Genomic DNA, 118,986 nt, shown 5'->3' on the forward strand with positions numbered 1-118,986 from the left:
AACATGCGGTCAAAGGAGCTCTCCATGCATGTGAAAGAAGCCATCCTTAAGCTGCGAAAACAGAAAAAACCCATCCGTGAAATTGCTACAATATTACGAGTGGCAAAATCTACAGTTTGGTACATCCTGAGAAAGAAAGCAAGCACTGGTGAACTCAGCAACGCAAAAAGACCTGGACATCCACGGAAGACAACAGTGGTGGATGATCACAGAATCATTTCCATGGTGAAGAGAAACCCTTTCACAACAGCCAACCTAGTGAACAACAATCTCCAGGGGATAGGCGTATCGATATCCAAGTCTACCATGAAGAGAAGACTGCATGAAAGTAAATACAGAGGGTGCACTGCAAGGTGCAAGCCACTCATAAGCCTCAAGAATAGAAAGGCTAGATTGGACTTTGCTAAAGAACATCTAAAAAAGCCAGCACAGTTCTGGAAAAACATTCTTTGGACAGATGAAACCAAGATCAACATCTACCAGAATGATGGCAAGAAAAAAGTATGGAGAAGGCGTGGAACAGCTCATTATCCAAAGCGTACCACATCATCTGTAAAACACGATGGAGGCAGTGTGATGGCTTGGGAGTGCATGGCTGCCAGTGGCACTGGGACACTAGTGTTTATTGATGATGTGACACAGGACAGAAGCAACCGAATGAATTCTGAGGTGTTCAGAGACATACTGTCTGCTCAAATCCAGCTAAATGCAGTCAAATTGATTGGGCGGCGTTTCATGATACAGATGGACAATGACCCAAAACATACAGCCAAAGCAACCCAGGAGTTTATTAAAGCAAAGAAGTGGAAACTTCTTGAATGGCCAAGTCAGTCACCTGATCTTAACCCAATTGAGCATGCATTTCACTTATTGAAGACTAAACTTCGGACAGAAAGGCCCACAAACAAACAGCAACTGAAAGCTGCTGCAGTAAAGGCCTGGCAGAGCATTAAAAAGGAGGACACCCAGCATCTGGTGATGTCCATGAGTTCAGGACTTGAGGCTGCCATTACCAGCAAAGAGTTTTCAACCAAGTATTAGAAATGAACATTTTACTTCCAGTTATTTAATTTGTCCAATTACTTCTGAGCCCCTGAAATGAAAGGATTCTGTTCAAAAAATACTTTAGTTGCCTCACATTTTTATGCAATTGTTTTGTTCACCCCACTGAATTAAAGCTGAAAGTCTGCACTTCAACTGCATCTGAGTTGTTTCATTTAAAATTCATTGTGGTAATGCACAGAACCAAAATTAGAAAAAAGTTGTCTCAGTCCAAATATTTATGGACCTAACTGTATATATTGGCTTGTTAAATGCACACACAGCAGCAGCAGAACCAGGAGTCACTGCTGGCACAGCATAAAGATTAGTGGCACGTCCTCCAAAAGAGGTGCAAATCAGCAGCAGCCAAAAAGGGAGATGGTGTGAACAAATAGCAATGAAAGTGAATATGCAAAACAGTTCAGGGGTTAAAATCGTGTAAACATTACGCAGTGTGGTCACTGGGGGCACAGCAGCTTCCCAAACTCCCGACACAAAGGCTCAGACATAAGTTCCAATGACAACAAAAAGGTATTTTTTTTGTGTGAAACTCTTCTCACAAGTGTTTCCCACACCACAAACGCAACTCTGATTCTATTTATCTCTCTCTCTCTCCTCTGCTCCTTCAGGCAAGCTTTGTTTTCCTCCTCCTGACTCTGGCTCCCTGAGTTGATGCAGGCAGCCCCTTTTATGTAAAATCTGTGAGCACTTCTGGTGTCCTGAAACTGTGCCTCGGGGTGAGGCTGGAGCCCCACAATGTAGGACTCGCTAGTTTCCTCAGTGCCCCGTGGCAGCACCCATGGAACCTAGCAGGGCTGAGCCATTGAAGTACAGTTCCCAAAGTGCCTTGTGGGATTCCGCGGTGGTAACATAACTAGGTGGGGCTGCCACCTAGCGTTTTGTGTGAGACAATACTCTGAGTGAATTTTGTTCCCCTGCTTTTCCACGCCATTGGGGCAATGTTCCCAGCTCTGGCCAGGATATCAGACCTTGCGTGGTATCCCTCACAGTGGTAAATTACCATATGTTCTGTGAAATGAACCGCTGACAATACCTGAAATGTATATGCATTCAAGTAAGCACTACATTTCGTTTTTGAAATATAAATGAAATCAAAGTGTAAGGCTTATGAAGTTACCCGTTCAGCATGCATGAATTGGTCGTTACTGTTAAGAGATATTGAAGGTTATCTTCCTGCATTGGACTGTAAGTTTATGACAAAAGAGATCAGAAACAAAATCTGTAACTTGGAGTCATGTGCACATCCCGGGATTTTGGCCTCAGCATTTATAATTATGTGCGTGGCAGCACATTTTATTTTAAGAACAGACTGACATTTGCACCGAGTAGTTGACGTACATACTTGGACTATTGTCTGTGCCTGCATACTGATACAGTACTGTGAAAAGATTTCCAATCCACGTAGCTGTAATGGTATTTGAATTTTCCGACTACAAACTGCAGTGATTGGCTAAGCAGCGAAGTATATATTGTACTACAGAGTTTGTAGGGTAATAATTATAAGATAATCGCAGTAAAAGAATGTTATACACGTTGTCAGTCTCATCGTGATTCTGTTTGTGCTTTATAAAAGAGCTGAACAACGCAAGTGTCCCCATTATTCACGCTTGTTGTTTTGACACAAATAATGTGTCTCATCAATGCTGCATATCTGTTTGGGAAATCCCGTAATAAAAATGTATCCATTTAGCAAAGGCTTTTATCCGAAGCGACGTACGAGTAGTAAAGTACAGATAAGTAAACATCTGCTGAGTATATAGGTACAGGTAAGTGCAACACATCAATGTAAAAATGAATGAACACAATCGGGGGAATAGCAACTAAGCTACCAGTCACAAGCGCTATAGACAATAAAAAAGAAATTAATTGCAATAAAAATACAAAAGTAGTATCGGTCCCTTATTGCATTAAATTACCCCAAATCGAAACTGCATTATTAAGCCTACATGTACACGTTTGGCGGCGGTTACTAGCTGTCTCTGTCCCAGGAAGTCGACCTGTCTGTGCAGGCACCACTTCAAAGACGGGCACGCTTTTCAGATCGCCCTGTATACCATCGCTTTGCTGAAATGTCATGTCATCTCGGAGAACCTGCCGTCCAGCAAAAAAAAAAAAAAAAAACAATGAATAATTATCAGGATTTGTATGGATGACAGCGCCCAACCGTAATGTGTTGAAATGGAGATGCCATGTTTCAGAATGTAGCGGTTTCCGATGTAAAAAGGCTAACGTTCATGCAGGTACTGCAAGCCTGAATGTTTGTTCGTGGTCTGATCTCCCTCTGCTCTGGATAGTTTTAGCCAGAGTTGTCCCTCTATGTCGATTGGTCGTTGGACATTTTCAACATTTTGTCGGCTTTCTATACCTCTTAAACAGTGCAGCTCGGACCAGCATTTCTGACACCACAATTTTGACTTTTTGTCCTTTGATTTGATTCTCAGCTCATTAATTAATTCGTGGGCTGCATCAGGAGTGGGCAGGAGGAGGAGTATAGAAACCTCATCAAGGACTTTGTTAAATGGTGCGACTTAAACCACCTACAACTGAACACCAGCAAAACCAAGGAACTGGTGGTGGATTTTAGGAGACCCAGGCCCCTCATGGCCCCCGTGATCATCAGAGGTGACTGTGTGCAGAGGGTACAGACCTATAAATACCTGGGAGTGCAGCTGGACGATAAATTGGACTGGACTGCCAATACTGATTCTCTGTGCAAGAAAGGACAGAGCCGCCTGTACTTCCTTAGAAGACTGGCATCCTTCAACATCTGCAGTAAGATGCTGCAGATGTTCTATCAGATGGTTGTGGCGAGTGCCCTCTTCTACGCAGTGGTGTGCTGGGGAGGCAGCATTAAGGAGAAGGATGCCTCACGCCTGGACAATGGTGAGGAAGGCAGGCTCTATTGTTGGCATAGAGCTGGACGGTTTGACATCCGTAGCAGAGCAACGGGCACTCAGCAGGCTCCTATCAATTATGGATAATCCACTACATCCATTAAACAGTGTCATCTCCAGACAGAGGAGCAGTTTCAGCGACAGACTGCTGTCACTGTCCTGCTCCACTGACAGACTGAGAAGATCATTCCTCCCCCAAACTATGCGACTCTTCAATTCCACCAGAGGGGGTAAACGTTGAACATTATTCAAGTTATTGTCTGTTTTTTACCTGCATTTTTTTATTACTCTTTAATTTAATATTTTTTGCTGCTGGAGTATGTGAATTTCCCCCTGGGATTAATAAAGTATCTATCTATCTATCTATCTATCTATCTATCTATCTATCTATCTATCTATCTATCTATCTATCTATCTATCTATCTATCTATCTATCTATCTAATTATTACGACTTCAAAACATCAGTCCTTCACGTTACACTACTTACTTTGCTGGTTAGTCTCAGGGCATTGGTTAACTAATTACCTAAGTTGGATTTTGCCAATGATTTGTTTCTGAAACCAAAGAAGCCTGATACTGTTCAAGAAACAAGGATATGTTAGTTATCCACAAATTTATTTTTTTAACTTTAATTAAAGGCAAATAACAATCCATACAATCAAATCAAACATAACAAAACCAGATTTATCCCGTTCTCCGTGAACACCTATTTACGTTATCTTGATTTTAACGGTAATCCACCCTTCTGGAATGTTCCGCTAAATGAACATTAGATTGCCGCCACCGAAAACCATCTCGCACGTTCTTTTGCGACTCGCGCCAATCTGTCGTGTTGCCCCGCCTCCTCTACCTTAGCGGCTTTCTTTGTTCTGCGTCTGATAGGCTCCTTTCCCGGTTGCCCCACCCCTCTTCTGTAGAGCGTATTTCCGAAATTGTTATTTCACGTTTATTTGTTTGATTGTCTGTCTTCTTGTTTATCACTTTTTTTGTCGTAATGGGATGCGCAGCCAACTACTTACATCTTAAACGACCTCCGGAAGTGTCACGTAAACCACTATCAGAAACGCGGGCGTGTTTTTTTTCTTTGGAGTTTTTCTTTTTTAGTTTAGCTTATTTTTAAGGACGATAAGTAGTACTAGGGTGTTATACCGTGTTAGCCATTGTGAATGTAGTGAAAAGTCAAGCAAAATGACACTTTTTATTGGCTAATTAAAAATATTACAATATGCAAGCCTTCGAGGCAACTCAAGCATTACATCTTGCCTGAAGAAGGGGCCTGAGTTGCATCGAAGGCTTGCATATTGTAATCTTTTTAGTTAGCCAATAAAATGTGTCATTTTGCTTGACTTTTCACTAAGGACGATGAGGTAATGTTCCGAGCACGAAGAAAATATCAGTCTCGTCCGGGCTACAACATATTGACTCCAATTTTGTGTGTCTCAGAGCAGGGGAACGAGGACGAAAGTGGTCATTACGAAAGAAAGAGAGGAGGCAGTGGGGCCACACACCCTTACACATATTCACCGAGGTTAACGGCGATTTTGGTAAGCGGAGATTTTTCATTTACTGAGAAGTGTTTGGTCGGTAGCATTTCCCACCAGTAAGTACAGTGAGCTGTTAACATTACGCCACGATAAAATACATTCATTCAGACCGCCTTTGTGTGTTGTGTGTGACTGTGGCACTTTTCACATCGCACATGCAATAATTATTCGTTGTCATAATATGTTTAAATTTTACACCCTTTTTATTTAAGGAAGAAAGATTTTGTTGTTAAAGTTGGCGGAAAATACTGAAGACGCATTGAGTAACACATATATGTTCTTACCTGGGCTTAATGAGGTAGTGGGCAATATTTGAACTCTGTTACAATATCAATTGGGATTCGTTAAACACAAAATTGTAATTCTGCACTCTGCTCTTGTGCAACCTGATTACTTGTTGAAAAAGACGTGACTAGCAGCGTTTTCTAAAAAGTTCATATTTAAGTGAATTTCTGTCGATATTTACGCTTTAACGAGGTGGGGAGTTAGGGATACATTTAGACAGAAGGCATGTGCAGTTTGCTAATCACAGAATCTGTCGGCCTTCTTTCATGGCAGCTTTCATGTTTGCTTAGTTTATCCTAAAATGCTGGTCATTATCGCGCGACAATATGGCTACTGAGGTCTCGAATCATATACAATACAGACATGGGGGAAGAATTAGTAAAAATGTAGCTTAAGCATGTAGGACAAGTCCTAAACCATTCTTTTTTGAACTCAGTGCCCTCGAGTTCTGCTGTTATTTCTTGTGCTTGTGGTCTGATTCCCGATCTGAAACGTTTTTGACGTCTTCACCATTTATAAAGGTGTTCTGTGACATTTCAGGATGCTGCACACCAATTGTTCCCTAAGCCCTATTCACAGTTGAGTGTTGTAAATTCCCAGCGATCATTTGGGGCTTTTTCAAGCATATCAGTGTCTTTTTACAAGCATTTTTATAGCGTTTTCTAGGAAGCGTTTTGCAGGAAAAATATATTTGACATCATTTTCTTTTACTGTTGTGTGAGGTGATTGCTGTGTATTCAGAATGTCTTCTGTGACTTTTAGCGCTTTAAATCCTGACGATCACAATACTGAAGAGCAGGTATATAGAGCGAGATCGCTATCAAAAATAATAATTTACGACACATTTACATGTAACACGTATTAATTAAGCTTGCGCATCTCAAAGTTACACTTGCTTCTGAAAATTACAACTACAGTTCTCAAGCGCGAACAAACTGTCAGGTTTTCGCTGCGGTGTGCAGACGGTGCTCTCGGGGGCAGCACCGAAGGGCGGAGAAGCATCCACTTGCAGAGCCACAGCACCATACGTCATCGCTGTTCTAGACCCGCAGTTACAGACCCGGAAGTGACGTCTCCGTCGTTTTAGGACTGACTTCGTAAAATAACTTTTGGAAGGTTTCGGCAGGTCTCGGCAAAGCCCGGAATGTAACGTCGGGTGAAGGACCCATTGAGAAATTAAGCGATAAAAATGAGAAGGAGGAAAAGTACATCAAACCAAATAATACGCATCATTGTGAAGTCGTGTCACACATCAAACTAAATAATGCGGATCGTTTCTGTGAAATACACTATTAACATTTATGTTGTGTTCAGGTCTGTGGGAACCAATTAACATGTTGACAAAATTAAAATCGAGATCTGTGTTAACTGAAAATAGTTTTTCGTTTGCATTCATGAAATGAAGTATACAATATAATTATAATGTTTACACCACGTTAGAGTTAAGTAAAACGTTAATAATAAAAGTGATTACGTTTTTTAAAATGTACTATGCATGTGTGGAATATTGTTCTAAACCAATTTAGAATAAACGTTTAAGCCAATCTAATATTTTTAAACATGTATGTGAAGAAAACGGCAATACATATTCTACACTGAATTATGCTATATGTTAATTGCCTTATATAGAACTACTCTAGTTTTTGTCACTTACACTGTATTATTATAAACAATGGGCCATCAAAAGAAAAAAAATAAAAATACTAATAACACAATTTATTTATATAGCACCCTGCCCAAAATTCAGAAAGAACAACAGGACCTATATAAGATTGGCTACAAATAATATCTTAACTAAATGAAGATAAGTACAGGATATACAAAATATTCAAGCAGAATAAAAGACAATAATTCTACTAAAATACAACACTACTATAATACTATAATACTACAAAAAAATCTTGAACAAATAGCATCAATTGTGATAAAAATGCAAATCCTGAGTACCTGGACAGATAGAGGGGATAAACTGAAAGAAGGGGCAGAATGTCAGGTCTGTTTAATGTCTTCCTAAACGAATGAGTTAAAAAAAATAAATGGAGTCAGCTGATCTCATTACTTTCGGGAGGTCATTCCAAAGTCTGGGTGCAATACAGCTGAAGGCCCTGCTGTCACCCACAGAGTGCAGGTAAGTGGGGGGCACAGAGTCGGAGGACCTTAGTGGGCAGGTTAATAACAGAATTTTATATTTAATCCTGTAAGACGCAGTAAGAGCAGTGAAGGTGCAGCCATGTTAATGGTGTATATTTGACAGAAACGATCCGTATTGTTTAGTTTGATGCATGACATGACGTGATGGCAGAAACCCTGTGAACTTCACAACAATACGTATTATTTGGTTTGATGTGCTGTTTTTCCTTCTCATTTTTATTGCTTAATTTCTGAACGGATCCTTCACCCAATGTTACTTTCCGGATTTTGCCGAGACCTGCGGAAACCTTCCAAAAGTAATTTTACGAAGTCAGTCCTGAAACAAAGGTGACATCACTTCAGGGTCTGTAACTGCGGGTCTTCAACTGCGGTGGCGTATGGTGCTGTGGCTCTGCAAATGGATATTAGATAGATAGATATTGGAGACGTGGGCAGGTTGAGGCTGGGTTTATACTTAATGCGATGCAACACGTGTGCCTGTGTACTGCTACACAAGCTTTGTATTGTTTATACTTGTGTGCGTGCTTGAGAAGGGTCTAGCTTCAGCTTATAATACCTATGACATAAATCAGGTAATGCCCATAATGTCAGTCACAAAACACCCCTTGACTCGGATAACCGTCATACAACCCTAATCTTAACCATAGTGTAACGGATCCCTAATGTTAATCATAGTCTAATGCGATGGGTGTTACGTGACTGACATTAAGGGCGTTTCGTGATGTTGGGGCATTACCTGACTGACCTCATAGGTACTGCAGTCTGCAATTACACTCTGTTGGCGTGCTTTACGTAAATCTGGAAGATTCCACCAGGTGGCAGTGCGAGATATCATCGTGGTGAGAAAACGTTCGGCTTCGCTGTGTTGTGAATTGCCTGAAACACCCATTAAAGTCTGAGGACACCTTGCCACAATATCTCTGAAAAGGATGGATGTTTAATGATTAAATCCAACAATCCAGGGATGCTCCCATTCCAGCTAGCATTGGACATGAGGCAGAAACAATCCCTGGACAGGGCATCAGCTCATCACAAGGTGAATACAAGCACACACATACACTAGTGTCATTTTAGCATCACCAAATCCCCAAACCTGCATATCTTTGGAAGGAAACCAGAGCACACTGTGGAAACCCACCAAGAAAACATGCAAACGTGACTCCCTTCGAGGCTGCAGCGCTACCCCCACAATTGTAATTATTAACAGTATTCATTATATAAATTAAGTTAAAAATTTAACAGCAAAATGTAATATACATAGTTTGATGCATTTCATCATGAAAATGATACCAAGTTTAAATCTAAGGATTCTAAATGTGCAGAGAGCTGGAATATCATAAATTTAATATGTTCTGTGTGGTCATTGCTGCTTGCCGCTGCTGTCAATGCAGGAGAAGCACGTAGTGATTAACAACTGGGTTGGTTTTAAGATGACATTTATGACGGTCTACTTCAATGATAAAATAAACTATGGGATTAAAGTGGATATTTTGAGAATTAAGCCGAAATTTCCACTTTATTCACAAAACACACCTTTTCATTGTGTCCCTAACTTTTTTTTCTCTGTGGCTCGAGTATGTCACCATACATTCTGATGCTGTTGTGAAGGTGCAAAAAAAAAGAAAAAGAAAGGCGGCACAGAAGATGGTACAGTATGTGAGACTTTTAAAATGTATCGTGTCATTACGATAGGCAGTATGCAATGCTTGAATATAAAAGCACCACGAATGCATTTGTGTGTCAGCATTTTGATTCACCACATTTAACCATTCATCAAACATCAAAGCACGCACATCAATCCTGTAGGATCCACAAAGCGGCTTTCTGTCACGTGTAGGCAGTAAACAGAGACTCTGACATCACGTTCCAACTTGATCACATTGTGCCCCCCGACTTTTTGCTGGTACTGTAACTCATGCACGCGTCACATTAATTTCTGAGGACGTGTCAAATGGACACTGGGAAGCCATGATGTGTGTGCATACGTGTTCTGAGCGTGAAGTATAAACTGGTCCTTACCCTGGTTTAAAGCCCACAAACTGCAATGATGTTAATAGTCCATTTAAAGATAAGATAGCAGAAAGAAACACATTCTAAAACATGTAATAACTTTATATTTTGGAGCTTACTCGTAATTTTCAGAAGTAAGCATAATTTTCAGAAGCACAAGCGTATTCACATGTGAAATATAAATTTGTCGTAAATTATTAAGAGTTATTCTTGACGGCGATTTTAGTCCATACAGGTGTCGTCAGCATAGTGAGCACAGATGTTGGGTTTAAAAACCTGGATGGCATTCTGAAAAATTCCAGGATTGCACAAAGGTGTCGATAATCACTTTAAGTACAATGATATGTGATATTGTCTTTATGATATTTAAGAAACCGATTCCTAACACCCCCCATCCCCCAAAAAATCTTAGCATTATTTTGCAAAAAAAAAATTTGCCTGCTGCTGTCAATGTAACATTGTTCATGTGAATTACTTGGCCATCTAGTGATAGTCAGTGAGTAAGAGGTTCAGCATGTGCATAGCCTGTAATCGAGTGAAAAGTAAGGAATAAACATAATGTTTTTATAGATTTAATCCTGCATGTGCTAAGGGTTACATCTATTGTGTCTCGTTTAGGGTGACTGGGAGCAATTGAATATTCTAGCAGCACTGGCTGTAAGGCCTGAAGTAAACCTGGTGGACAGTCACTTGCAGGGCTCAGCACATAGGAGTGCGTTGTGTACAATCCAGCAACATAAGCTCTACAATAAAATATCTTTTTAGTTTTAATTCAGCTATTTACTATAGAATTTTTTGAAACAGTATGAGCTTTTAGAGCAGCGGACAATGTTCATACCCAGGGGCTGGGTTTGCCGATTGAAAAAAGGAATGGTTGTTAGTTATTTCACAGCACAGGGAGGATTACACATATTGTCTTAATTCATAAGTACTGTATTAGTGATGCATTTCTAGTATTCAGTTTTAAAGCAGGTAGTCCTCTAATACTGATCAATCCGGACATGCACTGGGATAACATGCAGACTCCTTATATTTGGCATTGTGAGGCAAGAATGACAGTTCTGCACTATCACTCTTTATGTTAAAACATCTGGACTAAACTTACAAAGCTTAAACTCGAATAAAACTAAATGTATACTTATAATGTCTGTTCAGTTCTTGTCACTTGATTGCTACAAGTATGCATTATTGTTCCCTCAATACCTGTCAGTAGACGCACGTGCACAATGACACTGAGATTTTTTTTCTATTTTTGCTGAGATGCTTCACATCTGGCTCATTCAGGAAGAGGCAGTGATTTCCTGTAAAAACGCTCTTTGTCATTTTTAACCAACATTTTGGAAGCATTAGTTTATTTCAGTTCAACAAGTGATTGGCAGAAAACACTGAAAAACTGCTGTAGGGTGGACTTTTCTAAACTACTCATTGCTGAACCACTTAAATAGCGTCATTGAAAATAATGGCAAATAAATTTACAAGCGGTTTAGGAGCGTTTTGGTCTAGCATTAAAACACTAGAAACACGGGTGTGAATGGGTCCTAAGTGTGGTATGCCATAGCCTCAGAGGGTCATGTGAAGATTTGTAAAATAATTGACGTATATTTTATCAATATAGCATGCTCTGTCTATTCAGTCATTATTTTTCTTGTGCGGAGTACCACATATGTCCATAGATTGTAAGGAATACTACTATTACTCAGAACAATGATTTTATTTTAACTGTTCCAATGAAAAAAATTTGAGCATGAATGATTACATGTGAAATCCAAAGGAAATATCTGCCAGACTAGATAGGTTATGTCTACTCCACAAGTAAACCACCTCGTTTAAATTAAAAAAAAAAAAATCTAAGTTCTGAAACAGAAGTGGCTAATGTTGGCTAAGTCCACATTTTCAGGTGAAGTTACCTGGACCAAAACTAAACCAGCAGCTGAGACCAGGAGTTTGTCTGGGACTGAGTAGACCTTCCACACAGCTTCTGTGGACATCACAAACCAATGAAGGTCACCAAACAAGTGACCCAAATGAAAAATGAACTATGACAAACATGTAAATATGATGACCAGTATGAGCTGGGCTTGACCTTTATCTGAACGAGTGATTGCCCGTGTTTTCACAATAAAGTTCGTTGACTTTCATGAGAGAAACTGTTAAGCTGTTTGTTGATAGGTTTTATAGGACATTCTTGTCGTGTGTACAGAGTACAATGAAATTCTACTTCCATCTTCCTTACCTGAAAAATCTCAGAACATATTTATCATTCTCAAAAATATTATTAAACTAAAAATTCCATATTTTTCTCTTCATTATTATAAAGCTGATGTTCACTCATCTGTGCCACATATGTTTATTTTTGAGCAGTTGTTTAGCTTACATTGTTAGTATTCTATACATTTCTGTGTCTGGACTATAAGATAAGACTGCACAACATCAATTGGCTATTGCAGCTAAGCTACTTTTTTGGTATTTCTTTATCATTCCAAGAACTCCAATATATTTAAAGAGCATGATCAAATAGAGGCAGTAATTAAAAAGTATGAACTTTGGCTTATGTTCAAAGTAGAACAATATGCAGTGGTTTTACCCTCCCTGATCAAATTCTTGTCTGAAAAAACATTTTGACCAGGCCGAATATGAGAACAAGACATCAAAGAGCATCTCACACAGCTGGATGTCCAGTACTTTTGTGCAAATGTCTGTGCAAATAGCTCACATGCTGAATATCCAGAGCTTTCAAATGTGGCTGTGAAGGTCCTTTTGCCATTACCAACCATTTATGTCTATGATTGTGCTTTTTCTGTCCATATTGATGTATTGACATAGACTTTCAAATGAAAACAGCTTAAGCCTAAAACTGCCATGCATTTCACTAAACTTGCAGAAATTGTGCTTGAAGAAGCCAGCCCATGCATTGAATTATTAGCAGTCGGAATACATTTAAAAAATAATTCATGCTTTGTGTTATTGTATAAAAGCTATATACTGCATTCCAATTATTGGTAGTATAGTGTGTACATTGCATTTTTTTCTGAAAAGACTAGGGGGCTCTGCCCCCTGCTCGATTCGCTCACCCACCCCCGGGTTTAGTTAACCAGATATACAATTTTAAGAGATTGTTATTTTCATGGGAATTGTTACATATGCATTATTTTCACTTTTACTTTAAAACTTCAGTAAAAACAATACTTGGAATTCATTTTTCTTCAAGATCGCATTGAATTTGTATTCCGTGTTTGGACTTACATCGTGACAATGCAATGTATAACTGCCTGTGAGTGAATATCTTTTCTTTCTCTCTAATAAATGAAATGACTTTTTCGAATGTTTGTCCATGCTCTTTCTTCTTTGCTTAGTCGTTGACATGTCATCTAGAATATATAAAATTATTGTCCTAATAAAATTTATAAGAGCTGAGAGCACAGGAAGTGAGTCTGACAAAAGCATTCACACGACTGAGGTTAGATGACTGTGGTCATGTTTGAAGTGGTCTTCTTAATAGTAAGAAGGGCGTGACTTGAAAGAATCTCATGTTAAAAGTCTCTGTCTTACGGGACTTCATACTGCAGCAATGTTTTAGGAATCTTTTGATTCTCGCTGGCAACACGAATTAGACGATCTACAAGTCTCCGACTTAAATTTTAAATCCGAACAATATATTCGATCTCTTTTCACTGTTCCGTTATTTCACCGAGTAATAATTTCCGTTTGTGTTAAAGCGATCTTTGAGACATTCTAATTTTCGTACTTTCCTTACAGTGAACCCTCGTTTATCACGGTTAATCCATTCCAGACTCTACCGCGGTAAATGAATTTTCGCGAAGTAGGATTCTTTATTTATAAATCGAATATTTTCACAGTTAGAGTATAGAAAACCTGTTTATGACCTTCTAAATAAGTTTTTTAACATTATTAGAGCCCTCTAGACATGAAATAACACCCTTTAGTCACCATTACACTCGTATTACCCAATATATTAGACAAAATAAGAGAAAAGACATATTAGACGTTACAAATATATTATTATTATTGTACTGTACATTTAATTACACACACACACACAGTTCTTACACACAACCACTAACCTATGAAGGCACGAGCTCAGTAGGAGAGTCTTCAGGTTGTAAACTGGAGCGCTGATCGCACCCTCAGAGGACACAGATGCCCCTGGGAAAACCCCTGAAACAGGTGACAGTCAACCTTCACATTGCTCCTTACCCTTCTTACTTGCGCTATAACGCGCGATAAACCTCTCATGCGGTACTCCGCTTACTTAAAAGTATTGTGCAGCGCCTCTCAGCTTTGGAATTGGTTGTTTTGTTTCTCTCTCTCTCTTTCAGACATTCTCTGTTCCTGGCCGAACTGTCATCCCTGACTTGTCATGGAGCACGTTTAAACTTTTGAAAAGAGACAAATGTTTGTTTGCAGTGCTTTGAATAAAGTTCTTTTTTTTTCTACAACCTCCTGTGTCTCTGTACAAATCTGCGACCCAAGCGTGACAAGGTGGTGCAGTATCTTCAGCAGGTGCATCGTTGTCTTCTTCCGCTGAAGGAGTACTAGGAGTAGGCAGTGGGTGTCTGGGTGCGCGGCTGAAGAACATCTTGATAGGCAGTTGCTGGTGTCTTTTCATATGCGTGAGGAGGCTTTTGTAGGGTATTGCCATCTTTGATCATATCCAAGAGTTTCACCTTCTCCTGGATGGTAAGCATCTTCCTCCGGCGCTTAGTTTCATTGTCAGAAGGCTTAGAAAAAGCAGCACGTTTAGGAGCCATCGCGGGGCTTAGATAAAAGTTCTCAGAAAGCGCATGCGTAGTGACTTATCGCGATTTTTTCTCATATACGCTTACGAGTGAAGCCGCGAAAGTCGAAGCGTGATATAGCGAGGGATCACTGTATCTCTAACCTGCTCTGCATATGTACCGCAGCAACATTTTTGAATTCTTTACGACATTCTACTTTGTCATCTGCTTTTTGTCCTTTATTTCCAGCCTCGGGCATGGACTCATCACACGGTACGTATAACTGTCTCTCCGAGAAAATCACGTCTCGTCTCCTTCCAAGATTTTTTTTTTTGTAATAGAGAGACAACATATTTACTTAAGGGGTACACACAGAGTCTGAGGAATGGAAAAGGAGTATCAAAACTTGAAAAACTTGGGAATCACTGCCAAAGAGACTAGATGGGAGTAAACAAATGTGAGAGCAAGAGGGCTGCTATAGGATCTGGTCCTCTTGGCTATCCACTCATTTAACATTACAGAACATTCTACTTCAAAAAATATCAGTTTATTCAGTATGCTATAAGGTACACCAACAGCTTGGGAGCTTTCCTCTCAAGTTATTACTACATTTCATTCCTAAAATAATATATTTTCTACTGCTTTGGTGTGACAATTTTTAAGAGCGGTACCATTTAAAGACTTTACTAATAGCTGATCTAGCTGTTCATCTGTTCATTACTCATAATAAGAGCTAGATGTCTGCACTCCTGTGGAAATCCTGCTGTTCCTGATGTAAGACTTTGATGTCACAGAACTAAATTCAAGAGTTTTAAGCAGATGTGGACAGTTAGACTATTCATGTGGCCAAGAGGTGGCCTCCACAGCATAGATGAACCTGTGAGAATATTTATTTTTGTAAAGTAAATAAACTGAACAGTATTGTAATTGATAATGTTTCACTGTAAAACTACATGCAGTAGGAAAAGAAGAAAAGGATACCATGCAAATGTCAATGACACAGTGGAATTTTAGTTTTTTAAAGCAAGCTTTCAAATGAATTATTACAGGCATTCTGGTGCATACACATAGCAGCTTGTAAAGGTAGATGCACAATACTGATTATTGGTTGTAGTGTTTTATCATCCCTCATTGATTCTGTCGTTTTAATAATTCACCTAGGCTATTCTGTTGTTTTAATAATCCATGTAGGTTATGTGCCCAATATATGTGCATTTTGGAGGGGGTAAGTAGGAATGCATTGGTAAGGTATGAAATTGTTGTAGGAGCTAAAGAAATGGAGTTTGTCAGGAGTGTCTGCATCAAAGAAATCAATAACATGTGGACATATAGTAAGCACTACCACTGTTTTACAACATTACTACATCACAGTTTTAAGGATTTGTACTGCTGTGTACTGGACTAAGTGGGTATAAATAATGAATGACTGCCTTCCTATCAAAGCTGTCATTTTCTCTCTTTTCGAAAGGTTTCCTATCCTTACAACTACTAACCCATTATTGATCCATCACACCTGGTAATGATGCATCTAACTGTCCACAAAATACCATTTGGGCATATTCTGGAAGACTTTGCTAAGATGCATAGGACTCAGCCCCTTCGTATACATGGAAAGATTCATGATTATTTTCAATACATTAAGCAGCAGAAATAAAACAGATTTGGGTGATGATGTATTGTTATTTTAAAGGTTCAAGTCTACATCTTAGTACCAATAATACTCTTCATCAGCCATTAAGTGCTAAAGGTTTGCAGCGTAAAATACATGTAATTTATACAGTATATTATGTTATTTACAAATTTTTCAAGAGTGCAGGTCCATTTGGGTCAGACTACAAACACTTCAATACATTTCTGAAATTGCTCTGTCCATTACAAAATTATGGGGAGACTGCGCCAATTAAAGCAGTATCAGGCTCATGGCAGGAACCAAATCAGGATGACATCCATCACACAACACACTCACACTTACTCATACTGACCAATTTGAATTGGGCAATCTGATAACATGCCTTCAGATGGTGGGAGGAAATTGGAGCACAAAGAAGGCACTACAAAGAGGAATCAAACTGGAGTCAGACGTCCCGTGCTGACCACACAGTTAGTATCTAGATTATAAATTCAACCTACAAATCAGTAAATAAAAAGCAGTTTGCAATTCAAAATGATTTTTTCAGTTTATGTTTTTATCACACTATGTGGTTCCTTTTCATGTCTCCATTCAAGTTTGTTTCAGATTTTAAAATATATTTTATACAGGCAAAAGAAACAGAATAAAAAGTGCAGTGTCTTAATAAAAATACTTTGCACAAATTTTCCAAGAAGAATTTAAATATCCATGTATCAATAAATACTTCAGTGTTTATTCTGTCGCAGTTTGTACCATAGTTTAGCCCTTTTTTCTCTGTTGTTGAGCAGCGGTTTTTTGGGTCTGCAGGACTCTCCACTTTATGTGTGGCTGTTAAAAAGAAGAACTGCCAGTGGCAGAGCAGCTTGTTGAGTTGCTGCTTGAGATGGCATTAGCTATTTAGCATGCAATGATGAGTTAATTTTCAGTAGCTGAGTATCAGTGATTTATCCAGATTGGTTAAAAGTATTCAGAAAAAAAAATTGAAACTGGAAAATTAGGGTTTCACATCACACTTTTGATTATTTTCCATGGTGGAATGCTCTCTGTTCCAATAGGAGGCAGTAAAAAGCACCTCACTGGTAAAAGTATAGACAGAAAGAAGGAAAGAAAAAATAAACTTCTGAAGCACATGTCCTGTCCTGTTACAGGAACGTTAGTGGAGATGGCACCTGCTTTTGCAACACCAGGAAAGCACACCTCGAAATATCCAGGCTAAACATGATTGGCAAGCAGCAGCCACCAACTTTGGACATGCATGCTCTGCCGTGGCCCTCTTTGCAAACTGGGCCTGCCTTTTGAAGCCGAGAAGTCGTCACACTCCCTAGTTGAAAGTTTTCCTCCTTTTCTCTTAAAAAAATGCACTGTCCAAGTGTGGATATACTGTTGTGTAGAAAATTTCATCTCTGGTCTTCTGATTTTCCTCATGATACCACTGGCGTCATATCCCAAAGCTGCAAAGGAAACAGAGAATAATGTGAGATAAATGCACTGACAGGAGACTAAACACATTGATCTGTACCATGGTGCTCTCTCACATACCAGTCACCAACTATCACATTAGAAACTTTCTGAAGTTCTGAGGCTTCAACTAGAGGCCTACTTGCCAATCTCCATTTATTAATAACAGCAAGACTGTTGAGGAAAAGCTTAATGGATGTCACTGCATTTATTGAAACTGAATGGCTTTAAAGAGACATTTAAGAGTTCCACTTCATTTCATTTTCACTGATGTTCATCTGCTCACCATTCCACTTCCATTGTTTAGGATTATGACTTCCTGCCTTATTCACTGCCGATGTTATACAGCTACAATGGATAAGCCTTAAATTCATGAACATCCGAACACTGGCTGAAATCCTGCCACTGCCAGTTAGCTGACAGACTGTCAGTGCACTGTAACTCCTGAAAAGACGGAGGTGAAACCAAACAGGTGTGGGATCCAAATCCCAGTGTTGCCTCACTGTCTGACACACTTTAACGGGGCCTCACTCCTTTTTTATTTGATCCACATTATGTTCTGTTGTAGACAGACACTTACTGCCTCACAGTTCCAGGAATCTTAGTTTAAATCCTGGAACTTAATCATTGTGTTTGTGGAGTTTGCATTTTTTTGAAAAAAATATTCCACATCTCAAAGATGTGCATGTTAGGTTGTGATGTCCTGGGTGCTCGCCGCCTTGTCATATTCTGTCTCCTGGGACATTGATATTCATGAACCATGATGGACTTGGATAATGAAGACACAAATCAGTTACTGGTGCAAAGTGCTTTGTGTGTTTATTAAAACCAAATGGAGTGTCCAAAATGCAGTGCCAAAATCTTCCAATAAATAATTCATAAAAGCAGTGTTTTGGTGAAGATTGAAACCACACATTAGTCCAATAAATATGTTGAAACCAGGTATAAAAATTAGAGTCAGAATCATTACTTTCCTCTCCAGTGCTTCTCTCTCTCACACATTGGGTGTCCTTACCTGGGCTGAGGCACTGACAAATGTGGCCCCCCATCCAGCTTTCGTCCCAGCCACCTCAGCCAGAGACTGCTGACAATTTCAGAGCCCAAGTCCGTCACCATACCACCAACCTTCAGCATCTGTAGGTGACCCTTGGAGCAGTCGGCCACTGTTGCGCCTCCTATTGCTCAACAGGAATGTCCTGTCCCTGGAGTACTATTCTTCTCACAAGCCCACCAGACCTCCTTGCCTCCTCTTCTCTACACTGGCATGATCACACGCTTCTGCACTTTCTCTTTTGGGCTTTCTCATCTCTGATTTTCATTATTCTTCTCCTCATTCTATACTCAAGATTATTTTTATTCTTGTGAGTATAGGTGCTTTTGTTAACAACCCATGGAGTGTCAATAAGGAGCAATCAGCCAGTTTCACCGTTAAACAATCACATGGATTTCCATCGTCAGTATCTACACCCACAAAGCCTTAGCCACATAATTAAAAAAAAATCTTGCACTGCCATAGACCCTGACATGTTGCATCACATAGGTTAATTGCCAGATCCAAGCGGTATGTCTGTGTTTTTGGGAGTCATATGATGGACTGATTCCCTGCCTAGAGCATGGCATTGATATATATTTCAGCTGTCCACCACTCCATAATAAAAAAATATGAGTGGAGAACATGGACAAGATGTTCATAGGTATTACATGCAGTCAACAGTGCTGTAGAAAACCCATGCTTTGTATGATTAGTTAGTAATACAAAAATAATTAAAATTTTTTTTGCATATAGTGAACCTTCTACCTAAATTTTTGTTATCCAGACCATGTTAAAATGGAGTGGATGTGTTATTACATAAGAAGAACCAATTTTCGGACATTTTCTACTCATTAATTAAATCCTTTTCAGAATGTGGCTGACTTGGGGTAGTTGAAATTTGGATTTAACACCAACCTGAAAATATCATATGTACTGTATATTATGTTGTGTGATGTTAATTTTTATGCTATAATTGTAATTGCTATATAGAATGCTATGGTCATAAGTGAAAGAGTATTTAATAGGAACAAATTGATTTTGTTGTGGAATTACAAAAACAATTCATCCCAAGCTGGACATTTTCACTATGGTAACTGCCCAGGGACAGTCACGAAACCCATGACATTGGATTAGAAAGGCCTTCTGAAGCTCCTTTTACACCATGAGCAATAGGAGAACTCCTACACTCGTTCATCCATCCATTATCCAACCCACTATATCCTAACTACAGGGTCATGGGGGTGTGCTGGAGCCAGTCCCAGCCAACACAGGGCGCAAGGCAGGAAACAAACAACGGGCAGGGCGCCAGCCCACCGCAGTACACTCATTCATACAGGGAGTAACTCTAAGCACTGCAAGCAGAGTGCTTCCTGGTGATATCAACTGAGCTTTCTCTCACTTGGCTCCCACTTTTTGCATAGCACCACCCCTACACCCTATACATCCACAGTGCAGATGCTGCCAACTTCACCAAGTGTTTTGTTGGGGAATCGCACCATGATCCATCCCAGTCCTGATATTGTGCTCTTCCACCTGGTCGCTGCCAGTTGAAAGCCACGAAATGACAAGATTTGAATTACATAGAGCCTCAGAAGCAGCTCCTTTACACTGCTTCCAGAAGAGATCCAGCTTCCACAATCCCAAATTGAACTAATCAAATTGGGGAAATGGATGGACCGATGGAGCATTTTTGAACTGCTGTTTTTACCATAAACCTTTGCAATCATTCAGTGTGGCCTAGCCGCAAAACATTGGGAGTGCAACATAAAAGACTACAGACTGAATTGCTTTGAACTGACTTTGTGTGTCAACCAAGGAAGCCGATTCACATGGTCTAGTTGCAAACAAAGAAATATATTAACAATTGTAATGTGCTATATATTACTTGGTTTTGATGAATAAGTGTTTAATTTAAAAATAAATTAGAATATCAGTAACTATTTTCACAGAAGCTACATTATAGCATGTCATGCTAGTGAAACCAAAGTAGGGTTTTACAGTGAATACATCCTAAACACTTATGCAGAATCTACTTAGGTTAGAGACACAAAAGGCTTATAAGAACATTGTTTGTTCCTCACCTTCAGAATCTTATCGGCTCCAGATGTTAACAACCATCCCCTTGTTGCTTCAAAGTGAACATGGACAATGCTGTGCTTGCTATCATGAAAAGTAGCCGTTGGTGCACGCCTGAAAAAAGAAACAATGAAAAACACTGACAAAGAAATACTGTATGCTGCCCACAGAGACATTTCAGTTTGTTTTCTAGTAGAAACAACATTTAAACAAAGGATAACTAAGACATTAACAGACTTTACAATTCACTAAACAGTGATCTTGTTTGAAAATTTCAAGTTTGGTAAACTTATGTGACGGACAACACACATGGGCGGGTATCCCGGCCAGGATGTAGCATGGTTCCTTAAGTGGATGGGAGGCTAGCCCTATGCCACCAGAGAACATAGGGCAAAGATGCCTATGCCACAGTGGGTACACTGGCACTCTAGCTGGGATGGACCCTGGGATAATGCCATGCTGGGGGGACAACATTATGGAAGGACTTCAGGTCCCCCGGCACATCTGGAGACAATTTCCTTGGGCGATGTTACCTCTGTGGATGTTCCAAAAGGCACTCTGGATATTGCAGTTCCCTAGAACAGGTTTGTCGGATTCCTTATCCCTGCTTTCTGGGACTTCTGTGTGACCTGGAAGTACTTCCATGTGGATATGCCTTAGCAGCAGAAGTACTCCCAGGTCCCAGATAAAAGAAGCCGCTCGACGTCATCCAGCCGACTAAGAGTCGGGTGGAAGTAGATAAAGCTTACCTGGGAGGTGTACAGGGGGAGAAACGAAGGAGAACAAGTAAAGAGAATTGTGTTTATTTGCACTATTGGAACTTTTGTGGAAGGTACTTGTATGAATAAATCGGTTTTATTTAAATAGGACTTGTGTCTGTGGGCACTCTCTGGTGCCCTCTACTGTCCACACTAAACATTCTACCATAAAAAAAGTCCATCCATCCAGCCTGCTAATTTCAATTCATGGTTAAGTAGTTTAAGTGAATGATTTGAACTGCCTGGCCATAAAGTGGTAACTTTAATTCTTCAGTGTATGAAGTCTCCTCAATTTTGCAATATTTCTAACATGGAGATACTAGTTTTTAGTAGGAGAGGAGTGTGACAACTGAAGGCTAAATCCCCATCAAAGATAAAATCAGTGTTTTGTGTGGATTCATCCAAGTAAAGTACAGGCCTTCTCTGAGTTGTCAGAATCCCTTTACGGTTTGCAATATTTGTTTACTTATCCACCCATCTATGTATTTATTTACTTTAAAGAGCTTCTGTAAAAAGCCCAATTTTCCCCCGGGGACAAATAACGTTCTGTCTGTCTGTCTGTCTATCTACTAAGTAAGACTACTTCATTACTTAATTACATTTTTCATCTATTTGTGCTTTACTTGAATACATTTCATTTTGGGCCCCTTTTCCAGGCAAGTTGTAGTCTGGAGCCTGAGTGGCCTTGAAAGCTTGCCTATTGTAATCTGTTGAGTTGGCCTATAAAATGTGTAATTTTGCTTCACTTCTCACTGCATCCATAATGGGTAATACGGTACAACACCCTACTACTACAGATGTAAAGAACAAAACTGTACTGATGGTTTGTGGTGCAGAAATCGCAACAGGATTATTTCTACAAGCAAATGCACTGAAAGTACCAGTAACACAACCAGTAACTATTTACAAGACTCTCATTGTTGTAGCCTGTTGTAGCCTCTTGCTTCAAAGTCATAGCAGTCTGCAGGAGCTTCATGTGTCGCAGTCCCACAGGTTCAATTCAGCAGTGGCACAGCAGACAAATTCAATGTCCCGCACACAGCCTAGCTTGTGACTTTATCACCATCCAACTGAAAAACGCACCAGATACCCCTGGCAACCTGTTTTCATCCCCAGTTTGTATCCCAAGCATCTAAGTTGCTGCTTTGCGTAGAGAGTGGGCTGATGTAGCTCCTCTGTGCTTGTCCCCCAAACAGTGCTCTGAGTCCTGTCTGCATGCCTACTGTCAGGACTTGGCTGTTGAGGACACCCTGCATCATGGAGATTTTTGGTCAGATTTTGCAATATGTTTAACTGTATACATGTGACAAGCTGATTGAAATAAGTGTTCACTTAAATGTTTCGCTGTACTTTCTTCTTCTTCATTTTTCACATTTCTTTGTGGGGCTGATGTGCTTGAGCAACCTTCTCCAAACAGCTCAGCCCTGCATCTCCTCACCAGTCACATCCTTTTCCTTCAGATCTCCCTTTATTTTATCCATCCACCTCCACGTTGGCCTCCCTGTTTCTCTTCCCTTATTCTTTCATTCCCATCACTATTTTGCCCTCATATTCATTGTCTCTCTCCATCACATTTCCATACCACTTTAGCCTAATTTCCTGTACTTTCTTAGCTATCTCTCCCACTTTTGTTGTACCTCTGATTGTCTCATTTCTTCTTCTGTCCTTTTTTGTAATGCCACACATCCATCTCAAAATTCTCATATCTGCCACATTAAACATCTTCTTTTGCATTCCCTTTACTCACCATGTCTCAGATCCATATATCATTGCTGGTCTTAAAAACCTTACCTTTAACCTTTATCTTAATTTTTCAATCACACAATACTCCTAATACCTTCTTCCAGTTGTTCTATCCACACAGCACTCTACAGAGTATCTCTGCATCTACTTTTCTATTTTGGATTACCACTGATCCTAGATATTTATATTTATCCAGTCTTTTCAGTACCTTTCCCTGCAGGCTAACTTCTGAATCCTGACTCATTAAACCTCATATATTCTGTCTCGTTCTTATCTTCAACGCTCTATCTTCCAAAGCCCTCCTTCCATTCTCCCAACTTCGTCTCCACTCCCTCTTTTCTGGTGCTATACAACACAATGGCATCAGCAAAAAGCATTCACCCAGGGGTCTTTAATCCCATGACTCAACACATCCCTAACCAAATCAAAGAGGTAAGGATTTAAGATCCTTGGTGCAGACCTACTACAGCTGGAATCTTGTTTATTACCCCAACACTGCTTTTAACCCAAGAAATCACACACTCATACATATTGTGGACAATTCTCACATACTTCTTTGGAACTCATTTCTCCCTCATGCACCTCCAGACCTCTTGACTTGGCACTCTAATCTAGCCACCAAGGGATAAACCAGCTGAACTTGGTGCCAGTCCCAAGCTCGGATAAGCACAGAAAGGCTTAGTATCAGGAAGGGCATCTGGCTATAAACTTTAGCCAAAACTTTAATGATGGAATCAATTCAATCAGAATTGAGAAAAAAAATCACAATTTTCATGTTTGAATATCGTTTTAAAACATTATGATTGAATAAAATAATTTAAACAAAAAAAACGCCCAGCCATAGACCTGAGAGGTCTTTATCACATTCATCACAATTAATTAAACTGTCTAACAACACTTTGTAGACTATCCACTGAGCATATGGATGTCCAGTTTGTCATATAGAGATTGACTTTACTTCTTTCTAAAAGCCTAAAGCTTTCCATAAATGCAAGTAGCCTTAGTGTAATGTATTTTATCTTAGTATCCAATTCTGTATACAAAGTCAGATTAGACACACAGTTTATTGTATGGTCTTTTGTGTTTATGCAGGTCTCTTTTGTCTTTTATTTTAATATTTGTAAATGTGTACAGCATGTTAAACGTGTTACTAGGAAAGACAAAATATCTATCTATCTATCTATCTATATGTGAGATTTTCGAATTCTTTTGACTCCCTCTCCAACTGGGCAACATCTGGAAACATGATTCATGCATCTGTTGAGGGCTGCTTGTCCGTCGCTGAGGCAATCACAGGTCCACAGTGCCACAGAGGCAACTGCAAGTTCACTGCCCCCGGGTCTGCTGCCTGATTGGTGATGCAGGGAACAATACAACTTGGCCACTGACCTGGCCTCGACCCTGCCTGTTTGGTGTGTCTGTGTGTAGTAGAGTGGTAGCTTCCACTGCAATAAATGAGCTTGTTCCTGTTTCAAGTTGAATAAAGTTCACCTAACTGTGAGGCAGCAGTGTTACCAGTACGCCACAGTACCTCAAACTTGATCCATACTCAACGTATGTGTACCGTTGCCTTTTTGTTTACAAAAAAAGCACTAGTCAATTGTATGTAGCATATTCAAAAGTAAGGAGCTCTAGTCAACTCGCAATATTAGCCCCTGGTTTAAAAAAAACAAAACAACAACATGTTGTATACTCAGTACTCTGTTACATATTACATATATTTCTTCTGATAGATTTGATTAACTGACAGCACTATGACTGAGTCCATTTGTCTTAGGAAATTTCCCAGGCAGAGCTGGGTAACACAGTTATTATAAAAATAAACTGAAAAAAATACCCACTATATTCATAAATGCTAGAAGTGGAGCTATTGATTTCGTGAAATAGTAATCAAATATTAATTCCTCAGAATTAGCAAGTCACCGTTTGGCAAATACCATATCACCAACGTTCAGCACATCAATATCAAAACAATCTGTCCTACCCCAGTTTGTATTTTGTAAGAAAATTAAAAGGGTCACTTACTCCTCATCAGTTATTGATTCGTAGCAGCTGTCACAGACCCGCACTTCAAACTCAAAACCCATCAAAGGGATTGTCGAGCGTTTGGAGCTGCACTTTCCACACACCGCTTTTCCACACTTTCGACAGTGATGCTGTGGAATCAGAACAAATGAAAAACTTACTATATAACTAAAAAAATGTATGTTTGAATATTACAAGGTGCCAAAAAATAACAACAAACAAATAAATGGATTCAGTAATACAAAAATTAGATCTTTATGATTTTTGTTAAACTTGACAAAATCCATTGTTTTGATAGGAGTGTGAAAAATGATTTATATAACACTTTGACAAAGGTTTTGTATTAATTGAGGGAGTAGTAAGTAGTAATAGAAATATAAGTAGATAGATGGATTGTAAATTATTTGTCTTAAGGAAAAAGTCAGGAAATATAAATATAACAAATAACAACACCACGCTCCACCTTCTCCCTAACACACACAAAAATTGCAAAAAAGAAAACATTTTTGAGTTGACTAAAGTTAAGAGAGCAGTTCAAGTGAAGCATTATAAAGGCATTTTTTTGCTGTTGTTATATGTGTGTTTTTTGTCCAGGTTAGCTTTTTTCTGTTTGATATGTAGATTTAATTTCTAACTAGGTGTCATTTTTGTTTTAGTTTTAAGGAAGTTGTGTTGCTAGCTTACTTTCTGCGTGTCATCACTTTCCTGTTTGTGCTGTCATGAGATTCTGGATCGGTGGCGTCCTCTTTACCTTAGCAATAAATACAATGGTGCATGGCAGATTTGATATCTCTTGGGTGTATGTCTTATAAAAACTGAAAACGTAACCGGGAGTTAGCATTTTTAACAAGTAGGCCCAAGTGTAAGCATTTTGGTTTTGACTGCAGCTGCGTTTGTGACATCTAATTTTATTTTTGACTTTTGATTTTATTAGTTTGGTTTTGACTGTCTTCCTGGCTTGCCTCTGACCTTGTCTTTCAGTCTCTTTATCGTCTCCTGGATTGCTTTTGCTCAAAATAATTCTTGGGCACACTATTGAGACTATAACAGACATATTGCTATAGGTATGAAGGAGCATCAGTAGCATTTACTGACACACTTCTGTTGAATAATTTGTTGGCTAAAAGTAGTTAATGATAGTACATCAGAGAGGATGTGCAACATTGTTCACAATGGGTGTCAGTTTTGTCTTCATTCTCTCCTTTGTTACTAGTAGTGGCTTGATGTAGATGCTCTTTGGTGCTGAAAAAATCAATAACCAGCTCTTTGGTTTTGCTGATGACACCAAGAAACAAAGTTCTTTACCAGATTCATAAACTCTGTCTTCATAAGGCTCATACCAGACTAATTGAGTGTTGTCAGTCAACTTGACTTCCATGTATTTGGGATATGAAAGTGCTGGAGACGAGACAAAGCAGACATAAGGACAGAAAACTAGCCTCATAGAGACAGTGATTGGGCCAACTCTTAAGAGAGCTGCTGGGCAGCACAGCTAACCACACAATCACAGTATCTAAATCCCCGACAAAACAATGTCACTTTTTTCATCATGTAACCTAAACTGTATTAAGATTGTAATATTTTCTAAAAAAAAAAAAAAAAAAAAAATTTAAAAATGAAAGCAAACCATTAATAGTATAATATATTTTTAAAATAGTGATAAAATAAAACACTGCCTTTGTGATGCTGGACAACTCTACGGAGTTTTTGTTTTTATTTTAATATGCAGAAAGTTATGCCCGTGTTGTTATTTCATGAAAATTTTCAACAGCACCAATGTATAACATTTAACTATTTAAAATCCTTTCTATAAGATTTTGTAGGTGGGAAAAATATCATTGTTAGTGCCATCACCTGAAAAACTGTAAACAGCAGTTACCTTTCTGTTGTTTCTTTTGTTTTTTTTTATCCAGTGACATAAATAATATGCTACTGTGTATCATTTAAAATCTTTTAAAGATTGGTGCTCTGGGTAGTACTGCAGCCTAGAGGTTTTAGAGTCCTAGGTTGAAATCCCAGTGTAGCCATTGTCTTATGTGAAGTTTGCACATTCTCCCCTTACCTATACACTGTGGAGGATGGCCGGGATGCCTCTTTTATATACAGTGGAACCTCGGTTCACGACCATAATTCTTTCCAAAACTCTGGTCATAAACAGATTTGGTCGTGAACCGAAACAATTTCCCCCATAGGATTGTATGTAAATACAATTAATCCATTCCAGACCATATGAACTGTATGTAAATATATATTTTTTTTAAAGTTTTTAAGCACAAATATAGTTAATTAAACCATAGAATGCACAGCGTAATAGAAAACTAAATGTAAAAACATTGAATAACACTGAGAAAACCTTGAATATCAGAGAAAACTAACACTGCAATAGTTTGCGCTATAGCGCTACCAACAGCTGGCTAAAAACACTTTTTTTTTAATGAGTTTTAAGCACAGGAAAAAAAATGAACACTTGAAAAAATCCGTAATTTAATAAACCACCAAGAAAAGTAACATTGCAACAATGCACGCTACGAACTGATGGCTGTAAACAGAAGTGAAAACAAAATCAAGCCCAATGCATTCTTTAACTGCCTTCCTACCTTATGTGTCCAGCCCCCTCTCTCTCGTGCTGCCTGTGTGTGTGCGTCTGTCTCTTTCTGCCTGTGTGTGTGCTCTCTCTCTCTCGCTGCCTGTGTGTGTCACGCTCTCTTGCTCTCTCTCTCTTGCTCGCTGCACAGGAGATGCACAGGGAGAGACTGAACATGTACAAACCGAAAGGGAAACTGGCTTGTTCGTATACCGAGTGTGTGGTCTTGAACCGAGGCAAAAGTTTGGCGAACTTTTTGGTCGTAAACCGATTTGTACGTGTACCGAGACATTTGTGAACCGAGGTTCCACTGTATGGTCTGGGGAAACAACTATGGACTGAAGAGTACCTCCCCTGGGACGCTAGATGGCAGCCCCCCTGGGTGGCAGTGGTGCCTCGGATTCCCGGCAGTACTCCATGGGAGATGGAGTTCTCTACAACCCTGTTAGGATCTGGGGGTGCCGCCAGGGGGTGCTGCAGTTGTTCCTGAGCCATTGTGGGTGGCTTTTCTGCCACACCCGGAAGTGCAGCCGGAAATAGGTCATCAAACACCTGGAGCACTTCCGGGTGGGCTATAAAAGGAGCCAGCAGCCACCACTCCAAGAGCCAGAGTCGGGAGGAGGGAGACAAAGCTTGCCGGAGAGGAGTGGTGGAGAAAAAGAGAAAGAAGAAGAATTGTGTGGTACTGTGCTTATTTGGACTGTGTCGTGCCTGTGGGAAACGGGGAAGGCATTGCCCACAGGCAAAGAAAAAGAAAATAAAAACATTTATTTGTTTCACCAGTGTGCCTCCTACGTCTCTCTGTGTCGGGTTGAGCGTTGATATAGCACCTTTTGTCACAACACATTTTCTCTGTTACTGGTGATATTAAATTGGGATCATGTGAGTGAGTGTGGGTTAGTTTGTGTGTTTGCCCAGAATACAGTAGACTGGCAGGACCTGAACCCAGGATGTGCTGTGGTCTCAAAACAAAGAACTGGAGTAACTGAGTTTGCTAAAGTTTTTTGGTAGTTGGTTAGGGTCCCTCAAAGTCTTGTTTTTGCTTCTTCATGTGCACCATCAATAGGTAGAGTATGTGCTTTGTGTTAGCGGCAATAACATGCATTTCTTGAAAAGTAAGCGTCAAATTTTCATGTATTGTGGACCTTTTTTACTAACTGAATATAAGCATAGAATTTATGTTGTTGGATATTTAAGTTAAATGTTACAGTGTAGTCATTATGCCAATTTTCAATCAAATGCACCATATTGAATGAATTGTGTGTGTTTGTGGTGTTCTTTTTTGTGGTTTACAGTGTTAACAAATACTAAATAATACCTATTTATTTGCCTAAGTGCATTTAGTACTACTGTATATGAACACAGCACTGAATAGCCAAGTTTTTAAATTCTTGGATCGTTATTCTCTTTAAGGATAAGACACTTATTGCCTTAACTTTTGATTTATTGTTTTTAATGATTGAACAGCAACGTTGCAAGTAGGTAAAATTGCAAAGAGTGATAATTGCTATTAATTATTCCAAGAACACAGCTGTTACAGTTGTGGCTCAGTGGTGAGAATCACCATACAAGTGGAGTTGAAGCATTACCAATAAGGCTGGAGTTATACTTCATGTAACGCAACGCATGCTGCAGTGGACGCTCCTGCTATGCAAGCGTTGAAGTGTTTATACTTGCGCGCGTACTTTACGTAAATCTGGAGGAATCCGCCAGGTGCAAGTGCGAGATATTATCACGGTGAGAACATGTTCGGCTTCTCTGTGTTGTGAATTGCCTAGAACACCCATTAAATTTCGATGACACCTTACCGCAATATCTCTGAAAAGGATGTTTATTGATTAAATCCAGGGATGTATCCATTCCAGCAAGCATTGGGCACGAGTGAGAAACAATCCCTGGACGATGCCTCGACTCATCGCAAGGTGAATACAAGCACACACATACACTAGCGTCATTTTAGCGGCAACAAATCCCCAAATCTGCATATCTTTGGAAGGAAACTGGAGCACACTGAGGAAACCCAGCAGGAAAACATGCAAACTCCAGGCAGGGAATATCAGCGACGTGACTCCCTGCAAGACAGCAGTGCTAACGCTCCGCCACTGTGTCACCTCATGTGTGTAATTATTAACAGTATTCATTATTTAAACGAAATTACAGATTTATCAGTAACATGTAATATACATACTTTAATGCTTTTCATCATGAAAGTGATATCAAGTATAAATCTAAGGATTCTAAATGTGCAGAGAGTTGGAATATCATACATTTAATGTGCTCAGTGTGGCGCTCTATTGCTGGTGATTCGCTGCTGTCAGGAGCAGAGGAAGCCCTAGAAAAAAAGATGGCACAGAAGACGGTATGTGAGACTTTTAAAATGTATCGTGTCATTACGATCGGGAATATGCGACACTTGAATATAAAAGCACCATGAATACATCTGTATGTCAGCATTTTGCTTCACCACATCGAACCATTTATCAAATATCGAAGCGCACGCACCGATCTCGTAGGATCCGCAAAGCGGCTTTCTGTCACATGTAGATAGTAAACAGAGAGGCTGACGTCACATTCAAACTTTTAGCACACTGCGCCCCCCGACTTTTTGCTGGTACTGCAACTCGCGCACGCATCGCGTTAATTTATGAGGACCTGCTCAGAGGACGCATCAAATGAACGCTCAGAATGCGTGGCGGCCATGATGCGGGCACGTACACGTTCTGAGCGTGAATTATAAATGAGCCCTAAGAAGGCAAAATTAGGCCTTTACATTATACTTGGTAATTACAGTTACATATCCACAAAACAGTAATTTCTAGTTCTCTAAATGGAACAACATAAGCTAAATGCATTGCTTGATCATTTCAATATGGTAACTGTATGTTTTCCTTGTATCTTTCTAACTTTTCCTCCAGGTACTCCAGTTTTCTTTCCATATTCCCAAAGATATGTAGCCTAGGTTAACTGGCAATTTCATATTGGCAACATGTCAGTGTGAGGATCTGAGTAGGCACAAGTGGGTCCTGAGATGGACTGGGTTGCTTCATGCCTTGCACCTCTTGCTGCCAGAATGGGCTCTTCTTCAAGCGAATGTAAAATGAATTGCATGCATTTTAGAGTGTTGTGTTTTTACATGTGATCATTACCTATTTACATCACACACCATCTTATGAAACACGGAAAAGCATTCGAGTGTGATGGGCCTTCTTCAAAATCCAGCATTTGTTTTCACTTTGTTAATAGCAGAATAGCAGAGTAACTTTATAACTGTTCACAGCCTATTTCAAAGCAAACTCATTTATATGTGTATTTTTATTTTATCTTGTATAAAATAATCAGCTACCATGGTTAATTTTATACAAGAGTGATAAAACACAAACAAATTGGCATTAAAGTTTAAGAGAAAAAAAATAAAAACACTAGTACTTTTGTTAGAAATCATAGGTGGTCACATAGATTGTTTACATAATGACAGCCTGAATTGGTTACAAATAAAAAAATCAGTATACAGAACAACAAAAACAAATTTCACTGTTATATATAGGAAATATTCTGTACAAAAACAAGAATTGTTGAAGATGGGAAAAGGACCTCTATTACAAACCACAGACTGTTTAAACCATTAAAACACTAAACAGTGCATCAGCAAATGACAATACGCACATCTTCTTTTTGGTACAAATAAGTAAATTAAATACTGAAAAGTAAAGAATACGAGTCACTTGAATTGTCTCCAGTGGACATGAGTTTTAATAAAAGAAGTTGATAAAGAGAGTATGAGAACTCCCCAGAACTGTCTTTGGATAATGCTAAGAAATTGCTGCTGCTTTGGCTGCTTATATCAAATAAAACATATAAACAGAAAACAGATTACTAAAGACCCTGCTTTGAGGAATGTTCAATGAATCAGAATTTACAAGAAACTTTGGAAGGAGGTTTACTGTTTTGTAAAAAGAAGCAAAGTGTATTAACTTTGTTCTTTGTCAGGGGTTCCTAAATGGAAAGGTCATCAGAAAGGTGGAAAAAGGCAGGAGTTTGGTGGTTTCCCCAATTCAGAGATATACAGTATGTTGCAACAGGGAGACTCTTTTTAGATAAACGACAGAAACTGTCCAAGGTCAGGACACACTGTTGACAGACGGACATAGTCTGATTAAAAAAAAACCATGTAGTGTAATGTCACTAAAAATGTTTAGGAAACAGATAAACTCACAGTATTATGGAGCTTCCAGATGGTCTAGAAAATGTAGCTGCTTTATATTCGGGGTCAGAATAGGGCTTTCAGGTATAATCAGCAGACATTCAAGGACTCAGAGAATATAAACACAAACCAGAGCAAACATTTTCTCTTTCTTTAGTACTGCTTAGCAACATTCTGCCAGTAACTGTACTTACTATGTATTGTTGTTTACACAATGGATACCTCTTTTTTTCCAAAGAGAATTCAACAAGCAAATTAAACCTAAAACTACACTCATCAGTCGCTTCATTAGGTACACCTTGCTAGTACCGGGTTGGAACCCCTTTTGCCTTCAGAACTGCCATAATTCTTCAATGCATAGATTTAACAAGGTGCTAGAAACATTCCTCTGGGATTTTGGTCCATATTGACATGATAGCATCATGCTATTGCTACAGATTTGTCGGCTACACATTCGTGATGCAAATCTCCCGTTCCACCACATTCCAAAGGTGCTGTATTGGATTGTGATCTGATGACTGTGGAAGCCATTTGAGTACAGTGAAGTCATTGGCATGTTCAAAAAACCAGTCTAAGATTATTTAAGCTTTGTGACAAGGTGCATTATCCTGCTGGAAGTAGCCTTCAGAAGATGGGTACACTGTGGTCATAAAGGGATGGACATGGTCAGCAACAATCAGGTAGGCTGTCGTATTTAAACAATGCTCAGTTGGTACTAAGGGTCCAAAAATATGCCAAGAAAATATCCCCCACGCCTTTACACCACCACCACCAGCCTGAAGTACTAATACAAGGCATGATGGATCCATGCTTTCATGTTGTTGACACCAAATTCTGACCCTGCCATCCAAATGTTGCAGCAGAAATCGAGACTCATCAGACCAGGAAACATTTTCCAATCTTCTGTTGTCCAATTTTGGTGAGCCCATGCGAATTGTAGCCTCAGTTACTAAGGAAATTTAACTTGCTCTCATTAAGCCTTGGGTTTTTGCAAAGCTAAATCAACTCGGTTCAGTTCATTTCATTCTTTTATGATGAACTTCCATTAAAAAGCCCAGGGCACTGCACACATTTTCAAATAAACTGAATGGTAATTAGCAAAAACACTGAATGCAATAAAACGGAAATGTCAATAATGAACAAATAAAGTCACCCAACAGGATTACTTTTTTAATTTGATTAGATTTTAACATCTCGACTGCCATGTTTTTTGTGTTGCATGATTATATTATTTTAGATAATCTAAAACTGTAGCATAGTTTTTTTTTTTTACTAGGGATAGTTTTATTTTCATTCTCTTTTTCTTATACAGTAAGTATCCTGCTGTAGAGCTTGGCATTGCTGCTATTGAAACCAGTATCTCCTAGCTTTGGATCAAGACCTCAAACTAGAAGGAAGAAAATTATGTAAGTGTCAGAGAAACACACTGTAGTGGTCACCACCATATCATAGAAGTTTGAAAGCTCATTATGATTTGCATAAGATTATTTTTAGCACCACAATTTTTTTAGCAGTGCTGAAATACCAGGATTAAACCATGTACTAGTACAGTAATCCCTCCTCCATCGCGGGGGTTGCGTTCCAGAGCCACCCGCGAAATAAGAAAATCCGCGAAGTAGAAACCATATGTTTATATGGTTATTTTTATATTGTCATGCTTGGGTCACAGATTTGCGCAGAAACACAGGAGGTTGTAGAGAGACAGAAACGTTATTCAAACACTGCAAACAAACATTTGTCTCTTTTTCAAAAGTTTAAACTGTGCTCCATGACAAGACAGAGATGACAGTTCAGTCTCACAATTAAAAGAATGCAAACATATCTTCCTCTTCAAAGGAGTGCGAGTCAGGAGCAGAGCATGTCAGAGAGAGAGAGAGAGAGACAAAAGCAAACAAATCAATAGGGCTGTTTGGCTTTTAAGTATGCGAAGCACCGCGGCACAAAGCTGTTGAAGGCGGCAGCTCACACCCCCTCTGTCAGGAGCAGAGAGAGAGAGACAGATAAAAACAAACAGTGAAAAATCAATCTGTGCCCTTTGAGCTTTTAAGTATGTGAAGCACCGTGCAGCATGTCGCTTCAGGAAGCAGCTTGCACAGAAGGTAGCAACGTGAAGATAATCTTTCAGCATTTTTAGACGAGCGTCCGTATCATCTAGGTTTGCGAACAGCCCCCCTGCTCAATCCCCCTACGTCAGGATCAGAGAAACTCAGCGCAAGAGAGGGAGAAAAGTAAGTTGGGTAGCTTCTCAGCCATCTGCCAATAGCGTCCCTCGTATGAAATCAACTGGGCAAACCAACTGAGGAAGCATGTACAAGAAATTAAAAGATCCATTGTCCGCAGAAATCCGCGAACCAGCAAAAAATCCGCGATATATATTTAAATATGCTTACATATAAAATCCGCGATGGAGTGAAGCCACGAAAGGCGAAGCGCGATATAGCGAGGGATTACTGTATTCAGTTTTCATGTTCAGAAATGATCATGATAACATTATAACTTGAAAAAAATGGTATGAACTATGATTGGAGTGTGTAAAGTACAAATAAGACAACATTGATTCTTGGGATTTTAATTCTTCCACCAACTCAATATTAGACCAGTGATGTCACTGACTTGCTGCATTCTGGTGATTTATCTGAAAAATGGCTGCACCATTTCGTGCCATTATTATTATTATTATTTCAAAGTGCCCACATAGAAGAGAACTTTTAGCTATTAAAAGATAAAGGTTACTCTTCCTTGTTAGAAACAGAACGAATATAACAAATTTTAAAAGAATATGTTGAGTTTTGGTTTATACAATTGAGTCACTTTAATATATTTAAAAGTGTCCATTACAATGGGCTTGGTAATTTGTGTATTTTGCTTCTAGGATCTTTTTTCTCCATATTTATGTAACATAAGATTTATCTGCTTGTCTGTCTATGTTTGGCATATGTACAGTGAAATTCTTACTTGCTCATCTGCCACAGACTAGTGACAGTAATAAAATATTAACAACAGACAAAAAAGAATCATCATAAGCTGAATGAAAACTCATGCAGTTGTCATTATTAGTAGCTGCTGAGTAGCCTTTTGAGTTTTGAATAAAAACTCCCTGAATGTTTTGGAACAGAAGACAGAGAAAGTGACTGTGCAGGTTGACTGAAATTTTTAATAATGCTGTTTGCCTTTCTAAGGCAGCATGTATTATACTGTATATACCCTGAATAATATTTAAGTGGTATGGATTGATTCAAGAGCTTTTTTTATTAGGTAAAATGGTTTTTGCCTATAGGAATATGATCAAAAACATAATATATATACTACAGAATGCATTCACCCTACTTATATTTTTGGTTTGCAGTACATTTTCATCCAGTGACCTAGGCTTCATGATAATATTTTGTAGTGCCCCTGATAATTCCAAACGATAACAGCAAGATCTTGAGAAAGACTTTCAAGGTGGTCTTGGTACTTCCAAACATGCAAAGAGAACAAAGCCATATATTTACTATGTATACATTAATTAAATAATGTTCTTGGCAAACATACGTCCTGAACCCTAAATGAAATGAATTGATTTACTGCTCTGCAATTGGCCACACTGTCCTCTGTTGGTGCTTTCCTTATGTTGAGCACATACTATAGAGCCATTAGTAACCTTTACATCTGTTTATAATGCTAAAATGTCCCACTCTTTCATGGACATATATTGGCAGAGCTTTACCATTCCCAAACCATGTGTGCATTTGAGTTTGAGAGTCAAAGAAAGAAATTAAGAAAATAACCAAATAAAATTTCGAGTTTAGTAAATGCTGCTGAAAACATCGTACGAATGACTGTTCATCACATTATTATTACACACACAGTACTATTTGCAGTTTTCTAACTAGACGGAAAATTAATCTTTTTATGTTTTGGTACCAACTGGAGAAACCCCAAATGCCTTTACTGACTTCAAAATAACATGATTGAAACTAAATCAGTAAATTTATTGAAGATGTTGCACAATAGCCACCCTTTCCACTGAAAACTGAAAGTCACCTCTCATAAATACACAAGGCTTCTTTTGTTTCCTGCCTGGCTGTATTCACTGATTTGGTCAGGACAGTCAGCACTCTTTTGTTCCATTCAGAACAAACTGTCAACGCAGCATTTATAAAGAAAACAAGTAAAAATGCATCATCTGCAAATCATATCCTCAGTCAAACTCCTTTAATAAGCAGACCAGCAGGGAGTGTAAACTCAGAAATTTTGTTACTTTTACGATTTTAATAAAGAAGGCAGCCTTCACATCTGCTACATTGAACTGAATGCATAGCATTTCTGTTTAATACTTCAAAAAACCAGGCCACTTTATTGAGCAGATAAAACAGGATTAACCAAGTCCTTTATGCAACACTGTACACATTCCATATCCAAAGATGTATGTATACATGGAAGGAAAATAAAATAACTCGCATACTGTCAGAGTCCCAATATAAAAAAATCCATGTTTAAGGAAAACTGAGGTTGATTAAATATTAGGTATGAAAGAAGGAAAGAAAGAATTTATGAAGTTATATCACAGGCTTTTGGATAGTTTTCTTTGCTTCAAGTGTAGTATTTTTCAGGACTAACAATTATAACTAAGGAAAAAAACATACTATTTGATTTTTAATTTTTAATCACCATTTTTTTCTTTTCATTTAAATATATTAATATCCCAAGAAGATTGCTGGTGCCAGATATCTCCATATAACTAATATAACTATTCCACTCACGTTCATTCATGCAATATATCATGCCGTTTTCTTTACTGTATAATACTCAGATCCTGTGGCTATACTTTTCAGCCACTGAGTTAGTACCATCCCCAGGTACTTACTTGATGGATACAGTATAGAACAATGTTTCCATATTTTTACAAATGAAGCCTTAGTACCTTAAGGGATTTGTGCAAGATGAGTCAGTAGAAGAGGCTGATAAGTAGCTGTATGTTTTATTTCTGTTAGTCATTTTGTAATTATTCATTATTTTTAGAATTCTTTTTATTAGATTATTTCATCCCTTGTGTCTTCTGTTAATCATTTTTTTAAAAGTTTTTTTATTTAGTAGTTTTTTTACTGGCATTTAGGGAATATGTGGTGTTCTTTCTGCCACTGCATTCTGTCACTAGTTAGTTTCCTACTTTTGTTTACTTCTTTCACTTGATGGAGTCTAAAGTGATCTTTGATAATCAGATTAGGCTTTTGTGGATTTGAGGAATATTTGCTTTGTTATTACTAGTCTGAATTTTGGATTTGGTAATCATGAGCTTTTTTCTGTTTTGTACTTACTTATGCATTTTGTGTTTTTTTTTATTTAGAATTTAGTATTTGACTTTTTAAATTTTGATATTTTGGGATGATACATTTTGTATGTTTCATGTTTTTTTGGTTCTTAAATTGTCTTTTTAAATGACCAGTTTGCTTAATACGTTTATTTATTATTGCAATTAAATTATATTTGGTCATGGCCAGGATTTTTGATGGTATTGGTCTTATGCACATTATAACTAGCAAGGCAGAATAGCATTGCCATGTATGCAGTTTTTTGGTTTACATTTCCTTTATGTGATTGGCATGGTGGTTCAGTTTTTAGCGCTTATTCCTCATAGGTCCAGCACTCTGAGTTGCAAGACATACTTACATGCAAAAGACAGATTATCTGTAGTGGTCCTGGAGTTACCATAATATCACATTTTATTTATACTTCTTTACTTACAGTTTTAATTAGTAGGAAAAATCAAATTATCTTTCTTTATGTCCATATTATTATGCATAAATCCATGTACATGTGGTTGGATTTGGTTGTGAGCCCTCAAAACAAAAAGTGGTCCTGTGCATTATATACTGTGTGTGTATGTGTACCAGAAAGCATTACAATGTAATCTTTTTCATTAAAAGTCAAGGATGGCTAAACATTAACAGAGAGCAGATCTGTCAGATCAAACATTACTCTTTTCTGTGAAAAAATTGTTATTCGAAGGCAAACAATGACATTTTATTGTAAAAGAACACTTAACTTCGGCATTGTGTTACTCCAGACACCAAGCTGCATTACTTCATTTTTTGTGTTCATTTTACACATTACTTCCACAATCAACACTTTTATTATTTGTAATTGATAGTGTGATCATTATTTATGAAATGTACAGATTTTTCTACTGCACTGCTCCGTTTTTTACCTTATGGGCATACTAGCAACAGATTTTAAACACTTCTTTAGTACCCTAAAAATCTTTTGCTGTTGATCTTGTTTATATTAAAATCATCAAGCATTCATCATAGCAAAACATGAACTGGTTTCTTTTCCTTACTAAAACTAATGGGAAAAAATAATAAAAAGAAAAATGGGAAAAATGGCATAATGGCTTTTAAAACGGCTGTTTTAAAGAACATTTTCAGTTTCAGGAAAGCTAATCCAACACTGTTCCGTGACCAGAACGAAAACCACACTGTTCCTCCTGAATCCGAGGTTCGACTATCCGACGGACCCTCCTCTCCAGCAGTAAGCTGAACCCGTTTCCAGTGAGAGTTGGACTCTGCCAGGGCTGCCCTTTGTCACCGATTCTGTTCATAACTTTTATGGACAGAATTTCTAGGTGCAGCCATGGTGTTGAGGGGGTCTGGCCTGGTGGACTCAGGATTGGGTCACTGCTTTTTGCAGATGATGTTGTCCTGTTTGCTTCATCAGGCCGTGATCTTCAGCTCTCTCTGGATCGGTTCGCAGCTGAGTGTGAAGCGGCTGGGATGGGACTCAGCACCTCCAAATCCAAGACCATGGTCCTCAGCCGGAAAAGGGTGGAGTGCCCTCTCAGGGTTGGGAGCGAGATCCTGCCTCAAGTGGAGGAGTTCAAGTATCTCGGGGTCTTGTTCACGAGTGAGGGAAGAATGGAGCGTGAGATCGACAGGCGGATCGGTGCGGCATCCGCATTGATGCGGGCTCTGCATCGGTCTGTCGTGGTGAAAAAGGAGCAGAGCCGCAAGGCAAAGCTCTCAATTTACCAGTCGATCTACATTCCTATCCTCACCTATGGTCATGAGCTATGGGTAGTGACCGAAAGAACGAGATCACGAATACAAGCGACTGAAATGAGTTTCCTCCGCAGGGTGTCTGAGCTTTCCCTTAAAGATAGGGTGAGAAGCTCAGTCATCTGGGAGGGGCTCAGAGTAGAGCCGCTGCTTCTCCGCATCGAGAGGAATCAGATGAGGTGGCTTGGGCATCTGATCAGGATGCCTCCTGGACGCCTCCCTGGTGAAGTGTTCTGGGCACGTCCAACCGGGAAGAGGCCCCGGGGAAGACCCAGGACACGCTGGAGGGACTATGTCTCCCGGCTGGCCTGGGAACACCTTGGGATTCTCCCGGAAGAGCTAGAAGAAGTGGCTGGGGAGAGGGAAGTCTGGGCATCTCTGCTCAAGCTGCTGCCCCCGTGACCCGACCTCAGATAAGCGGAAGAGGATGGATGGATGGAAGATCCAACACATGTCTTTTGGAGGCTGCTTGCTTGACACGTAATACCTAAAAGAAAGTCATAATGAAATTTAAGTAGTAAGGTTACATGTGTTTTATTTTTGTTGAATCTGTAAAAGGGGAAAAATCCCATTTATTTCAATCATATGTTATTCTTTGACCATTTGATTCAGTTACAGTACTCGACTGGCACCTTGCTCTGCAAACCCATCAAACTGAGCTGCTCCACACACTTGATCTGCCTCTTTTTTAATCTATCACCAATGCTTTTTGTGATTCGTTTCAAAATTTTGCTGTATATAAATTTTTATTTAGTAGCGTAATTTTTACTGCAAGTGTTTGTCGATTAGGACATATAATGAGGAGGAAATATTTAGCCTCCTTAGCATTACGTTTAGCCCCAGAAAAATCATCCAAAAACATTGAACTTTTTTCAACAAGAAAAAAATATTATTACATGTTACAGAAACATGTAAATATCAAAACAAAACATCAACATACAATACAGTAGGAAAGGTACAGTATGTGTAGTATCCACTGCTGTACTGATGCAGATTTAGTACATGTCCTTTGTGTGATATGTTTTGAAAGAGTTATCAACACACAGTCTGAAGTTGCAATTGAGAAAGTAAAAGCATGTTTCATTGTACACTGTTCTTATAAAATTTTTTCTGTTGCTTGCTCGTGAAATGGTAGAATATCATTGCACGATCTGCATGATCGATATGCCCATTGTGTTGTTATAGGCTACCACAGCACAAAGCTTAGTGACTAACATTTACCCTGACATAAACTTTGGCACTTGCTGCATTCTGAAAGGCGTGGAAGGGGGCTAAAGTCTTTCTTGTCCTTGCACTTAATTGTAAGTGTTTGACCTTTTTGCCATGCAAACTATTGTCATACCACAACGAAGGTTTATGCAAATGAAGTCACCAGGCATATCAGTGTGGTTCAGTTGTACAGTACTGTATGCATCAGTTTCACTATCCATTTGAACATTTGATGACCAATTCACATTGTCATCATCATCACTATTCGAGCAATGGTTCAGTTTCAATTTGTTCTAAAACTGCCTTTACAGTTTTTCATTTGCCATTATGTTTCAGGTTGAAGGCTCTGCTATACTGTAAAGTGGCAGAATGCATAGAATTCATTCTTTTTTTTGCTGCATAATGTAATTTCATCCACTAGATGGAGTTTCAGGCTTAAAGCTGTTAAGTGGATCATTATACTCACTTCAAGTTTGACTTGGGCTTAACCGTAAAAATGTAGAATTCAAAACCCAAGTCACACTCGGGGTTAACACCCAGGACGTTATAGATCATTACAATGCAAGATTTAGTACATTCAGTAATTTCATTTGTGAAACCTATATAAAACATAGATGAACACTGATATTATGTCTTCTGCACTCAATAACCAGAAAAGTACATAGTGGAGTTGTCGGCTAGAGGATGGGGCAGGGTTTGGTAAACTAAAATAACAAGTGTGTTTAATGTGTTTAAGTAATCATGAGAGATTTTGTATGTGTTTCATATATGCATTACAGGCATGTGATATGTCACAGTTCATCGCTTGTCTTTGATCACGTCACTTTCCATGCACAGAAATTGATATATTTGTGAAGAGCTGTGTTTTCCAATTAAAGGCTATGTCAGTGCATGAGACATAACCAGTGCATGCTTTGCTTATCTCCATCATCTCCTTCACTGTCTACATACTGTAATCATCATCCAGCCAATCCCTGAGCTTTTCTTCTCAAGTTTTAAGCACCTCAGCCTGTTTCTCCTCGACACATGAATTGATGCCTCCACAAAAGTCCAGTCTCTCAGCTCTGCACACAAAACCTTCGTTTGGCACTGAAACCCTGCAAATCTGTTTGGTTACTCTTTTCTTGTTCCTTTGTAGTTTTACCTCATTTTCTAAAAGCATTTGAGTTGTATGCGCCCTGACATAGCGTTGTTTACCTGTTATGTAAGTAACTACCCTATAGACTTAAATTTCCATTCTCTAGAAACAATAATCTGTCTTAAAATCTACCATTCTTTGGAGATTTCTTTATGTCACCACGTGTTTTCTCATCAGTTTTTATACCTTATCTACCCTAAGCTTTTTGGCAACCACCTCCAGTACAAGGGGTTCTGTTTTTAACACTATTGGGTTCAAGGTTATCTTAGTTATGTCCCCAGTTCACATTACAAAAATTAACAAGACCCTAGTTTATGAATCAAAAAAATGTGCTGGATTTATTTATTTCACAATTATAACACAAAAAAAACACAATATATTAGTATGTATAATGTGTACTCATGATATCTCTAGACGAGAGGCATGGATATCTGTAGCTGTAGTGAAACTTCAGCATCCACATAAGTCATAAATTGTTTTGTTCCTATATTCTAAAAGAAAACTTGAAACAAACAATTGTCAAGTGCTTCATGAATATTACTATTGCTCGAGTCTCAGAAAAATACATATTTAGCACAATGTACTTAAAGACACTTTCACTACCTAAATATAAGGTTGAGAAACTGAAAAAAGCATCAAATAGTCAAATATGAAGCAAAAAAGGTTTGAAGAACTCTTTTACTGTTTCTGAAAGTTACTTAAACCCTAGCCTCCATGACATTAGCACCGTGCACTGTCTATTTCTTTATTGTTTCAATGCACTTATTAGGGTTGAGATAATTATTCCATTTACTAATGTGGAAGTGGATGTGAAGCCCACAAAGCAGCTGTATACCTGGTCTAATGATTTGCATCTAGACATTTAACAAATAACTTGTCTAGAAAACAAACAAATTCCCACACACTTGTTTGGGAAAATATAGAAGGCTAGTTGTAGACTTACAGTAAGTGTAATATTCTATCCTTCTAGTCTCATACATTTGGTACGTTTGCATTAATGTCAGCACAACTTGTATATGGTTATCTTGACATTTTGCATGTCTTGACATTTTTGTGTCTTTTCTTCCATGTATGTTGCAGTAAAGAATTCTAGTAGCAGTATGAGATAACTACTCCAGAATGTGTTTACAAATGCCCTTGACCCAGAAATGTGTTGATACATTTGTGGGATAGGCTGTGTTTATGAAAAGAACTATAGTGCATACATCACCAGATTAGACAGTTCTGTATGTATGCACACAGCCATGACCCATTATACAAACTTTAAACAAGAAAACATTTTATCTAAAATTAAGTATGTGATAACCCGATTCAAATATACAGATACGTTTAACCTAGAAGAAACGTGCAGTGTGGTTTGACACATGCATATTCTTGTGCCTTAACCTTATATACTCATGTATAAGTCGAGTCTTGAAACCCCAAAAATCGATCATAAAATCAGACCCTGACTTGTATGCCCATTCAAAAATACGACCCTCAAATTTTTTTTAACATCTTCTTGCCTCCTCTGATCTCACATCAGTTTCTCAGACGCATTGAATTTTGTTGCAGTACCGCAGTTACCAATTTCTTTCACTACTTCAAAGACATTTAATTTAAAACCAGCTTCATATTTTCTCCTGATTGAATGCTCCATCACAGATAAGGGATGCTCTTACGATAAAGGTGTATGAAGGTGTGAGATACAAAAAACATAAAACAGTGCAAACGTCGCTTCGGAATAGTTCGGGTATTACCGTGTGGTCACGTAGACACAGTAGAGAGGGAGAGGTTAGGAGCACACGCTGATATAGCGCATTGCCACACCCACACAGGAAAAAAAGGCAGTGTACTCCATGGTTACTCTCTCAGGTGGGCGTTACCATATCATAATCTCTTGGACCAATAGTGTGAGTTTCCCACATTTGACTTATACGGCTGACATAAAATACCAGAAATTATACAATAATATCAAGACCTGACTTATCTGCGAGCATATATGGTACTTTTGACTAGTTTTATTCACTGGTTTACTACACATCATTTTGAGGAGTATGGGAGAAAAAATGTTTCCTTTCTGTTTTTCTGCAAGGCTGTTTTACTTGCATTAAGCATGTTTTTGATCCCTTTGGAACAGAAGCTGTTTTTGAGAAAGAAACAAAAACTGAACCTGCAGGCTATGCTAATTCGCCAGTGTCTGTTGATTCAAGTTCATCTTGCTGACTTTTACTATCACCTTCACCACACTTCCAAATGCCACCACATGAACACTTCTTGTCACACATTTCTGGTATGACTTACTTTTTTACCGTAATAGTGTTCATCATTTTATTATTTTAAAGTACTGTTGTGCAGTAGAATTGTCCTGCTCGGAAAGGAAATTATGCCACATGTGCATGCTACACATGCCATCTTTCCAAAAAACACAACATGATTTTTATATTTTTATTATTATTTCTATACTTATTTACTATAATTTTTATGAAAATACATTGCAAAGTAGCATTATAATATTATTATTTAGGTTATTTTTAGCATTTTGGAGTGATCCTGTACTGTGACGGGGACATATTAGAACTTTTCCCTTAAAAATAAAAGAAGTGTTCCACTGGGGATATGAACACTTGGTTTATAAACTGTCTATCAAGAACAAATTACGTGTGTTTAGGTGGAACTAGATATTTCAAGATTTCTACAATGTCTACTTACGAGTACTATGATGAATAGCACTACATTAGATCAGCATCTGTGTCATAAGTACAAGAGACCGACCATTCCATCCATATCCATCTTGTGGATTAAATCAATCCCATCTCAACTGGTATTAAAATTTTAAACAGCCCCCTTTAACACTTTCAAAGACCACTTAGTGGCACCAAATCATATGCTTTTTTAAATTATATAAACAACATGTAACATGTTAATATAACAATCGTAGGACTTACTTAAAACTTCGATTTAGCAAATGTTGCTAATTGATCAATTAACATCACAGCTACAACAAAATGTAGTACAGCCTGATAATAGCAGGCAGATATAAGAACACTACATACTGATCTCCAGCCTCATTCTTGCATTAATAAACTACAATGCACTAACAGGATGTGTGTCTGCAAAAGAACACTAGCATTTTGTTTCAGATTAGACTGATTTTTCTTGGTATTTTGCTCCCTCTCCTGGTGGAAATAAGAATATCAGAAATAGTAGGGGAAAAAAATTACAGCAAATTGTAATGTTTGTCAGAAGGCTAGAGTTAAATTGAGTAAATTTAATTTTTACTGTAAACTAGACAGAAAATATCTTAATTTTCTGAAAAGTAATCCTAAAATAGACATTCAAGACAAATATATATTGTTGGTCCTTTCTTATCACCTACTAGCCATGGCTCCTGTTGAAGACAGGTAATAGAAAATTTAAAAGTATTTGCTATCTCTTGTTCTATATGTAATTTCAGTGCCTGACCCCTGTATTTGTGTGTGTCTGAAGATCTCCTGACCAATGCTCCCTTTCTTGAAAATCTTTCTGTAAAGCCTGCTTCAGACATTCTGTCATTACTTTGGAGGCACCTGTCTTGCCTCTTGTTTGCTTTTATAACAAGAGTGCATCTCACACTCGAATTTCCTCTTGCTCCATGTCACCAAAGCCAAACTGACCAATCAGATTGTTGTAAGAGACTGGACACGCAGACATGTTTCATTATATAGATATTCCTTCATAACTAAATTCAACATGTAACTGAAGATAATCATTCAGGTCATTAGCATGAGATGCAGATTGCTTATACTTTATTTTATTCTTAGTGTATCAGAGAAACAGCAGATCGACACAGAATTAATAATGACGTTTTTACTAAAGGTAACATCAATGCTCTTTGGTGCTGCCCAGAACTCAGCGTCAAATAGTGCTAATATGCTTATATTTGCATTTATAGATAAACACACACACACATATATATATATACAGTGGTGTGAAAAACTATTTGCCCCCTTCCTGATTTCTTATTCTTTTGCATGTTTGTCTCACAAAATGTTTCTGATCATCAAACACATTTAACCATTAGTCAAATATAACACAAGTAAACACAAAATGCAGTTTTTAAATGATGGTTTTTATTATTTACGGAGAAAAAAAATCCAAACCTACATGGCCCTGTGTGAAAAAGTAATTGCCCCCTTGTTAAAAAATAACCTAACTGTGGTGTATCACACCTGAGTTCAATTTCCGTAGCCACCCCCAGGCCTGATTACTGCCACACCTGTTTCAATCAAGAAATCACTTAAATAGGAGCTGCCTGACACAGAGAAGTAGACCAAAAGCACCTCAAAAGCTAGACATCATGCCAAGATCCAAAGAAATTCAGGAACAAATGAGAACAGCAGTAATTGAGATCTATCAGTCTGGTAAAGGTTATAAAGCCATTTCTAAAGCTTTGGGACTCCAGCGAACCACAGTGAGAGCCATTATCCACAAATGGCAAAAACATGGAACAGTGGTGAACCTTCCCAGGAGTGGCCGGCCGACCAAAATTACCCCAAGAGCGCAGAGACGACTCATCCGAGAGGTCACAAAAGACCCCAGGACAACGTCTAAAGAACTGCAAGGCTCACTTGCCTCAATTAAGGTCAGTGTTCACAACTCCACCATAAGAAAGAGACTGGGCAAAAACGGCCTGCATGGCAGATGTCCAAGACGCAAACCACTGTTAAGCAAAAAGAACATTAGGGCTCGTCTCAATTTTGCTAAGAAACATCTCAATGATTGCCAAGACTTTTGGGAAAATACCTTGTGGACTGATGAGACAAAAGTTGAACTTTTTGGAAGGCAAATGTCCCGTTACATCTGGCGTAAAAGGAACACAGCATTTCAGAAAAAGAACATCATACCAACAGTAAAATATGGTGGTGGTAGTGTGATGGTCTGGGGTTGTTTTGCTGCTTCAGGACCTGGAAGGCTTGCTGTGATAGATGGAACCATGAATTCTACTGTCTACCAAAAAATCCTGAAGGAGAATGTCCGGCCATCTGTTCGTCAACTCAAGCTGAAGCGATCTTGGGTGCTGCAACAGGACAATGACCCAAAACACACCAGCAAATCCACCTCTGAATGGCTGAAGAAAAACAAAATGAAGACTTTGGAGTGGCCTAGTCAAAGTCCTGACCTGAATCCAATTGAGATGCTATGGCATGACCTTAAAAAGGCGGTTCATGCTAGAAAACCCTCAAATAAAGCTGAATTACAACAATTTTGCAAAGATGAGTGGGCCAAAATTCCTCCAGAGCGCTGTAAAAGACTCATTGCAAGTTATCGCAAACGCTTGATTGCAGTTATTGCTGCTAAGGGTGGCCCAACCAGTTATTAGGTTCAGGGGGCAATTACTTTTTCACACAGGGCCATGTAGGTTTGGATTTTTTTTTCTCCCTAAATAATAAAAACCACCATTTACAAACTGCATTTTGTGTTTACTTGTGTTATATTTGACTAATGGTTAAATGTGTTTGATGATCAGAAACATTTTGTGAGACAAACATGCAAAAGAATAAGAAATCAGGAAGGGGGCAAATAGTTTTTCACACCACTGTATATATATATATATATATATATATATATATATATATATATATATATATATACAGTATATATACTATATACAGTATACATATATATAACTTGTATACATAAATCTACACACACATTTAAAAGTGTAGTATAAAAAGACTAGGTATTTAATACACACCTATATGATATTGTTGAGAATGTCTCTACATGTGCTGGTTATTAATAGGTGCAGCTTTCCTCCCTTCCCTACACTCATATATTTCAGTCTTAATTCACATTATAAATCTTTTGCAGAATATAGCAATTCACAATTCACATTTAGCAGTATCCCCAAAAGGCCAGTAACCACTTTCCAGTGATGTCCTGGTTAGGCACAGGTCACAATATAGCCTTGATTCCTAACCATGCTATACAGAACGACTATTTATTACATTTATGAGTGTCAACTATATGACATGTTTATTATAATATTACATGACCTTTCATTAGTGTTTTTGTAATTAAATGATGTAATCAACTAATCAACTGAATATCTTAAAATTATATTTTCCTAATTGACTAGCTGTTTCTGCCTGTCTTACATTGTGTTTGGGCATGCTACAATTCACTATACAGTAATCCCTCGCTATATTACGCTTCGACTTTCGTGGCTTCACTCTATCGCGGATTTTATATGTAAGCATATTTAAATATATATCGTGGATTTTTTGCTGGTTCGCGGATTTCTGCGGACAATGGGTCTTTTAACATGCTTCCTCAGTTGGTTTGCCCAGTTGATTTCATACAAGGGACGCTGTTGGCAGATGGCTGAGAAGCTACCCAACCAGAGCGCGTATTACCTATTAAATAAAACTCCTTAAATATATTGTGAGCACGGGGGCTGTTCGCACTCCTAGAGGATACGGCCGCTCCTCAAAAAACGCTGAAAGATTACCTTCACGTTGCTCTCTTCTTTGCTGGGCTTACATATGGCTGCTTTATCAAGCGATATGCTTCCTGCATGGTGCTTCGCATACTGAAAAGATCAAACAGCACGTATTGATTTTTACTTGTCTCTCTCTCTCTCTTGCTCTGACATTCTCTGCTCCTGACGGAGGGGGTGTGAGCAGGGGGGCTGTTTGCACACCTAGACGATACGGATGCTCGTCTAAAAATGCTGAAAGATTACCTTCACGTTGCTCCCTTCTGTGCACGGTGCTTCGCATACTTAAAAGCTCGAAGGGCACGTATTGATTTTTGATTGTTTTTATCTGCCTCTCTCTCTCTCTCTCTGACATTCTCTGCTTCTGACGGAGGGGGTGTGAGCTGCTGCCTTCTTAGCAGCTGCGTTGTCCGGTGGTGCTTCGCATACTTAAAAGCCAAACAGCCCTATTGATTTGTTTGCTTTTCTCTCTCTCTCTGACATTCTCTGCTCCTGACGTGCACTCCTTTGAAGAGGAAGATATGTTTGCATTCTTTTAATTGTGAGACGGAACTGTCATCTCTGTCTTGTCATGGAGCACAGTTTAAACTTTTGAAAAAGAGACAAATGTTTGTTTGCAGTGTTTGAATAAAGTTCCTGTCTCTCTACAACCTCCTGTGTTTCTGTGCAAATCTGTGACCCAAGCATGACAATATAAAAATAACCATATAAACATATGGTTTCTACTTCGCGGATTTTCACCTTTCGCGGGGGGTTCTGGAATGCAACCCCCGCGATCGAGGAGGGATTACTGTACTGTTTTATAATAGGCTAATCATGGTGGCAGCCACCCCAAATTTAGCAGAAAAAGGTTCCTCCAAACATCGGGCAAATTCTCACCTGTGTGAGAGCATTTCACCCAAAAATCTGAGAAAATGGTTATTCATTTTGTAAAAAATAAATGGCATTTCAAAGCAACAGTAGCTCAATGCAAAAACACCTGAAGAGTAAGCACTGCTGGAAGTATAATACAGGATAAGACAACAATGCCGTAAGTAACCCTACTGTACCTACTTAGTGTTTCGACAATAAATCTTTTAGTGTTGTGAAGCTGGTTACCTTGAGAAATTCATGCTAGTGACTAGTGTTGGGAAGAAGATTAGAGTCATGATATTTCTTTGGACAGAACAGATAAACCATCTGCTAAATGCACTGGTCAGTTGGCACCACTGTTACTCACAATTGGACTAAATAATGTTTCAGTACCTTTTCTAACAAAGTATGGTAGACAAGTCTGTTAAATGCACTTGCCAGCTTTATTTCAGGCAGAGTTGCATTTTCACTCATTGGCAGATGCTTACGCCAGGGCTGGCAACATGTAAGTCTGTGCTAATGAATCCAAATGAAAATTAGCTATCAGTGGTTGTCAAAATTGTGCAGCAATATCATTCTGTATAAACATAGGTCAGCTTTACAAAATATTTTTGGGTATTTTTCTCCAGTCATTGAATTGAAAAATAAATCACATTCTAAAATGGTCAGGCTGACTCAATAACGTGTGTTTTTATTAATCCAGTGGAGATGATGTGGATGATACAAACTGAGAGTTTGCGACACAGCAGCACACATCTGTCTGCCTGTAGGTGAGCTGCTACTGGGAACTTGGCTTTTTTGGAAAGAAACCTAATTTCTACTGCAGTTTAGATTGCCAAATATGCACAGACTGGGTAGCTCAGCAAATTCCTGGTTTTAAAATTTAAAAGGTATGCATGTCTTAAAAAGGTTCTGGGCTCTTTCCACATTTTCAGGTAAAAAGATGATTACCATCCTGCTGTACTTGTCCTTTCATAAAGAAGCATCCTGGAAGAGCCACATGTGGGTTCTACTGAATGCTGCCTGTGAAATGTTCCTCAATGTTAACATTTTCTCCCACTTCTCACTCACTTTTTCCTCCTATGTCTGAAACAATGTCATTTTTTTGCAGCACAACTGTTATGAGAGAAATCATTTGTGTGTTGCACAGAACAATTTCCACAGGATTCTTCATAGATTATTAATGCAGACTTAGTGGCAACCTACTGATTAAGGTATCTAGTAGGCTGCTTTTGAAAATATGAAAAGTTGTGGCTGAACATCAGGAATTTAAAGTGAACGTTTTTGCGAATATAGTCAGTCCTGCTTGTCACCCACCATTTTTATAAATAATTATTAAATCTTTAAATGTAATGATGGCAATAACAAGCGATTGGAATTTTAAAAGTGTTCATTGTGCAGTCATTGCTCCTTTAGAATGAAGTTGGTAGTCAAAAAATGAACTGTTACTGAAAAGTTTAATGCTATACGGCGAGTTGTACCTCATTTGCCTGTTTCCTGCAAAATGATTTTAGCTGGTGTCATTTATACTTTACAAGCAATATTAAGCTGCTATATGCCAAATATGTCTAGAAGCTATATTCATGATGTCTATGAGTAACATTCATCTCAATTTCAGATTGATTTAAAAAAAAATGTATGTGAAATGAGGTCTAAAAAAAACCAAAAGCCTAATTATTTGGTCATGTTTCATGTTGAATTGCTAACATCAAGTTACGTTAATAAGTCCATTATTAATCAAAAAAAAATTTGTTTACTTTTAGTTTTTTTTTTTACATAAATAGTTTATTATTAACAGCTTTATCTTGTTTGTCTTCTCTTTGGAGTTATTTTAGTTTTATTTTTTTCAAATCTTGATGTTTTCAAGCTATATATAAAATTATTCATTATTTACATGCAGCTTACATTCATTCCTGTGCCTGTTTTAATTATTTGGACAAAAGTTGTTAGTTTAATCACTTAATTGATAAAATAGTTGATAAACCAATCATTTACAAAATAATTGTCTGTGGCAGCCCTAGTTCATACACCTAAGGAGTATTAGATTTACAATTTCAGTACACTTCTGATCTGAGCCTCTTCACGCTTTGTCACTCTGCTTAGTATTAGGTTTTTCACTACATAATTAGAATATATACTATTGACTTTAATGACCACTTCAACAGGAGAATTTACACAATACAACACTTATGCACCTCTACAATAAATAAAATTTCAGAATATACAGGTAGTTTGAAAAATTTAGCACTTATGGCATGTGGACGGAGAACAGCAGCATCATGATTATCTGTTCAAAGACTAGGGAAAATAAAAACACATTGGATATTGAGAAGAAAAAAACTGGCCCTGGGCTTTCTATTTAGTTTCCTTTAGTTCACTTCTGTGTCTGCAGCATATACTTGTTAAACAAAAATACATGTAGTATTAAAAAATATGGAGCAGATGAGTTCCACATTCTGAATACAATGAAAGTTCAGTATGGACAGTGTTAGTAGCAGTCAGCAATCTGCCACAAGCAGACAGAAGGACAATGACAATGACATCTAATTTTGTGTCACTTGCATACTGTACTGGTAAGACTAATCTTCAGTAAGATCAGTAGCTGGTTTATAAGTTAGTCTCCACTCCTCAGAGGTACAGTATACCATGTCTTGATCATCAACATATCACCAGCATCTATCCTTCAAAATGCTGAATCAAAACTAGCCATGCTGTTGTGATGGACAGCCGGCGGTTCAGTCCAGCCGAGACGTCCATAAAAGAAAAGAATGGAAGAAAGCAGCCTTTTTGGGACACTGCCTCCCCCAGTACACTAGGTGGCAGCTCCCCTGGACGGCAACAGTTCCCCGGATTCCCTCAAAGCATCCTGGGACGTGGAGTCCGTTTTCCTCAGCCCTGTTGGGTGCCGCCAGGGGGAGCTTATAAAGAACCTGGGGACTATTACTCTTACAACAACCCGGAAGTAGTTTGGAGTCACGAGGACGGAAGTCTGCAGTACTTCCAGGCTACTTGAAAAGGATGATGAGGCGTTTGACCCGGAGAAGAAACACTTCTGGGTAATGGACTATTTAAAGGACTTTGGGAATCCCAGCAAAGGGAGCCGGGGTTGGGTGGTAGAGTGACGGAGCTGCTGGGAGGAGTGGAGGATTGTGATTATTGATTATAATTATTATTGTTATTGGAGAATTGTGGCGAGTGTGGTGCTTTGTGCACTGTATTGGAAGAAAATTATTATTAAATTCTTTTTGGTGCTTTTATAAGTGTGTCTTGGACGTCTGTCTGGTGGATTTCACGGGGCAACATCGCCTTTAGCGTCTACATTGTATAGACTGTTCTATCAATGAATGAATAAATGGATAGTAATGTTTATAATGATATTTAAACTAATTTACAAAATTTTGAAACACATCTAAAATGACTTGTATTATGTATTCAAAGTACAAATTGCATTTCAGTATAACAGTTTTTATTCCAACCACAATTCATGGAAATACATTATTCTATATCTATAATAATAAAAGGCAAAGCCCTCACTGACTGACTCACTCACTGACTCACTCATCACTAATTCTCCAACTTCCCGTGTAGGTGGAAGGCTGAAATTTGGCAGGCTCATTCCTTACAGCTTACTTACAAAAGTTAGGCAGGTTTCATTTCGAAATTCTACGCGTAATGGTCATAACTGGAACCTGTTTTTTGTGCATATACTCTAATGGAGGAGGCGGAGTCACGTATTGCGTCATCACGCCTCCTACGTAATCACGTGAACTAAAAACAAGGAAGACATTTACAGCACGAGTCACACGCGGGAACGAAGGTAAATTACGTTAATTTTTGACTGTCTTTTAATACTGTGTGAGCATACATATTAACACATGTGCAATTAAACGTGTGCATTTACGGGGTGATTTCTCAGGCTTAAAAGCTCACCTTTTATCAAACGCGGGAACAAAGGTAACTGACGTTGTTCACTGTCTTTTAATACTGTGTAACCATACATATTAACACATGTCCAATTAAACGTGTGCATTTACGGGGTGATTTCTCAGGCTTAAAAGCTCGCCTTTTACTAAAAAGGTAAATGCAAAACTATTTTCAATCAGTTTATTGAAACGCTCCCGTTAAGGATTGCAATAAGATATTCGCGAGATAAAAGAACGAAGTACGGGGAAATGAAGGAACAGCCGCAAACAGCGAAGAGCAACAAATTAATTAAACAATTGAGAATGGAGCGAGTTAAGCATACAAGCATGTTCATAAGGGAAACAAAGCACGGTGTAAAACGTAACTTTAAATTAAGTTAATAGAAACGCTCCCGCTGCGGATTGCAATAACATATTCGCGAGATAAAAGTTTAATGAGAAGACACGAGGTATAAACGAAGCACACGCCGTGCATTCTATGATCTGCTTCTCGCAACTGAAAGACGGCACATGGCGGATGTTAGCCGACTTGCTGACCGCAACGTTAGGGGCTTCAACTATGCCGCTGACGCAACATGTCAGTGCCAACACTTTGCAGACTGTACTTAAAAGACACGCCCTCCTCACTGGACAATTAAAAACACCAATCAAACTAACGATGACATCAACTATTACCCAATCAAAAGTAGGAAAGGAGGCATCTTCATAAAATGCGTGTGGGATGATTTGCATGAGACGCTGCTTTAAAAAAAAAATGATAAAAAAAATACGGGATAAATCCCGTCCAGTATTGATTCAAAACGGGACGCGCAATTTCATTCTCAAACGCGGCACGATTCCGTATTTTAAAGGACGGGTGGCAACCCTACAGTGCCAGGTAACCACCCATACAATCAGATTGTGATTCAGACTAGGAATGCAATGAATGTAATTACCCCGATCTACATACAAGGCGAAAGTCTTGCAACATTCAAAGATGATGGTTTGGGATAATTAGTACTTATTAAGTACAACATTGAACATAAAAGAGCTTATGAAGCCTTGAACCGAAAAAAGCAAGATCTCAGAGATCGTAAAAAAAAAAAAGGAGGTAATGTCGTTTTACTCGCTGTACATTTTAGTCAAACATTACCAGTTATTCCACGAGGGAGACCAGCAGATGAACTCAACGCGTGTTTAAAATCCATGCTTCTCCCACGGTCAGTTATATGTCGCGTGTTCTCGGGTAGGTACACCAAAAAATGTATACATTTAAGCATGTAATGGGCAAAGAAAAAATTAGGTATACCCGAAGGCACTGCAGTAGTACTCAATGTAACTTTACTTCTTAAATGTTAATGTTTTACTGTTTAATAATTTATACGCTTCTTATATATTGTTCAAATTCTTTTATAAAAATACCAGTGACAGCGCAATGCACGATAACATCGAGTGAATACACCATACGCATCTGCCCACGGCCGCCCTGGTGTGCGCAGATAGGAGTTGATTCTAAAATAAAATAAACATAAAAAGAGTAATACATTCATCACCCATAAAGCGGATAGCAGACGTGACGTATTATATGTGTAGCACATTTCAAGTCAATACGTGAAACGGTTTGCAAGCTACATGTGATTTAAAATCCTGGACAGACCAACGAAAAGCCACGGTAGCAAATTATGGAAGAAGATTTTACTGTTTAATAATTTATATTTATATGAAATGTGCTTCTTATATATTACTTCATATTCTCATATGATAATGATGTTAATGTTGTTTATATTGATTTCTATGTTATTGTAAGTGCATCTATGTGTGTATATGTATGTATGTATGTGTATATATATATATATATATATATATATATATATATATATATATATATATATATATATAAAAAATATATATATAAAAAATATATGTGTATATGTATATATAATATATCTGTATATGTGTGTATATGTGTGTGTATATGTGTATATGTATATATATATGACGGCAACACTCATAACAATGACAACACAATTACATTGACAATCATGTTACGTTATTTTTAAAATGTTTCCTTTACTTTTTCATTACCTCTTTAACACACTACTTCTCCGCTGCGAAGCGCGGGTATTTTGCTAGTACAACTATATAATCCATTAATCTATAATTCCACAGGGAGCACTTAGTGCTAGTCTCAGTTTCTCAATCCTAAAGTTTCTTCTGAATTTCTTTAAGGCAAACAAGCCACTACACAGATCTGCAGTTTACACCCTAGAAGGACATGGAATACAATGCACTGAAGTGAAGAAGGACATGGACTGCCTTCCTCTTTATTAATAACAAGACCCAGCCTAGTTTCTTACTTGTCTCAGTCCAATCTTCTTGCTGTCCCACATCTGTTTGAAGTTCCAAAAAAATGGCTGCTCACACTTTTGACAGGAATCGCTGTCTAACCATTCTGGAGTCTAAAGTGAAGAATAAAAAAAAATAATCAACAGCCTCCACGTGTGTCACAATGAAGACAATGTACCAGGCATACATAAAGGGGACAAAAAAAGTGAGGACATTTTACAAGGTCAAAATATGTTCAGACACAGAACTATACACCTAAGCAGCGCATTCTTAGTTTTAATCAGTTAATGCTTTTGCCTATTGATCTACATTTTAACCACTACAGCATCAGTATCATTCCTGGATATACAGTATACTGATTTGGCCTTTACCTTAGGATGGTGACTTACAGTGGTGTGAAAAACTATTTGCCCCCTTCCTGATTTCTTATTCTTTTGCATGTTTGTCACACAAAATGTTTCTGATCATCAAACACATTTAACCATTAGTCAAATATAACACAAGTAAACACAAAATGCAGTTTGTAAATGGTGGTTTTTATTATTTAGGGAGAAAAAAAAATCCAAACCTACATTGGCCCTGTGTGAAAAAGTAATTGCCCCCTGAACCTAATAACTGGTTGGGCCACCCTTAGCAGCAATAACTGCAATCAAGCGTTTGCGATAACTTGCAATGAGTCTATTACAGCGCTCTGGAGGAATTTTGGCCCACTCATCTTTGCAAAATTGTTGTAATTCAGCTTTATTTGAGGGTTTTCTAGCATGAACCGCCTTTTTAAGGTCATGCCATAGCATCTCAATTGGATTCAGGTCAGGACTTTGACTAGGCCACTCCAAAGTCTTCATTTTGTTTTTCTTCAGCCATTCAGAGGTGGATTTGCTGGTGTGTTTTGGGTCATTGTCCTGTTGCAGCACCCAAGATCGCTTCAGCTTGAGTTGACGAACAGATGGCCGGACATTCTCCTTCAGGATTTTTTGGTAGACAGTAGAATTCATGGTTCCATCTATCACAGCAAGCCTTCCAGGTCCTGAAGCAGCAAAACAACCCCAGACCATCACACTACCACCACCATATTTTACTGTTGGTATGATGTTCTTTTTCTGAAATGCTGTGTTCCTTTTACGCCAGATGTAACGGGACATTTGCCTTCCAAAAAGTTCAACTTTTGTCTCATCAGTCCACAAGGTATTTTCCCAAAAGTCTTGGCAGTCATTGAGATGTTTCTTAGCAAAATTGAGACGAGCCCTAATGTTCTTTTTGCTTAACAGTGGTTTGCGTCTTGGAAATCTGCCATGCAGGCCGTTTTTGCCCAGTCTCTTTCTTATGGTGGAGTCGTGAACACTGACCTTAATTGAGGCAAGTGAGGCCTGCAGTTCTTTAGACGTTGTCCTGGGGTCTTTTGTGACCTCTCGGATGAGTCGTCTCTGCGCTCTTGGGGTAATTTTGGTCGGCCGGCCACTCCTGGGAAGGTTCACCACTGTTCCATGTTTTTGCCATTTGTGGATAATGGCTCTCACTGTGGTTCGCTGGAGTCCCAAAGCTTTAGAAATGGCTTTATAACCTTTACCAGACTGATAGATCTCAATTACTTCTGTTCTCATTTGTTCCTGAATTTCTTTGGATCTTGGCATGATGTCTAGCTTTTGAGGTGCTTTTGGTCTACTTCTCTGTGTCAGGCAGCTCCTATTTAAGTGATTTCTTGATTGAAACAGGTGTGGCAGTAATCAGGCCTGGGGGTGGCTACGGAAATTGAACTCAGGTGTGATACACCACAGTTAGGTTATTTTTTAACAAGGGGGCAATTACTTTTTCACACAGGGCCATGTAGGTTTGGATTTTTTTTCTCCCTAAATAATAAAAACCATCATTTAGAAAACTGCATTTTGTGTTTACTTGTGTTATATTTGACTAATGGTTAAATGTGTTTGATGATCAGAAACATTTTGTGTGACAAACATGCAAAAGAATAAGAAATCAGGAAGGGGGCAAATAGTTTTTCACACCACTGTATAAGGGAGTCCTACTTCATTAAAGGTTCGACGGTCTCTCAAACAATTTTTAATTCCACATGGTTATACATTTTGACCCCTTCCTCTGTTATTGCAAATGTCATTCCACTTTACCACAGTCCAATAATATGTCAAAAGTGGCTGGATATGTCTGTGGGTCCATCCAAAGGTTCTCCATCTCACCGTGGTATAGGGACCATTGTAGGAAGGGTCTTGCTAAATTCATCTTTGTTACACAAAAGGAAAACAACTATACATATAAAGTTATGCTCTACCTGGCCTGACCAATTATATAAATGAACATTATTTTTAACAGGTGAAAATGAACACAGGTAAGGGAAACTAAATTTTGTAAGATATGGGGAACAAACAAACAAACTAAAGAGGTCTGCAACATTTTTAACTTTCACATATGTGCAGCGCATTAAGAAAAGTAAAGGTTACTCTGAGAAAGGTACTTCCTCCATTTAAAAGGCTTTTATTTAAACACTGAAACACTTTTATGTAATTTGTTTATTTTAATAATAGAAGGATGCAGCATTGTCATGTGCTCAAACATGTGAATTTAAATAAAGTTAGCTGTCAAAAACTAATTTAACAAAGTACTAATGGCTTTCCAAAGGCATCAGAAATTGTGTCTTGGTAAAAGCAACTATTCTGTATGCTTTTTCTAATTTCCTTAAAAAAGCTCCATCTGAGGGAAGTGCAGTTGACTAACCTCGTGTCTTTTCACATCCATATTCCAGACTGTGATTCCACCATCCGAACTGCAGGAGATGAGCTGTTTTGTGTGGTGTGCATAGCACAACCCTTGAACTTTCTCACTGAAAGGAAATTAAATATCATTATACTGACAGAAATAGGAAACTGATAAAAAGCTGCAAAATGAAAGGCTATAAAATGTTATGTGACAAAAACTGCTGATTTCAGTATATTCTAAAATTGTTCTTCATAAGTCTTATCTGACATGCAGTTTCTCTTATCATTGCTTTTTTGCTGCACTTTTCTGCTGTCTTGTATTGCCCAATATATTCTTATGTACTATGTATTCAAAGTACTGCTGAATTCCTCCTATTACTGTAATGTTGTTATTTTCTTTGAGGCAGTGTAAACTATGAAATGGCACTACATACTGTACTTAGCTCCAGGAGTCTGAGTTTGAGTCTATTGTCTGTGTGGAGTTTAGAGTCAACATCAGCACGCAGCCATCAGTCTTAGACAAGGAACACTCACTCAAACATCCACACTTATGCCATCTACTGTAAGCATGGCTTCTAGTTTGCAGCCGATCAATTATAACTCTGGTGTGATCGTGGAAATGGATTAGGTAGTATTGCACAGTACAGGGAAGAATGATTGAAACAGGGTCAGTTGTGGGCTTGCCCCCCAGAGTAAGAGAGTGAGAGAGAGATACACAGATAAAAATATACAAACCCTTTTAGTGCTAAGATTTGGAAAATATACACCTAATATACTGTCAGCACCAAAAAGTATGGTCAAAAACAGTTTACACAAGCCGCCTAGTGAGCTACTGCCACTGTCACTTACAGTCTTTAACCAAGTATATAGCTGGCATTATGTAATGGAGCTCCTCTGGGTGGATGCAAGCCTCATGTTTTTTTTTTTGTTTTTACTACTTGACTCCTTTTAATACTTCAAGAGGCACTGAGGGTTCCTCGACCTGGAATAAAATGCTAAAATACTACAAACTATGTGCACTTCCAGGATTGTGGAGTGCAACAAAACATTAACAGTCTGCTTTCAGTATTTAACAAAATCAACTTGAGAAACAAACATACATAAATATTATATGTATATATACTTAACATACAGATATACAGTATATACAGTATATATGTATACATAAGCTGCAGAAAAAAAATTAAAAGAACACTTTGAAAACATCAAAAATCAATGGGAAAAAAATCCTGCTGGATATTCATACTGATATGGACTGGGTAATGTGTTAGGAACGAAAGGATGTCGCATCATTTGATGGAAATGAAAATTATCAACCTACAGAGGGCTGAATTCAAGGATACCCCGAAAATCAAAGTGAAAAAATGATGTTGCAGGCTAGTCCATTTTGCCGGAATTTCATTGCAGCAACTCCAAATAGTACTCAGCAGTTTGTATGGCTCCCACATGCTTATATGCATGCCCAGCAATGTTGGGGCGTGCTCCTAATGGGATGACGGATGGTGTCCTGGGGGATTTTCTCCCAGATCCGGACCAGGGTATCACTAAGCTCCTGGACAGTCTGAGGTGCAACCTGGCGGTGTCAGATGGACCGAAACATAATGTCCCAGAGGTGTTCTGCTGGATTTAGGTCAGGCGAGTGTGGGGGCCAGTCAGTGTTATCAATTCCTTCATCCTCCAGGAACTGCCTGCATACTCTCGCCACATGAGGGCGAGCATTGTCGTGTACCAGGAGGAACCCAGGACCGACTGCACTAGCATAGGGTCTGACAATGGGTCCAAGGATTTAATCTCGATACCTAATGGCAGTCAAGGTGCCGTTGTCTAGCCTGTAGAGGTCTGTGGGATCTCCAGACCATCACTGACCCACCACCAAACTGGTCATGCTGAACGATGTTTCAGGCAGTATAATGTTCTCCATGACTTCTCCAGATCCTTTCACATCTGTCATATGTGCTCAGGGTTAACCTGCTCTTATCTGTGAAAAGCACAGGGCACCAGTGGTGGACCTGCCAATTCTGGTATTCTATGGCAAATGCCAATCAAGCTCCATGGTGCCGGGCAGTGAGTACAGGGCCCACTACAGGACGTCGGGCCCTTACGCCACCCTCATGAAGTCTGTTTCTGATTGTTTGGTCAGAGACATTCATACCAGTGGCCTGCTGGAGGTCATTTTGTAAGGCTCTGGCAGTGCTCATCCTGTTTCTCCCTGCCCAAAGGAGCAGATACCAGTCCTGCTGATGGGTTAAGGACCTTCTACGGCCCTGTCCAGCTCTCCTAGAGTAACTGTCTATCTCCTGGAATCTCCTCCATGCCCTTGAGATTGTGCTGGGAGACACAGCAAACCTTCTGGCAATGGCACGTATTGATGTGCCATCCTGGAGAAGGTGGACTACCTGTGCAACTTCTGTAGTGTCCAGGTATCGCCTCATGCTACCAGTAGTGACACTGACCGTAGCCAAATGCAAAACCAGTGAAAAAACAGTCAGAAAAGATGAGAAAGGAAAAATGTCAGTGGCCTCCACCTGTTAAACCATTCCTGTTTTGGGGGTCATCTAATTGTTGCCCCTCTAGTACACCTGTTGTTAATTTCATTAACACCAAAGCAGCTGCAACTGAATAACAACCCCCTCTGCTACTTAACTGACCAGATCAATAGCCCAAAAGTTTCATTTACTTGATGCTATACTCTGATCAAAAAGTGTTCCTCTAATTTTTTGGACGGGTCCGAACACCATCAGACAAACACCACTTCCTTATAAAACACACATTTATTTCTCTAGTAAAGTCTGCACAGCACACAGTGCTCCCAGCACCAATCACCCTCAACATGGGCCTTTCTCTCAATGTCCGTGGGATGCCTTTGTTCTCTTCACGGCAGCTTCGACCTGCTCCCGCTCCCAATAATCCTCACTCCCAGGCCGCCAGGAGGAGCTCTCCGGACAGCATAAACGTGCCCCGAGTTCCAGCAGGGCCTCATGGACTTTGTAGTTTCTACACACAGCCCTGCTGGATACCTTGGGGGCCACCAGGCGTTGCTGTAGGAGGGCTCGTGGGCTCTTATGTGCCCTATAACCCGGGAGTACGTCATGGTCATGTGACAGGAAGAAACGACGTGCTCCCGGGTTGAAGAAAAGGACTGTTTACCCTGACCCGGAAGGAATAAGGAACTGTGGACTGTTGGACAGGAACACCTCCGGGTCAGGGTGTATAAAAGGACTCTGGGAAGCCCAGTACATTGAGCTGAGCTGGGAGGTAGGAGGGCTAAGTGTCTGGGCGAGGAGGAAAGAGTATTGTGAGAGAGAATTGTTGTGTTTATATGAGTGTGGAGTGGAGGGTGCTTTGTGCACTGTACAAGAGAAAAATAAAAGAGTCTTGTGCTTTTACAACGTGGTTGGAGTGGTACCTGAGGGTTCAAGAGGTGAACAAAGCTCCTATCTGCTACACCATATATATATATATATATATATTGTAACAAAGGCGCCAGGTATATATAGGCGCCAACCTGACACAGACTGACACTGGATGAACGTATAAAAGTAAATCAACTTTTATTTTTCTTCACCTGTGGGGCACATCTTCCCTGTGTCCCACAAGCAGTACACCGTCCCAAAAGCACCAACCAAAACAAAACACACACACTGCTCTTCGCACCACCACTCCTCCCGGCAAGTGTTGTCCTCCTCCTCTCGACTGAGGCTTTTGCAGTGGTGGCTGCTGGCCCCTTTTATAGTTCACCCGGAAGTGCTTCAGATGCTTGACCACCTGCCTGTTATTGCACCTCCGGGTGTGGCTGAACTACAGCCCAGGGGGCTGCCACCAAGTGGTCCAGGGGAGGTATTGTGCTGCCCATGCTTGCTCCCCTGGCACATACACAGAAGGGGGGTCCCGGCCGGGCATATATATATATGTGTGTGTATGTGTATGTTATACCATTGTTCAGTAAAGAAAGCAAACTTATTTAACAGAAATGGAATGGTTTAATATTGTAAACACAAGTCATCCTTTTAATCCAGTGAGTAGTGGCACATCCCTTAACAGCTATAATACCAACCAATTTTCCAGTAGTTACTAATTTGACATGCGCTCTGAAGATGTTTTGCCCAGTCTTCTTTTCAAAATTACTTCATCTACTCCAGACATGTCTGACTTAGTGCAACTGCTCCTTTCACTTCTTTCCAAATTTATATTGGATTGAGACTGTGAATCATCTCTTTTAAAACAAAATATTCCTTCCCGTTAATCCATTCTTTGTCAGATTTGCTGGTATGCTTTGGTTCATTGCCATCCTCCAGATCCCATTTTGAGTTACACTTATAAATCATGAAGAGAGTTCCTCATATTGTCTACTAGAATATTTTAGTACAAGTCTGAATTAATTGTTCCTTCAGTGATGGTGAATACAGAAGTAGAGTTTAAGGTTGAGGATATTTTGGTGGTTGGTGGCATAACCAACACGGTGGTCTTTGTTGTAGTCAGATCAGTTTTAAACTCATACATCAGAAGAATTTTTTTCTAAAAATGCACTGGATCATCTGGGTGGCCTTTTGTATATTTAGTACAAGTAGCAGTATTTTTTGAATGAAAAGACATAAACAAAGATTTCTTTGGAAAAATATGACATTTAAAGGACAACAGTAAAGGTTCAAAAACTTTTAAGCAGTACTACATTATATTCTGTGCTGTATGATCACTGAGCTAAAGCAATTTATTACATGGAAGAGACTTCTCAAAGTTATTAGAGGTCTCTGTGGAAAGATTATTATAAGTAGGGTGCTCAGCTGGTGGGGTTTACCAGAAGTACTGCCATCACAGGGATGGCACAGAGTACTATTAGGTCCAATGTAAAGCTTGAGGGCCTACAGATGCCAATAAGGGAACTTTGGGGCTAGTAGGGGTGGTACGCCCTGTATTCATGATGTGTCCCTCAAAAAGACATTGAGCTGGGACTCAAGCATGAGAAATAGGACATGGTGCATTTGTAAAGGTAAAGCCAGGCAGGTGGCTAACACTGTGCATCTTGCACTGGGAGTATTATGACCATGAAGCTTCTTGTTGTAATTTTAAAGTGGACACACCAGCCTCTTGGATAGATCCAGGTTACACTTAGCACCAGCGTCGTTTTGTATAAGTTTCTCTTTACTTGTATTTTGCTTTCCCTCTGTAATTATTCCTGAGTTGAGATTATTTTTGTTCAGTAAAACAGGTGTACATGTTTGAACAAAAGAGAAAGACAGAAGGACATTTACAGTACTGTGCAGTGCTGGTGACTGAGAGTTTTGGATGTGCAAGTGATACTGTTAAAACAATAATTTCCTAGAGTAAGATGATGGCAGAAGGGAAGTCCTGTTGCCAAGCTGAGTGCTGAGATTAAGGTTGGCAGTATGGTTTACCAGAATATGGCAGTATTCCTAAATACTGCCTCAAAGTGACTGCAGTGCCCTAGTAAGTATGACATGGAGTGTTTCTGAATAATGCAGTGTGATATTTGCACTAGTTCTTTCAATGTTTGCAACAGGGATGACAAGGTACTTAATGAAAACAGAAATGGGCAACTTTGAGAATTACAGCATCTGTATTTCAATTCTTGTCCAAAAATTATAAAAAAAACACATTGGTACTAGCAAGTATAATTACCTAACCAATCTAAATAAATGGAAGTCTGGTCTCCTTCTGACTCTTAGCAAGGCCTGTACAGATAGTCTAAAGTGCATGTTATGTGAATTTTTAATTAATTTGCATTTTCTTCCATAATGCTCATTTTAAGAACAACTTAAAAACTTTAAAAATCTCAATGGTTTATTGTGCTATTAAAAAGCTGGTATTACATTGCCAAATCTTTTTTAAGGTTAACAGCCTAAATCAAATAAAGCTCTTATTCCTGACTGTGCAAATCTTTCATAACGTCTTTAACTGTTTCCATTTGTGCTCACAGGTAGCATGAAGAAGCACTGGCTTAATTGGTCTTTAAAAAAGGAAATAAGCATATAACTATAGAGTGTAAGCTGATAGGATTTGTCCAGAAAACATAAACAACACAAAGGTATGAATTAATATGAATTAATTTTAAAATATTTAAATATTCCCAGCTGTTAGCATATAGGGTTTACTGTATGTATGGGAATGAGGGAGGTATGTTTATAGGTTAATTAAGGTGAATTTTAACATTGAAAAACTTTCTGTGGGATGTAGGGGTCAGCTTAAATTTATTAAAAAGTATATTTTTGGTTTAACCAATTGATTTAAAAATGATATTGGTATTGGTAATAAGCCCATATCCCAAAAGAGGATAAATGTTGTCTTAACAGTAACAGAAACCAGAAACTGAAAGTTAAGTTAAGTCTGTAAGGCCAGAATATTATTTTACTGCACATTTTGTCCCTTATGTTGTAAGTTTTTTGGGTAAGGCACAAGTTTATACTTAAGAACACAAGGTTACTAGAAATATTGCACAACATCAGGATGTTCAAAGCCATAACAGTTAAAAATAGATCCATAAAAAATTCCTTTTCTAATCACTACCAGGAACAGAGTCAATTGCAATTTCAAATGTAAAAAGATAAATGTTCTTATGAAAGATTTGGCTAAGCCATGGATACAAGTTTAACTGACTGGCAACTGAAGTACATGGTATACCTTATAACCAAGTAACAGAACTTGGAACCTGAATTATGCTGGTTAAAATGTTAAAATCATTATCTCACCATAGCATAAAAAACAAAGCAGGCCTTTCAGATTATTCAAAGGTAAATATCAGGGTCATAATCTAAATACAAGAAAACAGGGGTACACAAAATGTGGACAAGAGGGTGTGCACCTCCCTTACGCTGGGTGCTGGAAAGACGAATCTGCAGATTTTGACCTTGGCCTAGATTGATATACCACAGGTTTGTCCTTACATGGCTATTCAGATAGTCATGAGAGTTTTCCAGCCCAGTCCACGTATGTTTTTTGGACTTGCAGAAAGGTTACAACTGTATAGTAATTAATAATAATTCTTTGCATTTATATAGCGCTTTTCTCACTACTCAAAGCACTCAGCAATTGCAAATTAAGGGCCTTGCTCAAGGGCCCAACAGAGCAGAGTCCCTATTGGCATTTACGAGATTCGAACCGGCAACCTTCTGATTGCCAGTGCAGATCCCTAGCCTCAGAGCCACCACTCCGCCCTCATGGTATACCTCATGGTATCTAATGGTGCTACAATAATGTGAGGAGCCAGGGTTGATGCTACGTGCCAAACAGTTCCCTGATTATGCAATTAGAGCCGTGTTCAGATTTTCCCATCAAGTATAATCTGCTTAAAATGTACAGGGATCTCTGCAATGGGTGCATTTCATCTCCTATCTTGTATGCATTTTTCAAATATTGTTGATTTTAAAGAACTTATCAAAATGAATAAATTACATATTAGTGAAAATACAGTTCAACAACTTATTCAAATGAGAAAAGGTATGATTTCAATGGAGAGGATATCAAGATACAATTAAGACTTTATTTATGACCCACCTACTGTACTATCACTACTCTAGGTTGTCTGGCTGGCTAAACTCAGGAAGAATCCTAGTGGTTCTAAACATCTTCCGTTTCACAATTATTAAAGCCACTGTGTTTCTGAAAACACTCAGAGGTTTAGAAATGATTTTATACCCTTGCCCTAATCTTTACTTCACTCCAGTTTGATCATGGAGGTCTAAAGAGAGTTCCTTTAACTTGGTGTTTGTCCTGACAAGCAATGGGAATTGTAGAAGCTTGCATACACAGGTATGTGCTTTTCTAAACTGTATCCAGTCAATTCAGTTTGCTACAGGTGGACTCCAGTCAAGTATTAGACACATCAAGGATAGTTAAAGCAAATAGGATGCACCTGACCACAATTTGGAGTGTCACAGCAATCCTTTCTGAAAAGATGTTTTCATTTTGTCATTATGGGTTATTGAGAGTAGACTGATAGGCAAAATTTATTAATTTAAAATGAAATCTACAGCACAATAAAATGTTCAGAAAGTCTGAATACTTTCTGAATCTACTGTAAATCCCACATGTTTGTAAGATAAGATGCAGCACTAATCAATCAGTCGCAAATAATACAGTACCTATATTCTGATAGTGAAAAATAACAGGGCTACTTTAAACAGTGCTTACTTGTGTCCTTGAAGCTCAATGGCTGTCCCCTTTCGGCCTCCGATGTCCCACATAATGATGGAATGGTCAGAGCTACCTGAGAACAGCACTCTCTGGACTGAATCCCAGCAGAGTGCTGTAACACTACCTGGAAAGAGACACATAGATTAGATTAGATTGAATCCTGAACAAAAGGGTAAAAATCACAGCAGCAATTATACAACATAGAGAAACAAATCAAAAGTTATAAAATGTACACACGGCATAACATTCAGGTGCATTCTGGGATTTAGTTAACTGTTTTGAAAGTTGTAGCGTTTTGAATATTTGTTTGCTTTATAAAAGGCAGATGTAAAATTTTTGTTTATTGAATATTTTTGCCATATTCAAAAATAATTGATAATGTAATTACATGTATTAGTAAAGCTGATGAATAAAATGTTTGTAGTAGCTTTTTACAATACAGTATCTCGTATTTAAAAGCCAAACTTACATTAGCTTGTAGCAGATAAAATAGCTTTCAGAGACACCAGATTCCAATTCAAGTTATGTAAAAATTGTATTGATTGATGTGCTATTGTTATGTTGTTGGTTGTGGTGGATCTTTCACTAACTGCATTTCATATTTCCATCCATCCATCTTCCAACCCGCTGAATCCAAACACAGGGTCACGGGGGTCTGCTGGAGCCAATCCCAGCCAACACAGGGCACAAGGCAGGAAACAATCCCGGGCAGGGTGCCAACCCACTGCAGGACACACACAAATATACCCACACACCAAGCAAACACTAGGGCCAATTTAGAATCGCCAGTCCACCTAACCTGCATGTCTTTGGACTGTGGGAGGAAACCGGAGCGCCCGGAGGAAACCCACGCAGACATGGGGAGAACATGCAAACTCCACGCAGGGAGGACCTGGGAAGCGAACCCAGGTCTCCTAACTGCGAGGCAGCAGCTCTACCACTGCGCCACCGTGCCGCCCATTTCATATTTCTTAAACCCAAATTTTTTAAATAATTCCTTGATAAAGAATTAAAATCTACAGTATGTTGAAGTCTGTGGCTGCAGTGTTATTGACCATTATGAATAAATCATCACTGTGGAACCTTTTCTGTAAGTGAAAAATTGACACTGAAATATATTATAATGTACAGATACAGCAGACATAAGGTTGTTATATATATCACAAATAGTTTTATTTACTGTATGAAAAGGTGCTCACTGAATGCTTTCCTCTTTAATTAATTTCTAGGTAAGTTAAATCACATTTTGGTTTCCTTGCTTAAAGTTTTCTTGGGTGTTATGAGGATTATTTAACTTACCTGGTACAAGTTCAGGCAGCATACAAAAATGAGGTGGTGGTGGTGCTGCTGGAATGTGCACAATTGGCTGATGTGTCAGCAAGTTTCTTGCTGTGCATGCAACTCATTTAGCATTTCAGTAACTTCTATCTGATGCCAGGAGAGAATATTGGATGCACAAAAATGGAAAATAAGCAAGTTGAAACAACCTCTTTCAAGGTAAATTGGAAACTGTACACTAATCGTAATGGAATTTTCACAGAATGTTTCTCTGTTTTAAGATGCTTTTGAAAATTCAGCAATGCTTTTTAAATAGAAATTTTGATTTGTTTACATATTTCTGTAACTCAAGGACAAGTGGCTTACATGTCTTGGCTAGGGTGTGGGGTTGTTCAGCTTAGTGACTTAACTTGACTGTATGTGGTTGGATTACTACGATGATAGTGACTCGCTGCACTTGCTTTAATGTAGTAGAATTACAAATTTTATATATAAGATAAAAAGTTTTTTTTGACACTCAGGCAACACATCAATAACATGATTCTCTTACATTTTTAATATACACAAATATACACTAAAGCTGAGATCCACTCCTAAACCTGGAACCGGGGAAAAATGTACGGATGGAGACAGCACTGATCAGGATTTTTCCCACTTAAATAAATTGGTGCATCGGCTTGCAGATTAATGAAAAGCCCTTGACATCACAGATAAATTCAAATTTTCTACGAGGAGATCCAAACTGTGTTTCACTCTCTTTAAAGAATTTTGTGATAGATAGATAGATAGATAGATAGATAGATAGATAGATAGATAGATAGATAGATAGATAGATAGATAGATAGATAGAACTGTGATAATACTCACTATGAAGTAGCACTATACAAAATAAACTGACTAGTGCACTTTTGTTTTTTTCACTAACATTTTACAAATATTTTGAAATTATCTTTTCCTTTTTGTGTTGTTTAGCAGCCCTACTACGGCACCAATTTTAATTTTTTTACAGAAAATAAGTCAATTGTTGAGAGTACACCACATATGAATTACAGTATTGTACGTTCACAATCTAGAATAATATAATTCTCTCCACCCACATTGCTTGCTCACCTGACAATTACAGATAATATAATTTGTATATTAGAAAACAGATCTGTAGTCAGATAGAAATGGCAATTAATAGCCTAATTTGGGGGCTGGGAGACTACACTGTACACTGATAGGTTCCCATTTGATGTTTGATCATATGTGGGGAACCTGCAAAAAATACTGCTAACTTTCTAACTCAGACTAGTCTGTACCGTGATATACATCATCATCATCCTCATCATCTTTTTACTGTACTTATCCTGATGAGGGTTGCAATAGCACCTGATACCCCTTTTTGTTTTTTCAAGTAGAGTAACTAAGCCTTCCTATTGCAATCCTTTTCTGGTGTGTTTCATGCATTCTGGTTTTGTTCATCAAGAATATTGTAAGTCTTTCTAACCATGGACACTGCCAACAAAATACAAATCTGCATGACTTCATATTCTGTGCTATGTAGTCCTCCTGGTGTAGACTTGTGGCACTCCCTTTTAATGTTATGCCTTTTCTTACCTGTATGTCCTTTAAATGTGGTAACAAGGCTGCAGCTTTCCTGTTCAAGTTTCATAATGGTGACTTGGCCAGAGTGGTCCCCTACAAAAGCATGCCGTGTCTCTACATCAAATCTGGGAGCATCAGTCAAGTACTTTAACTCAAAACATGTTCTTGTTAGTTATAATATACAAGTCTGTAATTTGTTGAAATTAAGTTTACTGGACACTTATTTATATCATATAAGCAATTTTGAAAGGATACTGCAGACAAGAAACCCAGGAAGTAGTCCGATATCCTCCTAACCGTTGACTGCTTTCTGAACAGTGCCAGGTAAAGTTTTTATCCAGTCCAGTGCTTAGCACCCACTCCATCTCTAGCACAAAGAGAACAACAGTCACTCGATTTTGATGAGCTGTAAAAAAAAAAACACAACAGACATGTTCTTCTTTAAAGCAGGTACCAGAAAAATATAAATGGTAATGCTTTTGGTGTAAATTGTAATAAAACAATGCAAGGGTTCACAAAGTCAGTTCTACAGTACAGCTGAGAGTGATCTATGATTTGACTAACTACTGAAGAGACAATAACATCTTCTAGAGGTTATTGTTTAGCCATATTTGAATTATGTAATGGAGCAGGGAAATATACTTGGTACCTTAGAACTGAAACTTGAAAACTCATAAATGTCCAAATATTTTGATATAAATGTGATTTTATTCATTTTAAAACAGAAAGTTTAACTGTCATCTCATTACAGGAACTTCATCTTTTGTTGGGCTTATTCACAATATGATAACATGATTTGAGGAAAAGAAAGTCAAAATACATTTTTTTCCATATATTTTAACTCAGGTGGTAAAATTCCAATCATCCTGCTTGATCTTTGGAATATCTATTATTAGCTGCGTGTGAACTTTCAGGACAAAAAACAACCCAGAGACTAAATAGCAGTTTTAATATATTTGTGAACTTGGAGAAGCATCAGCTAACTCTAAAGAATTACCCAGTGCAGAGGACTTCCACTGGCTTTCATAAGACACTGGCAATAACATTTCTTAGCCATATCGCTGGCACATGAGTTCTATTAATCTTTGTCTTGAGAAAATACCTCCAGATAGATAATATTTTTAGTGAAAACTTCAAGCCTTACCCTCCATTGCTGAGGTGTTTCACTTTGTTGAGCTGCATCGTTTGCTTCGTTTCAATGTTGTGTCTCTTCATCTGTGTCATTAGCACAGCGTTGTTGTTGCGCATTGCTGTTTGCTGCACACGTGCTTTTCGTAGTGAGAAGCGCATGTAAGTGCCTAAAAAATTTCAAAAGTGCATGCATGTGCCATCTACTGGCTGTGGTTGAGCATGAGCAGAGTAGACAGCTCCATACACATACAGGGTCTTTTGTTTATATATGTCTAATTTTTTGAAAATTTCAGAAAGTCCCTAGCAGAGCTGAGGTTCTGTTCTTAGAAGGGGTCAAAAGAAACACAAGTACAGTGGCACTTACTGTGGATAGATAACTTTTTTAAAGGAGCACTAATGAAAGGTTTCATGTTAACAAAGAACCAATGATCATCTTGCAAGCCATGATTCTCATATAGTGTCATAATGGTATCAACCATAAACGTGTTCTTTGAAAACTGTTTTCCTAATCATAATTCCTTATTGACAAATATTTTATAGTGTACAGTAGATTAATCCTTCATCCATCCCTCCATATTCTGAAACTGCTCAATCCATTTTAGGTTTAAAGGAGCCTGTGTCTTAATCAGGCTCCACCAGATATACAAGTGCATATATACAAGGTGCATCGACAAAGTATTGAGCAAAGGCTGTGAATACTTATGTACATGTGCTTTCTCAATTTTTTTATTTTTAATAAATTTGCAAAAACCTCAAGTAAACTTTTTTCACGTTGTCATTATGGGGTGTTGTGTGTAGAATTCTGAGGAAAAAAATGAATTTAATCCATTTTGGAATAAGGCTGTAACATAACAAAATGTGGAAAAAGTGATGCGCTGTCAATACTTTCCGGATGCACTGTACGACAAGGTCCAACTCTGGACAGAGTTACTGTGCATCACATCGGGCCACTTAGAATGTCCAGTAAACCCAATCCATAGATCATTAGAAGAAAACACGACAACTAAAAGGAAAACACTGTCATACATGGGAAATGACTTCAGCCCAATCACACAGTTTGTGACAGAGGAAGAATTCTAACCCAGTCTCATGGATATGTTAAACAACAGAGGTAGCCACTGCACCACCATGACACCAAAAAAGATAAATATCACTTTTCTTATCCGTCAAACTATACTATAGATGAAGGCACTTTGTATTAAATAAAGCATTATTTTTATATTGGTCAGTAGTTTTTTAACCCTTGTGTCCTGTTCTAAATGCTTTATCTTTCAAAATAACGTAGTAGTTATATGAGTCATGGTTAAAAGGAAAGTAGGGTTTTTTCATTTACTGTACATTTTGATGTTTTTATGCACAATATGTTCCTTTCAGTATTTCCTAATTCTAAAATAAAGTTAGAGATTCAGTTTTTACATATTGACCTTACTGATATACTGAACTTCCATGCAAAAAAAATGTACACATTTAAAGATAATTATAAATTATTTTTAATAAGCCAATACCATAGAGCAGGCACTGAACACTGTTAAAAAGTCAATTTTTTCTTGTGTTTTAAAAAAATACTTGTGAAGATACAAAACTTAAGAATGTCATTAATCATGTCAGTTAAAGACGAGATGCATAGTTATTATTAAAGTAGTAAAATATTTAGAAAAGTTAAACATTTTGTTTTGCATCTCCGACTTTAAGGGAGGCTTTGTCAAACTGTGTCAAAACTGCCATCCTCATTTCCATATTTACATACGACTTTCAGAATTCACTGATGTACTTGTGCCTTCTATTTACAGCTCTGTGAATATAAAACTGCCTTAGGAGTGTCACACATGTATTTGTAAATATGTGAATCCTTCTTTAATAAATTAATTGTAGAAAGTATTTCTAAATTATGTGTATTTTACTTGTGAAACTCCTTAACCCTTTCTTTTTTTAATACATTTCTAATTTGTGGGGGTGTCTTGATGTAACATTCACGGTTTCATGACTAGAAAAGCTAAACAGAAGCATTACATTAATCTGAATGACAGTTGCGATATCAGCTTTTTATTTTTTTTTTTAATTAGAATAAAATAGTAACAAAAATGCCAATTCACAATTGAATAATATTTACCTGGGCGGAATCTGGGAGATTCAAGTAATTTTAATTTCACAAGTATTCTTGTCTACTTACATTTTCAAATACAGTATGTCAGTTTTAGCCCAGTCAATGGAAGGATAACCTTAGAGGAAATCTTTCCAATTATACATAAAAGTATAGCATGAAATATCTGGTTTAACTCTCAGCACAGTGAGACTGCACAGTGTGACTGCACATCTTGCTCAGAGTCCATCAAAAGATAATTGGGGAATGTCAATCTTAAATGACTTGTGCTTTGTAGCCTTGTGTTTAATATGTGATGCCCCCGTTTGATATAAAGGAAGATGCAGTGAGAGCTTGCTTTTGAAAAATGCTCAAATCCTACAAGGTGAAGACAAAAATTTTGTTTTAATCTTGAATTAAACCTGAGTTATTATAGGATACAATGTATCTTCAGATCTTATGCAAAATTAGATTAGCAAATAACTGTGTAGATAATTAACTCAATACAGATCAACGTTGTCAAAATTCAGCATTATGACAGGCAGCACACTGAATAGTGTTGTAAGATGAAATGCATTGTTTGTAGAGATTAGATGCTCTTCTTATCTTTGCATAACTTAAGAGTCAACAGATGCACTGTGCAATTCTGTAAGCAGCTCTGAGTCATTTTTGTCATTTCCATCAAAGCTCCAAGCTAAGAGAAGACAGAAAATATAAAATTTATCACTCCGATAGAAAGAGTTCTCTGGCTCAGGGTATGCTAAAACAGAAGCTGTAATATAATCTGCTAAGAAGACAGCAAAATGTTTATCCATTATAGGGTCACTATTATGCATACCAAGCATTGTGCTGCTAAAGTACAAAATGAGTAGAGTAGATATAGTAGGGACTACATTATGGAAGGAGGATGCAGGAAACACAGACAACAATTCTTTAGTTATGTGCTTTTGTTTCACATCTATTGTCAGCTGTCTGTGAACCAGGAAATGCAAACAATAAAAGGTTCAATCCAACCACAAGTTAAAAGCATAGCATCTATCTTCCTCTTTCTAACCAGGCAAAATTGCAAACAGCTTGGTATGGAGACTTGCACAAACAGTTCTAAAACAGTTTATTTTTTAAGTAGAACATACAGGGCAGGGAGTTGTCTAGTGTGTATAGCAATGAACCATGTGTATGCCAGATGAGTCATTGCAACTATTCACTCAGTGGGTGATCTTCATTGAATTACTAAACTTGCCAGTACTGCCATTTTAGAAATGTTGAAGATGTGCTGTACATCTGTAATGTATACGTCCAACTGGGTAAAAGCATCGGTTGTAACCTATAAGTAATATGTATAGACTATCCATTTGGTATAGCCAGTTTTATTATAAAAACCACCGATAAACTTCAAAACTATAAAAAAGTAAGACTGACTGACAGGAATAGCAAACATTCAATTTTTCTTCTTTAAACTGAGTATAGTATAATGTGAGGTTGCTCAGCTCAAGGATGATCATGATAGTTGATGGTTCTCTCTTAATAATAATTCCCAGTTTTAACTACACTCTTTTCTTAGTTTCATTTCTTTTTTTTCTTATTTCTTCAATCAGCTGCAGAATTCAGTAAAAGCTTGCAAAGTGAAGGAGTGTTGTGAAACAATGGTCCAGGTGGCTACATATGCTCTATTGCTAGGTCTTTAATATCCGGATGTTTTATTTCTAAACTGCTGGTCAATTTCCAGTGAACAGGCTTGCAAGCAGATCCTCTTTAGACTCTCTAATTTAAAAATTGAGTCTGTTCCAAATGATTCCTCAGTTTTAAAAGCTATTTAGAAAACACTCATGTCGGGTACAAGAGCCAGAATAAAATTATCTGAAAGCAAATTATTGAATAAAACCGTGGCTCTCTAAAATTGTAAACCACAAACAATGAAAGCATTTAGATTCTTCAGACTGAGCCCAGAAATCAGTAAGATAACTTATGCTGGTTTAAAAAGCATCACTAATTAGCTATACTAACAACCTGTAAAACTCCATGTACTGAGTTAAATATTACTGGTATAAACAAATACAGTAGGAATATATATATTGTATATATTTTGTGCTCATAAAAATGACTTATTAATTATTCTACACCTCTTGATTCACCATTACAAGAAAGCTTCCACATACAGTGGCATGCAAAAGTTTGGAACCCCTTGCTTATAATGTCTGCTACTGTGAATAGTCAGGTGAGCAGAAGATGACGTGATCACCAAAAGGCATAAAGATTAAAGATGACATATTTCTTTGGTATTATAAACAAGATTACTTTTTTCTTTCTATCACTCACAGGTACAAAATACTAAAAAAAAATTACAAGGGTCTGAGGCAAATGTTTCGGGATGCGACATTGTCAGTCCTTACTAACACTCCATTTGGCAAGTACCACAGCTTGTAAATGCTTTTTGTAGCCTGTTGAGAGTCTTTCAGTTCTTACTTTGGGTATTTTCACCCATTCGTCCTTACAAATGTCTTCTAATTCTGCAAGATTCTTGAGTCGTCTTGCATGCACTGCTCTTTTGAGATCTATCCACAGATTTTCAATGATGTTTAGGTCGGTGGACTATGAGGGCCATGGCAAAACCATCATCTTGTGCCTCTTGAGGTATTCCATTGTAGATTTTGAGGTATGTTTCTGATCATAATCCTGTTGTAGGACTCATCCTCTTTTTAACTTCAACTTTTTTGCATATGGTGTGATGTTTGCTTCCAGAATTTGCTGATGTTTATTTGAAACCATTCTTTCCTCTAGCACAGACATGTTCCCTGTACCACTGGCTGCAACACAAGCACAAAGCATAACTGATCCACCACCACACTTAATAGTTGGAGAGGTGCTCTTTTCCTGGAATCACAGCACTCTTTTTTCTCAAAACATACCTTTGCACATTGTGTGACTTTATTGTTTCCAAAATGCATCTGGCTTGTTTAGATGCTCATTTACAAACTTCAGGCACTGAATTTTGTAGCTAGGATGTAGAATAGGTTTTCTTCTGCGGACTCTACCATGAAGGTCATATTTGTTCAGGCGTCGCTGCCCAGTAGAACAGTGCACCACCACTCCATACTCTGCTAAATCTGCCTGAAGTTCTTTTGCAGTCAAATCTGGGGTTTTATTTGCCTCTCTAGCAATTCAAAGAGCAGGTCTTCCAGAAAGTTTTCTTGGTCTTCCTGACCTCTACCATTCCTGTCAACTGCCATTTCTTAATGACATTATGAACCGAGGAAACGGCTACCTGAAAACGCTTTGCTGCCTTCTTGCAGCTTTCTCCTGCTTTGTGGACATTAATTATTTTATTTTCAGTGTGCTAGGTGGCTACTTAGAGGAGCCCATGGCTGCTGGTTGTTAGGACAAGGTTTGCAGAGTCAGAGATTTTATACAACTTTGCAATTTGCATCACCTGGGGTTTCATTACAATGACTGTGAACAATCCATATCCCTAATGAGCAATAATTAAGATTTGAGACCTTAGGAAAAGTTATCTGAGACCTCAGATATCTTGGGGTATCCATACTTGTGCAAGGTGCTCCTTTCCCTTTTTTCACTGTACAAAACATAAACAATACAACAATCCCCTAATCTTGCATAAAATGCTGAAAAAAGGATCCTTTATTTATGCCTTTTGGTAATCAGTTCATCTTATGTTAACTATTCACAGCAAGAGACATAAGCAAAGATGCCCAAACTTTTGTATGTCACTGTCTGATATACCATTTGGCTCCCCTTGATGTGCAGGATATTGAGTTTTTTGGGGTTCCCCCTTATTTTTGACCCTCTAGACCTTAATAACCTTCATTTTCAGGCCCATTTTTAGTCTACACTTTGTTCAAGAATTTTCACCCCTATGAAAATAGTAAGCCAATAGATGTCTTCAGCAAAAATGATCAGAAGGACTTGAAACTGTGAATGCTGCATCAGTTGACCCCAGGGGTTCACCCTTTAGTGGGATATTAGGAGTCAAAACTTTGAAAAAAATGGGCATCAGTAATATAGCATGTGTAGTGCTGTTTTGTGATATTTCAAGGTCACTGATTGCAAATGTAATCCATCCATCCATTATCCAACCTGCTATATCCTAACTACAGGGTCACGGGGGTCTACTGGAGCCAATCCCAGCCAGCATAGGGCGCAAGGCAGGAACAAACCCCGGGCAGGGCGCCAGCCCACCGCAGGTCACACACACACCAAGCACACACTAGGGACAATTTAGGATCGGCAATGCACCTAACCTGCATGTCTTTGGACTGTGGGAGGAAACTGGAGTACCCGGAGGAAACCCATGCAGGGAGAACATGCAAACTCCACGCAGGGAGGACCCGGGAAGCAAACCCGGGTCTCCTACCTGCGAGGCAGCAGCGCTACCCACTGCGCCACCGTGCCACCCTCGCAAATGTAATATTTTTGATATTTGATTTTTTTTTTATTGGTGGTCTTTGTCCCTGCGGTGGGTTGGCACCCTGCCTGGGATTGGTTCCCTGCCTTGTGCCCTGTGTTGGCTGGGATTGGCTCCAGCAGACCCCCGTGACCCTGTTTGGATTCAGCGGGTTGGAAAATGGATGGATGGATGGATGGTCTTTGTCCTCTAAGAGCCACTCCCAGAAGGTTAAAAATAACAAATTTCAAACATAAGCACGTAGGTAACATTTTACACTATTTCAAGGTTTGAGATTATTAATATGCTGTGAATTTGAATTTTGATCAGAAAGAGGTGAACTGAAAGGATATTTCCTGTTTTGAGATCCTCTTTGCTTAAGTTGCTCTTACCTTGGTAACTTCTGGCTTGAGTCATTTTATTATAGTCATCAGATAGAACAAATTCCTGAAAAGATGCAAAATATAAATAAAATAATTAAAAATGATGTTTGGATAGACATCATGGTATTGTGAGAATGTATTTCCTTCAGAGTGGTGATCCAAACTGCAGGCTTATTAATTGGCTATATTAAATAACACCAAGGCTAGCCAATGAATGTATACAAACCAGTTAGCAATGGTCTATTTATTGATACAGGTAAAGGTGACTAATTGAGTAAAACAAGTTAAATAATTTGATTATGAGATGGCAACTCAAAGTACATAAGAATAATAAAAAACATTTTCAGCAGATCAAGCTTTGTCATTTCCTATTCACCCAAAGTTTTTAAAGTAGTGCCAAGTTTAGAACTAAAGGTCCCCAAGCTGCTTCTTTTTAATAAAGAACATGAAATTTTGTTCCATAAATGTACAAATACTTAACTACATTTACACTAAATTTACTTGCCAGAATTCACCCTTATCCAGGTTCTATCACTGCCCCGGTGTTCTTTTTGAAAAACTGTTTTAGAATAACACTAATATTGACTCTACCATGTCCTTCATACTTTTGAGTAATCATGTCTTTTCTTAGCCTGTCTGCTTAAAATAGAAAGGCTCATCATCAATCTTTCCTCTTAGATCATACCTCATACTCATGAAATCTATCAGCACCTCTCACGACTCTCAAGGACAAAAAGGTATTTGTTCTACAATGGCCCAGTCAAAGCCCGCATCTCAGTCTGATTGAGAATCTTTGGCACAATGTAAAAACTGCAGAGCACAGGCGTCATCCAACTAACCAGAGCAAATCTCCGTCAAAGAATGGGTCTGTACGTATTTGTAAGGAACTGTTCTTACTCTGTATTTTTAATTTATTTTTGTTCATTGTTGTGTTAATTTAAATGTTGTAAACTAAATGTTGCTTGTTATGTATATGTTCCTCTTCTATGGTGATTTTTTAAAATTTAGCATATCTGTTAATCCACCTAGAGTAGTATAGTGTTACCTTAAAACTTAAGTAATATTTTAATTTACTGATCCTAGATGGACTGCACTATCAACGTCCTTGCATCATAACATGTTATTTTCTGTACTTATGCTACAATAATTCTACACTTAGCTGCAAAATGTTTCCTGGATCACCGATTTTAATATTTTGATCACTAGCCTCTCATGAGTTAACTCATCAAAAAACTGCTGGAAGTCAAGGTACATAATATACGGTATTTACCTTCACAATCAAATGTATTTCTTGTTTACTAGTAGAACATAGTATTCCCTCATTCATATAAAGTAGTTTATAACAAGTTATCCAGAAGAAGTTCAGAGCCAGAACTTTAAAAGAGTACCTTGGTCCACAGACCTGTGACATTGGAGGTGGGAGTAAGATTTAGACAAGGTCTCAGATGGTGCGAGGACGGAAGGCAAGAGGGAGAGTAGGACAGCAAGAGTATTCAGTGGATATGTGGACTAGGCACTCCACAGGGGAGAGAGTCACTTATTTTGCTATATAGGCCCTGAGGCCCAGATGTGTTTGTTATTTTACACTTTTGTATTTTATTTATTCCTGCTGTCATTATTTACACTGTTTAAATAAACTTTTTTGGTGTAATGGTGCTGTCTCCTATGTTATTGTTTGTTGAAGTGAATGCTCAGTGAAGTGAACAATTTATAATCACCAGCTTCTCTGAGCAGTCTTTGTTAAATGTTTTTTGTCTTACCAGTTTTCTTGCATTTAACCTTTTATCCCTGCTAGCAACTTTAGAAAATGCTGAATAAGTTCATTTATTATTTTGTTTGCATATTGTAGTTGACCTTTGCTATTTTTAGCTCCTCCTTAGTTGTTCTCTTATGGCTAAAACAGCAAAAAGTCACAACACAAATTGCAATATTTCACCTTAAGCTGTGTTTTGGTTATTTATATTTTCTATTTTAACTGTTTTGACTTAAACGCAGGTCAAGCTCTGCAATGCTTTCCTGAAGTAATTCCTCCCCTTCAGCATTTAGTGTTGTCAGCAGTTGGATACAATTAACACTAGAATCCCTGAAGCCTACAAAAAAAGTTGTAATGCTGGGCCACCTTAAATTCCTTTGCACCTCCTCATCAGCGTCTTTGTTTTCCAAATGTGTCAATCAGCACAAGCAGCAAGCAGCCTGCTATCTCATCCCCCACTGGTTGTGAGGTGCCTGGAGTTGTATGGGGTAAATGATATATTGTTATTTGGAATACATACATTTCATTTGTGTTCCGTGTCTATGACAATTTGGGTAAATATAGGATGACAGGAAATGCAAGGCAAGAAATGTTGAACACATAACTAAAACAGGAACTTTTTTCATGTTACAGTAATAACGATAGAGTGTTGACGTGAAGTGTATAATGTGTGAAGACTGGCCAAAATATCAAATAAATACTTTCACAAAAGGTATAACAAAACAAGTGCGCCTTTATTCAAGAGTATAGCCCAAATATGTAAAAACCAAAGCCCACTTATCAATTACCTGGCTGGGTTAGAAGTAAGAACGGCTGCTTCTAAATCAAGAGGTTGTGGGTTCAATCCGAGGCCTTCCCTGCATTTTATGTTTTGACAAGTGAGCTGCTATTATTATTACTATTATATAATAAAAACATACATTTGATTTGAATCATATTTTCCTTTCTTTTGAATTTTTAATTTTATAATCCAGTACCTTTAGTGTATTATACATGCCATATTTCACATTGTTTGTTTTTTTAATCAAAGTAAATACCATATTTAGTTTTCAAATTAATATTTAATTTCTTCCAGGCACTGTGCAGGCAGAAACCTTTTACAGAATGTCTGTATTTTCTCTTTTCCATATTTTTTTTTTTTTAAACTTTCAGTAACTAGTTTTTATTAATTTTAGGATTAACTGTGATCTGGCTTGGCACTGAAAGTAGCCACTACAAGTTGTATTAATGAATGCTGTCATCACAAACCCCCACAGCAGCTCGTCTAAATTGCATCTTCGACAAGATGCATATTTGGGTCTAATCACAGGAAGAAAAAGAATACTATACATCTGCAAGTCCTGAAAATGTAAGAGACACTGAGAAATTAAAAGTGGGGTGTATGAAATATTTCCATAATGTGCTGCTAGTACTGTGATTCTGAGCTCCTAAGCAGTTCCATTTTACCACAAGCTGTTTATTTGAAGATGGAGACAGTAAAGTGACAAAGTGAGAATAAAAGCAAGGCTGAAAGCATTCAGAACTGGCCTGTCATTCACTGTAATAGACAGTGTTCACTTTCTTTCAAATAAGATAGATGAACTGTGAACTCTCACAATGAGCCACAGTGCTTTTATGGATTACGAAGAGCTGGTTTAAACCTGAAATTCCTGACACTATGTTATTACTGGATGAATTTCATCTAATTACAGCCAAACAGAGACAGAGAACAGAGTGGAAAAGGGGTAACAGAGGGTCTGATCATCTCTTTTAATAAAGAATGGAAAGAAAGGGACCATATTACAGTTAAATCTAAAATTTGCAATCCAGACAATTAAATATTGATTGAAGGAACTTTTTCACATAATCTGGCTGAGGAGATAAGTTGCATCATTCTGATTAATGTTTATCTTCCTCCCTCTGCCAAAAGGGACTCAGCAACAGAAATAATTAACTCTGTTACTAACACTTCAATGCCAAACTGACCACATTCTGATCTGTCATACACCCACCTACAAGCCTGTTATTATAAGGCAACTCTATACCACTAGGATAGTGAGGAAGTGAACCCTGGAGGCTGAAATGGCTCTGAATGACTGTTTGTAAAGGACAGGCTGGGAAATGATGTGCAAGTCACATGAGAATGAAATCAAGGAACTTGGTCATTGCATCACAGACTATATTAACTTCTGTGTAGAAACTGCTGTTTCCTCAAAATCAGTGCACACATTTCCAAGCAAGCAGCCCAGGATTACTAAGGAACTAAAAAGTCTACTGAATGATAAGAAAACAGCTTTCAAATCTGGTATAAAATGGGCTCTCAAAGGTGAACAAAGAGTTTTAAAGAAAAAAAGAGTGAAAGGAAGGAAACTTACAAAGATAAAATAGAATGTAAATACAGTTGCATGAAAGACATTCGTAAAAGACAGAGCATAATTACTGAACTCAAGCGATCCAGGGCTTTTTAATGCTGAAAGAGAAAGTGGACAAAGCTAATGCCCTGAACCAATTTTTTTTTTTAGATTTCCCTTCCTACATTACCTTTTTCCAATGGCCAGGCCCCCCACAGTATCTGTACAGCTTCAACAATGCCCTGTATGTTTTTGAATCTTACCCCTTAAACTAGTATGGCCAGTGATGAGTACACATTTGACCATCACTATGAGCTGTCCATGACTGCTAACCAAGTGAGGAGTCCTCTTGTGAAAGACCATTTGGACCCACTACTGTAAATGAGAGAAGTGCAGGGATGTGCAGGTGGATGAGCCTATGGTGTCCTAGATAATGGACAAACTGCAGTTTGTGAGGCTAAAGAATTGTGTCTGTGATGTGGATGTAAACAACACCATATGGAACAGTCCTGTCACATTTTCTGTTCACCGTGTATACCATGTATACCTCAGACTTCAAATATAACACCATGTCATTTCACTTGCAGAAATTCTCAGTTGTATCTATGTTAATAGAAGGTATTGACGAGGTGGGGTGAAACCTAGTATTAAGACTCAAGTGGAGAACTTTGCTTCTTAGTGCAAAAAGAAGTGTCTGTAAGCTCAACATTAGGAAAAACAACTGGTTATTGATGGAGAAGGTGACATGCCTGCACAAGAGTTCAAGCAAGGAGAAAATGTTTTAGAAGTGGTTTACCATCCATTGTAATGGGAAATGTTTTATTGCTATCAAATACGATGGATGAAATGTCTGCAGTTATAGCGGAGCACAGAGCATACAAGCACAGTGGCATTTTGTGCTTCATGGAGAGCTGGCTTAAACCTGATATACCTGACGCTGTTTTAATGCCAGATGGATTTCATCTTATTCAAGCAAACGGAAGCCCCGTGCTGTGTAGAAAAAAAAGACAGGAAGGGGACTAGTCATCTGTGTAAATAAGAAAGGGTGCAGAAAGGAGCATATTGCAGTCAAAACTACAGCTTGTAATTCAAACATTGAAATTCTGGCTGTTGGAATCCGTCCACATTATTCACCCAGGGAGATAAATGACATCATCCTTATTAATGTTTATATTCCTCCCTGAGGACCTAGCAACAAAGATGATTCATTCTGTTTACTAGCACTTTAATGATGACTCACTCCGACCCTGCAGTTATAATATATGGTGACTTCAACCATGTGACTTTGGGAACAAATGATGTAATTTCTATCAGTTTGTGACCTGTTACACTCGAGGAAATAACAAGCTGGACCTGCTGTATTTAAAAGTTAAGGATGCCTTTAGGTGTAATCAACTTTCTCCTTTAGACAAATCAGACCACAACTTGATTCATCTTATTCCCAGCAACAAACCTGTTATTGAACGGCAACTTGTTACTGCCAGAGTAGTGAAGAAGTAGAGCCCGCAGGTCGAAATGACTCTGATTTACTGCTTCCAAATGATAGACTGGCTGGGAAATGATGTATCAGTCAAATGAGGACAATATTGAGGAACTCTGTCACTGCATCACAGACTATATGAACTTTTGTATTGACACTGTGCTATCCATAAAGACAGTATGTTGCTTTCCAAAAGACAAGTCCCGGATTACTAAGGAACTAAAAAGGTCTCTTGAATGAGATAAAGAGAGCATTCAAATCCGGTAACAGGATCTGAAGGACGTAGAGTGTGTACTAAAGAAAAAGCTGAGTGAAGGAAAGGAAGCTTACAAAGCTAAAATAGAAAACAAACTCGTTATGAATAACATGAAGGACCTCTGAAATGGGCTGGGTATAATTACTGGACTCAAGCAATCAAGGGCTCACGTGCTAGAAGGAGATGTAGACAAAGCTAATGCCCTGAACCAATTTTTTAATACATTTTCCCTCCCACTTACACCTTCTTTTGATGACCGGTCTCCTCACACCATCCCTACTACATCAACAACTCCTACCACATTAACTGGAATGACTAGTGATAAGTCCACCTCTGACCATCAGTTTGGACAGTCCATAACTGAAGACCAAGTAAGGAAACAACTGAGGAAGCTACACACAGGAAAAGCTGCGGGACCAGATTGAGTCAGTCCTTGAGTTCTTTATGCCTGTGCTGATCAACTTTGTTGTGTCCTCTTGTCACCTGTTCAGTCTGCCCCTATAGCTTCAGAAAGTGCCACTGCTGTGGAAAACATCCTGCATTGTTTCTGTTCCAAAGAAGGCAGGCGGCTCTTCACCTAATGATATAGACCAGTCGCACTTGCATCTCACATCATGAAGACCTTTCAGAGACTGGTCTTTATGAGTCATCTTGTGCTAGACCACCTGGGCCCACTGCAGTTTGCCTATTATTGGAGTGGAGAATGCAATTATCTATCTGCTCCACAATGCTTATTCCCACCTGGAGAAAGCTGGCAGTACTGTGATGAGTATGTTTTTTGCTTTGTTTTTTTTTATTTCCAGCACCTTCAATACCTTCTAGCCATTTATGTTAATTGGTAAACTCAGATATGAAGATGGAGATGCCTATGGTGTAATGGATAATGGACTATCTTTTGGGCAGACCACAGTTTGTGAGACTCAAGGACTATGGTTCTGATACGAATGTGTACAACAGTGGAGGACCTCATGGAATAGTCCTGTCTCCTTTTCTCTATACTCTGTACACCTCAGACTATAAATGTAACACCAGGTCATGTCACTTGCAGAAATTCTCAGATGATTCTGCACTTATGGGGTGTACTGATAAAGAGAATGATACAGAGTATAGGAGTCAGGGGGAAACGTTTGTTTCTTGGTGCAAAGAGATTTGTCTACATCAGCAAAGCCAAGGAATTGGTTTTTGACTTTCGCCACACCAAAGAGACTCTATTTCTGGTCACTGTTCAAGGATTGGATGTAGAGGTGGTGCACTCCTACAAGTACTTTGGGATCCACATTAATGATAGGTTAGACTGGTATCAGAACACAGAGGAACTATATAAGAAAGAGCAGAGCAGGCTCTTTTTCCTTAGGAGACCATGTTCCTTTAATATGAGAAGTGACATCCTTCGCATCTTCTGAAACTCTGTGATGGCCAGTGTGATTTTCAATTCTGCGGTGTGCTAGGCTGGTAGTATTACCTCAAGAGAGGCCTGCAAAGTCAACAATTTAATTAAAAGGGCCAAGCTTGATTATAGAATGCACTCTGGACCCCTTGGAGGTGGTAGCTAAGGAGAGAATTAAAACAAAACTGAGTGCCATTCTGAACAATGCTGCATATCCTCTCTCTGACATAGCAACACTGAGGACTTTCAGCCAACAAATTATTCAGCAGAAGTGTGTCATGAAACGCTACTGGGGCTCCTTTATACCAACAGCAGTACATCTGCATAAGGCCTCACTGTGACTGTGACAGCCACGTCAGAAGTTTTCTTTCTTTTGATTTTTTCTTCCTTTTATTCCAGTGTGTGTTCAGACTGAGGTGTGTGTGTATATTTATTTATTTACTTACTTGTCTACCTATTTATGTATTAATTTATTTAAGAGCTTCTGTAAAAAGCCAAAATTTCCCCTAGGGAGAAATAAAGTTCTATCCATCCATCCCGACAGTGCTATTTTCTAAGCTGTGGGGTGCTGGGCTGGTAATATTACTTCAAGAGAGGACCACCGAATCAACAAGTAAGAAGGCAAGCTCAGCTATGAGACACACCACTCGCTGGAGGTTGTAGTGAGGAGACAAAACAGAGTGCCATTATAAACATCACTGCACATCCCCTCTATAACACAATCATTGATTACTTTTAGCCAGTTGTGTGTCAGGAAACACTACTAGGGCTCCTTTATACCTATGGAAATGCACCTTTATAATGCGTTGCTGTGACTGCTCTCTTATTTTAAGCCAGATCAGAAGTTTTTTATTGTTCTTTTTTTGTAATTATTGTGGGTTGTTAGAATATTTCTATATTTATTGATCTTCTGTAAAGCTAGATTTCCACCTGGGAAATGAAATAAGTTTGATTTACTGTATCTAAGTATATATCTGTCTATCCTGGCAGCATGGTGCTGAAGAGTAAGTTTCCCATAGAGTAGCTTTGTCAGTACATAGAAGACTGCTTCACTATATGTAAAATTAAGTTTTTTATGAAAATCGTTTCCAAGCATCCTGGTTTTCTTTTTCAGTCCAAATTAATTTTGTTAGATTGTTTGACGATTTCATATTATGCATAAATGAATTACTGTATGTAAATGATTGTGCAGTTGAATGGACTTTCTGTTGTTCATTGCCATAATTAAAAGTTGGTTATGTTTATTTTTTTGTAGATGAGGGCTTTCAGTGCAGATAACAGTCTTAAAACTGTACTAGTAATGTAATCTGTGTGAACTTTGTGAAACACAACAAATCTGAAACACTTATGAGTTGTTGGAATTACCAAAAACTAAGCTACCGAGTATGTTATCAGTTAGAGCATGCTTATCTTAAGGTAATGAATCACATCATGCACAGGTATGCAGTCATTAAACCTTGTACTTCTTACCAGCATCACATTAATGACACACTTAGATGCTTGTGTGCGCAACACTAAAATAGCCGTTTCATCACAAAGAGAAGTGTAATTACAATACAGTTTTAGTAAGTAATTTAAGCTTAAAATTAAGAAGTACAGAATTTTGAGGATAAAGTAGTGCTCCTCTGCAAGACGAACACTGCATCACAGTGTCAGTAATGTCTGACACTTTCTGTTATCCACTGTTGCACTCTGCAATTTCACTAACAACAATGTAAGCATTACTGACTGCATAGGGCTCCTATTTAGTAGTTTCCTATGAAAGTCTCGGCCCCTTTCTCCAATGCATTGGAGACTTGTCAATGGATGCATTTCCCTTCCCTGTTAGATTTCCTGTAATCAAAAAAGGGCTAGATGTGCCCAGCCAGTGGAGAGATGTTTCCTGGCTGCTGAAATATTTTCTTGCTAAACCAGTCATGGGCGCTGAGCCATTTAAAGTTCCATAACATGTTTTCATTTGTTTTTACACAATTTTGATTTTCTGGTACTCCCAAGTCCAAAGGTTTCATTAAGAGGTATCAGATACCCTGGCACCACCTGTATTTTATAACTTGCTTATATTTTTAAGTATCAAAGCTTTCTTTACAAAGCATGGCAATATTTGTTTGCATAAAAATGTGTACATATATGTCCTAGACATTGTTTTTTGATAAAGAAAAATGTTTTCTTGACTGTCTGTACTTACAGAGATCTGTCCATTGTCCATGCCCACTGACAGCCTTCTGGTCTCAGGATTAAAACACATGCAGGAACAGGGAACTGTGGAAAATACAAGTAAGCCTAAGTATGAGTACAGTTTTTAGACTAATATATATATACAGAATTGTACAACAAAACAGGACACAAAATCCCAAACAGCCACTTTCTTCACATTGCTTTTGTTAGATCAAAGATGTCACTTCATTTATTATCTTGCTGAATGTAAATATGTGTTGGCAGGCAATGTCCATTTTCCTGAAAAACAGTAAGTCACCAATTTTAAATTGTTAAGTAACTGTTTTAATTACCTTTGTGTTTAAGGAAGTGCCAATTCAGCCTGAATGAATTGAGGTACTAAATCGAGACTAATCCCTGAACTGACAAAGATGTCTTTTAATCATATAAGAGTTAGTCCAGGAAATTTCTGATCATGCCTTTTCTTCTTTGTTGTTGATATTGTTCTCCCATCTGTGTAAGTGTGGTGAGTGATACTCTTAAAAGAATAAAGACGTAAATGTGTTTTTCCTCTTTTGGAGAACTCTACTCAACTTGCTCTCTTTTATATAGTTCATTCAGAAAGCATTTCACATTTTGTTATGCTGCACCCTTATACTAATATCATTTAAATTAACTTTTTTCCACATAAAGCAACATTCAAAATGTAGCACTGCAAAGCAAAAACAGGATTTTCAATTTTTTTGCAAATTTATTAAAAATAAAAAAAGTAAAATATTCCATTGAAAGCATAATCAGACCCTTTACTATGTACTCTGTTTAAAGCACCATTGGCAGTGATTACAGCCTGGAGACTTCTTGGGTATGGCATGGCAGGTTTTGCACACCTGGATTTAGGGATTTTTTGCCCTTCTTGTTTGCAGGTCATCTCAGGTTCTGTCAGGCTGGATGGACACCATCAATGCACATCTATTTTCAGGTCTCTCCAGAGATGTTTGATTGGGTTCAAGCCCAGGCTCTGGCGGTCCCTAAACCACTCCTGTGTTTTCTTTGCTTTGTGCTTAGGTTCATTATCCTTTTGAATAGTGAACTTTCGGTCTAGTCTGACGTCCAGAGTACACTGGAGCATTTTTTCATTAAGTGTACTTTTTGAAGCTACATACCCCTTGTGTTATGTTTGTGACTCCATTGTAGATTGCCCAGGTTATGGTGGGTGACCAGATCAAAAGAATAGTTGCTTTGTCAGTTATAACTTACCATGATACCATCAAATGTTTTTCTCTCCAGGAATCCTGATAACTTTTTTTGTTGTTGTTTGTTTTCTTTTCCTCTGTTTTCAACTGACCATATGTCATTTTTTATTTTAATTCAATATAAATTTGATTTATATGGTCAGGATTTTATGTTAATCATAATGAAAGGTGAGTTAACACATGTAAATGATGTTATGATTTAATTATTTTTGTGACTGCATTATAGCTGGCAACTTTCACAAGCAACGTTAGCATGTTATATTTGAAAAGGGGCAATGCAGAAATTAAGTGAATAAGCAAATATGGTTCATTAAAATACCCCATACCATTTTCAAAGCTACCTTAATCTTGTCATTAAGATATAAACTGCAAAAAAAAAAAATCACAGGTGACCACAAAAAAGAAAAGTCATCCTCTAACCAAATGAAGCAATAGGCGATTACGGTACAATGTGCAGCCCATCTGCTCTTCTCACTTTCCTACAAAACACAGATTTAGGACACAAAATATCAGGCTTGGCAATTGCATCAGAATCAGAATTAAAAATGATGCAAATAACCTGCCATCACATCACTGGAACAACAATCCAGTCATATTAACAAAAAACTCTTTCCTTACTACTATTTCCAAAAAGGCTGATATAATATACAAGAGCTGACCTGCCAATGCAGAAAAGTGACTTTAGCAAATTTTAATACATGAATACAAATGTATTAAATACAAAGGACAAGCACTGAATTCTGTCTCAACTAAATATAGACTATTGCAAATCGCTTTGCCACTAAGTGTCAGGTACCTTGACGGTGAAGAGCAAACCACAAAAAGAAGCTTGAGAATTTAAGATTGTAGCGGTCAGGTGCCGCTAAGATTCACACCATCAAGATGACAGTGATTTATTTATTTTTTATAGAGGATCCCAGGGACGCTCCCAGCCTTGGCCCGCCCGCACACACTCAAAAACAGAGACAAAACAAAGCACACTGGGGAATAACAACAATTAAAGAATGTAATGAAATTAAATAATACCACCCCTGTACCCCTACGGCGATATTGCAATAAACATATAAACACAAGCACCACACAGCAAAGTCCATGGAATACTACACCGGATGTAATGAGAGATGACGAGAGTAAGTCCAGAGATCTGTATGTTGTAAGGGAATGAAAAACAGTCCTACCGGTAGACACTGTAAGGGTGAAGATGGATGGTTCAGGAGCGCTCCTTTACTTGCGGGAAAGCCGTGAATCCACAAACAGTCCTCAGCACACAGGTAGACAGATGATTCAGACCCCCAACAATGAATACAATCCAGGACACAGCGATTGAATATGGCTTAACAGAAGGCAGTCCGACAGGTAAACTCAACACAAAATACAACAACAAAAAACACCCTTTTTCCCCCTTGGACACCTGCTCTCCTTTTAAACCCCTCTGACCACCTTTGACCCCAAGAGCCCCTGCAGGGACTGCTGGGAGATGCAGTTTTAACTGATAGTAGCACTGCTACAAGATGCCTCATGGCCTTTCCTCCTCTTCTTGAAGAAAAGCACTGTAAACGGTAAGACACATCCTGTGTTTACTACGAAGAAAAGCAATAAAAATAGATAATCTTAGAAAGGCTCAGGAAGGGAAATTTAAAGTCTGGGGAATTCATTACAGCCACGAGGGTTCCCAGGACAGATCATGGAACTTCTTCATAGGGTTAGACCCTTTGGGGGCAACGAAGCATGGGAGTTCAGTTGGCATGATTACCAAGGTAAGAACTCTGCCTGTGAGGCTGCTTAAAATAAACCAAAGGGGAATGCAGATAGAGAGAGAGAGAGAGAGGAGTCCAAAATGAAAAAATAAAATCATGAAAGTAACATAGTATAAAATGAAAATACATTCTGCCTTAATATTCAGTTATATATACTTAAGTTAAAATTACTTTATTTTCAAGTAAAAGTGACAGTTAACCCAGGATAAATACTTCAAGAAATAAATAAGCTGAAACAATAAAGTTTAAATTGTTCATTATTTTTCTTTATTAATTATCACGGAAACAAACAGTTTTGCTGTGTTTTATTTTATTTAGAAACTTAATATTCGACACAGTGGTCTTATGTTAGCATACATCCCACATTGTTTTAACATTAACAATTAAACGAATTAAATTAAATCTTCAGCAGTGTTAAGGTGATTTTGCTTCCTGAATATATTATTATAAAATATGAATTTTAGTAATTTAGGTATCACTTCCACAGACACATTGAAAATGTGTTTCTGTACAAAAAATAAAAACTGCTTAAGCTACAGCTGCAATAGACTGCCACACTGAAACAAGATTAAGTATATTACTTAACCTATAATTGGAATCACATTCCTGCATTATAATCAAATTTTATTAAAAATGTGTAATATGTTCCTTATTACTCAATACAGTATTACCTATATGCCACTGCATTTGCGATGGTTAGTTAGCACAAAGATACGAAAAATTGTAAACAATAGGGTTTATATATGCTCAAGAAAAACGAAAAGCTGTGGCAGGAGCTGTGGCAGGATAATAAAGACCTGGAGAAACGTGTATATAATTGCTTTGAGGCAGCCTTTAAAGGTATGCTGGAACAAATTGAGGACCACATTCAAGAAAATGCATCTAAGTTTGAGGGAAAACTGAGAGCTCTTGGCGATCAGTTGGAAGACGTAAAGCAAACATTCACAACTCGAATTAAAACAGCAGAACATCTGGCATCTACTGTGGACGAGAAAGCAATGGCTGCAAATTCTGAATGCAAAAAACTTGGAGACAGACTTGCTGCACTGGAAGATGGATGCAGAAGGAATAATATTAGAATCGAAAGTCTCCCAGAGAATCGTGAAAGTCCAAACCAGTGAAATTCATTGCTGAGCTATTCTGCAGAATAATATTGGAGAGGACTGTAAATCTGACACTGAAATAGCAGCAGCTTACCGCACACGGGGATCAAATACCTCTAAACCTATGAGTCTTATTGTGCGCTTCGAGAAATTACGATTTAAATTACATGTAATGTCACATCTCAGACAGAAACAAAAGATTATAATTGAAAATAACCACATTCGCATTTTCCCAGATTTCTAACCCTCAACAGCTGCTAAGCGTGCAGCTTTTTAATTCTTTAATAATAATTCTTTGCATTTATATAGTGCTTTTCTAACTACTCAAAGCACTCAGCAATTGCAGGTTAAGGGCCTTGCTTAAGGGCCCAACAGAGCAGAGTCCCTTTTTGGCATTTACAGGATTCGAACCGGCAACCTTCCGATTGCCAGTGCAGATCCCTAGCCTCATAGCCACCACTCCGGTTTTTTTTACAACATTAAACAGCACTTACGGAAAACCGAGATCAGATACAGCCTCCTGTACCCTGCCAAACTGAAAGTGGATATTACATCTTTATCACTATGGAGGAAGCAGAAAAAGTTAAGAAAGCCGATTCCGACACTTTTTTGAAATACGATCGTGAGTCGCATTCTTTCATGACATGGCAAATACGATCTTGCCGGTTGTTTGATCCTCTTGCAATTATACTGGTACTGTAACTATACATTCTTTTCCCTTCTCGGATACTTTTTGTTTATGTTTAATTACAATTATATGTGTATTATATGCATATATGAATGTATATGTCAAAGAAATTAATATTTTATTTTTATTATTTTTTTTTACTCTTCTAAAGGAGACTGTTTATCATCATACCCTTGGTTTATTGTTATTGTTTTTATCATATTAGGGTTTACTATGCTTATCCAGTACCACTTTTTAATAGCATTCCCTGGGCTTACTATTTTACTATCTCAAGATTGCTGAAGATTAGATTTTATGCTTATAGTAATTGGACTGTATTGGCAATAGATATCTCAATTTTATTCCTCACATGCCACTGCTGGGGGGCTTGTTTTGTTTTGGACGTGCTCTGTCTCTAGGTATGTCAGAGGACTGGGACTTTGGGAAGTGGGGTCCAGCCTCATGTGGGGAGGCAAAACGGGGGGGGTGGGGGTAATAGGGGGAGACAGAAAAAGAACAAGCTATCTCTAATCTATCTTTTTAATCCTTGTAATTATAAATGCCAACGTAACAATAGCCTTTAGGGCAATAACTCCTGGGAAAATTGGAAATTAAGGTCAAAGCTGTCTTATTTTCAGTTAAGACTTAAAAATTACAATAAAAGCTCAGAAGCAATTTCTCAAAGACTGGACAGTTAACTTTGTGAGCTGGAATGTTAAAGGCCTGAATCACAAATTAAAGAGAAAGAAAGTATTCTCTCACCTGACAGGTCTAAACACTAAAATAGTATTTTTTTATATATATATATATATATGCAGCCAGGTGCATTTCAAGAATGTACTGTTGTGTTTCTTCTTGTTACCTCTGAAAAAGTTGCTATCATGAATTTCGATTGGTCTTGGTCCCAATCCAGGTGGTTCATTGTGTGGTGGGTGTGGCAACGCGCTATCAGTACCTGCTCCCAAACTCTTTACTACTGCATGTCTTCCTAGCAAACCTCATAGCGAGGCTTAATAAAATGTTAGACCTTGACTTGATATAGTAATCTGAAACCAGTCCTACATTTTGGCTTTAAAAATATTTATTCCACTACTGTGAAAGAAAGTATGGCTGGCAAGGGGTTACTGGGACAAGAACACAACCAATATGACCCAGGACAAGGTAATATTACAGTGTTTACCAGGTAACAATAACAAAAAGTGGTTCAACAGCTCCGCAGTGCGGATACTTCCTATCTTTTCTCCCAACCAACCACCCCAATTAGTCCAATGGCCGTGAGCGAAGGAAGCCTTTTGTAAGGACTGAGTTATTTTCTTCAAGCCATAGGATTTAAATGTAACCATAGTTGGACAAGATTTGCAAAGAGTCCCATCTAAATTCTACTATCTTACCAGAGTCAAAACACTAAGAGGAAAACCAGATCTAGACAAAAGAGCAATGAGTCAAAACCAGAACATTGAAGTCAAGACTATGTAACTCAAGTTGTTCACTGATCACATCTGTATTTGCGAAAAAGGGGTGCTACACTACATTGTGTCAAGTCTTTGTGATACAAGTCAAGGAGGAAAAAAATAGAAATCTTTCTCAAACAAAGAAATAAAATTCAAACTCACCTCTAAGAATAATGCCAGAAAATTAAGCGTCCAAAATATAAAAATCTCATGAGTCCAAAAAATTATTTGAGGAACAAAAACGTTTTTTACTGCCAAGATGGATTCCTTATTCTAAACATACAGGAAACCTCCAAAAAAGATTGAAACAACCAGAATGGTATCTAGAAATGACCAATAAATGTTAATATGTAAAATCAGGAAACACTACTGGGTGGTTAGGCGTGTATGTGTAGTGGATTGTATAGAAAAGCAAAAGGAAGAGAACTAGTGATCCACTGGCTAACAACATGACCACTTGCTAGGACTAAGATGACTCATTTAAGGGTAAACTTGGTTACATAACCAAAAAAAAGACCAAATATAATCCCTCACTAGTAACAGAGGGAACATGTTCCTCCTTTTATGGAATGAGCACCTGAGAGGCAAGATACAAGATCGGGCCTTTAAGTACAAATGAAGGCCCAGCAGTGTGACAATGTGAAAATCCAGAAGTTTTCAAAAGATTTTAGAACTTGGCTGTGGCATTCCTAAAATAAAGTTTAAAGTCACAAAAGTGATACCTTTCAACGTAGTGTCAAATGGAATTTTGGATCAAAGTCTGAGCTGGCAGAAAGAATTGCCCAGGGTCAACAGAGAACTGGAATATTACTGTTTGGTTTAAAAAGTGGAAAAGGGGGTGAGCTTTATAAACTGATAGACAAGGATCAACCACCATAAAGGGATAGGTCAAGAGAGAGGCTGTACTGTTTCTGTTCTGATCTGTTTATTTGTACTTTGTGTTCAGTCTTAGCTATTCTTCCCTAGGTGTTTAAGTTTGTTAGTAAGTCCTGCTTTTGAACATTTTTGTGTTCTTTGCATTTATTTCAACTTCAATTATTTTAATTCTACAGCAAAGTTATACACAAATTTAGGATAATGTATACTAATTTTAAAATCTGAATGCTTGTAAACCTACATGTATTGTGTACCTACATAGTTTGCTAATGCTTACTTCCTCTATAAGCATATTCACTCTACTCTCCAAATATTTCAAGAAGCTAGGTCAATAGTGAAGCTCCCAACATCATTGTAATTACTGAGATATGGTAAGGAAGTACCATTTGTAATCTTTACTTTTACATAACTTATGATTAAAAACAAAATATAACACATAATACCAGGGAGTTTGACAAGGTCTCTCACCATTTCATTTTAGAAGTACCAGTCTAGTGTATTCAGACAGAGTTTATCAAGTAGGTGCTAGTCATAAACAGTGCGTGGATTAGACAATTCATCATTTATTTCTGAGGCAGAATTTTCCAGTGAAAAATAAACATACAGGTAGTCCCCAGGTTACGGACATCCGACCTACGACTTATGAACAAGGACGCAGCTGCGACGCATGCGCCTCAGAAACTGCCGTTCCATCATGTTCGGCCTGGGGATGCTGCAAGCGGTGGCTGGAGGGGGGCGATTTTGCTGCTTGCACAGTGTAGTGTCCCTTGGGCGGCTCCCGGTGGTAAGCGCTGACCAATGGTCCATAGTCACCGGGGCCACAGCTATCGCTCGTGTGCAGGACGATGGTTCGCTGCCTGCACACTATGCCGCCGCAGCTATTGCTTCTGACTGGACGCAGGCTGGATGGAGCGGAGGGGGGCATTTCACTGCCTGCCCAGCACACACGGCTAGTAATGATAGATAGATAGATAGATAGATAGATAGATAGATAGATAGATAGATAGATAGATACTTTATTAACCCCAAGGGGAAATTCACAAGTGATCAATAAAATATATCAATAAAAAAGAGAAAAATAAAAGTAGAAAAATAAAGTCGTATATGGAGCTGCTGAAAAGGCTGCCACTCTCGGCGGCGCCTGAGTCATAATGCTGCAAGTGGTGACCCAGTTGTGGCTGAACGGGGTGGCGGTGGTAGCATTGTAGTGTGCCTCAGATGGCTGCCTGTTGGATTGGGGTTGGGCGATTCACTACCCGCCTTTGGCCGCACCTTGTTCGTTCTCGGTGGGCGGACGCTGTAGGTAGCATACTGTAGTGGAGGTGACTGTGAGGTGGGCTGGTGATGAACCCCCCCCCCCCCCTCGCCGCCCCCAGTCATTCTCAATAGCAACCCTGCTTGTACTGTTACGCACATAGCAGGAAGTTGTCTCTTGTCAGTACATCAGATGTGTTGACGGGTGCCTTCCTGCTGTGATAGCGTGTACTGTATAGCGCTGTGCAGAAGAGCTCATCTTAATCTTTTGTCTTCACCCTTCAAGAATGTCTCTGAAACACAAATCTGATGCAAGTGCTGGTGATAATAAAGTAGAAATAATAAAAAGGTCAGAGAGAGGTAAAACTCCATCATTCATTGGCAGAGCACTTGGTTACTGTCTGTCAACAATAGCATTTATTAAAATAATGTACCTGTTCCGACGTACATGCAAATTCAACTTAAGTACAAACCTACAGTCCCTATCTCGTACGTAACCCGGGGACTGCCTGTATTTGTGTCTATACGGTAACATCTGATGTAAAGCAGACATCAAACTTGGATGACATCAGTCCATACAGAGTACTCAACTAAACACATTTTCATGCTAAACATGTTTAGAGCCATCAGTTACCTAATACATATATCTTGGGGATGTGAAAAAACAAAATTGAGTTCAGAGAACAATCTTATGCTAACACAGCAAGAAAAAGGAAACTCCACAAAGAGTGTAACCATTTTAGGAACTGAACCCAATTTTTTAGAACTGTATGTCAACAAAAGTCTTAACCACCATGCTATTTTTACAATAATGAAATATTAAAAATAGGACTTTCTGACCACAAAAACACTAAATGCCTTTTTTTAGCATATGAGGTCCCTAACAGTCTTTATTTCTTGTACAATCAAAATGGCCAAAAACAACATAGCTTTCTAAGAATATTTTAACCAGACTCCTGTACAAGCAGCAAGATGTTATATGCAGAAACACTTTATTCTGCCATGTTTTTTATCGGAGGGTTGAAGTGAGCAGTTGCCTGTACCAGCAGAAAAAGGAGCAAAGTAGATACTCTGTATGGGTTGTCAGTAATTTCAACATCATAAACACATACCAAGCCAATTTAGAATCAGAATTTAACTTAACATGCTATTATTTAGATTAAGCAAGGAAACCACAGTAGCCTGGCATTGATAATTATCCTGATAATATAGAAAAGTAAGAACAATATATTTACAAAAAAATGCAATACAGTATTATATCAATGAAATCAGTTTCTTTTAAGCTTCTCAGTGTGTTTTTATTCTAAATTGAAGTACTGCATGAACAAACACCCATAATTCAAGCAAAAGAAATTAAGAAAGAAAAGGTTTGTTAAAAGTTTTTGCAAAATTTAACCTACATTAGAGGATGGCGTAAAGCATATTTATACTTACATGGCATAGCATGGTAGACACTGGGCCAGTACTGACCACTATCCCGCTTCAGCCACACACGAATAGTCCTGTGGGAACATGGTAGGCAATTTAGCTTCTTATGCTGACCTACACAGTCTTTACATTTTTTTCCAGTATGTTTTATTCACAAAAGTAAACATTTCAGTCTTCGTAAGAGCTGGTTATATACAAGTTTCTGTTATGCTTTTCTGAGACTTGATTTTTTTTTCTTTAAAGGACAAAAGACAATAACAAAACACAGTCCAGTAAAATAAAATAATATAGTCCATATATAATGTATCAAATTCAACACTCTGCCCCCATCCAATTCAGAGTGGAATAAGAGAAGAGGATGCCTCTGAATTCTTTTTAATTCCAGGAAGACAGAAATGGAATCCAAAATCTCTTCTAAGTTTATTAGCTTTGTTGTTTGCCTTTGAAAAACCCAATAATGTGTCTTTAAGTTCCAAAATAAAGAATGCTTTTAAAGAACATCCATCCATCCATCCATTTTCCAACCCACTTTTACCTTTATTTGTGCAATCCCAATTGGCAATGCTACCAGAATTCTTTCAGTATGTTGGATTGCACATGCTAGACTTCCTCAAGCCATATACCTCTTGAAAGGAATTTGGTATAATTCAATGGTTATACCAAAAGCAATAAGCCCATTGGAGTTAACAAGAAATGGGCAACAATATTCACTATTGGAATTCATGGCACATACATTTATGGTACAATGTGTTTTTTTTTTTTTCCAATTTGAGCAGTGGCAGGTCAAGTGACTTGCTCATGGTCACACAGTGTCAGTAGCGGGATTTAAACCCACAACCTCAGGGTTTGAAGTCCAAGCCTTAACCACTACACGACACTGTAAATCAAGACAACATTATTATGAACAGGCTAATACGATTCTAGCTCAACAAAACCATGAGCAGGAAGTTTGTAATGCTATAATCAAAATTACCAACACAGCTAGTAATAAAATCAAAAAACATAGTTAATATACACGCCTACAAAATCCAACTCACCACAAGGCTAATTATCTTTGGAATTAGAAAAAGTCTTTGATATTCTTTGATAGAGTTGAATGGGATTATCTATTTACTACAACACACGGATTCGGGATTTCATGGATTAAATTACTATATACCAGTCCAGAAGCCTCAGTACGAAAGAAACATGAGGTAAAGGGGATTATTAGACAATGGCTTGAACAGAAAAAAAATCACTATATGCTAAAGGTATGGTGCTTTAAACATCCGACACGCAATCATCTTTACTATTAGTTCTAAACATGCTAGAAGAATTTCATAAGATACCTGGAATTACAGTAAAATCAATCTGAATAAAAGTGTGTTTTTCCCAATGAACTCAGTAGCTTATCATGTTAGACTGGATAACACTCCATGCAGAATATCAAAACAGTTTAAAAGTCTGTGGATAACCATTATAAGTAAATATAAATATCTTTCAAAATGTAATTTTGAAAGTGCATTGGATAAAATCAAACAACATGTTAATAGATGGTCCACCCCCCATCTAACCTTTGCTGAAGAATTAACACTGTCAAAATTGACATCCTCCCTAAACCTTCTGTATTTATTTCAGAGTATTCCTATATACTGTGACAAGCGACCGGGTCCCATGCCCGGCCGGGACGCCCCTTCTACATATGTTCCGGGGGAGCAGCTGTGGACATCTCACTACCTCCCCCGGGACGCTTGGTGGCAGCCTCCCTGGCTGACGATAGTGCCTCAGTTTCCCGCAGGGTTTCATGGGAGATGGAGTTCTCCACAACCTTGTGGGGAGCTGGGGTGGCTGCCAGGGGGTGCTGCATGGAGCCAGGAACCCACCTGGACATCTCTGCAGCCCCACCCAGAAGTGCAATTAGCCACAGGTGATCAAGCACCTGGAGCACTTCCGGGTGGGCTATAAAAAGGGCCAGCATCCACCACTCAGGAGCCAGAATTGGGAAGAAGAGGACGAGGTTGCCTGGGAGGAGTGGTGGTGCCAAGGTGGAGAGAAAAAGTGTTGTTTGTGCTGTATTAAGTGCTTGTGGGACTGTGTTGTGGCTGGAGGGATTACGGGGCAGACATGCCCTCCAGCTGAAGAGAAATAAAAAGACTGTTTATTTTACACGCGCCTCTGCGTAAGTCTGTGCCCGGTCGGGCGCTATATAGCGCCATATTACAATACTTAAACAAATTGTTCTTTAAAAAATTAGACCCAGCTATAACAACATTCATCTGGACTTCGAAATGACCATGCGTTCAAGAGGTGTCTCTGTAAAGATCTAAAGCAGAACATGGCGTGGCACTACCTGATTTTCAGTTTTACTACTGGGCAGCAGATATACACATAATGAAACCTTGGAAATCAGCATAAACTCATAAATTCACAACGGCCTGGCTTGCAATGGAAAACAAATCCTGTTCTAAATCTTTATTGTATGCCCTGCATTGTGCTGCACTCAATACTATTTATCATTAGTACAGCAGTAAATCAGTCATCCACCAGTTACTTAAAATGTGGAACCAATGCAGGACACATTTCAAGGTAGAGGAGCTTTAATCGGTTGCTCCTTTAGACAATAATCATCTGTTTCAACCTTCTCAGGTGTACTCAGTATTTAACTCAAGGAAACCACAAGGGATTAAGGCACTTAGAGATCTTTATATAGATAAAGTATCTGCAGCTGATGAAAAATTCATCCTCCCACTTACACACCTTTTTCCTATATTTTAAATTGGAAATTTTGTTAAAAGAGACCTTCCCAACTTTCTGCACCTCACACCCATAGAATTCCCAGAGTCCATATTGACAAGTCTTGATGAAGACTTGGACAGTATCTCAACAATATATGAAAACATTTCAAAGAATCTACCTCTCGCTGATCCTAGGGAATGGTGAGAATGGGAACTCTCAATCGGCAACTTAAGAAGTGGAACTCAGCCATACATAAAATATACTATAGTTCTGTCTGCACCAAGCATTACTGTTTCAATCAAAAGTCTTTCATCAGCCACATTTATGTCCATTAAAAGTGTCCAAAATGTACCTGGGGCAAGACCCAATCTGTGAGTGTGGCCATCTAGCTCCAGCATCACTAGGCCACATGTTCTGGAAATGCACTAGATTAACATCATTTTTAGACCAAAATCTTTACATACTTCTGAAACAGCCTTGCTGTTACAAGCTCCAGCAACAGCAGCAATATTTGATGTACTCCCTGATGGCACTAAAGTGCCTAAGGAGAAACGGATTGTAATGGTCTACACCACACTATTAGCACACAGACTTATCCTGATCAGCTGAAGAATCCCAGCCCACCTTGTCAGTGGGTAAACAATGTTTCATATTACCTTAAATCAGAAAGAATCAAATTCCCTTTTAGAGGATATGTTCATTTTGTTTTATTTTTTAGAAATATTATAAGAATTCATTACTGCTATTTTAGAAAAAGCATGCTGGGCCCATGATTGACTCTCTAATGTCAAAACCTGTTTTATCATCTCTTAAAAAGTATGGTTTTGGTGCAGTATGGTGTTGGTGCTATTTCATTTTGCCTGAGACACTCTTCCTTTGCTCTTTCTTTTGGAAGGGAGATGAATCTTATTTATTTATTTTTTCTGCTGTTGTTTTCTATTTGTATTTTTGTTTATTCATTTTCTTTCATTATAAAAATATTGCTTTTGGGGGAGTATTCCTTTAACAGTGTTTTCGGCATTGTTTACACAATTGAATTTACAAACTTAATGTAAACAGAAATAAGTGAGGGGAGGCTGAATGTATAATAATAGGTAATGATAATAATAGTAATATTACTAATAAGGAATATAATACTGCCACATACATGAAAAAGGGCAACTTTATAGAATTTAAGTAAACATTATGCTGAAAATATATAAATGTTTGCGACTAAATGTAAAACAAACACCAATGTACCGTAGATGCTTGCTTGTAAACAATAATAATCGGATTCATTATATATTTATCAGACTTCTTGCCTTTTGTTGTACCACTCCCTCTAGCTGGAGGCAAGGTAAGTAAGGTAAGGTAAGGTAAGTTGCAATTGTGTACAATAGCAAGGAAAAACAAACATGCTGTTTAATATTCATTGCTGTATTTTTGTGTCTTGTTTTACATTAATTTATTTTTTGCTTTATCTTTCCATCCATTTTAGAGCCTCCTTAAACAAAGAGTAGGTTCACAGGAGCCTCAGAAGCAAGTCAAAAAGCAACTCTGGATGGGGCACCGGTCCATCATAGGGTGCATTCATTCACACACCAATGCTTACACATGCTATGAAGAAACAATTTTAAAGATGCCGATTAACCTGTCTCACATATTCAAGTACCGAGAGAAAAAAAGCCAGGCACCCAAGTGGAGGACTAAAAAATTTCACCACACACATAGTAAATGGGCCAGTATTCAAACTAAACTACTGTACTGTACTGTAGATCTGTAAAAATGTACAGAATTCTGAGCTTACAAGTGTAATTTTGTTACACAATTCTTCTTTCAGTTGCTCCCGTTAGGGGTTACCACAGTGGATCATCTTTTTCTATACACAATAATAAATTGAAATCAGTATTATAATCAGTGTTTCCAGAAACTGCAGATTTTTTACATAGCACTGCTAAATGGAACCTAAAGTTGCTGCTGCTAAATGAATACAAGAAAATTAATTAGGCATATTTTTGTCCACCATTTAATCTTTAATAGTGAACACAATTAAGATGAATATAAGATAAAGAAAATGTTAATTTAATGGAAGATAGGTACACATAATTAAATAAAGAGAAAGAAGAGGAGCGTGGCAGAGTGGTTAGCAGTGCTGCCTCATGGATCTAGCACCCTGAGTTTGAATCAAGTGTCTGGTCACTGCCCATATGGGATTTGCTTGCTCTCTCTCAGTATCTGTGTGGGTTTTGCTCCCACAACTCCAAAGATATGCAGACTATGTTAACTGAAGACTCCAAATTGGTCCTTTATGTTTGTGTGTTAGGTTAGGTTAGGTATGATGAAGGACAAAACTGACTGGTAAAAATAATCACAGGTGAATGGAACTTACATGCTTTAAAGAAACCTTTGAACAGACTACAGAGGTGAATGATGGATCAGCTGCATTCCATCTTGCTGTTGATTGATGGCAGGTGTTCCATTTCTTTTTATCGTCTGTCAGAGGCCTAAGAGTTATAATGTATTTATATACTCTATGTTAGTTTGCCTCATTATCTACTGTAGAGCATGCCCTCATCATACCTTCACTCAAGGTTAAACAGCTCTGTTTTTGCGTAAGGAGGCATCTGAAAGAAGAACATTCCAAGTCTAGCCTGTTCTCCTCCTACAGCTTGCTGATGGTGTCACAAGCACAGATCACACAAAGCCAGCAGATAAGATTTACTGAGCCCAGCTGCTTCAAGCCCTTGAGACAGGCATAAAATCTATTGTCCCTAGATACTTTCAGAAACCTGGCCAAATGTCTATTAAATAGCATCTCCTCTTCCCTTAATGTTCATAAAATTAAGGAAATGAATGAGCCCAGGAGATACAATAATCTGGGACAAACAAGTATTAACACTCATTAAGCCCAGACAAATGAATTGGTCAGTTGACAATGAGCTGAGGAGAAAGTAGAGTACAGACGAAAAGAGAAACTTGGGCACATTAACGTGGTGAGATTCCTGCAGAGCAATGTAGAATGGCTCCTTATTATGTAAGAGTGAGCTGCCAGATTTATTTCAGTTCAACACAAGCTCTGTGCCACCGGTTCCAGGTTCTTTTAATGGCAACTTCTGCATTTTTTCTTTTGCTTACAGAATTTCACAACCGTTGTTGTGCTCACGGAGGCCCAAATGAGGCACATTACCTGCCTTGTGAGGGAGTGTCAGTTACAGCACTGCGGCCACGTGGCGCAATTCAATGAGGGTGATCTGGCTAGCAGGATCTTCATAGTTGAGGACCAAAGTGACTGGACCAGGGCAAGGGGATGCCCATGTAACACCTAGCTGTGGCAGATGGATGGTCATTTCCGGAAGGTGGGACTGGACCACGTGACTACCTGGGGGAGTTGCCAACCAGGATCCTAAATTGTTTCATCGTGTGGCGGGTACGGCAATGTGCTGTACTGGTACATGCTACCTGACCTGACCTTACGGAATATCTCTTTCTCTTGACTATAGCACTGAGATAGAGTAGTTTCTCGCTGGAGGAACAGCTTGTCCCAGGAGCAAATTTAGCTTTTGCAGAAGCTCAAGAAATATAGAAATATTATAACAAGCATACAGTAACCACCCCCTCAAAAGACACAAGCATTACATGAAAAGAAGAAAAAATGCCTAATGATAAGAAATACATTTTAAAAGTGTATTGTTGTAGGTATAAAAGAACCCCCGTAGCATTTTTGGGCACACACTTATGGTATAATTTGATGGCTAAAAGTACTCGATGATAGCATATCACAGAAAGGATATGGAGGTGTTCATAATGGCCATCAGTTTTGGCTTCATTCTTTAATCCAGCACTAATTCCGTTATGTCGAGAGCACATCCCATAACAATGTCTGCTCTTTTAATTAGCTAGTTGATTTGATAGGCCTCTCCTGAAGTGATGTTACTAGCCCAACACACTATAGCATAGAAAAATCACTCTGGCCATCACAGAGTTGTAAAAGATGTGAACGATGGCACTATATGCCCTTTAAATTAACAAAGTCTCCTAAGAAAGTCAGTCTAGGACAAAAACAGAGGGACGTCTCTGAGTATTGTGTATATAGAGTGCTATCCTGGGTGATGTCTCACAAGTGAGTAATAGGAGTGTGGTCTTGTGAGTAGAATATGTATTATTTGAAGCCATAACCCCAGCCACTTTGTGTGCACACTATTTAGGCCATGGGAGTGCAGCTGGATGATAAATTAGACTGGACTGCCAATACTGATGCGCTGTGCAAGAAAGGACAGAGCCGGCTATACTTCCTTAGAAGGCTGGCGTCCTTCAACATCTGCAATAAGATGCTGCAGATGTTCTATCAGACAGTTGTGGCGAGCGCCCTCTTCTACGCGGTGGTGTGCTGGGGAGGCAGCATTAAGAGGAAAGACGCCTGGACAAACTGGTGAGGAAGGCAGGCTCTATTGTTGGCATGGAGCTGGACAGTTTAACATCTGTGGCAGAGCGACGGGCGCTCAGCAGGCTCCTATCAATTATGGAGAATCCACTGCATCCACTAAACAGTGTCATCTCCAGACAGAAGAGCAGCTTCAGCGACAGACTGCTGTCACTGTCCTGCTCCACAGACAGATTGAGGAGATCGTTCCTCCCCCAAACTATGCGACTCTTCAATTCCACCCGGGGGGGTAAACGTTAACATTTAACATTATACAAAGTTATTGTCTGTTTTTCACCTGCATTATTATCATTCTTTAATATTATTTATTGTATCAGTATGCTGCTGCTGGAGAATGTGAATTTCCCATTGGGATTAATAAAGTTATCTATCTATCTATCTATCTATCTATCTATCTATCTATCTATCTATCTATCTATCTATCTATCTATCTATCTATCTATCTAAGCAGCAACATAACACAGGGTTAGTTGTATGTTGTTTGTTTGATTGGGGTATCTGCATCCTTTTTGCAAACAAACTTTGATACTTGTTATATCGAGGGACTGACCTCTTTCCATAGCAATATAATCCTGTAATGAGCTAACACCCTTTGCCCTGTGCTTCCAGGATAGGCACTGCATTAAGTTGCTTTAAGGATGTAATGTATGTGCACAGTGTAAAGTGTAAAACTAAGAAATATTGATTGGAGTGAACAAAATAAATGTGAATATTGTCTTCTTTAAAGTAGTATATTATTAAAAGTTATTGAATTCATAGAACACTCGAGCTATCCAAGAAAATGTTTATTCTAACAGCTGTTTTATATAGTTCAACAAAGCTTCCCTTTATGACTGACAAAGCATTAGAAAATCTATGTTGTACAAAAGAATAATGGACTTAAATCCCCAGAAGTACAAAAAAGGTGCCACCCTGTAGCTGTTACCTTTACAAATTACTGATTCAATAGTGAAAACTAACAGTAAATTAAAACCACCTTAATTTCCTGTTTTAATATTTTGCAACAATATACTACTGTAAATTAACTGCTTTGAGAGGCATGAAGAATAAGGCAGATTTTAAAATTTTACGTTACTAGTGTACAATTTGAAGACACTGTGAAGGCAAAATGTTGCATTAACAGGAAGCATTTCCTGTATTGTGAGTCAAACAGGAAGAGCTTTTATCCTGCATAAAAGAGTGGGAATCTGAAAAAAAATGTTGATGTGTTAACACGCTGTAGTTAAGTTGGTGAAGAAATCAATAATTATCAGACTTTATGGCCTCATTTTGCTAGTACATTTTCACACATTCAAACATTGATAAAAAAAACCAAGAACGGTTATACTAACCAAGTGAGAAACTTGGAAAAAAAAAATCAACCACTAAACAAGTAAAAGAATTCTCACTTGGTCTCTATGCCTAGAACAAGAGGTGAGTCCTTGAAACACGTCAGCCAAATCTACATTTATCTTTGAATCTCAGGAATGCAATATATTCCTGATGTTATATGGTTGTAAACTTTATGATATTGTATCTACTGCTGTGGACTGATTACTTCTATTTGCGGCTCACATTGTTCATGTCTGTGTTTCTTTTATGGTGATCTTCTAGGTCACATTTTTTCTGTGTATTGATTTTCTATTGATCATCTTCATTTGAATGTCCTCTGGATGTTTTCATTCCCTGTTTCAAGAAATTATTATGATTATCTTTATATTGGATGTTACAGTTCCCTTGTTGTCATATGAAGTGAAATATTTATACATGGATTATGATTTTTTTGTAATATGATGTGATATTTATACCCTATCGGGTGTAAACGTTTCTTTTGTGGATATAATTGATAAATTGAATGAAACATATATTTAAATTTATTTTGTTCTATTGTTACATTTAATTAATTGAATATTTAGAACACAGCATATCAATTATTTCAATATTAAGAAACAAAATTTTTCGTTAATTAAGGATCGAACTTGAATTATAAAGCAGAAGTCAGCATTTCAATTGTGTACTCTTAAGTCATTTCAGTAAGGCCCTAATAAAAGGCCATGTAGTAAACAAAATCAGCCACATTCAATAGACAAGTTTTCTTACATAAAGTAGTTGAATTTGCATAGTTACATATGTAATGCATACTAAATCATTAATGTAGTACATTGTGATTCAAATTTTTTAATGTTCTTCAAATGGATTCTATATTTGCCTTGGAATCTGACTGGGAGAGGTATGTGTGATTATTTAGATAGATAGATAGATAGATAGATAGATAGATAGATAGATAGATAGATAGATAGATAGATAGATAGATAGATAGATAGATAGATAGATACTTTATTAATCCCAATGGGAAATTCACATTCTTCAGCGGCAGCATACTGATACAATAAATAATATTAAATTAAAGAATGATAATAATGCAGGTGAAAAACAGGCAATAACTATGTATAATGTTAAATGTTAACGTTTACGTTTACCCCCCCCCCCCCCCCGTTTAATTAGAAATATTGGAGCTATTACAAATCTTAAAGACCTGCTTGACAGTATACAGTGTTTTTCCATCATACGGGTGTTAAAAATGTATTCACACAGAAGCACTGCCTCTTCAGATTAATCTCAAAATGACAGGTAGCAGCAGGACTGGCCCCCACAAGCTCCCATCTTTCATGGTAGAAGCTTTGATCATTAAATAAATTAGGATAAAATTTCTGTGGTGCTCATATGATATGATTCCTGTGGAACTCACAACTTAATATGTTTTGGTATACCTAAAGAAAACTTAAAAATTCAAAAGTATTTCATCACCTTGAATCATTTGTATTAATATTAGTTAACTTGAAAATAATACTGATTGTAAAAATAATTTAAACATAAAAGAAGAAATATTTTAAAGTAAAATGATTTCCTTTCTCCAGTATAATTTTGAAAATGCTGGAGTTTGGTGTTACTGTATTTAGTTAAATGTAATGCAGTAAGACTGTATTTTTACTCATTTATTACATTTCTCTCTATTTTAAAAAAAAAATCTTGGAAGGAGATGAGACGTGATTTTCTCTGAGAGACACTTTCAAGTCCTGCGAGACCAGTCTCAGTGCCAAGAGATTAAATCACGCCTGGGGCTGGAAATAAAGGACAAAGAGTAGATGACAAAGTAGAACGTCGTAAAGAATTCAAAAATGTTGGCGCAGTACACATGCAGAGCAGGTCAGAGATAATGGAAGTACAAAATTTGAAAGTCTCAAAAAAGGGATAGGAAAGATCACATTAGCCCAAACAAACTGAAATTATTACTCTGTGAAATAACGGAACAGCGAAAAGAGATTGAATATATTGTTCGGATTTAAACTTTAAGTCAGAGACTTATAGATCGTCTAATTCATGTTGCCGTCAGGGAAAAGTAGTGTTTCTTCTCAATGAAGAGGCGTATCCGCAAGAATTAAAAGATTTGTTGTTTGGTGAAAGTGAAATCCCGTGAGAGAAAATTTCAAGCCCCGCGAGACAACAGCTTATGCAAAGAGATTTGGAAAAGTCCTGCCCACATCTAAAACATTTACAACCATGCATATGGTTCAATCATTTCTCATTTGTGTCAATGCTATTGTCAGACACAGTTCGTGTAGAGAGAAAGAAATGATATTCACTCAAGGCTAGTTATACATTGCATTGCCACGATGTAATTCCAAACACGGAATCAAAATTCAATGCGACATTGACGAAAAGGTAAAAGCAAAAAGAGATTGAATATATGGTCATTGGTGATATGACAGAAGTATGTAGATATTGTTTGGCTTTAAACTTTTAACTCGGAGACTTGTAGATCATCTAATTCGTGTTGCCATCAGGGAAAAGTAGTGTTTTCTTCCCAATGAAGAGGCCTTTCCACGAGAATTAAAACTTTTGTTGGTTGGTGAAAGTGAAATCCACATACACGAGCGGCAGAGATGCAAAGTTGCTGGCGCATAGCGCAGGCAGGGGGGTTGGCGAGTGAAGTGAGCAGGGGGCGAAGTCCCCTAGGTATTCTACATTTAAAAGATGCACAAAGGACAATTTAAACTTGGTCTACAAAATCTGAACATATCTGTGTTGCACTATGTACATTTTAAAAGTAGTGATCGGAATGGAACTGTAAAGACTAAAAACAGAGGACTGAATTCGACAAGAAAATTGTAGGATGGTATCTGTTTAAAGACTTGACATACAAATCAATAGACCAATACTTCAGGTAAGCACTGTAAGTAGTTTGCTTACATGTATAAGGAAGCTCCTGATCATCCGATCAGCAAGAACGAAAACTTAAAGCTACTGTCACTATCCAGGACTGAGTTTCCCCAGTCCAACTTGGGAACATTATGAAATGTTTTTAGATGGCATGCTACTGCCACATGGATCCTTCATGCTTGGTGAGAATCCCACTCTCACACATAGTCATTATGATGTTTGCACAGTATCTCTGAGTATACATGGGTTTCTCCCAGGTACACCATTTTTCCTCCCCCATCCTCAAAGAAATGCAGGTTAGGTTAATTGATGTTTCCAAACTGGCCCGTATATGTAAGTGGGTCATGTAAAGGACTAGTACCCTGTGTGGGATTGTTTCCAACCTTTGCACTCAGTCCCACAATGATAGAATTCAGCCTCCCTACGTCCTTACATTGAATTAATGCAGGATTCCAAATTTTATGTTAAAAACCTTCCCTTTCAGATTCGCTTTCTTCAGCTGTAGTCTTGCTTCAGAGTTTCAGTCAAGTTAAGTTCTGAAGGTCCCTAAAGCCTTGCTACATTTACTTATTTGGTTGACGACTTTAGATAGATAGATAGATAGATAGATAGATAGATAGATAGATAGATAGATAGATAGATAGATAGATAGATACTTTATTAATCCCAATGGGAAATTCACATTCTTCAGCAGCAGCATACTGATACAATAAATAATATTAAATTAAAGAATGATAATAATACAGGTGAAAAAACAGACAATAACTATGTATAATGTTAAATATTAACGTTTACCCCCCCTGGTGGAATTAAAGAGTCGCATAGTTTGGGAGAGGAACGATCTCCTCAATCTGTCTGTGGAGCAGGACAGTGACAGCAGTCTGTCACTGAAGCTGCTCTTCTGTCTGGAGATGACATTATTTAGTGGATGCAGTGGATTCCCCATAATTGATAGGAGCCTGCTGAGCGCCCTTCGCTCTGCCACAGATGTTAAACTGTCCAGCTCCATGCCAACAATAGAGCCTGCCTTCCTCACCAGTTTGTCCAGGCGTGAGGCGTCTTTCCTCTTAATGCTGCCTCCCCAGCACACCACTGCGTAGAAGAGGGCGCTCGCCACAACTGTTTGATAGAACATCTGCAGCATCTTATTGCAGATGTTGAAGGAAGCCAGCCTTCTAAGGAAGTATAACCGGCTTTGTCCTTTCTTGCACAGCGCATCAGTATTGGCAGTCCAGTCTAATTTATCATCCAGCTGCACTCCCAGATATTTATAGGTCTGCACCATCTGCACACAGTCACCTTTGATGATCACTGGGTCTATGAGGGGTCTGGGCCTCCTAAAATCCACCACCAGCTCCTTGGTTTTGCTGGTGTTCAGGTGTAGGTGGTTTGAGTCGGACCATTTAACAAAGTCATTGATTAGGTCCCTATACTCCTCCTCCAGCCCATTCCTGATACAGCCCACGATAGCAGTGTCATCAGCGAACTTTTGCACATGGCAGGACTCTGAGTTGTATCCAAGGTGCTGTACATTTGAGATACAATGGTCTCACACAGTGTAGTGGGATTTGAACCCACAACCTCAGGGTTTGCAGACCAAAGCCTTAACCACCATACCATGTAGCTTATTTGATGTCTCTAATGTTAATTAGTATACAGTGTGCAGTTCTGTTACACTGCTTGTTTTAACTATAAGTGCAACTCAGAGTGCCACGGTTATCCATCCTGCCCAACAGCACTGGGTTTAAAGAGTTAATGTGCTGTTCAAGGGAAGCACCCTTGCAGTGAACAGGAGGCTTCTTCATGGGAGATTAGCATCAGCCTAATGTGCAAGGACATGACATCGGTAACTCTAAATCATGCCATTTAAGTGTAAGTGTGTAACCAACAGTGACCTGGTCTTGACTCCTGTCCCGCTGCCGGAGTTGCTACAAACACTAAAGCTCCCTACAGCCTTGGCAGTTTACATTTTCAGATTTTTAGACACACACCAAAAATTAGACACAATTATAAAGTAATATTTTGATCCTATAAACGTTTAGAGTGTAAGGGGTAAAGTGCATGGTTCATCGGTCCGACTGTAAACTTCTGCGGTGGACGAAAAGCGCGGATCGTCCTCAAGTGGACTGTGACAGTGGCCGACTGGTAGGTTTTGCGTACATCGGACACCTGCTCACCTTAGCGGTGCGTGGTTGCTGTTGCGTCACATGATATACGTTTCATTTTTGACAAAGCGAATTTTTTAGCTTGTTGTCACCATCACAATACCGACAGAAACATGATTCCCTCATTTAACATTTATAACTTTGGCCGATAAACATTGGATCTTTCATTAACTTCACATGCCGCATACAGAAAAACAGAAGTGCATCCACTGTGCTGTGATTATCTCCTCGATTTCTTATAAGAGCCATGTATTAATCACCATATTGTGCTTAGAAAATAAAAGCAATTATTACGTAGTGCATTTAATATACATCCCCCAGTAACATCTCTGCCAATAATCCTCCATATACCTGTCTTCTGAAACGCTTATTACTCCGTCCTCCTTTGGGATGATCACCGCAGCGTTAACCACGTCCTGCGACCCTTCGATCTTATTCAGCAATACGGGACGGCGCGTCAGAGGTTTCGGATGGATTTCAGCTGCCATAGCGATGCACTAAGTCCTTTTCTTGCATCTGCATAAAGGGATCATAGCACCCAAACACGGTGTCCGACTCTCCTTCACGTAGGCGCTCGCTTTTGTATGGGGTTTTACTTGACGGGTGACGAACTGGTCAGCTGACGACTTACTCGCCTGCGTCCATGATCTGTCAGAGCCTCGCGCGGATAATCTGCGCTTGCGTGGGCCATGCTGTTCCGCGTCTGCGCAGTAAAAGTACACGACAAGTTCATTTCGGAATCTGTGTTGTTTTATTTACTTTCAGCTAGTTCCCGTCCTGGATGTAAATGTTGTGGTTTAGTATAGAAAGGCGCGGGACATAATCAACAGCCAAGATGATCCTAATCAAGATTATTGTGCTCCGAGATTCGGTTAATTGTGTAGCATATTTTATAGTGGCAATAATCGGTATTGGCGCAAGGGGGCGCTCATAGGCGGCACGAAAACGAGCATTAATATGCCCTGTGTAAGATAAAAAAGAAAGTAAACCAATTCAAAGAAAAAGTGGAAGGAAAAAGATCCGCTCTTTCATATGCAAGAACGAAACGGGAAGTGTGGGCATCTTAAATAACTTTACAAATCCAAGTATAAAGCCGATGTCTATTGCATTATAGCAGTCCTTGCAAACGTGGCATTCGAAATTTTAACTAGCAAGAAAAGCACCCCTCGAAATTGAGAGAAACATTTACGTTGGCCAGGGGTCCTGATCCTTGTTTGTTTTACTCTTTAGCGTCATCACAATATTATTAGTAAGGAGTAACAGTAGTAATTAGTAAAACATAAGGTAACGTTCAGGAAAATTCAAGGTAGTAAAAAACAAAAAAAAAACCTCTTGAATCATAATTCTGATCACAGAATTTACAAACACTTAGATCTGAATTAGCATCGTGTTAAACAGAACATCTCTTAATACATTCCTTTGTTATAAAAAAAACAAAAAAACCCCAAAAGATTATGCTGTCAGCCGTGAATCTTTTATTCTAAATCCGGTTTTTCCAGTCTCAGTTTAACTGTGCATGTTTTAAATGTCTTCTAGGAGACAATCCAGCAAATTTAGTTTCACATATAACACTGTCACATGGCTCTTTATAAAGCACATATGAATACAATTGAAAGTAATCTGATTACAAACTCTGTTGTTTTGCTTATCTTATACTTAGCAGGGTGTGAATTCCTCACCCCAAAGCATGACACCACTGTAGGATTGCTTAGTTCAAATGTAATCTGTTCTGTCTTAAGAAAAGCACTGTTTTTAAATTATTGAGCAGTGCACACAGTGCAAGTTTACTGCTAGCTTATATTCGATGCAGATAAGCAGGCAAATTACTGTTCATAAAAGCTGGGGTGAGGTGTGTTATGGATTTGGCTGAGCTCAGTAATGGCTGCACACAAGGAGAGATATCCATAGCCACATGGCATCCCATAATGGCCCATCCACACTTTTTCAAGTTTCTTGAACCCTGAATTTTTTTAATGGCCAGACACAGGTTGGCAAGGATGAAGCCACTTTACTAAATTTTGTGGGTTAATGCCCTTTCAAAACTAGGCTCCAGTTGCACCCATTTAAAAAAAAGATTTCACTTTTGACTGATGCGACACAGAGACAGATTCAAGTCCTGGGTGCTCTCTGTGTGCATGTTCATCCAGTGTTCTCATGGGTTTTCTCCCATAGTCCAAAAGACACTTTAGGTAGATTGGTGATGCTAAAGAGGCTTTGGTGTTTGTGTGTGTTCACCTTGTGATGGACTGTTGCCCTGTTCAGAGTTTGTTTCTGACTTTTGCCCAGTGCATGCTGGGATAGGTCTAGCTTCCCCATTACCCTGCTCTAGATAAGAAAATGGATGATGTCAAATGTGTATTGGGGCTGCTTCAGTCTCCTGTAGTGATATTTGCTGTACACTTTATCTCAGGTCGTATTTAGTCTGTGTAGTATCGTGGAATTAGTGGAACGTTTCTTATGGGTTAGACTATTCTCACTAATATCAAGTGATGCCAGGATAGCCAGTCACCCCTCGGTACTCAATATATGGACTCTCTAGCTTTAGCATGAATAACACACAGGTGTCCCTGTATATAACCTAGACCTAAAGGCTGATGCACCTTCATCCCCAAGAATAACCTACACAAATGGAGGCTGATAACCAGGAGCGGACTGGGTCTCAAAACTGGCCTGGGCATCCTTCAACGAGTGAGGTGACGAGGTCGACCCACTCAGCCCATTATTCATTGTAATTTTCTTGAAATTTGTGATGAGTACGCTGTTAACAGAACTTTACTTAATTCAATGCCAAATAATTACCAATATAGGCAGTTAGGCGGCCTAAAACAAAGTAAATGATTACAGGTATGAAACAATTATTTTCAACTCGATAATCAAACTGCTCATTTACAATGGAATAAATTATAACCGAGGTTATAATGAAAACTTCACATGATTGAAATGTTCCAATAACTTAACGATTAACTATAAATGTTCCATTCATATTTGAAAAATTCCTATCCTGTGCTTTATAACTTTATTTTAACATACTAATCATTGCAGTTGAAAACCACTAATTATCATTCACGCCGATGACCAGAGAACAATAAAATGCATAACACATAATGTAAACTAATTATTAATACCAAAGAATTTAAATACTAGATATAAGACAGAATAAATTGCAATAATGTATATGCTAACTGAAATGTAGCGGTATTGAAACAGAAATTGGCAAAAGGTAGTTTTGGCCAAATTGTTTGCTGCAACATTGTGTACAGACAACTAAAACAACTTGATGACATAATATGGTATATTAATAAAGTATCTATCTATCTATCTATCTATCTATCTATCTATCTATCTATCTATCTATCTATCTATCTATCTATCTATCTATCTATCTATCTATCTATCTATTATATAGGACTATATAAATTGTAGTAGAAAATGAATTTTAATGTCAAACAGTAACCAGTACATAAAATTTATTTCATGAAACGGCCGGCCCAAGACCAGACCAGAGTCCGCAGCCCATCGGGCATTGCCCTAATGGCCAGTCCGCCCCTGCTGATAACACTTTGGGCAGTGCTGCCAAGCAACGATGCATAACTCCCATTGTGTGATCCTCAGTTGGGACATCTCCCTCAGCCTGCTAACCCTGTGGTAAAGAAAGTGTCAGTCTCCCCAGAGCAATTGCCATGTTTTTTCTTTTTTACTTTAATCGTTCAAATTATGCACATAAAATATAGAAATTTAAAAGGAACACAGTATTTATTAAATTGATACTAAATTAACTAAATTAAATAGCCAGTAGAAAATAGTAAATAGTAGAATAATGTGGATATAAAGCTTTAATAATCCCATCTTTTAAAGCTAGGAAGCTTAAGCAATAATTTCAGTAAACATAAAAACAGAATCTGCGTTGAGGTGTTATCTTGGGTGGCTTTTATATTCAGCATTCAGGCTGATGTATGGACAGCATCTTCAACCTCCTGGTGAATGGAATCTCACTGATAGAATGGAAAGTGTCTCTGTGATGTCTTTGTTTTCTTCCAGATGTTCCATTCTAAATGCCAAAAAGATGATGTGCGGTTCCATACCTTGTGAAGTTACACACTGATATTTAGATAGCTACTCTGCTCATGGATAACTCTGCCTAAAAACTTTGATCACAAAAGTATGTGTTAAACACTTCATCTTATCAAGGGTGCTTGATCTGTTTTTGTGCAGTTTTCATGGTATCTCTAGCTCCCTTAGAAAAATAATTTTCCCTAATATTTGAGTAGTATTTGGTTCTTTAAATCTAGGATTATAATGTGCATAATAATGAAAGAAAATGTACATAGACTTAAAAAGGAAAATGCATAAAACACATTGCATTAGGACTGTTTCTCTTACAGTGTCGCTCACCGCATTGCTCCTTACAAAGTTTGTGTCCAGAGAGCTCATTTTCAGGTCTTCAGAGTCCTGAGCACAAACTTGTTAATGAAGCTGATTGCAGTTTGCTTTCGAAGTAGCGCTTGCTGTCTCAAAATGCTGATTTTCCACTCCAGAGGAGTACCACATTCACAAATATTTACTGGAGGTCTCTGTACCTATTTTAGGTGGCAGACTCTATAGAGTATGTCAAAAGCAGCACTTAACAGAAGGTCAGTGCTATAGTAATATTGATGCCATTCTAAATAACACTGTTGGGGTTCAGACATTCAGATCACAATATGATCAAGCTTTTACTGACATAGAGCAGAAAATGCAAAGGTGAGAGACTGGTCTGTTAAAGGAGTTAAGATACTTCAGGACCATTCATTGCGTACTGACTGGAACAGAGAATACCAGTGACTCAGTTAAAGTTATATTTCTGGTTATATGTCTTTCTGTGAAGCTGTAGCCATTCAAAAGAAGATCAAATGATTACTCAAACATGAACCCAGTGTAGCCTCTGAATTAAACCATTTTTAAGCCAGGAAAAAAATGTCTGTTTAAATGTGAAACCAGACAAAAAGAAAATTATGCACAAGAAAATATAAGACAACATTAAAGAATAGAAGTAAAATCCTGTAGTACTTCTTTATATTCCCTGCTCTGCTCTCCAATAAATGAAAGTTATCGCAAATATACTAATAACCCAGTTGTGCTTTACTCACTCAGAATATGGAACCAAATTAGGAAGCATTTTAAGATGGAAAATCTTTTATCAGTGGCACCTCTGCAAGAGAACCACCTCTTTCAACCTTCGCAAGTATATCCAGTTTTTAATACCTGGAAAAGTTTTGGGATTAAAATGCTCAGAGATCTTTATATAGACAACATATTTACATCTTTTGAACAATTAAGCTCAAAATTTAACCTCCCAGCTACACATTTCTTTTACTATCTTCAAATTAGAAATTTTGTTAAACAGAAATTGCCCGATTTCCCCCACCTTGCACCCTCCACAATGCTGGAAAAAATACTGCTCAATTCCGAGGAAACAAACACTATTTCCGCAATATATAAAATCTTATTAGAGTCCCTACCTTTCAAAGATCCAAGAGGACATTGGGAAGAAGATCTCTTAATCAATATATCAGAAAAGGAGTGGAAGGTAGCAAAGCAGAGAATTCACTCGAGTTCTATATGCGCAAAGCATAGAATTATTCAACTAAAAATTATATATCGAGCTCATCTGTCTCGCTTAAAACTGTCCAAAATGTTTCCAGGCCAGGATCCAACCTGCGAGCGCTGCAACCAAGCTCCTGCCTCACTGGGTCACATGTTCTGGGCCTGCACCAAACTAACATCATTTTGGACAAAAATTTTTAAGTGCCTCTCAGACAGCCTTAGTATCACAATCCCTCCTAACCCATTAACAGCTGTGTTTGGTGTTCTTCCAGATGGACTGGAATTGGAGAAGGACAAGCAAACGGTGATTGCATTCACTACACTCTTGGCACGCAGACTTATTTTGTTAAATTGGAAGAATCCTAATTCTCCTCTTATAAGTCAGTGGGAAACCGATGTTTTATATTATTTGAAATTGGAAAAAATCAAATTTTCAGTTAGAGGATCTGTACAAAATATTTTCAAAATATGGCAGGATTTCATCAATATTATTTTAGAATAAGAGAAATAACTATTATTGCATTTAACTCCCTTCTCCATCTCTTATTTATATAGATATTTACTTCTCCCCTTCTTTTGTCTAATGTTGCCTTAATAAAAAGCTAAAAGAAATTTTCCTTTAGCTAAGCTCTCCTTCTCAGGGGTGGGGTTTGATTTGTTTTCAAATTTGTTGGGTTATAAATTGATCTGTTTGTATGGAATGATTACAATGAAAATTAATAAAATAAAAATATTAAAAAAAAACATTAAAGAATGTTTAGTAATATGGGATAGTCAGTCAGCCATTTTCCAACCTGCTATATCCTATCACAGGTGTCTGTTGGAGCCAATCCCAGCCAACACAGGCCGCAAGGCAGGAATAAATCTCAGGCAGGGCGCCAGCCCACCGCAGGGCACACACACACACCAAGCACACACTAGGGACAGTGTAGGGCCTTGCTCATGGGCCCAACAGAGCAGAGTCCCTATTGGCATTTATGGAATTCGAACCGACAACCTTCCGAATGCCAGTGCAGAGCCCTAGCCTCAGGGATCTTTGCTAATTATCACACATAAAAAGCTTTCTCTGCCATTAATGCTTGAGTCTACCCATTGGGTAACAGTTAACCACAGTCAGAAAATAAATCAGTTTATAGTAGCAACATTTTTTAACTCTGTATTTTCTTTATATCTCTGCATATATATAGAAAGAATGTCTTTCTAATATCTCAAGAAGGTTGGGTACAGTATTGTTACCTGTTTAAAGAAGTAACAGGTACATTTTGCATTTTATTCTGTTTTGTGTATCCTGCTTTGAAACTTCATTTTTTCCCTTTTTGTGCATAAAATGCCATCATTGCCCGTTTTATTTACATTATCTCTTCTCTGAAATGTGTTTTTACATCAACATTATTCTTGATCAATTACTCAGTGCTGTATTTTATTAGGCTGAGAAAAGGCTTTCTTGTAGCTCCAACCTTGGCCAAAGTTTAAAGCAGGACTCTTGGAAAACTAACATATTTTACTCGCATGAGTTTTTAATAAGAAGGCATTTGATTTCTTTTAATCTTTTTTGCAATTTTAACATTATTTTTGTTTAATTCTATCTTGTAGGAAGTCTTAATTCATTCCTCTTTAGTTTACCATTTCATTGTCCGTATTTTTTAACATTCCTTCTGATTCACTAGATGACTCTGCTGTTTCTTTCTCATGGGATTAGTCGTACCATTCTTTGCTTCAGTGTTCTTCCTCATTTCTTTACATGTAGGTTGGGTCATTGAGCTGTTACTGGAAGGTCAGACATTTTTTCTAATTATACTTGTACATTTTAAATTCTACCTTCAATATGTGGTTGTCTTGTTCATGAGGATTCTGGGAAGGACTGTTTGCTTTTATTAGATTTCCTCTCTTCAAGATGCTCAGCCAATATTATACTATTTAGAGAAAGCATCCTTTTTTCCATTCTTTCTCCTGTGGTTTGGTTTAATGCTACTACCGTCATCATCTTTATTTTCATCCTCTTTCTCTTTATTCCTTTTCTTAAGAACAAATTTTTTCTGCTTTCATTTGAATGAAACTACTGTACATGTTTTAAAGCTATTATTGTTATTCCTGCACAGATGTCACACCATGTTTTGTACAGTGTTTACTGTATTATTTGTTTGCATGTGTCATGCAGTATACGTTACAGTAAGAAACTGTAACAATGGACTTATAACAGGTACGATAGTCACACCTCACCGCAAGTAAGGGAGGTGGGCGATGTTTGAAAGATATAATAGCATTAAAATATTCGGTCCTAGACACCTCTCCCCCCTTCCTATTTTCACCAATATACAAAAAAACTGATGATAAGTGCAAATGATTAAATCTAAAAGTGTATTGGGATCAAGAAAACAGTATTTCCTCATGCACATAAAAAATGACAGGGTGCTTGTTTAGTGATCCCACGGACACGCCTCCCCCCAACCAAACACCTTTCCCCTATCCTCCCCAGTACGATATACAAACACCAAGACATACAAAGATTCAAAATAGCACAGAAAAGAAAGAGAATGATTGGGTGGTAGGTGTCTTATTTATCCTTCGGTTTGACTTGCAAGTTATAGTAACCAGTATTTATTCCATGTTCATTACTTATCTTTGCTATTTACAGTATTTTAATAATGATTAAAATAAGTATTCTGCTCTAATTTTCTCTGACAACAGCACAATGGTTATAGATTTTATTTTGCTGTTTGATAAATGTTGCAATTTAAATCTTATCAAATGGATTGTATCTACTCTATAATTTGAAAAGGTATTAAATATTCTTTCCTTGCAAATTTGCCACCAGTAAAAAGACCAACCATGGATGAGAAAAGATCATTAAGTATAGCAAACTGCACCATACTATGTAATGTGGATGTAGGAAAAGCACAAAATGTTCTTAGTAGAATCCATAAGGTACTAAGAATCAAAAGTAGTATACCATACACAAAAGATTTATTGTTTTATTAATGTGATTTTTTCATTTTAAATATGAGTATAGTATATTTATTAGATTTGAAAGTGATATTTCAAAAGCAATAATAATAGTATTTTGTTTTATTGCCTGTCCTGGTTGAATGTTTATTTATTCAAAAATACTTTAAAGAAGGGCTGGTAAGAAAATAAAGTCACAAAGAAATATTTTTATATTATTACAACATACATAATATATTAAACCCTCTGTATCTACTCTACTTAAATATTCTTTTTGAGACATAGATGGAGGGTACAATGTTTTAGTGTCAAACAAGAGTAAAAACAGTAACATCACATACATTTCTGACTTACTTCAGCAATCCTCTAACATTGGACAACAGCCCAGTACAAGTTCACATGTATTTTCATGGGCATATGGTACAATACAATTCTTACTTGAATGTCTCTTCAGAATACCATTAGTGATGCAGTATCACTAAGAGATACATGGGTGGGTTATATGGACTGTCAAAACAAGCACCTTGTCAAAAGCTTTTGCTTAAACATGACAGATAAATTCTTCAGCTGCAAGCATATTAGCATTTTGCCAATCTCCACTCACTTGTAAATCCAAAGAAACTTCACTAAAACAAAGTGCACTTGCTCACCTGTACAATAGAATCATCTGTTTCCAAAAAGGAAGGAATGATTTCAGATTTTAAGATGCCTGTTGTCACACCAACCATGAAACATTTGGTAGTGTGCACTAGAGGTAATTATCTGATTAGGCAAAAAAGAACTACTAACAACAAATACTCTAAATCAGACAACTTCTCACCTTAATCATATACTCCAATAAATTGCTCACAAATATCAAAAAATAGGATAAAAATGCAGACCTCTGCCACAACACTACTGAGTAAAGTCTATGAAACTATGATGAAAATTAAAGAAATAATTAAGAGGTTGAATTTGCTGTT

The 118,986-nt window shown here is 38.1% G+C and overlaps 1 protein-coding gene across 1 annotated transcript; it reads right to left on the reverse strand.

Moving 5' to 3' along the window:
• Positions 1–16,343: 16,343 nt before the first annotated feature.
• Positions 16,344–110,165, reverse strand: wdfy2 (WD repeat and FYVE domain containing 2). Its single transcript, XM_028799705.2, has 12 exons — positions 109,850–110,165; positions 96,005–96,072; positions 86,241–86,314; positions 76,859–76,913; positions 69,112–69,262; positions 68,869–68,981; positions 65,989–66,115; positions 57,863–57,968; positions 55,147–55,248; positions 25,407–25,537; positions 20,886–20,994; positions 16,344–17,764 (listed from the first exon to the last, which is right to left on the reverse strand). The coding sequence occupies exons 1-12, from the start codon at positions 109,984–109,986 to the stop codon at positions 17,735–17,737; spliced, it is 1,203 nt and encodes a 400-aa protein (XP_028655538.1). The 5' UTR covers positions 109,987–110,165; the 3' UTR covers positions 16,344–17,734.
• Between the last annotated feature and the right edge of the window lie 8,821 nt (positions 110,166–118,986).

This window comes from Erpetoichthys calabaricus, chromosome 4 (genome assembly GCF_900747795.2).
Source record: "Erpetoichthys calabaricus chromosome 4, fErpCal1.3, whole genome shotgun sequence".
In the NCBI taxonomy this organism is placed as follows: Eukaryota; Metazoa; Chordata; class Cladistia; order Polypteriformes; family Polypteridae; genus Erpetoichthys; species Erpetoichthys calabaricus.

Excerpts from the sequence above, each read along its gene's own strand:
- wdfy2 (XM_028799705.2), bottom strand. The coding sequence starts at position 109,986 with ATGGCAGCTGAAATCCATCCGAAACCTCTGACGCGCCGTCCCGTATTG. Across the intron at positions 20,995-25,406 it reads GAATCAATAACTGATGAGGA|GCGTGCACCAACGGCTACTT; the intron begins GTAAGTGACCCT and ends TTCTTTTTTCAG. Across the intron at positions 17,765-20,885 it reads GAGCCGATAAGATTCTGAAG|CTTTGGGATATGACGCCAGT; the intron begins GTGAGGAACAAA and ends TTTCCTTTGCAG.